General features: G+C 39.3%; 1 long non-coding RNA gene across 9 annotated transcripts; it reads right to left on the minus strand.

Moving 5' to 3' along the window:
• Positions 1-5311: 5311 nt before the first annotated feature.
• Positions 5312-89416, minus strand: LOC109026818 (uncharacterized). Of its 9 annotated transcripts, none has more exons than XR_010133975.1 (7): positions 89331-89416; positions 72851-72951; positions 60786-60928; positions 49049-49319; positions 42290-42387; positions 21088-21291; positions 5312-5719 (listed from the first exon to the last, which is right to left on the minus strand). It is a non-coding gene; the product is annotated as an uncharacterized lncRNA (long non-coding RNA). The 9 variants fall into 9 exon arrangements; XR_010133973.1 differs by having other exon boundaries at positions 5312-5722; XR_008679929.2 differs by lacking the exons at positions 5312-5719; positions 21088-21291; positions 42290-42387 and adding an exon at positions 75759-75854 and having other exon boundaries at positions 48041-49319.
• Positions 89417-144179: the final 54763 nt, after the last annotated feature.

The raw sequence follows: 144179 nt of genomic DNA on the forward strand, positions 1-144179 counted from the left end.
GCCAGGGTGGTGAGCGACTCCAAGCAAGACTTCAGGCTCCAAAGATAGCTATTGTTTCTCCCTCTTCTGCTCTCTCCTTCACAATTTCCTGGCACTGTGTAACAAATATATTTACCGAGTGAAGGCAGCTGTTAAGACAGTGCCCAGCAGTGTTTAAAATACCTCTCTCTCTCAGTTCATACATGGAGTCACTCTTTTTTTTTTTTTTTTTTCACCCTCTGAGGCAGAGGAGGCTATAGGGGAAGACATCATTGGCTGGAGAATTTTCTGGAGCTCTCAGAAAGTACCTGGCACTGGGCAGGAGGATTTTCAGGTCAGGGCTGACCTTTGAGGAACCAGCTCCCTCCCAACATGCCGGTGGCCAGCCAGTGCTGATCAATAGTAACGAGATGACAGGTTGATATTAGTGAATAAAGCACTAAGCCATTTCCCCTGTAGAAGTTACACAAATGCCTTGTCCTAACAGCATGAAACTATTGGAATTTTTCTAGGAAATGCCCGTGGGCTCTTGCAGTAAATCTCTTTTGAGTATGGATAATTCATTCTTCTTTCTTTTAAAGCACAATGAACGTGCTCCTTAGGTCTGTGGTTCTCATTAGCCCTACTCATAGGTGGTTGAACTCTGCCTAGTCAGCATGATTCAGAAAGACACAGCTATCCGTGGTGTGCAAAGTACTTTCATATCCTTCAGTGGGTATTTGGCATTGGGGGACTGCTCAGCACCCGCATAACCCTTCAACCTGGGGGATGGAGGAAGGCAGTACTTGCCTCCCACTTTGGAAACTGACAGTGTCTCGATTTCCCTCTCCCCAACCCCTGGCAGCTGGAGAGTGGACTCATGATCTAGGCTCAGACAACTGGATGTTCCTCTCTGGGCCTTTGGGTTGTGAGCCAGGATGTAAATTTGGAGGGAATCAATTATTCATGGTGGTGGCTGCAACTTTCTGTGGTGAGGGCCTTGGTATCTAGCAGTGACTACGTTCTCTGCAGGTGTTCCTTTTGCAAGTAGCTGTGGGGCCCTTGGATACTGTGTGTTTTCCAGCCTTTGGGTTGGTAGTTTGAGTAACCTGATAAACTTCTAAAAATACCTTCCTGCTTAAGTTATCCAGAGTTGGATTCTGACCACTAGAAATGCTTTATCTTATTGAAGTCCCATTCAGCACAGAGGGCGTAGGAGGCCAGATATCCCTTTCTAAAGGACAAAGCCGAGGCTCAGCAAGCCCAGTGACTGGCTCACATTTTTGCCAGGCAGAGACAGAATTGAGATTTGAAGTGAGTCTGTGGGATCCGTGGGGGTGGGCCCATGTCTTTTTTAATGTAATATGTCCAGGACCTGGCAAAAGATCTTGCAGGAAACAGACTCGTGAGAATAACTCGACTCCATATTCAGCCTGCAGGGTATATTATTATCTCTATTTGGTGGGTGAGAGACTATGTTCTACAGTATATCAGGGAATTTCTGATATGAAAATGATAGCTCCAGGCTGGACCCCAATTGTAATTGGGCCTATTTTTCTCTCCAAATCGATCCCATCATTCAGCATTCTTGAAGGAGAGCATAGCATGGAAGAGCATGGTAGGGAAATGAAATCTAAAAAGGAGGGACAGGGGAATGACTACTTATTTAGTTAATTTATTTAGTTTTCAGCTAACATGCATAGAATGGTTACTCCATGCTAGTAATAAGCTAGGCACCTGACATCTATTTTATTTCATCTTAACAATGGTTAATGATACGACACAGGTGCTATTATTGCCCTGAATTTACAGATGAGGAACCTGAGACTTAGGAAGGCTAAGTTCCTTGCCCCAAATCCACAGCCAATAAGCCACAGCACCTAGTATACCTGACGTCATGGCCCAAGCCCCTGCCAATATATTATGCCAATGGGGCTTGTTGACATTTGAGTCTGGGGTTTGTTGATGACGGTTGACTGCTTTTGAGCACGTTTCACTACAAAAAAGGGTATAGAATTGCTTATGTAATTCCAAGATCATGGTCTTAAAAGAGATATACCTTCCTCCAATATTTTTATTTTTTTGTGCAGAAAAGTTGAAATTTGGAAGACTTGGCAAAGAGAGTGTTAATGTGCTAACATCAAATGAATTCCATGGATTTTCTATTCATTAAGGCCCATTTCCCTGCACATAACTCACCTCAGCTTGGTTATACTACTCCAGGGTATGCTAGTAAAAGGAGGAAAAACAGGGAAGCCAGCCAGAAAGAGGTGTTTTTGGCTGCAAAAATCAACTTACACCTACCAACAAAGTAAAACAGAAAGACTTTGCCAAACAGTAAATATCAAGTTCATTGCCTAAGCCCCAGAAGAACACATATGAAGCAATTTATGATACCTTTTGGAGTCTGTGGTCACCTGATAGTGCTTGGCTGTGAATTTGGGGAATTACAATTCAGCAACTGGAAAGTGAATCAAAGTAGAAATTCTGGTCATTTTATAGCTTGGCTAAACCATCAGGGGATGGCAAGATATGAGTCTCCTTTGCCCTAGATAACAAAATGTGCATTTATTTATTCATGCTCTGATTAATTTACTAAGCACCTACTATGTGCCAGGCAATCTTAGCACTACAGATAAATCAATCACCTATATTTGAAATATCCCTCTCTTGCAGAACTTACATTCTAGCCAGGAAAAATGGATAGAAATAAGAAAATGAATAAATGAATGATCTCAGAGAAGGGTAAGTGACTTAAAGAAAATAAATCAGGTGCTGTGATGGATGGAGGGTGACAGGTGAGGAGGGAGTAATTGAGGTTGGATGGTCTGGTAGGTCTTCCTCTGGCTCAATGTTAAGAAAAATCCAGACATTCAGAGGTCTGGAGCGGAACATTCTGGACAGGAGGGTCACCAAGTGCAAAGGACCCCAGGGAAAGGGAACCTGCTGTGTTGGAGAACCAGAAAGAACTGTGGGTCAGAACACAAGGAGAAGAGGGAGCGAGAGGGGTTGAGGTCAGAGGTTGGCACAACCAAATCCTGCAGGGCCTCAAGTCATGATCTGTTCCTCATCCTAAGAACACTGTGAGGCACTTGAAGCTATTCAAGTGGAGCATTGATGTATCTGATTTAGAATCACTGAAGGCTTCCTGGGAAGTCTAAGCAGAGGATGGTTTGGAGATGCCTAGGAATAAGAGCAGGGAGAAGGGATAGAACATAGTAGCCAGACCACAGTGGGGTCAGTGTTGCTGGACAGCAGCGTGCAACCAAAAGGTTATATCCAGAATGTTTTTTTTAACTCTGCCTGCACATTTGAATCACTTTAGAAACTTTTTAGAAATATAGCTGTCTGAGGTTTACCCTTGGATATTTTGACTCAGTAGGTCTGGGAAAGTTATCTGTCTTTTAGGAAACAAAACAACAAGAGATTCTGAAGCACAGCCAGTATTGAGAACCACTGATTTAAAGTGTTTTCACATTCACAATTTCTTTTGATTGTCCTGTAATCTGTGAAGTAACTGTTGTTGTCATGCCCATTTTATTGATGAGGACACTGAGGCTCAGAGAGAGTAAGTGACTTATTTAGGGTCACATAATTAGTGAGCAGAAGCCAGAATTCATTTTCTATGTGCAAACCTGATGCTCTTTCTCTGACCCTACCACATATCCCTGAATGTAGCCAGCGATCAGGTTACTGTCAATGTCTTTAAAAAAATTCAAAATACAGATGGGTGTTTACCATCAGGAAGCAGAAAGCAAAATAGAAATTTGGAAACAAAGTGGGAGCCCTTGGCTGAAGGGTGGAATGTGGAGGCACCCCTGCATGTTATCATTTACAAAGATGGATCCGATGGCAGGGAATCTGGAAGAGTGGCGAAAACTGTCATGTCTGAGGGGATGTGTTGGGAACAGTTGGGAGAGGTTGTGGTGGAGATGATTAGGTGTGAGGAGAGGAAGATGCTTCCATGAATGAATATTCTAGTGGACACCTGTTGGGTTTTAGTTGCTTAGCAACCATTCCAAAACAAATGGGCAGGGAAGAACAGGAGCAGACGGGTGGAGATTTCTTCTTCACTGGCTCCTCTACCAATGATTTGGAGTTGCTTGGACTCTGTTCATTTTAAGCCTGGTTTTGCAGCCTTCCCTTTGATCCTAGGATGCCTCCACATCTTCAAACAAATTCCCTTTTTGCTGTAGGTGTCCAGAATGAGTTTCCTTTGCTTTTAAAAAAAAAATTACTCCTGTTGCTATTCAATATGGTGACCATTTAAAGAAGAAAGACTGGCTGTGCAATTCTCTAAGTTGGCAAGCAGGCAAAATTTACCTCCCGTCTGGCCTTCTCCCACCACCCAACCTCTCTGCACCTCTCTCTGTGAAGACGATCACTGACTTCTTCCCCTGGATGCATGTCCTCCCTTTATTTACCATGATTGTCAACAAAGAGAGACGCTGGATATTTGAGAAAGGACATTCTTCCAATCGATTCTTTATTTAGCAGCCAGAGAGATCTTTCTAAAATGAAATCTAATCATGGCGTTTCCCTGCTTAAAGCCCCCCAATTCCTTCTTATTATTTCTAGGATAATGATGACCCATTAAAGTGGTCTGCAAGGCCCTAGGAGATGTGACACTTAACAGGACTCAACCTCATCTTGCCCTACCTTTGATATCTATGCTCCAGCCACACACATAGTATTGCAGTTTATAAAAAACTATGCTCCAGCTGTTTCAGGACCTTTGCACATTCTTTTTCCTTCACTCAAAAAGCTTTCCTTTCCCATTTAGCCTAGTTAACCCTTTAGATTTCAGAACTGCATCCTTTTCTCAGGTCAGCCTTGTCTGACCATCCTGATGAGATTAAGTCCCAGCTCTTCCCCACTAGTCAATGCACATTATGAAAGTAAGCCCCTGTCTGTTTTGTTCATCATTGTATTCCGAATCCACTGCATAATGTTGGGTACATAATGATAAAAATATGACAACAGTAGCAATCATTATACCATATACTAAGTCCCTTCCATAATTTAACTCCTCTAGTCTTCCCAACAATGTTATGAGGTAGTTTCCACCATTATTTCCATTTAAATATGGGGAAGCTGATACAGAGAAGTTATGTGACTCGATAAAGCTTACACAGGTAATAAGCATTGGAGCTAGGATGAAAACCTAGGCAATTTGTTTCCAAAATTAGCACTTTAAACTCTAATGCTTTCCTTCTCTGTACATAGTAGGCGCTCAATAAGAATTTGTTGAATGAAGAAATGAGTGAGGATAAGAATGAATAAACACATGGCTTCAGAAATCTGGAATGGAATTTCCGGAGGCCAAAATTCAGGTCCCTACTCTGTGACTGACACCTCCATGTAATTTCATATCTGAAGACCTTTACTCCCCCTGTGTGAAGGAGGGGAACTGAGACAGCCAAGCATTAGGCACCAACAGTCTGTGACTCGAAGCTGGCTTGGCTTAAAAGGCCACATCTGGATTCAGCTCTTGGGTTTTGAAACCTTAAAACAAAAAAATGGCTGGATGGAGAGCTTATTCTTTAGATCACAAGAGAATTCAGGGCCCCTGGGAGATGAAACAATAAAAGGAAAGACCATATGAATGGAACTTACATTGTGCTTACAGACCAAGCAAAGAGGAAGTCATCTGCCCCTCTCTGCCTATGATTTTTGGTATTGCATGAGGTGGGATTTAGGGCATAATTATCGACAATCACTTCTTTCTTGAGATGTATTCATGATTAGCAGTTGTGAATGCCTGCTGGAGAAACCAGAGTTAATTTTTTTCCTTTTTCTAATGTAGTTATACAAAAGTCTCATTGCATTAATACTTTTGAAATTGTGCTGTAACTGAAGCCACAGAAAACTGCTCACCAGGGATCCTGAGCCTTGCAAACAAGTCTCTCTAAGCCTGCATGAAAAATGCAGACATGCCCCTCTGTTGCTAGTTAAGCTTGCTGGGACTTTAATGCATGCCTCCTACAGCATTTTAGACCCAGGCCCCAGGCCCAGGCTCCCACCCCTACCTCCAAGGCTGCCACCAGGGTCCTATGTGCCTCCTAAACACTTGGCTGCTGCACTTGGGACATTTTATTGAGGCAGCTTTACTGGAAGGATCCAATTACAGGGTATGGCAAGTTAGATTCAGTGCCCCTCTTAACAATGCTACAGAGAACACTGAGGTTCCTTTAGCCCTTCCTGGTCCGAAAGAAATGAATAGAGGTAATGACAAACAGTCCCTGAGATGGCTGCTGCTCCTGGACACAAACACTCCATTGGGTTTTAAAAAATCTTTATGTGTGGATTCATGTATAAAAAGCAATACATCATAGTTGCAAAGAAAAAAAGTCAAACAATAGGAAGTAGAGTAAAAAGCAGGGCTCTCCCCTCCTACCCTTATAACTTCCCCCGAGGTAGGCACTGTTTTCAGTTTGTTATATATCCTTCAAGATCTTTATTACATTTACAAGCAAAATCATATTATAGTTAAAAAGTTTTCTGTCCATGTTTTTCTGCAACTTAATTTTTTTTCTTTACAATAAATCATGGATGTTTTCAACAACTCATACAAAGTTACTTTATTCTTTTTAACTGATGCATCACGGTGCCTAGTGTGTCTATAGCACTATTCTCTTAACCACTTCTACTGTTGATACATATTAAGATGTTTCCAAAATTTTGTCTATTACAAATAATGCTGCAGTGAATATCTTTGTAGTTTCTTTGAACACACTGTGCACACATGAAAGAATTTCTATAGGGTAAATTCTGGAGAGTTATTCAGTGTTAAATAAAAATATTAGTTCTAGAACATTCAAGTGCAGCTTTCCCCAGAGCTCAGACAAACCTTCTGAGGGGCTTGTTTTTTAAAATAATATAATTTAGAAAATAAATAATGCTACAATCACATGACGTAGATTCACATATTCTCTCTTTCATAACTCTCCCTCCTCCAGTCAGTTCAACAGTCAGCCCCACAGGTAACCACTGTTATTAGTTCCATAGGTTTTCTTCCAATGCTTTTTACGGATAAACAAGCGAATATGAATGTACATTTATTTTCCCCATGCTTATGTAAAAAGCAACACATTTTTACACTGTTCTACCCTTGCTGTTTTCTCTTATCCGTGTATCAGATAGATCTTTCCATATAAATATATAGATTTCTCATTATTTAAAAAAAATTAATAGACAGTTTTTAGGGAAGTTTTTTGGTTTATGGAAAAATTGAGTATAAATATGTATTGCAATTGACAAATCAGTATTGATACATTATCAGTAGTAAAAGTCATAATTTACATTAGGGATCACTGGTGTGCTGTACACTTTTATGAGTTTAGACAAATGGATAATGTCATGTATCCATTCTTGTGCAGTACCAAACAGAATAGTTTCATTACCCTAAGAATCTCCTGTGTGTTCCACCTATTCGTCCCTTCCTCCCTCACTCCAAATCTCTGACAACTACTGATCTTTTTACTGTCTCTTTGGTTTTGTCTTTTCCAAAATATCATCTAGTTGGAATCATACAATAGATAGCCTTTTCACACTGGCATCTTTCAATTAATAACATGCATATAAAGCTGCTTCATGACTTTTTGTGGCTTAGTATTTTTTTTTTTTGGTATTACTGAGTAATATTACATTGTATGGATATACCAATTTCTATTTACCTATTGAAGGATATCTTAGTTGCTTCTAAGTTTTGGCAATTATGAATAAAGCTACTATAAACATCCATTTGCAGGTTTTTATGTGGACATATGCTTTTCACTCATTTCCATAAATACTAACTAGTGTAATTGTTAGATCATATATATAAGACTAAGTTTTGCTTTGGAAGAAATTGCCAAATTGTCTTCCAAAATGACTGTACCAATTTTCATTCCCGCCAGCGATGACTGTGAGTTCCTGTTGTTCCACATCTTTGTCAGCATTTTGTGTGGTCTGTCTTTGGGAGGTTAGCCATTCTAATAGGTGTGTAGTGGTATCTCATTGTTGTAATTTGCAGTTCCCTGATGACATATGATGTGGAGTATGTTTTCGCATACTTATTTGCCTCTCTATAGATCCTTTGGTGAGACATTTATTCAGATCTTTGGCTCACTAAATTTGTTTGTTTGTTATTTTATATTGTTGAGTTTTAAGTGCAGTGGTGCGATCTCGGCTCGCTGCAACCTCCGCCTCCCAGGTTCAAGCGATTCCCCTGCCTTGGCCTTCTGAGTAGCTGGGATTACAGGCGCCTGCCATCATGCCTGGCTAATTTTTGTATTTTTAGTAGAGATGGGATTTCACCATGTTGGCCAGGCTGGTCTTGAACTCCTGACCTCAGGTGATCCTCCTGCCTCGGCCTCCCAAAGTGCTGGGATTACAGCCATGAGCCACTGTGCCTGGCAAGAGTTCTTTGTATATTTTGGATATAATTCCTTTATCAGATATGTTTTGCAAATATTTTCTCTCAGTGTATGACTTACCTTTTCCTTTTTAAGTGTCTTTTGAAGAAGTTTTAAATTTTAATAAAATCCAACATCCTTTTTTTTTTCTTTCATGGATTTTGCTTTTGTGTTCTATCTGAAAACTCAAGGCCAAACCTAAGGTCACTTAGATTTTCTCCTATGTTATCTTCTAGGAGTTTTATAGTTTTTAATTTTACATTTAGGTCTATGATCCATTTGGAGTTAATTTTATAAAGTGTAAGGTCTGTGTGTAGATTTATTTATTTTTGTATGTACATGCCCAGTTGTTTTCACCATTTGTTGAAAAGAATATATATATATATTTTTTGGTCATTTAATTTCCTTGGCTCCTTCTTCAAAGATCAGTTGGCTATATTTGTGTGGTTCTGTTTCTGGGCTCTCTGTTGATCTATAGGTCTATTCTTTCATCAATACCACATTATTTTGATTATTGTCATTTTATAGTATATCTTAAATTTGTGAAGTGTCAGCCCTCCCAAACTTCTTCTTCTTCAGTGTTATGTTGGCTATTCTGAGTCTTTTGTATTTCCTGTATAAACTTTAGAATCACTTCCTTGGCATCTACAAGATAACTTGCTAGGATTCTATTGAGATTGTGTTGAATCTCTAGATCAACTTGAGAAGAACTGACAATTTAAAAATACTGGGTCTTCCTACACACAAATATAGACTATCTCTCCATTTATTTAGACTTTCTTTGATTTTTTTCATCAGAGTTTTAAAGTTTTCTTCATATAGACCTTGCACATATTTTTGTTATATTTATATGTAACTTTTACTTTTGGGGAAGTGTTAATGTAAATAGTGTTGTGTATTTTATTTTAAATCCCAATTATTCATTGCTGCTATATAGAAAAGTGATTAACTTTGAGTATTAACCTTGCATCCTGCAACCTTTCTATGATCATTTATTAGTTCCAGGATGTTTTCTGCTGATTTCTTCTTAAATTTTCTACATAAACAATCATGTCATGTGTGAAAACAAGACAGTTGTATTTCTTCCTTCCTAATCTGTATATCTGTTACTTTTCTTGTCTTATTGCATTAGCTAAGACTTCTAGTAGGATATTGAATAGAAGTGGTGTTATGGTCTGAATGTGTATGTCTCTCAAAAACTCATGTGTTGAAACTGAGTTCCCAGAGCAATAGTATTAAGAGATGGGGCCTTTGGGAGGTAATGCGGTCATGAGGGCTCTGCTCTCATAATTGGGATTAGTGCCTTTAAAAAAGAGGTACAAGGAAGCTTGCTTCCCCTTCTACCAGGTAAGGACCCAGTGTTTACCCCTTGAGCAATGAAATTTCTGTAGTTTGTAATTTATCCAGTCTAAGGTTAATTGTTAGAGCAGCCCTGATGGACTAGGACAAATGATGAGAGGGGATAGCCTTGCTTTGTTCCCATTCTTAGGGAGAAAGTATCTAGAAAGTTATAATATGTATGATAACAGCTATAGAGTTTTTACAGATACTCTTTATTTAGTTGGAGGAGTTTGCCTCTTTTCTTAGCTTGCTGAGAGTTTTTATTATGAATGTGTGCTGGGTTTTGACAAATGCTTTTTCAAAATTCATTTATAAAGTCATATGACTTCTTTACTCTATTGAGTAAAGGGTATGGATTAAACTAATTTCTTTCTAATGCCAAGCCAGCTATGCATACCTAGAAGAATTCCCTTTTGTTCATAGTGAATAATTATTTCATACATTATTGGATTCAATTTGCTAATATTTTGTTGAGAATTTTTGTATCTATATTCATAACATCAGTTTGTAATCTCCATTCTTGTAATGTCTTTATTTTGGTATTAGCCTAGTTCTGGCTTCATAAAACAAGTTAGGAAGTGTTACATCTGCTTCTACTTTCTGAAGGAGATTGTAAATAATTGGTATCACTTCTGTCATAAATATTTGGTGGAATTCACCAGGAAAACATCTGGGCTTTGTGTTCTGTTTTGGAAGGTTATTAATTATTGATTCAATTTCTCATAGATAAGTCTGTTCACATTGTCTATTTCTTTTGGGGTGTGTTGGAAGTTTAATAGATGGTGTCTTTCTAGAAATTGGTCCATCTCATCTAAGTTATTTAAGGCATATAGTTATTAATAATATTCCTTTATTATCCTTTTAATGTCCATGGAAACAATACCAATGGTCTTTCTTTCATTTCTGATATTAGTAATTTGTGTTTTCTCTCTTGTTTTCTTGGTTTGCCAGACCAGAGGTTTATAACTCTCATTGACCTTTTCAAAGAACCAGGTTTTGATTTTTTTTTTAGATTTTGTAGTTCTTCTGTTTGCAGTTTCATTGATTTATGCTCTAACTAGTATTTTTTTCTTCTGCTTACTCTATATTTCATTTGATCTTTTTTTCTAGTGTCTAAGGTAGAAATTTAGATTATTGATTTTAGATCTCTCTTCTTTTCTAATATATGGAATTGCTGTAATTTGCCTCTAGGCATTGCTTTCATTGCATCCCACATTTTTTTCCTTCCAACTTTTATTTAAGGTTAAGGGGATGCATGTGCATGTTTGCAACATAGGTAAATTGTGTGTTACGGGGGTTGGTGTACAAATTATTTTGTCACTCAGGTAGTGAGCATAAATGCAGTTTTTCAATTCTCACCCTCCTCCCATACTCCCCCTTCAAGTAGGCTCTGGTGTCTATCCTTCTTTGTGTCCATGTATACTCAGCGTTTAGTTGCCACTTATAAGGGAGAACATGCAGTATTTGGTTTTCTGTTCCTGCATTAATTTCTTAGGATAATGGCCTCCAGCTGCATCCATATTGCTGCAAAGGACATAATTTCATTCTTTTTTATGACTGCATAGTATTCCATGATGTATATGTATCATGTTTTCTTTATCCAGTCCACCATTGATGGGCATCTAGGTTGAGTACATGTCTTTGCTGTTGTGAATAGTACTACAGTAAACATAAGTGTACATTGCTGGGTTGAATGGTACTGCAATAAACATAAGTGTACATTGCTGGGTTGAATGGTAGTCCTGTTTTAAGTTCTTTGAGAAATCTCTAACCTGCTTTCCACAGTGGCTGAAGTAATTTACATTCCCACTAACAGTGTGTAAGCTTTCTCTTTCCTCTGCAACCTCACCATGTTAGTTTTTGACTTTTTAATAATAGCCATTCTGACTGGTGTGAGATGGTATCTCATCGTGGTTTAGATTTGGATTTCTCTAATGATTGGTGATGTTGAACATTTTTTCATATACTTGTTGGTCACATGTATGTCTTCTTTTCAGAAGTGTCTGTTCATGTCCTTTGCCTACTTTTTAGTAGGGTTGTTTTCCACTTGTTGACTTGTGTAAGTTCCACATAGATTTTGGATATTAGATCTTTGTTGGATACATGCTTTGCGAATATTTTCTCTCATTGTGTAGATTGTCTGTTTACTCTGCTGATAGTTTCTTTTGCTGTGCAAAACGTCTTTAATTAGGTCCCACTTGTCAATTTTTGTTTTTGTTGCGATTGCTTTTTAGAGTCTTCATCATGAAATCTATGTCTAGGATGGTATTTCTTAGGTTTTCTTCTAGGTTTCTTATAGTTTTAGGTTTTACACTTAAGTCTTTAATCTATCTTGAGTTGATTTTTGTATATGGTGAAAGAAGAGGGTCTAGTTTCAATCTTCTGCATATGGCTAGCCACTTGTCCCAGCACCCTTTATTGAATAGGAAATCCTTTCCCTATTGCTTATTATGGTTGACTTTGTCAAAGGTCAGATTGTTATAGGTGTTCGTTTTTATTTCTGGGTTCTCTAACCTGTTCCATTGGTCTATGTGTCTGTTTTTGTCCTAGTGCTGTACTGTTTTGGTTACTGTAGTCTTGTAGTATAGTTTGAAGTCAGGGAATGTGACTCTGGCTTTGTTCTTTTTTGCTTAGAATTGCTTTGGCTATTCAGGCTCTTTTTTGGTTCCATATAAATTTTAGAATAGTTTTTTCTAATTCTTTGGAAAATGTTGTTTGTAGTTTGACAGGAATCCACTGAATCTGTAAATTGCTTTGGGTAGTATGTTCATTTTAACAATATGATTCTATCTATGAGCATGAAATGTTTTTTCATGTGTGTTGTCTCTGATTTCTTACAGCAGTGTTTTATAATTCTCATTGAAGAGAACTTTCACTTCCCTGGTTAGCTGTATTACTAAGTATTTTGGTTTTTTGTGTGGCTATGGTGAATGGAATTGCATTCTTGATTTGGTTCTCAGTCTGGATGTTATTGTTATATAGAAATGCCACTAATTTTTGTTCATTAATTTTGTATTCTGAAACTTTGCTGAAGTTGTTTATCAGATTTAGGAACCTTTGGGCAGACTATGGGGTTTTCTAGATATAGAATCATATCATCTACAAAGAGAGACAGTTAAACATCCTCTTTCCCTATTTGGATGCCTTTTATTTCTTTCTCTTGCCCGATTACTCTGGCTAGGGATTTCAGGACTATATTGAATAGGAGTGGTTTGAGTGGGCATCATTTTCTTGTCCTGGTTCTCAAGAAGAACGTGTCCAGCTTTTGCTCATTCAGTATGATGTTGGCTGTTGGTTTGTCACAGATGGCTCTTATTATTTTGAGGTATGTTTCTTTGATTGGCTTAACTTATTGAGTTTTTATTATGAAGGGATGTTGAATTTTATTAAAAGCTTTTTGTGCATCTATTGAGATGATCATGTGTTTTTTGATTTTAGTGTTTATGTGTTTACATGATAAATCACATTGATTTGCATATGTTGTTTATGTTGCATACATTGAATCAACCTTGCATTCCAGGAATAAATCCTACCTGATCATGGTGTATAAGTTTTTTGATGTGTAGCTGGATTCAGTTTGCTAGCATTTTGTTGAGGATTTTTGCATCTATGTTCATCATGGATATTGGTGTGAAGTTTTTTCTTTTTGTTGTGTTTCTGTCAGGTTTCGGTATTAGAATGACGCTGGCCTTATCATAGAATGAGGTAGGGAGGAGGTACTCCTTTTTAATTGTTTGGAATAGTTTCAGTAGAAATGATACCAATTCTTTATACATTTGATAGAATTCAGCTGTGAATCTGTCTGGTCTAGGGCTTTTTCTGGTTGGTAAGTTTTTTATTACTATTTTGGAACCTGTTATTGGTCTGTTTAGGGTTTCAATTTCTTCCTGGTTCAATCTTGAAAGGTTGTATATTTCCAGAAATTAACTTATCCATTTTTTTCTAGGTTTTCAAGTTTGTGTGGGTAGTACACATAATAGTCTCTGAGGGTTTTTGTTTGTTTGTTTGTTTGTTTGTTTGTTTTTGCATTTCTGTGGGATTGGTCATAATTTCACCTTTGTCATTTTCGATTGTGTTTACTTGAATCTTCTTTCTTTTTTTTTCTTTGTTAGTCTAGCCAGCAGTCTATCAATCTTATTTATTCTTTCAAAGAACCACATTTTTATTTTATTAATCTTTTGTATGGTTTTTTATACTCCACTTTGTTCAGTTCATCTCTGATTTTGGTTATTTCTTTTCTTCTGCTAGCTTTGGGGTTGGTTTGCTCTTGGTCTTCTGGTTCCTGTAGGTGTGATGTTAGGGTGTTAATTCGAAACCTTTCTAACTTTTTGACGTCGGTGTTCAGTGGTATAAAGTTTCCTCTTATCACTGCTTTATCTGTGTCCCACAGATTCTGGAAGTTCTATCTTTGTTTTCATTAATTTCAAAGAATTTTTTTATTTCTGGCTTAATTTCATCATTTGCTCAAAAGTCATTCAGGAGTCAGTTATTTAATTTCCACGTAACTGTATGGTTGTGAGAAATTTTCTTGGTATTGATTTCTGTTTTTATTGTGTTGTGATCCAAGAGTGTGGTTGGTATGATTTAAGTTTTCTTGAATTTGTTGAGAATTGTTTATGGCAAGTATGTGGCTGATTTTAGAGTGTGTGCCATGGGGAGATAAGAATGTATATTCTGTTGTTGGGTGGAGTGTTCTATAGATGTCTGTTAGGTCTATTTGGTCAAGTGTTGAGTTTAGGTCCCAAATTCTAGTTTTCTGTCTTGATGATCTGTCTAATAGTATCAGTGAAGTGTTGAAACCTCCCACTATTATTGCGTGGTTATTTAAGTCTCTTCTTAGTTCTCTAAGAACCTGTTTTATGAATCTGGGTGTCCAGTACTGAGTGCATATATATTTAGGATAGTTAAGTCTTCTTGTTGAATTGAACTTTTTATCATGTAATTCCCTTCTTTGTTCTTTTTGATAGTTGTTGGCTTAAAGTCTGTTTTGTTTTTTTTTTCCTGAAATAAGAGTAGCAACCCCTGCTCTTCTTTGTTTTCCATTTATTTGATAGATCTTTCTTCATCCCTTTACTTTGAGCTCATGGGTATCATTGCATGTGAGATGGGCCTCTTGACGACAGCATACAATTGGGTCTTGCTTCTTTATCCGACTTACCTTTTAAGTGGGGTGATTAGCCCAAGTATGTTCAAGGTTAATATTGATATGTGCAGATTTGATTTTGCCATTGTATTATTAGCTGGTTGTTATGTAGACCTGATTGTGTAGTTGCTTTATAGTGTCCATGGTCTTTGTACTTAAGTTTGTTTTTGTGGTGGCCAGTAACAGTCTTTCATTTCCATGCTGAGCACTCCCTTAAGGACCTCTTGTAAGGCAGGTTTCATGGTAATTAATTCCATTTAGCAATTGCGTGTCTGAAAATGATTTTATTTCCCCTTCGCTTATGAAGCTTAGTGTGGCTGGATATAAAATTCTTCGTTGGAATTTCTTTTCTTTAAGGGATGCTGAATATAGGCCCCCAATATCTTCTGACTTTTAGGTTTCTACTGAAAGGTCCACTGTTAGCCTGATGGGGTTCTCTTCATGGGTATTTTTTCTTTCATGTTGACTTTGGAGAATCTGATGACTATGTGTCTGGGGGATGGTTGTCTTGTGTAGTATCTTGCAGGGGTTCTCTGAATTTCCTGAATTTGAATGTTGACCTCTCTTAGTGAGGTTTGGGAAATTTTTGTGGACAATATTCTCAAATTTGCTTGCCCCCCTCTCTCTTTTAGGGACACCAATGAATCATAGATTTGCTCTCTTTACATAATTCCGTACTTCTTGGAGGTTTTGTTCATTTTTTAAAATTCTTTTTTTCTTTATTTTTGTCTGAATGAATTGATTTGAAGGACCTATCTCAGAGTCTTTGAGTTCTGAAATTCTTTCCTCAGCTTGGTCTAGTCTGCTGTTAATACTTCTGATTGTATTATGAAATTCTTGCAGTTCATTTTTCAGCTCTATCATATCCCTTTGGTCCTTTTCTTAAGATGAATATTTCATCTTTCAGCTCTTGAATTATTTTACTGGATTTCTTATATTCTTTCAATTGGGTTTCAACATTATCCTGGATCTCAGTGATCTTTATTGACATCCAGATTCTGAATTCTATTTCTGTCATTTCACAGTCTGATTAAAAACTATTACTTGGGAGCTGGTGTAATCATTTGGAGGTAAGAAGACACTCTGACTTTTAGAGTTGCCAAAGTTCCTGCACTGGTTCTTTCTCATCTGTGTGGGCTGATGTTCCTTTAGTCTTTGAAATTGCTATTCTTTGGGTAGTGCTTTTTGCCTTTATACTTTTTGATGTTCTGGAGGATTTGTCTGTAGTATAAGTTGGGTTTAGATGACTGGCTTTGTTTCTGCATGGTTTTAGAGGGCCAAATCTCAGCTCAGTACTCCTGAGCTGTGTGTTGTAACCCTAAAGGGCTTGGACCATGCCCATGGGTTTGTTTGGCTGCTCGAGATTAAGTACCTGCTGCACTGAAGGGGCCAAGGTGTTCCCAGTCTGGTGGCAACAGCACTTCAATGTGGGGGGCTGGGGCTGGGGGTCTTGTGCTGCCAGGGAAAGCACTTCATTAGGATGATGGCAGCAGGGTCCATGCTTGTGTGTGTGCACGTGTGGTGTTGGTGTGGTAGGATCTGTGTGCATATGCACTAGTGGAGGTGAGGTGATGACAATGAGGTCTTCAAACATGCACATGCTGGCAAAAGCAATGTGGAGAGACTACACACGAATGCGCATTGTGGGGGACCCGTCTGCAAAAACTCTCTGATGGTTAAGTGGAATATGCCAGTGAAGGAGCTATGGTGGTTGCCACTAGGAAGTGCCCTGGTTGGGCATCTGAGGCTGCAAGTGGGTGCAGCCAGGCAGGAACCCTGGGTGGTGGTGGGGGTGGTTTGCTCAGATCATACTGGTCCCATCCCATGGCAAGATATCCCTGTCCTGTCCACTTCTGACAGTCAACAAAGGCCAAAGCCACCTACAGGAGTGTGGCAAGCCTTTGGGGATGAGCATTTCTTGCTGGGTACCACTCGGCCATTCCCATGTCATACCCTCTGGGCTCCTTCAAGGTTGGAGTCCTGCTCCTGCCAACTCTCTAAGCAGCACTTCCTGCCAGCTCAGATGTCCATGGGGATCATGAGGTCTCCTGCAGTTAGGATTCTGGAGGTTTGTGGTGAAAGTGGGCCACTCATGCCTGTTTAACTCGTCCTTTCCCCAGGAGCTGCACAGGGCCAGGAATGAGTCCTGGTGCTTGGCAATCTTATGCAGGGTTCCCAGCTTCCTCCTCCTTCAGCCCAGAGTATTTGTCCTCCTTTTGTCCATTCTCAATGCCTTCCTTCTGAAGATCTGCTCAGAGTGTGCCATTCTTCTTGATGGTGTGGTCTTTCAGTGGGAGAAGCTCTTTCTGGCTGCACCTAGTCAGCCATCTTGGGTCCTCTCTTCATCCCAAAAGTTTTGTTAAGTTGTATTTTCATTTAATTTTGAATATTTAAAAATTTCTCTTGATATTTTGACTCATGGGTTGTTTCGAAGAGTGTTTAATATCTAAATATTTTGGGATTTTCCAACTATCTTTCTGTTATTAATTTCTAGTTTAATTCCACTGTGGTCTGAGAACATATTTTGCATGATTTCTATTCTTTTAAATGTGTTGATATGTATTTTATGGCCCATAATGTAGCCTATTTTGGTGAATGTTCCATGTGAGCTTGAGAAGAATGTGTATTTTGCTGTTCTTGGATGAAGTATTCTATAAATGTCAATTAGGTCCAGTTGATTGATAGTGCTGTTCAGTTTGACTGTACCCTTACAGATTTTCTCCCTGCTGGATCTGTCAATTACTGAGAGGAGTTTTGAAGTTTCCAACTACAATAGTGGACTCATCTGTTTTTCCTTGCAGTTCTATTACTTTTTGCTGCACATTTTTTTTGATGTTTTGTTGTTAGGCACATACATGTTAAGAAATTACTGTTTCTTTTTAGAGAATTGACCCTTTTACCATTATGTAATGTCCCTCTTTATCTCTGATAATTTCCTTTTCTCTGAAGTCTGTTTTATCTGAAATTAATATAGAAACTCCTGCTTTATTTTGATCAGTGTTTGCACGGTATGTCTTTCTCCATTCCTTTACTTTTCATCTTTCTATGTCTTTATGTTTAAAGTAAGTTTCTTGTAGACAACATATAATTGAGTCTTGTTTTTTTTAAAATCCATTTTGGCAGTCTCTGTCTTTTAATTGGTATATTTAGACCATTAACATTAAAAATACTTACTGATATAGTTGTATTGATATTGGTCCCATTTATAACTATTTTGTAGTCATTACCCTTGGTATTTATTTCTTTTTGGTCTTCCACTTTTTCTTCTGTCTTCACTGGCTTTAATTGAACATTTTAAATTTCATTTTCTCTACTATCTTAGTATATCCTTTATACTTGTTTTAAAAATTCTTTCATTGTTTTCCCCAGAGTTTGCAATATACATAGATCATTAATTTAATTTCACTTTTATATGGACACTAAACCATAGGCACATATTCTGTGTGTGTGTGTGTGTGTGTGTGTGTGTGTGTGTGTGTGTGTGTGTATGTATCCTTCAAGATTTTCTCTTTATGTTGACTTTCTACAATTTGAGTATAATATCTTTATGACGTGTGTCATTATTTTTGGGAAATTCTCCTCCATTATTACTTCACTATTACTTATTATTGCTTTTTTATTACCTATTATTTCTTCTGATCTTTTCTTGTTATTTTCCTTCTGGTATTCTCATTGCAGATATGTAATCTTTTGTAACTGTTATACAGCTCTTGGATATTCTGCTTCTTTTTAAATTTTTTTCTCTTAGTTTTTCAGTTTGAGAAGTTTCTATTGGCGTATCTTCAAGTTTACTGATTGTTTCCTCAACTATATCTAGTCTACACATAAGCCCATCAAAGGCATTATTCATTTCTGTTACAGTGGTTTCAATTATTGTCTTAAAAAAATTCCCTCTTAAAGTTTCCATCTTTTTTTTTTTGAGATGAAATCTCACTCTCCCAGGCTGGAGAGCAGTGGTGCAATCTCAGCTCACTGCAACCTCCATCTCCCGGGTTCAAGTGGTTCTCATGCCTCAGCCTCCGAGCAGCTGGGATTACAGGTGTGGGCCACCATGCCCAGCTAATTTTTGTATTTTTAGTAGAGGTAGGGTTTCACCATGTTGGCCAGGCTGGTCTCAAACTCCTGACCTCAAGTGATCCACCCATCTCAGCCTCCCAAGGTGCTGGGATTACAAGCATGAGCCACTGCACCTGGCTAAGTTTCCATCTTTTTGCTTTCATTACCCATCTCTTCTTGCATGTCATCTACTTTTTCTGTGAGAGTCCTTAGCTTACCAATCAGTTATTGTAAGTTCCCAGTCTGATATTTCCCAAGTCTCTGCTGTATCTGAGTCTGGTTCTGATACTGGGTTTGTTTCTTCAAGCTGTATTTTTTGCATTTTAGCATGCCTTTTAAATTTTTTTTGAAAATTAGACATAGTATATTAGGTAAAAGGAACTAAGATAAACAACACTTTAGTGTGAGATTTTATGTTGATCTGGCTAAAAGTTAGGCTGGGTTTACTGCTTGCAATGGCTAAAATTTCCTGTAGTGTCCTTGTTTTTGTCTCCCTGCATATCTGTGAGTTTGCTGAGATACTCCTTCTGAAACAGAGTCTGAGCTTTGCAGTTCTTTCAGCTATACTCCCTCATTATTATACATGAGCCCTGCTGATGTGATGATAAGGTTTGGGATGTGGGGAAGCATTCTATATACCTATGATTAGGTTTTAGTCTTTTAGTGGACCTATGCCCTTCTTCTGTAACATTCAAAAATGCATCTTGGGTTTTTTTTTCTGGTTAGGTGAGTCAGGAAGGCTAGCAGAGGCTACAAGGTGTTTCTCACCTCTGAAGTTAGTTGGGCTTCTGTAAAACAGTTTCCATTGAGGATAGATCTTCACTACTCAGAATACAATGCTCTGGGTGTATTTTGAAACAGTTACTTTTCCCCTCCCTAAACTGACAGATCAAGGGTATATCCCCTACCCCATCTTCACCCTGGTAACCTGTTGGGGCTTTTGGAGGTAAAACTCATGAAAGTGTGGGGTCCCCCTAAGGCTGAGCACCACAGATTTTTAATATCTCAAGCTAGTCCAAGCTCAGGCTCCAGCAATTAGTCAATTACCTTTTGAATGTTCCTACCGGGTTCCAGCTATAGCTGCTATCCTAAGTCTGATTCTCTGTATTCTCTTATCTCTCCTGTTTTGGGTGACAGTTTGACAATTTTCCCTGTGACCTCAGATCTCTGATGTATCTCAGAAAAGTTGTTTATTTGCAGTTTGTTCAGCTTTTTTCCTGTTCTGGAGACCAGATGTCTCCTCCTTGTTTATTTATTTATTTAATCTTATTTTTTTATAGCTGAATAGTGTTCTATTATATGAGTGTACCATAATCTATTTAATCAGTCTCTTATTATACACAATTAGAATGATTCCATTTTTTGCTATAATAATCCCCAGTACATTCCACTTTTTGCTATTATAAGTAATCCCCAAATGTAGGGCTGTATTTGTGAGCCAGTGTACTGGTAGGATAAATTCCAAGAACTGCAATCACTTGGACAAAAAGTAGTTATAATTTTTTTTTTTTTTTTTTTTTTTTGAGATGGAGTCTGGCTCTGTCGCCCAGGCTGGAGTGCAGTGGCGCAATCTCAGCTCACTGTAAGCTCCGCCTCCCGGGTTCACGCCATTCTCCTGCCTCAGCCTCCCGAGTAGCTGGGACTACAGGCGCCCGCCACCACACCCGGCTAATTTTTTGTATTTTTAGTAGAGACGGGGTTTCACCATGTTAGCCAGGATGGTCTCGATCTCCTGACCTCGTGATCCGCCCGCCTTGGCCTCCCAAAGTGCTGGGATTACAGGCGTGAGCCACCGCGCCCGGCCCTAGTTATAATTTTTATGGACTTTGCAAAACTACCCTTCACATGGAATTGTACTAGTTGGCCCTCTTACTAACAATATATGAAAGGGTATGTTTTCTCAAAGGCTCAGCAAAAGTGTATATTAACAAACGTTTGGATTTTTGTGATTGTGTTATGGTAATGGATACTATCTCATTTTACTTTTAATTTGTAGTTATCTCATGATGTTAGGCTTGTATTCCATTTTATGTTGCTGCATCAAAATTACCACAAACTTAGAGATTTAAAACAACAGACACTTATTATCTCTCAGTTTCTGTGGCTCCAGATTCCAGGCATAGCTTAACTGGGTTCTCTGTAAGGCTTCAATCAATGTGTCAGTGAGGACTGAATTGTTATCTAGAGACTCACCTGGAGAAGAGTCCATTTCCAACGTCACTCAGGTTGTTGGCAGAAATATATTTTTTGCAGTTGTAGGACTGAGGCTCTGGCTTCCTTTTGGCTCTTTGCTATCAGCTGGTGGCCACTTTTGAGGCTACCCTCAGTTCCATACTATATGGGTGCTCCAACAGGCTGTCTTATTTATTCTGCAATGTAAAAAGTATCTGCAGAAACCTACATAATGAGAGAAAATATTTGGAAACTACACATCTGACAGAGGTCTAATATCCAGAATCTATAGGAAACTTAAATCAAGCAAAAAACAAACAACTCCATTAAAAAGTGGGCAAAGGACATGATCAGACACCTTTCAAAAGAAGACATACATGCAGCCAACAAACATATTTTAAAAATGCTCAACATCACTAATCATTAGAGAAATGCAAACCAAAACTACAGTGAGACACCATCTCACACTAGTGCTATTATTAAAATATCAAAAAGATAACAGATGCTGGTGCTGTTGTGGAGAAAAGGGAATGCTTATACACTGCTGGTGGGAATGTAAATTAGTTCAGCCCCTGTGGAAAGCAGTTTGACAATTTCTCAAAGAATTCAGAGCAGAATTACCATTCAAAGCAGCAATCCCTTTATTGGGTATATACCCAAAAGAATCTAAAGTGTTTTATCACAAAGACACAGGTATTCTCATGTTCATTGCAGCACTATTCACAATACCAAAGACATGGAATCAACCTAAATGCTCATCAGTGGTAGACTGAACAAAGAAAATGTGGCACATACACACCATGGAATACTACACAGCCATTAAAAAAACAAGATCATGTCCTTTGTAGCAATATGGATGCAGCTGGAGGCCATTATCTTAAGTGAACTAACACAGGAATTATCTTAAGTGAACTAACACAGGAATAGAAAGCCAAATACCACATGTTCTCACTTGTGAGAGCCTAAACATTAAGTACATGTGGACACAAAGAAGGGAATAGAGGACACTGGGGCCTACTTGAGGATGGAGGGGTGAGGCCTACTTGAGGATGGAGGTTGAGGGTCCTATACTTATTACTTGGGTGGCAAAATAATGTGTACATCAAACTCCTGTGACATGCAATTTACTAAATAACAAACCTGCACATGTACCCCAGAACCTAAAATAAGATTTTAAAAAAAAAGAGAGAGAGAAAGTGTCTGCAGAGTCTACAAATAAGATGGAGTCTCATGTAATGTAATGGTGGATGGAAGTGACATGCCATCATCTGTGCCATATTCTGTTAGTTAAAGCAAGTCACAGGTTCCATCCACACTCAAGGGGTGGGAACTTCACAGGAGTATAAACATCAGGAGGGGATCTGCCATTGTCTGTTGGCTGCAGGTTGAACATCTTTTTTGAAAAATCTTTTTATGTTCTTGAGAGCCATGTTTATTTCCTTTTATGTAAACTCTGTTCATATCACTTTTCCATTTCTATATTGAGCTATCAGCCTTTATCATATCCATTTCTGGGAGCTCTTTATATATTAAGGCAATAAGCCTATGACTGTGGTTTGAATTTCAATATTTATTCCCAATTTGATATTTGTAAAAGTTTGGTTTTTTCCCCACACAGAAGGAATTTTTTAAAAGTGTATCTAGCAAATTTTACGTTTATGACTTCTGGATTTGAGTAGTAGTTAGAAAGCCCTTCTTTCATCTAGGTTTATAAATGAATTTTCCATGTTTTTTCTAGTACTTAAATGAATTACTGTTTTTTTTTAAATTAATTTTAAGTCCATTTGGAACTTCCCTTGCTGTATGGTGTAAACTTTGGTTCCAGCTTTATTTTTTTCAAGATTTTATGCTCAGAGTTATTTAAACTCCATTTATAGAATAATCTAGCTTTTCTCCAACTTATTTGAATTTCTTTCTTTATTATGCACTAATTCTCATATGTATTTGGGCACCCTCTATGGAGTTTTTATACTAATTTATTAGTCTTTCTGTTTATTCTAGTGGCTGTACTATTCTTTTTTAAAATATAAAGTGTTTATATTTTAATGTAATAAGGGTACACTGCTCTCATTTTTCTTTAAAGAGATCCTCCCACCTACACAAAGTTCTCCTAGCTATTATTTCTCTTTATTTTTTTTCATAGGATGATTAGAGTGAGAATATCTGTTTGTAACTATCCCCACAAAAAAACTTGTATTTTTATTGGGATCATATTACATTTATAAATGAATTTAAGAAGAATAGTAATCTTTATGTTGTTGAGTATTTCTACTCACTAATATTATAAATACAGTTTTAATTTATTCTAGCATTATTTTGTACCATTCAGTTCTGTTTTAAAGTTTTCTTGTTTGGTGTCCAATATTTGTAATTAATTTAATCCGAGTATTTTATCTGTGTTGTGCTTATGTGAATAAATTCTTTTTTTCCATCATGTCTTTTAATTGGTCATTGTATTTGTTCATATGTTTATACATATAGGCTATTGCTTTCTGTTACTGAGTCCTGTTACTTTACTCAACTATTTTATTTTTATTTTTTTGTAGCCATTTTTGTTAATTCTCTTAGGTTTTCCAGGTACGTAAATGTAATCTGCAAAAAGTGATAGGTTTACCTTAGTTCAAATTTTCATACATTTATTTTCTTTCTGTTTTCTAATTATGTTGCCCAGCATTTCTAATAATATGTTAAAGATAGTGTGATGATAGTGCATGTTTGTCTTGATTTTTACTTTAAATCCATGGTGTTGGGGGGCATTTGGGAATGCATGAGGTATATTTTGTTTCCATAATAATTGGGGAAATTTCCTCCTGGAATTTAGTGGATGAGTGACCCATGAATCTAATGCCAATAGAACACTTGTTGAGCAAAATGAGTCTAGTATTTTTCCAATGACCATTGGCTCAAGATAAAATATAGTTTATTCCTATTTTATTAAATGTTTTTGTGAAGAATGATTGAATTCTGTCAAATGCCTTTTTAGCACTTATGGGGATAATTATAATATTTTAATGCTTATATCTCTATTAGTGTGACAGGTCATATTACGATATGATTAAAAGATACCATGATATTGAAAATCTCTTGTATTCTTAGAATAAACCCCACTTGGTCAACTGCATTTTTTAAGATATGATGTTAGCTTATGTATGTTAATGTTTATTTAAAATGCTGACATCAATACTCATGAGTGAGACTGGCCTATCATTTTCTTGTTTGTGTGGGCGTATGTGCTTGTGTGTCTGTGTCTGTAGGTGCACATGCTCAATTTTTATTAGGCTTTAGTTTCATTTTAGGTAGAATTGAAATTATTTGCTTTTTAAGATTTGAAAGAATTCCCCCATGAAATCATCTGGACATGTGGTTTGGGAAATCATCTGGACATGTGGTTTGGGGTGGGATGGAGGTAGTGGTTATAGCCAAACAACTTCCTCTATGTCTTATTTGGAAATCATACTGCTTACATTTTTCTATACTTTCCGAGGTCTGTTTTGATAAAATATGTTGTTAAGGAATATTATCCACTTCATCAGTGCTTTCAAATTTATTGACATTGATTTATGCAAAATTATTTCTTACTTTGAAGTTATTTCCCTTTTATAATTTTTATTTTTAATATTTGTGTCCTCTTTTTCTTCATTAGGTTAGGGAGTTTATCTTTTATTTTATTTTTAAAATAATGATCTTTTCAAAGGTCAAAAGAATATTTATACTCTTCAAGGAAGAAAGAAATATTAAAAATATACATGTATCTGTTCATTTGGGCAAAATAAATACAGAAAGTATAAACCAGAAACCAATTAGACTGCTTACCAACGTGGATGGATGGTAACAAGGTGAAAAGAATGAGAGCATGAAAATGGGGCATAAGGATAAGTGGGGAGCAATACTTCTTCAAGTATACATTTTTATATAGCTTTAACTCTTAGAACCATGATAATTTTTCACATATTAAAAAAATAGTTAAAATCCATCAGGATGGAGGTGGGATCCAAACTAGAATATAAAAATACAAATGAACTCTAACTGTATTACAAATGGATAGCTTAATCACACTAAAAGGGATTGAGAAAAAAATTAACTTTGGAAATAGCTTGAATTTCATATGAAAATTCATAATATTCATAACTTTTGATTGCATACTAGAAGGCTAAAGACATAACTAATTTTACACAAATTTTGTACTCTAGCTTCTAAATTTGGTTCTTGTGGGGATATGGCAAGCAATTCTGAATCTACTTTGTGTATATACTAGAATTGGACTAATAAATATAGATAATGAAAGCACATTTTTCACTTTCAGGGAACAAGTTATAATAAAGAAAGAAAGAAGGAAAAGGGAAAGGGAAAAAGCCTTGTGTTTGTTAGATTAGAATTAGAAATATCAAAATGAACTTATAGTTGTTAATATACACAGACAGATACAGAAGTAAATATAGGTGTGTGTATGCATAAGTTAGCATGCATACATATCTTTTCTGGCTATGTCCAATGAGAGGGGCTAGATACTCCAGTAGCACTGAGCACATCTGGCACTCAGCTTACGGCTTCTATATATCATCCTCCAGCAGCAGGAACCAGAGCTCCTTTAAGAAATACGATAGTGGATTCTAGGGATGTGACAGGAAAAATATAAGATGAGCCTGGAAGATATTGTGGTTTCAAAAGTAGGGAAGTATTTAAGAAAGGATGAGGACATGTTTGAAAGGACATTGGAAATACCTTGAAGATCCTTCCAATATCCAATGCTGAAACAATTTGAACAAAAAACTTAGTAATGACAGGTTGCATTACAACCTGTAGAATAAAATAAATTATTTGTGAGTCCATACTTCCATAAATATATGATTGAATAAATAAAAAAATGGAATAAATAAGTAAATGAGGAAAAGAGACAGATCTTTCTTATGATGGCAGTCTATTGATAAATGTAGAAGAAATGATAGAAATAGAAAGCACCACTAACCAGAGACTACATGTTTTCTAACTGTATTTTTCAGTATGTGTTCTGAATCATTGTTTTATTTTCTTTTCCATGGACTCCAATTATGCAATTGCTATATCTTATCTTTTCTTCTATACCTATCCTTAATTATCAACCTTTTTAAAACTCATTTTCCTTTTTGTTTGTCTTTCTTACTGCTACCTACTATTTCTCTTAACTGAAAGACTTACAGTGTCCTTTCTCCCATTTGCTCATTCAATATTGAATGGTTTTAATTTTTCTTATTTACTTTATATTTCTTACTGAGCTCTGCCAGTTCACTTTTAATTTCCAATCTCACCATTCAATTCCTGAGACTCTGCATCTCTGCTTTCAAGTATTCCTTCAGAGGCATAATTATATTCCTCATGGTTTAAAATTCATAATATGATGTCTGGTCATATTTTCTATCTACTCCATGGTAACACTTTCCTAGTGAGTGTTTTTTATCTACTGGTGAGTTTTGTTGCTCTTCTCCATATTCCTTCCCATAGTATTTTTGCTTTTTTAAAAAAATTACTCATCATTACATTATTTGGATTTTCTTTGGACAGATATTTGCAGAAGGCACACTGTTGGGGTGTGGCAGATGATCAGTGTAGCCTTCTTCTGCCATAAAGACAGGCTGTTTCCTGCAGAGATGGCCTATTTCTATGACTATCTGCCCAGCTCTTTCTTCTCCCAAACTGATCCAGCTCTGCTCGCCTAAATTCTCACATGCACTGTTGCAAACACCTTTGTTTGCTCTTTGAGTGAGACCCTTACAATCGGATACCATATTTTTGTTGGCACTTTCTTCGAATTTCCACTGATGGGCCTTGTCAACATTCCCCACGTGTTGCCTCTTCACTTCCTTCCATGGGGTTTCTGATCTCAACTATTTTTTTGCAGCTACTTTTTAGTGTCTGTAGATATAGCTTCCTTTTAGTTTCATTAAAAATAGAGTTTGTGGTGAGTTTTTCAATTTCCTTGTTGCTTTATTTTTTTTTAAAAATGATTTTTTAGGAGAAAAACAAAAACAATGGCTTACTTTGTTTTGTTTACATTAGAATCATTTTTTTGTATCGTAGAACTGTTTCTTAAAGTTAACACAGAGATTTTTAAATAAGTTATTAGCTGTACATTACCTTGGGCAAATGGCTAAACCCTTGTGAGCTTCAGTTTCTTCATCTTTAAAATGGGGATAATATTAGTGGTGGTGAGGACTGAATGAGATAACATACGTGAAGTGTTTAACAGGATGTTTGACAAATAATAAGTAATCAATAATTATAGTTTATGAGGCAAACTGACCAAAAATACATTTCTATCTGGGATTTGGCATTACTATTTGAGAAGTCTGGGTCTTGGTAGGTTTGACTTAATTTCTCAAGATTTATAGTGTTGAATCCTTAACATTTATTTATGCCTATAATAAAAGAAAAAAAACCAACAAATCATGTATTTGCACATTTTCTGAGTGTGGTAGACTTGTCAAATGTAAGATAGCTGATAATAGACAGCCTGGATGTGGCCGGTCATGGTGGCTCATGCCTGTAATCCCAGCACTTTGAGAGGCTGAGAGGCCGAGGCAGGTGGATCACTTGAGCTCAGGAGTTCTAGAGCAGCCTGGGCAACATGGCAAAACCCCGTCTCTACCAAAAATACAAAAAATTAGCCAGGCGTGGTGGTGCATACCCATGGTCCGAGCTACTCGGCAGGCTGAGGTGGGAGCATCGGTTGAGTTCAGGAGGTAGAGGTTCCAGTGAGCTGAGATCGCGCCACTACACTCCAGCCAGGGTGACAGAATGAGATCCCATCAAGAAGAGAGAGCCTGGATATGAAGAAAAGCTTTGTTTGGTGGAGCAGACACCCTAATTTCAGGCAGTGGTGTTTAACCAAGGAGGGACTCTCCCAAAGAGCTTTTTACAAAAGACACATGCCCTTGCTACGCTCACGATCTACAGAGTTAGAATCAGTGGGTGATGCGGGCATGTGCAGGCTGCAGAAGCTCCCCTGGTGACTCAGATGTGCATCAAAGGTTTATGGCCTCATCAGCTTCTACTGGAGTAACTGCAACAATGTCTTGACTGCATTTGACTGGCGTAGCTTCCTCTCCAGTTTATTCCATACCCAGTTATTCAATAAGCTTACTCAGATTCTATTTTCTTAATCAAATGGCATATACTATCTTGTACTGCACCTTGGGTTAAAGCATAGAAAGAAGGCCTTTAACAATAACTTTTTGCATACTTGACATTGAACATATAACTTAAACTTGAAGCCTTGGTTTTCTTATGGTTTTGTGCATCTGTCCTTTTTCATTAGTGAGACTATACAGTAATAGGACTATTTCTTATACTTCTCTGAATCCCTTAGGATCCTCAATCAGGATCAAACCCTAAAATGGTAGTGTTAAAGATGATCAGGCATAAAGGAAAAGAAGAGAAAGACAGGCTTCCACTGAACATATTCACATATAGTTTTGATAGTTTGCTTCTTTTGCTGTTGATAACAAATATATCTCCAGTTAGGGTAGGAAGAAGGGGAAAGTTTTATTACTTTAATTTGTTTGCAATAATTCTGTGCACATCTAACACTGTCAGTTGTTCCTACTAGGTGCTCAGTAATTGCTTGCAGAATTGAAATCTTCAGTATAAATGGATCATAACAGGGGAAATGGAAAACAAAGCAAAACCAAATCTCTTTCTTTTAACCATGAGTTTTTTCTTATCACTATGTGAGTGGGGAGCTTTTCCACATTAAGATCCCATGCCTGCCAGTTTGTATAAGACAAAGATCCTGTCCTCCAGCTAGTTATAAAGAACATGAAATAAAACTGGATCCTTTGTGAGCATCAGACCTTAGGTTTATTTTTGTTCTAGATTTTAGATTCACTTTTATGACCCAGAATATGCTTATTAGAATGGGCAAAGGGCTTACTTTCAGTTCCATAAACTCTTATTGCCATTTATTATACATTTTATTATTAATTACATATTTATGCTAAAAGACCTATTCTGTAAACAAATTCGGCTTTTGATTTTAAAAATTCAATTGAGGTGAGTAAATTCACAGGAAACTTTCTGCTCTGTCCCTCACTCAATTATTAATAACCAGTGTAATCATTGTGATGTGTTTCAATGTCTGGTTTGGGCTCTTACTACATGAATCTTTCAATTCAAAACTAGATTCTTATTTTTACTTTCTCTTCTTTAAAATGAAGAAGCCATATCTTTGCAATACATTTTTATTTCCTTTATTCAGGGATAGAGAACACCAGCTGTGTTTAGCTTTCCCAATGTTCAAAATCTTACCTGGGGTGTAAAGAAATAGAGCAGTATCTTGGTCTCCAGATGAGATGATTACTGAAGCTATCACATGCTGGCACTGTAAGCATCCCCAGCTACACCATTTATTGATGCAAAGAATAAAAAGCAATACTGGGAAAAACTAGGGTGATCAAAAATCTCTTTGGTTCATGGATTAGGTAGTGTCAGACATCTCATTTTGAAAAGAACTGCTGTCTGGATTGAGAGAGTGTGCCGTTTTATTCATATGATGGATTTGGGGTTCTGGGATGTGTGTGTATTTAATTTTACAAGAAGTGGTCTGATCAGAAAAGGGCTTCTCATTATGTTAAAGGCAACACATGTTTTGTGAGAGCAGGGAAGGAAGGTACAGATGGATCACATGGTTAATTCAGCTAAGTGGCCGAATCAGTGCTCAGTGGCATCTTTTGAAGGCAACCAGTTTGAAAGTAGAAAGTGACTTGTCCATTTAAAAAGCAGGGACGGGCAGTGAGAAAGTTCTTTGGAAATGAAATCTGTTTAATATGGCGTAAAAGCATTAAAGATAATAAAATAACAATGCTGTTTCCACAGACCGACTCTTTTGCTAAGCAAACACCAAAACATCATTCAATTTCCCAGATGCAAGGACTAGTTTTCAAAAGATGGATTCATGTTACCCTGGAAAGCTCCCAAGCAAATAATGTCTCTTTATTGGAAGCAAATGAAGAAAAAAAGAGGATCTGTGGGGGAGTGGAAGCTACGTAATTGTATTAAAACATAAACTCAGCAGTTCAGATAGGGATTCGGGGGAGGGATAGTTGCCCTGGCTTTGGGAGGAGAGAAGCAAGCTGTGATTAGAACAACTTGATAGGGGAACCTTATTCGTGAATGAGAAGATTCTGGGGAAAGACACAGACCCTCAAGTCGAGAATTCATCCAGGATTGTATTTAAACTAGTTTTTCTGCACTCTGGGGACCCAAAAGACTTTGGTGTTGGCTATCTGGCAGGGGAAGAAGAAGAGCACAATTTTTAACAATTCAGACACTAGGCCCTGGAAGCCTTGGATTTAAATTACGACTCTACTCTCTGATAGTTGGGTGACGTTGGACAATTCACTCAACCTCTCTGGTTTTGTTTTCTTGTTTTTAAATGAGGATAGAAACCAGTATATATTTCATAGAGTTTGAGGAAAGATGGAAAACACAAATATGTACAAAGCATTTAGCAAATTGCTTAGCATATAGTTAGAATAGATAAATCTGAGTTCTATGATATACTGCTATTATAAAATAGTGGTTATAATAACAACATTGAAGTGAAGATTTAAGCTTCAGAGTCTTCCTTGATTAAAATGACTAACTCCACTAAACAGTTTTCTCTTGTATATTCACTAAATGTTTCTATACTTGAGTTCCCCAAGAAGGACTTATATCAGGCTGGGCGCGGTGGCTCACACCTGTAATCCCAGCACTTTGGGAGCCCGAGGCGGGTGGATCACGAGGTCAAGAGTTCGAGACCTTCCTGGCCAACATAATGAAACCCCATCTCTACTTAAAAAATACAGAAATTAGCTGGGTGTGGTGGCGTGCACCTGTAGTCCCAGCCACTCAGGAGGCTGAGGCTGAAGAATCACTTGAAGCCAGGAAGTGGAGGTTGCAGTGAGCCGGGATTGCACCACTGCACTCCAGCTTGGTGACAGAGCAAGCCTCCATCTCACAGAAAAAAAAAAAAAGACCTATATCAAGGAACTTATATTGAAAGCATGCATTTATTCATTTGTCAGTTATTCATTCAATAAGCATTTATTTTATTTTTTTAAATTTAATTTTTGTTTTTAATTTGTGTGAGTACATAGTAGGTATAAACAAGCATTTATTGAGTATTAGACTCTGTTAGCAGCCAGAGATATCTGTGAGGGTGAAAAGGCAGATTCTTCTATTTGAGTAATTTATAATTGGCAGGGGATATATGTAGTTAAACGACCAATTAAACTTAGTTCTAGGTATTTGAGAGAAGTGAGGCTCAGGAAAGGCTTTGTAGAAGAAGCATCATCAAAGTTGAGACCAGGAGGATAAGTAGGAATCACTCAGCTGAAGGGGAGTCCAGCCTGGATGAGAGCAGGGAGCACAGCTCCAGGAACGCAGAGAGTATTTACAAAGGCAATGAAGTGGGAAAGTGCTTGGGGGACCATCCAGTGTGGCTGATAAGGGATGAAGAGAAGAGTGACCAGGATGAGAGGCTGGTTGGGCTTTGTTGACCACTTTCAAAGAGTATTCATTTTATCCTGAGGGCAATGAAGAGAAAGGGCAAGAGAAAATCCTGATGTTTCAATGGAAACCCTGGTCTACATTTTTTCATGCCATTTTACTTTTAGTTATTCCATTTTACCCTCACAACATGTCTAAGACATAGAAATGGACAGGTGTCTCTCCCCTTCGGTAGCCAAGGAAACAGCCTCAGAGAGAGCCTCCTCCCTGGTCACATGCCAAGTTTCATTTTACCAGCCAGCCTGGCGATAAAAAGCATCTCTTCCTTTCTCCTCCCAACACAACCTCTTTCCTCAAGTTTAATTGATGGGATGTTGACTCGGATATTGTTCAAGGAGAACAATTTATAGTATAGCGCAAGTCCTTTAGGAAGAAAGGTGATAGGATATGGACCCCTACAGCTTCCAAATTGCCTGATTCCATGAAGCTCAACATGCCTTGACCTGCCTTCTCCAATCGGAAGCTGGAGTTGGGGCTGTTCTCCTTGAAACCCATTGAGGAAGCCATGAGAGGTTATCTCGACGATTCCCTCAAATCTTCCTCTGTGCCACAAGGAAACTGTTACAAACAGAATTTGAAAAAGGTCCAAGTGTAGCAGTACATTGAACACAGATATCAAAAAGTCCCAAAATGCCTTTTTGAGGAAATAGTATTTAATTGGAGAACAATTCATAGGTCTCAATAGGCCCAGATAGCCATAAGAATATACATACATACATATGTATCCACACACATATGCAAATGAGGAATGACAAACAAAAATAGGACCATGCGCAGCTTGAGATTTTTCCAGCCAGCAGAATACTCTGCATTTTCTTTACCATTTGAATGATTTCTCTCTCTCTCTCTCTTTTTTTTTTAATGCAGGGTGTTACTCTGTCACCCAGGCTGGAGTGCAGTGGTGTGATCTAAGCTCACTGCAACTTCCGCCTCCGGGGCTCAAGCCATCCTCCCACCTCAGCCTCATGAGTAGCTGTGACTCCTGGTGCGCACGACCATGCCCGGCTAATTTTTGCATTTTTTGTAGAAACGGGGTTTTGCCATGTTGCTCAGGCTAGTCTCCTGGGCTCAAGCGATCCACCCACTTTGGCCTCACAAAGTGCTGGGATTATAGGTGTGAGCCACCGTGCCCCATCTCTCTTGTTTTTTTATCCTTAGGAAAGGCCAATGGATTCATGAACAAAGGTAAAATCCTGAGAACCAGTGAGGGCAAATAAGCAGAAAATAATTGGTTAAAGAGTCATTTTTTAAAATGACAACCTTCTGGTTTAGGAGGATGTTACATTAGTTACAGGGAATAAGGATGTTCTTTCCAGATATAACTGCTAACTAGGGTGACTATATAAGTCATTGTTAACTTTTGAAAAACTAATTTATGTTTTGAAATAATTTTAGAGTTAGAGAAGAGTTACCAAAATAGTAAATATAGCCTTCATGTAGTATATACTTATGCTGACAGCTTATTTTTCGTTCAATACTGTTAACCTAAGTATATAGAACGTATCTGGATTTTACTAATTTTTCCAATAATGTTCTTTTTCTGTTCCAGGATCCCATGTTACCTTTAGTTTTACGTTTCCTTATTCACTTCCATTCTGTGACAGCTCCTTCATCTTTCCTTGTCTGTCATGACCTTAACACTTTTGAAAAGCACTTGTTGGTTATTCTGTAGAATGCTCTGCAATTTGGGTTTGTCTGAGGTTTTTCCCTTGATTATATAGAGGTTATGCATTGTTGAGAAGGCTACAACAGAGAAGAGGTGCCCTAGGGGACATGCAACATCAATATATGTTACTAGCAATATTAGCCCTGATCACTTAGCTAACATTGATCACCTGGCTGTCTGCCTGGACTCTCTACTGTAAATTTACTATTTATTCCCTCTAAAATTACTAAATATTTTTGGGAATATACTCTGAGTTCATGCAGATATTTTATTTCTGTGTAAACTTTCACTCACCAGCTTAATTATCCATTGGTGGGTCTTGCCTGCAACAATTATTATGGTGAAGTTCTAACGGTGATCTTCTATTTCTCTCATTCTTTTTACATTATTAATTAGAATTCTGTAAGAAAACGTAGTCATTTCTCACTTATTTATTTATTCAGTTATTTATTCAGTATTAGCTCCTGTTTTGTTTTTGTTCTTTGGATTATAATCCACTATTATAATTATCTATTTTGTTGCTGGATTGTTCCAGTTTTAGCCATTGGTAGTGTTTTCAGGTTGCCTCCTGTGTCCTTTCAATATGCCTCCATTAAAAGAAAAATTTTTAAGAACTTCCTTACTTTCTTGCACCACAAGATACTTCAGGCTTAATGTATACGTATTTTCCCCTACCGCAACCCAGAAAGTATTGCAGTTCTTCAAGGAGCCTGGTTCCTTTTACTAGAGAATTTAAAAAGCCAAGGTCTGGGTACAAGGTATAATTATGGCTACTGAACTGTCACTGTTTCTAGGTTCCCTCAGTGGATATTGTTAGGAAATATATATATTAGTATGTGTACAAACTCATGCATACATACATACATATCTATATTTATTTCCCTAGCCTTTACCTGTATCTATCTATTCATTCCATAGAATTTCTAACCCATAACCTTGTGTTAAAGAAATTTACCAGCCAGAGTACAATATTTGTTTAGGTTTTTCTGACTTTAGCTTAACAGTATCCACTCAAAGCATTCTGCCTAAAGAATATCTTTTAACATTTGTAGTAAACAGATATGCTCCAATAAAGTTCAGTTTTTGTTTGCTCAGAAAGTCTTTATTTCTCCTTCATTGTTAAAAGGTATTTTCTGTAGATATAGAATTCTGGGATGACAGTTGTTTTTCTATCAGTGCTGTACTGTGTCTTAAAAATATCACTCCATTGTCTTCTGGCTAGCATGATATAACGTGAGATGTATGCTGTAATTCTTACCTTTGTTCCTCTGTATGTAATGTCTTATTTTCTCTAGTTATCTTTAACATTTTCTCTTTTTTTGTTTACAGCAATTTAAATATTAAGTTCCTAGATAAGTGAGATTTAAAAAAAATAATTTTCAGTCATTATTTCTTCAAATATTTCTTCTCTTCCATTGTCTTTTTCTTCCCCTTCCTGGGATTCCAATTATGTGTATTTTAGAGTGATTTGTATTGTCTCACAGATCTTGAATGTTTGGTTCTGTTTTTTTTTTTTTTTTTTTTTTTTTTACAATCAATAAATAGACTTCTTTTCTGGATGTTTTCACTGTGTGTGTGTGTTTTTTTCCTCATTCATTTTTCTCTTTTTGTTTCAATTTGGGTAATCCTATTGACCTGTCTTCCAGTTCACCAATTCTCTCAGCAGCTGTGTTGTCTGCTTTTGAATCTGCTGAAGGCATTCTTAGCTGCTTCTGCTGTGTTTTCCATTTATACTATTTTTACTTGATTCTTTCATGTAGTTTCATTTCTCTACTGAAGTTACTCATCTCATTTTGCATGCTGTCCACCTTTTACTTTAGAGCTTTTAGCATATTAATCACTGTTCTTTTTAATTCTCTGTCAGCTATTGCCAACACCTGTGTCATTCCTGAGTCTGGTTTTGATGATTGCTCTTTTACTTCTGAATGTGGTTTTCTTGCCTTCTTGCATGCTTTGTGTTTTGGTTTTTTGTTGTCATTTGAAAACTGGACATCTTGTGTAGTACAGTAGAGACTGAAATAAGTAGATTTTTAAACTTACACTGGGCATGTCTTTTCCTCTGCCAGGCTTTAAGTATGGGAGTTTGAGTTATATTAGGGATTTGGCTGCATTTAGATTTTTTTGTTGTTGTTGTTACTGTGGTTACCCTCAGAGTGTCATGGGCTTTAAATTATTGTAGATATACCTGTGGTGGTGGTACAAAAACAGAGAAATTTGTGTTCGATTCTGAATTTTAGATCTTCCCTTTGTGCCTCATAAAGCATTTTTTTCACATGCTTATTTCTCCCCTGTTCTTTTCAAAACAGCAGTATCCTTCTCTTATACGTTATCTGAAGCATACCAGCTTAGTGACGATTGAATGTGGGGATGTGATCTCAATTGTTCTCTTTAATACTCAGTCATAAACATAAACCCTATTCCAGGATCTTATGTGTGTGGATGGATGGTTCTCTTCCCTGTGTAAGCATGTGCTCACATCTCTCCTCTCACTGTCTCTCTAGATTTTGGGCAAGACTTTGCCACTTTAGCTCTCCAGTGGATTTTTTAAACTTCATGAATTTGAAGTTAGTCTGGCTCTTTTATTTTAATTTTTGTAACTGTGAGCAGCACTCCTAGCTCTCTACATCCTGGGATAGAAGCTGGAAATTCATTCAACCACTTTTGAGGATGAAAGAGAGTCTTTTAAGTAAGTATGCTAGGTCCACATATGTGAAGTAGGATTGCCCCAGGCAAGCTGGAATGTATGGTCACTGCATAGGTAACTCTCATGAGGCAAAGGTGGCCTTCACTAGGTCTAGACAGCACAGCTTTTTGAGGAACTGAGTAAGCAAGGAGATTTATATGTTAATTCTAGTTAAATCCAGAGGCTGGAACATACTTTGTGCTCAGTATGTATTTGCTGAATGAAAGAAAATTAATATGAAAATAATCTAAGTCACATAAAACTCCACAAAGAGCAAAGACCAACATTTTCTTCAAAATGCTTGATTTTTAAACTAGATTTTCCCCTCTTTCCTCACACACACACAAATATATACACACATACACACTCACACACACTTCATGCTGTCTAAGATAATTTCCTCAGATCAATCCTTATTTCATGCACTTTTGTGGGTGAGTAAATCCTTCTATCAGTGCTAGGGTAAAGATCTTTCTCTTTCTCTTCCTTCTCTTTCTCTCCCTGGATTTCACTGCTTGAGTCTCACACAGATAGCCTGGTTTCTTCTAGAAACAAAGTAACTCCATTATTTTATCCCTTGCAACTCTCTCAGAGGGAACCCAAAGGCCTGGCCTGTCCTTCTAGTGCCATAAATTGCAGAGACTTAGCCTTAGCAACATGGCCGGTTAATTGTGCTCGCACAAAACCCAGTATGGATCTGAGGCCGGAACAGTTCTGCTCTGTGTTGTTGTTCCCCCACCCTGCAGAACCACAGAATCACAGCATCTGAGGCTTGGAAGAAATCTTAAAAACCAAACATACAATGATCCTCAGTTTTCACTCTGTCACAACACACAGGAGGGATAATGTAGACCATGATAAGAACCTCCCATGGATGTAGGTCAGGCAAGTTTACTAACTATAAAAATAATATGGTTTCTGGGTATATGCGATTTTAAAATTTTAATTATCTGAGCTATTCCATACCCATCCAATAGTTTCTATTGCTTGTAATCAAGGAACAAATACAGATCCACTTTAATTTATATGATTTTAAAATTAATCAAAAAATGTTCTCTATTAGTAGTAATAAATTACCTGTGATAGCCCATATGAGTGATTATGGACCTAGCAATGTATCAAGAAGCAAAGTTGAAAACTTCTTAACTAATCTAACTCTTCACCTGAGATTTGAGACTTCTTTATATTTCTGCCAAGTAGTTATTCATTCTCCACTTGCGTCACTCCAGTAACAGAGGATCTCACTTTTTCCTGAGAAAACTCTAATTTTTTTTTATTTTTTATTTTTGAGATGGAGTCTCTCCCCTGTTGCCCAGGCTGGAGTGCAGTGGCGCGATCTTGGCTCACTGCAAGCTCTGCCTCCCGGGTTCAAGCAATTCTCCTGCCTCAGCCTCCAGAGTAGCTGGGACTACAGTTGCCCACCACCACACCCGGCTAATTTTTTTTTTTTGATTTTTAGTAGAGATGGGGTTTCACCATGTTAGCCAGGATGGTCTTGATCTCCTAACCTCGTGATCTGCCTGCCTTGGCCTCCCAAAGTGCTGGGATTCAGGTGTGAGCCACTGCACCTGGCCGAAAACTCTAATTATTAATAAGCTCATTCAAGTGGAGTTGAAATTTATTTCTCCATGATTGCTTTTATTGTGTATCCTTAGGTCCTATAGCAAGTATCTGTGAAGAAGTCTTTGCATATGGCAGACATTAGCGCTTTCCCTGTGGTCTTAGCCAAACCTCTGATGATACCACGGGACTTGGTCTATTACTAATTTTTAAAGCGGATTTTGCTTAGTGATTTGGGTTGATTAGCTCTCTAGAAGCAGAAGCAAAAAAGAACATTTTGGATCGTGTCCAACCAAGAGAAGTGTCTGGAGCTAGTCCATTGGGAGAACTTAGAAGTAAGGAGAGCACAGAGAAGGTGCCCTTTGCCCTCTCTAAATATCACCAAATTCCAGTCTCACTCAAAGGGGCGGTAGATTCTGAGAAAGGAAAGTTATCTCTATGAAAATTTATGCTGATCCTCAGTATGAGGGAAAACAAAATTATTTTCTGGGCACAGCAAGAGTTTATAGGTAGAATAGTAGAGTACTTAAGAAACTGGATTTCAAAAAGAGACTACCTGGGATCAAATCACAGCTCTGCCACTTACTAGTCATGTGATTTGCGGCAAATTCTTTAATCTCTGTAAACATTAGCTTTTTCATCTGTAAATTGGGAATAATTAATAATAGTACCTACATCATAGGGTTATTTTAATAATTAAATGTGATAAGGCATGCACATGATTATTAACAAGTATTATTTACATTTAAACCTTTACATTCAAATTTAAGAAGGTAGTATTGGTTGATTTTATAGATAAGATAACCCATATTTTTCAAAAATTAAAAATGTATCCAAATTAAGAATAACACTTATTTAAATGGTTTCCTCCTTCTCTTTTTTTCCCTGGTTGACTGACGTTTGGCAGCAAATGATAGTTTTGCCAATTTCATCTGGGCAGCTCTTTTTAAAAAACTGTTGATAACTTTGGGAATACAGCATTTACACCTAAGGGCTTCTTAATGTTAATGAGCCCTTAGGCGTAAACTGTGATTCAGACGCATGGGACTTTTTTTCTCTGATGCTGCATAGAGAACCTCCAAAATATTTTGAGTCACCTCTTTGGATTCGAAATTCTGTGCAGACATAGCCAACATTGTTGCTGGAGGGAAAATATGAAAAGGCCAAAGTGAGAAAAATCACAGCCTGGGGATAAAAGAATAATAAAAAGGAAAAACAATATATATCTTTATGAAGAGCATTGAAACCAACATTTGAGCTACCTGCAATGTTTATTATAAACTAGGGGACAATGAAATACATATTCCCTGACAATGTCTTTCAAACTTTAACTGGTGGTGTCTCATTGCTTGATTTAAATGAGGTTAACATTTTGCCATACATTTTACAAGGCAAAGTATTTTATCGTAAATTGTTTTCATGTCTTCTTCCTATTTTCTCTTGGGTTGTATGTTAGTCTAATTTATATTAGGTTGTTTTATTGCTATTCTTGTTGTGCTGTTTATTAACCTTATTCTTATTAGTTTGTAAAAACTCTTGACATGTCAAGGAAATTACTCCTTTTAGATTAATACATTTTCATATTTTATGTAGTTAAAATAATGCCATGACAGTGTCTAAAACAAGACTCAGAGCAATATCAGTATGTCTTTAAGGCCTGGAAAATGATTGTGTATGTGTTTATTTTAGATACTTTATTTGTCATATCAGCATACAGTATCCCCAAATTAGTGCTTACAATAATTAAAGTAAAAACAAAAGTTAAGCTTTTATTACTACTGCTGCTTTTTTAAAAAGTACATCTTTCTTATGCAGTTCTATTAACATAAGTGCTTGATGCATGCATATCACTTTTATTCTGAAGCTTTCTAAAAATTGTATTTGTACATTTTAAACACATGTCAAAATTGAGGAAGAATTTAGTTAAGAATCCCATGTTTTCATTTCCTCTGTTTTTCATTCTAGGTATATAGTATTGAGCAATGACAGTATTTTGCTTAAGGAAACTGACTGCATACAGTTGTTCCCAAGGTACGGTCTTATGCCCTAATACTGTTTGGATATAGCTGACTATAATTTCTTGTTTCTCTTATTTTTATCGGTAATGTCTAACACTATTTTGAACTTTGAGTGTTCAATAATGCTCCAATAAACTAATGATTAAATTAACTAATTAATGATTATTATTACCATTATTATTTGAGGTGGAGTCTTGCTCTGTCATGCAAGCTGGAGTGCAATGGCACCATCTCAGCTCACTGCAACCTCTGCCTCCTGGGTTCAAGGGATTCTCCTGCCTCAGCCTCCCGAGTCGCTGGGATTACAGGCACGTGCCACCATGCCCAGCTAATTTTTGTATTTTTAGTAGAGACAGGGTTTCACTATGTTGGCCAGGGTGGTCTCGAACTCCTGACCTCAGGTGATCTACCCGCCTTGGCCTCCGAAAGTGCTGGGATTACAGGCATGAGCCACTGCGTCCGGTCATGATTGATTATTAATTAATAATTCAATTATTCATGTTTAACTGCATTGTTAATATTAATCATAGTAGCAATAGTCACAGAAGTAGTAGTTAGAATTGTTATTTTTAACATTTTTTCTGTATAATATTTTTTAAAAAGAAGATGTAATCAGTTTCCTAATCTGTAAAATAGGAACACTAATGTGAGTGATAAAATAGAAACACTAATATGACTAATAAAGACACACTAATGTCTATTTATGGGATTTTTAAAATCATCCCCAGACTTCCCACTTTAAATGCTCCATCCTTTGCAATTAAATGCAATTCTTGAGCTTCCTTTAGAAACAACAGTAGTGGTTCTCTATGGAATGTAAAAAGAATCCTCCAGCATCCCTTAGCTAATGACCAACACAATTCATATATAAGGGAAGGAACAAAACTAGAGAAATCCAATTTATCGGAACACATCTTAGGAAACAAGAAGAAGATAAACCTCTCCCTGGGAACTCACATGCTCTGTACAGGGCCTAGTGTGGGTTCATAGGGAGTTTTTGTTTTATGGGCAGATTTCTGGGGAACAAGGTTTTGTTGGAATGGGGAGCCCTACTCTGAAACTGTAGCCACATAGAGCCATGGGCCTGTTGCAGTAATATTTTGGGGTCCTGTCTATTTAACTGCCAGTAAAACACTTCCAAAGGTAGGAAATGCTAAAAATAATATAAGCAAATATAACCAACTTCACTGGGTTGGGTGGAAGCTTTGAAAGTACTAATGTGATGTGGAATTGAGCCCTTAGATGGAGAAAAGAAATTAATTTTCTCTATGAAGCCTGGTTTACTACATCCACCTCTTGGTTTCTGACACTGGCTGTGCACAAAGGGAAGAGCACTTGGTCAGTAGCATAACCATCCTCTGGCCTCAGTGGCCTTCATCTGTTCCATGAAACCACAGCCTTGAGGGTCCTCTTACCATGGCCCATAGTCTGTAATTATTCTACCCTGCAAGTGCAGGGGCCAAGATTTTAGGGTTAAAAGTAAACAGATCCTTTATAAACAAGTTAGGCTGTTATGATGGATACATTTTTGTGTGGAGTCCTGGATTTTCTACCACAAAATCGTTAACCGTCTCACTCTTCCAGTTGCCTCCACCTCCTACCACATACCCATTTCTCACGCATTTTTAGGTTGCTTTAAAATGGAGACAAACCAGTGTGGAAGTATAAAATACAGATTGCTAGATTAAATCTTGCCTCTTAGGATTTTAGAGTTGGTTAGGTCCTCAGGGATTTGCTAGTCCAATTTCCTCCTCCCCTCCGTTCCTCTCCCCTCCTTTCTCCTTCCTTCCCCTCCCCTCAGAACCTTGGAAGCCCCCTGTGTCCACACATATGGCAGGCCAGAAATGCCTGGGGAATTACGTCCTTATCCTCCAGCAGCTCTTAGCCAATGATCAACGTAATTCATATGTAAGTACCCTGGTTTCCTCACCATCAGCCCCCACAATTGCTTGTTTAATAATTTGGAGGCATATGTTCCACACTGGCTCCCAGAATTCCTAACAGATGAAGTGCCCTTGCACCTTGCACATACTTCCACTGCTTTTTCCAGCACAGGGGTTCCTAAAGATTTGTTAGCTGTGTCCTCTACCAGGTGTTAGGTTTGTCAAGATCATTGTCAATGGCTTTGCAACTTTGCCTTCTCAGACCTTAGCACAATCTTAACACATAGTAAGAGGCAGTATGTGTTTGTGGCAATGAATTAAATGGACTTTGCAAGGTTTCCTAGCTGGCTGTTGTCTTTGTAGAATAGCTTCATCCACTCTTTCTGTGGTGGGAGTCTGCTGCTTATGCCCACACAGAACGCATTCTACCTTTTCCAGTCTCAGCCCCTGTGGGGAGGGTAGGCTAACCATTGACTTACCTTCGAATGAATGCATTTCTTATCTCGGACTATAGTCATTTGTTCAAGGATCCAAACTGGGCTATTGAGATGATTGATATGAGGACCTTTGATGAAAATACTGGAAAAAAGACTTATTCTTTCCCTCTCCTTCTTACTTTCTTTTTTCCTCCCTCCCTTCTTTCCTTCCTTCCACTATCATTGGAGTTATTGAATTTGTAGGAATATAAGCGTAGAGCTTCTTGATGAACATCTGACTACTCAAAGAAGAAAGCCTGCTTAAAGTAAAATCATCAGAGAGAAAGGAAGAGTGAATATTCGGAGAGATACAGAGACAGAGAAGCTAAAGACACTGCCTTTGTCTGTTTTTGCTTTTATAACAAAATACCTGAGCCTGGCTAATTTCTAAACAATAGGAATTTATTTCTTACAGTTCCAAAGTCCAGGATGTCCAAGACCAAGGTGCCAGAAGATTTGGTGTTTGGTGAGGGTCTGCTGTCCATCCATGGTGTCTCCTCATGGTGGCATCCTCACATGGCAAAAGGGCAAAAAGGAGACAAAATCTATGTACCTTCATGGCCAAAGAACAGAAGAGTAAAAAAGGCCTAAGCTAGTTGCCTCTGGCCCTTTGATAAGGCACTAATCCATTCATGAGAGCGGGGCCATCATGATGCCCTACCTCTTAATACCACAATGCAGATTACATTTCAATACATGGATTTTGGGGGACACATTCAGATCATAGCAGACACTATTTTAGTTTTTGCATACAGCTATGCCTGAAGAACTTGAACTTTCCAACTATGTGAGCCAATATGTTACTAATTTTTCTTATGTCATTTGAGTTTCTAAGATCCATAGTATAAACTGTTTAATTACCCACCGTGGACCAGACACTGGCCAGGTATGGAGGATTCAGGGATACATGGCATACTGTCACCCTCCATGGAGAATCTGCTTATTAATGGGTGATCTGAGAAGCAAGCCTACAGCACTGTGCTCCTAATACTCCCAGCTTCCTGCTCTGGAGCCACCATGCTTCTTGTTTTCTAGGCTTTCAGAAGACACAAAGAAGCTGGGTTATTTTCTTTTCAATTTCCTCAGTCATACACAACTCCTTTCTAGTCCTTTTTTAGGAGGCCAGCATATCCTGGTTGTTTGTTCCATATGACGAATGTCCCCATTGCTTATTAACCTCCAAAATAGGCAGCCCCCACCATTAGGGCTTATGGTCTGTATGAGACAACATAAAAACAAGACACATTCTCCCCCATGCACATTTCAAATGAAATGTAACAGAAGAGAAATAAATAAAACTGGAAAAAAAATGCCTTAAATGGTTTGTGTTGGAAAATGTTATATGGGCAGTAATGGTGCTTATATGGGCTTTGGGCAGAGACTTTGATAATGAAGGTTAAATGAGGGAATGTTACAAAAAATGTTCACTGTTCATAAAAATAAATCTCTGGTATGAACCAGAATGAAATAAACAGAGTTGCAGGCGCCAGGAGCAGCTGGGGTGACCTCAGCCTCAGGTTGGTAATAGCCAGCCTCGCTGGAACCACACACTCTCACCTCAGCAGGATCCACTTAACTCTCCATCACAGGGACATTGAGTTCCACGGCCCTGGCCCTCGTGCGGCTCTTCTGCTTTCTTACTGGAAAACAAAGCCTTGTTGTTTCCAGGCATTTTCTGTCCCTGGGTCCTGGCTGAGTTTCCAGGGACCCTGCTTTTCTAGGTTAAAGATCAGACTAGGGGTTTCAAATGCAAATGTCGATGGGGGCAGACAGGTTGTGAATGGGTGAAGTGGACACAGAGGGATGGTGGATAATTGGAGAAGATGTGCCCCATCTGAAAGGGTCACCACTACTCAACTGTAGCTGGCTGTGGGAATACTAGCCCGGCGGGGCCAAATCTTTCTATTTGTCAAGGTTAAGCTAGAAATCTTATTTTATTGAAATTTTATGAAATTTAAGTGTTGGCAAAAAATCAATTTCTGTTAAAAATATATGTTATACATATATTATATGTCATATACATATATATAGCGTGGGGAGGGTGCAAAAGAACACGTTTATGAGACAGAATTGGCTTAGTAGCAGCCAGTTTGCCATCTCGTTAGGCGAATGCTGAGATTGTAATTACTATTGTTCACTTTCATTGATTTTTGCTATAAGCTCTCAGATAAAGTCCTCCAGGATGCACAGTTCTTAGAATATTAGAAATTGCCATTTATTAACATGTGCTATGTGCTATGCATTTTATTAGGCTTTACATGAATTATTTCATTACCTCCTCCCTTCATCTCTAAAAGGGAAGCACTAATGTTTTACCCTTTTACAGATGGAGAAACTGAGGTTTTGAGACATGAAGTAATTCAACCAAGGTCATTGTATAGGACATCTTTTGCACAGCACCTCACATCTTCTTGGTCTTGCCACTTTCTCTGGCTTCCTTTGGTTGCAGGAGGATATTGATATACCCTGGGGCTGTGGGCAGGAGCTGGTAAAGGCCATTGTTGCTGGCCGATGAATCCAACACACATTCCAGAAGGCTCCTCGGAAGCTCCTGTATGAGGTAACCAATTGCCTGCAGCAGTTCAGGCTTCCTTGCATTGCTTTTTCCTCCTTCCCTCTTCACTTTCCCACCTCTTATTCCAGGGATCACATTCCTTAATAAGCCTCCACACACATCTTTATCTCAGGCCCTGGTCTTGGGAAACCCAGGTTAAGACAATGAGTGGCAAAGTTGGAATTTAAATCTAAGTTTGGCTGGTCTCTAAGTGAATACTTTATCAAACCAGTCACTAAAGTATCTATGTGATCCCATTATTAGGCTCTTTCCAGTCTGATTGGTCCTGAAATAAAGCTGTATAGACCGCAAAAAAGGCTCTAAAAGGATTCTTAAATCAGCAAGAAAGGAGGATGGTACCATGGGGTAGGTGGTGCCCAGAAATCTGTTCAAATGAAGAGGGGAAAAGGGTGCAATGTAATTTTAGTTCATTATGCATTTTATTTTTTGGCACATCTCCTATATGCCTGGCAATGGGCCAAGTACTAAGGAAGCCACCTGGAACTATGGGAATGAAAACAGAGCCTAAAGACCAATTTCCAGACATCGTCAGTAACTTTAGACCAGGGTGTCAATCTCAAATGCCCACAGGGACCAGGTGAGAACCTTACTTTAAACCTAACACAAATGCATAGTCTTTATTCCCACACAGAAGTAGGCTTATGGTTTCCTCTCCTTTTTCTTTAAATACATGCCTATCCTAATCTGCCATTCACTTTCCCACATTAGATAGAGATGTTGATATAAAAAAATACCTTGCTCTCCTTTTAACTCTAAGGAAAACAGCCACATAAGGGTAGTGACAAATGCCAATGGATCCTGTGTTTCTGTTTGGGGAAACACCGTGGAGGCTGGGAACTGGGAATCCCAGTTCTTTTCCCAGCTACAACTTGGCTCCAGGTGACTGTGGCTGTACAGAAATTAGGCTCTGTGATGTCAGTCAGCTCTCTTCATCTTTCAAGAGAACTCAGAAACCTAGAAAAGTTTGTGAAAGCTCTACATTTTAAAATGTTAACAATGAATTGAAATTTCTTAAAAACTGTAGGCAAACCCAGGCATAATGGCTCACGCCTGTAATCCCAGTACTTTGGGAGGCCGAGACGGGTGGATTACCTGAGGTCAGGAGTTTGAGACCAGTCTGGCCAACATGGAGAAACCCTGTCTCTACTAAAAATACAAAAAATTAGCCAGGCGTAGGGGCGGGCATCTGTAATCCCCGCTACTTGGAAGGCTGAGGCAGGAGAATCACTGGAACCTGGGAGGCAGAGGTTGCAGTGAGCCAAGATTGTGCCATTGCACTCCAGCCTGGGCAACAAGAGTCAAACCGTGTCTCAAATAAAACAACAACAACAACAACAAAATCAGTAGGCAAATCAAAGCTGGCAGAGCAAACAGAATCCATCCACAGGGTGCATTGACACCCAGGCCACCGATTTGCTCTCCGGATTGTAGGATCAGCCTTTTTCTCCTCCAAAGTCCTTGAATCACACCAGGTTGTCCTGCGTCAGGGGCAAGACTTGGGGAAACAGCACTTGGGGTATCACTGAATTTGTACCTGAGGATTCTCTCTTTCCTCCAGTTTGTTTCTAGGGGAAGTAGGTTAAGGCATGTGTGTGTGTTTGAGTGTGAGTATGTGCATGTTTACTAAGAGCTCAAAGACAGAACCTAATCTAACAGAAACAAGCAAATTATACATTGACTTTCTTCAGAAGCCGTGAAGGGGCCAAGGAAAACAAATGAATTACTCAAACAGCTGACTTTTCCTAATGGCTGGCAGTATTTGAACATGGTAGGTAGAGTTTTTTTTTTTTTTTAATCTTAAACCAGCAAGAAGAGGGTATATGGCTTTCATTTTTTTTCTTTCTGTGAAACTATTGTGCCCTCGACCAGATTTCTATTGGCCTTGCTGATTAATTGGCTATTTGAGTAGTTCATTGTCTCAGCCTTTAGTACGAGCCCCTCCTAAATGGGACTCACTATGTCATAACTGTATAAAATATTCATTAAGATGGTGCTTTTAATGGATTTGTTTGGAATGAACTCAAGCAGAAGGAGCCACGTGCTGATCCATAGAGCCTTCAGGATGTTTCAGGACTGTGTCTGCTCCAAACCTCTCTACTTGCTTTCTTTCCCTGTAGGCTCTCATCTGAGACGTGGGATTGAAAATGTACTGATTGGGGAAAATAGGAGGTTGTTTAGGGCCAGAAATTGTTCTCTTTTTTGCAAGCGTATGCTCCCATTTGATGTTTTTCACCTAGTGTTCAATGGAGGCGAGTGATGACTTTTTCTGAATTACACTGGAGTGCTTTTGCCATGTGGAATGGCCCAGAGTGTGAGTGCTCAAGCTCCAGAATTAGACAAATTTTGTTTTCAATCTCAGCTCAGCCACCTACTTGTTGTGCAACTCTCAGGGAAGTATCTTGACATCTCTGAGCCTCAGTTTCCTCATCTTGCAACCTAGAGCAATGCTAGTACTTACTTCACAGGATATTTGTGAAGATTGAATGGACTAGTTTGCCAAATATCTAGCCTAGTGCCTGGGACATATTAAAAGCTCATTAGCCCTAGCCATTATTCTCTAAGTGGTAGATAACCAACTTCCACCCCATGTATAGGTCTTTTTAAATGAATGGAGTTTTCTGCTCAACAAATGCCATTTGGTTCTTATCCCATCTCAACCCCAATAACAGAGCAGGTTTAACCAAGTATCCTCAAACAAATGGGAGATTGTGGATCACAGAGATTAAGCGAGGTGATCAAGATTGTTCTGCAAGTTAGTGATGGGGCCTGGGAATAGAATGAAATATTTTGACTCCTTTCTCAGCATTAGGTCCAATCCTTTGTGTCAGATTGGCTTTTCTTTTCTCTTCATTATTTTTTTTATAACCAGAGGATATCTGAATCCAAAATCATTACATCCTAACCACTACCATTTAATTTCTATCTGTGTAGCTCCAACTTTTTAGTCTAGACCAGTCACCTTCTTTCCAACCTTTTGAAACATGGTGACAGAAATAAATCATAATAAAGAGTCCTCCCTATCTTAACTCCATCAGCCTCTGCACCTGGAGCCTCCAGGCCCAGCTGGAGCATGCAGTAAGCATGTTCTTGTTTCAGCCCACCCTCTTCCGTTGCTCCCTTGTTCTGAACACTCAGTATCTGTTAGGGACCTGTAACCCATATGGAGAGTGACTTTGGGCAAACTGCTTCACTTTTTGGGTCTTTGTCTCTCCATCCTTAAAGTGAAAAAGATCATTAAATTATTAATAAGGGAATAATACTTCCCTATAAAGGTATGGAAGAAATGTAACAATGATCAACTTTGCCTATTGTCCTCTGAGGCTGGGTGGGGCTAGGGTTTTATTTTTATAATCTCTAAATTGAAGTCACAAACAATTATCATAAAATTTCTGGAATAGGGGTTGGGGTTTTATTTTTATAATCTCTAAATTGAAGTCACAAACAATTATCATAAAATTTCTGGAATAATGAAACAACTGCTTCCAGGGGCAGAGCTTATGAAGGGGCAGGGATGGAGCCACCATGTGGGAACGGGCCGGAGACGGCCTCAAATAGATTCTTCCTTGGTGCCTTCATCCTGGGAGGGAAAATATGCTCATCAAGATGCTAATTTACCAGGGATTACCAACAGCACTCTTTGTAACCAGGCAAACAAGGCCAGTTTTTTTTTTTCTTTTCACTCTTAAAACAAAAATCTATCAAGATTTAATCACATTGCTTTATCTCCATGACCTAACCCTTCATGTGTGCATGAGAACATTTCACTTTGTCTCCAGGCCCTAAAGCATGTGCCTGATGGGAGCTGTGGTCTCTTTAGGGTTTTTTCTTGAGTGGAAGAAGCAAAGATTGCTTTTTGTTCCCCTTTGACTCTCTTCTGAATTAACATGAAATTGGAGATGACTGTAGCTCCGAAAAAAAGAAAGAGAGAAAGAAAGAACAATGGGAGGGGAGCCAGTTTGAAGAATATGTCTTAGAACCCGAGGGAAGCTTTGTTTTCATCAAGCTGATAGTTCCCTTCCAGGCCATCAGCAAAATGAAAATGCCTCACCCAACCAAATTTAAATCCTTTCATCTAGGTCTCTTAAACCCTTCTCTGGGGAGTGGGCTTTGGAGTGTGAATTCTTCCAAGCTGATTATCTCTGCATAGGAACAGATGCCACCCCCTACCCCTCCCTCCCCTTGGTCCTCTTTCCATTTTAACAGCCCTTACTGGGCTTCACGACCAAATTGATGCCAGCATAAGCGTAGCTGCCTCTGAATGTGTAATTGAGAAGCAGTGTGGACACTGATGTCTCAGTATTAATTAATGGAATTTGATGTTTATTGCTGTCATGTCAACCAATCATTTTTTGCAGAAAATTAATTAAACCTTGAGTAGGCATTTGGAAGCTCCCTACACAAGGCCTAGGGCTGACTGGGAGCCTTTGGGACTAGAGAAGGGAACTGCATCTACAGTTTAAGCCGTCCCTGAGCCTTGTCTAAAACTTCAGACTTAGATTCCAATACTGAGAGAGTGGAGAGGAATATGCAGAAGGGGAAGTTGGTACCTTTCACTCTTCATCACCCCTCACTTTTGCTATTGGATTATCCTTCTCACCTCTTTCCACAGACTGTCCCCTGCTACGTGCCAAGTAAATCCATCCATTCTCCTGCAAAGATGAAGTGTGAAATACACAGTGGCAAAATAACTCCATGAAAATAATCTTGGTAGGGCTCTTTTGAATGCAGTCACCAGATGGGTTATATCAGACAGGAAGGCTGAAATGCAACGTTCTGCTCTTCTAAAATGTCCCACATTTGCATCTTTGGATCCTTCTTTTCCTCTTCCTTCCTCCATCACTTTTTCTTACTCTTCTCTATTTTCCCTCCTGGAGAAACACAAATCATATTTCAAATTTTTTGAATAACATTGTTTTCTGATTATGAACGGAAATGTTATGCATTGATTGTAAGAAAATCAATTAAAAAACAGAAATATATGGTGAGAGCGCCAATTTGGGAATAATAGCTCATGTTTGAGTGTTTACCCTGTGACAAGCTCTGTGCTAAGTGCTCACCTTTTTCCACTGACTATTCCTGCTACGTACAGGGTAAATCCACCCATTTTCTCACATGATCTTACTTAATCCTTTTAACAGCCATGTGAGGTAGGTACTCTTAGTAACTGTGTTTCATAGGTGAGAAAGTTGAAGCTAAGAGAGATTAAGTAGCTTGCCCAATGTTGCACACCTTGGTAAGCAGTAGCACAGACTTTGAGCCCAGGAGCTCTGATTCCAGAGTTTATATTCTTATCCAGAATGCTCTACTGACCTGCGCTGGGCTATGCCAACCACAGTCTAGGAACACACATCAGGAAAGAAGGTACCAACTGGAGAGGTCTCTGATCATTGGGAGCTGTTCTCTGGGGACATCTACTATGGGGAACATACCACTTTCCACACTCCAGCTCAGCTCTCTTCCCCATAAGCTCAGAAGCCTGGTTTTTACAGGGATAGGTTAACATTAACAGGGTCCACAGAAACTGCTGTGGTACCAAGAATGTTAAGCTTGTTAATTTACCAAGAACAAGGCCACAGTCTGGAAGGACTTGCACTGGCCTGTCAGTGCATCATCACCCTGCAGCAAAGCTACATGGGAGCTAACTAACAACTGCTTTCCAGAACTTGGTGCCTGGACTCAGTGCATGGGGAGTCATTCAGCTAACTCTCAGCTATCTTTTTAGCATCCCTCTTCCTCTCCACCACTGCCCTCATTCCAGGAGTAATGGAAACCCTAATATCCCCACATAAACCAAGGCCATTTCTCCCCTTTATCTACAGTCCCAAGAGTGACCACCCGCCTGCCCCCATTCCAATGGCACACTATTTGTATAGATTTCTTACTACATTTAGTCTGACTATAGTCAAGTCTTGTTGGTCTGGGAGCCATTCTGCCTTCTGAAGATGGCTTTGTATATCTCGGCCCAGGTCTGCTAACTTGAATTAAGGTTTACTTCTGTAAGGGCAATTTTTAAAAACATCATTGAAGTATACTTTATATATAAAATTAACTCATTTGAAATGTGCAATTAAGTGATTTCTAAGACTTTTAGTGGGTTGTGCAATCATGGTCATAATACTTGCAGTGCTCCAGTGAGATCCATCATGCCCATTCACACTCTGTTCCCAACCCCGTTTCATATAAATAAAATCCTACAATATATCTGGCTTCTTTCACTTAGATAATGTTTTGGAAATTTATCCATGTTGTAGCATGTATCATTATGCATTACTTTTTATTGCTGAATAGTATTCCATTGTATGGGTATGTCATATTTCATTTATCTATTCATCTGTTGATGGACATTCAAATCGTTTCTGTTTTTGGCTGTTATGAATAATGCTGCTGTGAACATTCACGTGAAGGCCTTGTGTCATCATAGGTTTCCATTTCTCTTGGGCAGATACCTAGAAGTGGAATTGCTGGATCATGTGGTGTATTTCTGTTTCATTCTTTAAGAACTGTCCAAAATGTTTTTCAGTGTGGATACAAGTCCCTTAACAAATGTATGATTTGCAAAATTTTCTCACTTTCTGTGGGTTATCTTTTCCTTTCCTTGGGAGTATACTTTGAAGCATAAAATCTTATAATGTTGATGAAGTCCTTCTCATCTAATGTTTTTCTCGTTTTGCTTGTGTTTTTAGTGCGATATCTAAGGAAATATTGCCGAACTCAAGGTCATGGAGATTTATACCTGTGTTTTCTTCTAAGAGTTTTATAGTTTCATATTCAGGCCTTATAGTTCATTTTGAATTAATTTTTATATGTTGTTTGCAGCAGAAGTCCAACTCAATTTTTTTGCATGTTTTATTTGTTCAGATTCTTTGTGGCCTCTTTGTGTAACTTTCCTTCCCTCTGGGTAGAGAGTAGGACACCTGCTCTAGAAAGGTCTTATCAGCTACTTTCAGGGGTGACCCAGACAGTAATCTTTGTAGGTTTTATCACTTGATTTGGGGGAGAAAGAGGAATGGGAGGCAGGAAAGTGGAAGAAGGTGAGGTCTTCTTGCTTTTGAGGCTCTCCTATCTCCTTCAGTTAAAAAGTACTCAGCATGCCAAGGCACCATACTTGGGGGTATTGCATTCTGAGCCCTAACAAATCTGCAGATCAATTTTGGAAATACTGCCATTTTAACAATATCAAACCTTCCAAGCCATAAACATGGATATCTTTCCATTTAGTTAGTTCTTAAATTTATTTCAATAATAGTTTATAGTTCACAGTGTACAAATCTTGCACTTCTTTGGTTCAATTTATCTATAAGCATTTTATTCTTTTTGATACTATGTAAGAAGAGTTATTTTATTAATTTTATTTTTGGATTGCTCATTGCTAGTGTATGGAAATTTAACTGATTTTTGTGTATTGATCTTGTGTCATGCAACCTTACTGAACTCATTTATTAACTCTAATAGCTTTTTAGTCAACTTTTTAGGATTTTTCTATGCTCAAGACCATGTCACATGCAAATAGAGGTAGTTTTACATCTTTCTTTCCATTATGCATGACTTTTATTTCTTTTTTTTTGTCTAATTTCTACGGTTCACACCCCCAGTGTAATGGTGAATAAAAACTGTAAGAGCAGACATTCTTGTCTTGCTTCCAATTTTAAGAGAGAAGCAATCAGTTTACACCACTAAGTATAATTTTAGCTGTAGGTCCTTCACCTTTTCTTAGGTTGTATCTTTACCTGAAATATTTTTTCTACCTTTATATTTCTGTTTTTCAAAATAGTACCCATCAATCAAGGCCAAATACTCAACTAGATATCATCCCTCCCACCCTGGAATCTCTCTTAACAATTTGCTTATATAATCGCACAGAGCACTAAGTATATTCTGCCTTTTGCTATAGTCATGTGTGGTTATTCTGGTAAGCCATCTCCTATGTATCCAGCAAAGTCTCTTTGAAAGTGGACTGTGTTTGCTTATTTTTACATTCATAGTACCAAGACAAAGAGTTACAAATAGGAGCTTATGTCTTTTGAGTGAATGGATAAAACTAATTTATAATGAGATGTTGGTGATTCACAGAAGCCTAATATGTTGTTTTTCTGGGATATTTAAATTTGAAAGGAAGATCAACTTAAAATGAATTGGTCTTTAAATTATAAAAGTATCATTAGAAAACACAACCCAATTTTTAAAATAAGCAAAAGATTTGAAAGACACTTCACCAGAAAAGATATATGAATGGAAAATAAACACATAAAAAGATACTCAATGTTAGTCATTTAGGGAATTGCATTAAAATTATGATGGGATTCACACCTATTAGGATAGCTAAACAAAACAAAAACAAAAAAGAAACCTGCCAATATCAAGTGCTGACAAGTATGTAAAACAACTGGAACTCTCATTTATTGCTACTGAAAATGCAAAATGTTACAGTCACTTTGGAAAGTAGATTGGCAGTGTCTCAAAAAATTAAACACAAATTTACCATATGATCCAGAAATCCTATTCCCAGGTATTTACATAAATAAAATAAAAACTTATATACAAAAACCCTGTGCAAAAAGGTTTATAGCAGCTTTAATCGTCATCATCAAAAACTGGAAACAACTCAAATGTCCCTCAATGGTACATAAATTAACAATCGTTGAAACATCCATACAGTGGAATATTACTCATCGGTAAAAAGGAGTAGACTACTGATACACACAAAAATACGGACAAATTTCAAATGCAATCTCAAATAGCAGGCAGCAAGCTTATAATTAGCTTAAACTAATGGAATATGTTCTCCAAGAATTCTATGCTAGACTGTTTGAACCAACACGAAAGTTTCCTTAATGGCTCTTCTGCTCTCAACTCCTTCAACACATATCATTTGAGCTGTACAATTCAGCATACTCAAATGCATATGCTGAGTGAAAGAAGCTATACCCAATGCATGATTACATTTTACATGGCATTATGGAAAAGAGTACATTTATAGGGAACACAGAAGTACCCGTGGCTGCAGGAGTTAGGAGGTGGAGGCTGGTGACGTCAAAGGGATAAAATTAGGAACTAGTTTGGGGAGGAAGGAAGTATTCTGTATCTTGATTGTGGTAGTTTTCTTGCCAAATTCTTACACAATGGCATGCATTTGTTAAAATTCATAGAACTATATGCCACAGAGTGAATTTTACTGTATGCAAACTAAAAAAAATTATTAAAACAATAATATAACTAAATGCTTTTTTGTACAGAAGTAGATGTAGAGACTAAATTTCAGCTTCATAGATTACAGGACAGGTGACCTGAGGTACATGTGGCTCTCTGACCTCTTGCCAAGGAGTTGCAGTGAATGGTGTGCTGTCAGCAGCGAGTGCTAGTGAGTAGTGACTTAACTTTTTAGGACATCAAGGAGAGCTTAGAAGTGCCAGGAAGAAAAGTGGCCAATAAAACAAAAAAACCTTTCAAACTAGAAGTGAGGTCATGGGGTAGCTACTTCAATTGTGTGTTGTTTGAGGAGAAGGTGGCCAACAATAGCTTGCTTCTTGTGAAGAATATGTGGAAGGAAAAAAAATTACATAAAGGATAGGATCAAAAGGTCCCTTCCTGAATGATTATCGTCAGCAGCATTATAGATTCCAAAGAGAAGACACCCAGTGGTCCTCATTGAGCATCCAGTGCAAACCTCTTTGTAGAATGCTTGCTCTACAAAAGAAGCTTTCCAGTGATTTAGATGAGGGTGTAAGGGAGGCAGAAAGACATAGATGAATCCCAGCTCTGTCATTTACAAACTCAGAGCCCTTGCAGAAATCACTGTGCCTTTCTGATCTTCAGTTTCTACATCTATAAAGCAGGGTTAACAAGCATCTATCTTTCAGTGTTGAGAGAATTAAATGAGATACTGCACACATAGCACTAGGCGCAATACCTGGAAGATAGAAAACCCTTATTAACTTGTAGTGAACATTACATTGCTGCCAGTTTTCACGAGCATGCATATGTTTATTTTTCTCAAGTTCATTCTTGAATTTAATTTTTTTTTCTTGTCAGTACCTCGTCAGTAGGAGACCATCATGTCTAAGAAGCATCATCTTGCTGCCTAGAGTATATAGAGTGAAACTGAAGAGAAATTTCTTATTCTCAGAAACACAGAATCTTTTATACTCAATACAAAGAACCTTCAAAAGCAAGAGCTGTGACTTCCTCACTCCAGAACTGGTTAACCTGTTGGGATATTTGGTAGATGAATTCTGCACCACGCGCTCTTCTTTACTATGCACTAGACCAGGAGACAGCAGCTGCTCTCCATGCTCTCCTTCCAACACAGAAAACCAATCTCCCAGCACCAGGGGAGACCATAAAAAAGGAAAAAAAAATGCAAATGCCCAACATTGATTACTTTTGACAGCTGCTCTTCCTCCAGAAGCAACGGACCGGCTACTTTAGCTGTAAAGTCTGTTGGACAGACTCAGGATTTTTTTTTAAAAAAAATGGTATTAAAAAACAAATAATGCTTTCCAGTCCAAACATCAAAAAAGTTGACAAGTGGAGGGAGTATTTAATAAAGAAAGAAGGAAAATAACATGCAGCTTTTGGACTGTTTGACTTTGGGGAAGGTCTGTTTCTTTTAAATATGCAGTTGGAAACTCAAATGCACTCAGAGGCCAGACTAGTCCTGTAAATGAGAGAAGCATCATCTGAGTATAAGGCAATAGGGAGTGGTGGTGAGTGTGGACCTAGTTTTCTTCCTCCCACTATTTCGAGTTTATTTGAATACAAAAAATATTTCACTTTTTTTCTAGACTCTGCTGTGGAGGAGAAAATATAGAATGTGTTATGAAAACTGATAACTGTTACAACTTCAAAGACATGGAGCAACCTTGGTCGCCATTTTGGTTGTGTGGTGGACTCAGGAAGCCCATTCACATCTGAGTTGAGCAGCTCTTATGCACCTCCAGCAACTACTATTGTGCAAGAATGTGAGCCCACACTCACCACTACTCCCCATTGTCTTATCCTCAAATACTTCCTCTCTCATTATTTACATGACTAGTCTGACCTCTAAACGCTAAGTATTTAGTTATTCAAGAGACACCCTACATCTTGATTTTGATGTGATTTCTAAACTACATGAACACATGGATGATTTTAATGCTGATGATTCATTCCACTTTGAAAAACAATGGTGTGGGCCAAATACAACATGTTTATATGTTAGTTTCTGCCAGTGACTATCAGTGTGGACCTCTTCTTTGTACCTCAGTTTGATAATTGTTGTATAGTAATGCTTTTTGACAGATGGCAATTCATGATAGAAACAACATAAATTTTGTTAGAAATAATTTCTTATTAATTTCTAAAAGGATTATGAATTAACACTGTGTTGTGAAGTATGGAGTCATTTATTAAAGAATTATTCTAAAAGCAAAGGATAGGAAATAGACCAAATGGCCTTTAATAGCAGATGGTTACATAAATTATATTACCTCTGATCAATATTATGTAACTATTAAAATATTAAGCAAAAATATGAGGCAGTTGTACAGTGCTAACATGAAACCATGCTATGATATATATGTGTGTGTGTATGTGTGTGTGTTTTATATATACATATTTTTCCATACTGTGAAAAAATCAAAGTGCAGAAAATTGTGCATAGCATGCTACTATTGCATTATATATGTTTGTGTGTATATATATATATACACACACACACACAAACACACACACATATATATGTAATTTAACAACAAGTAATATTACAAAAATTGCACTAATTCACAGAACACAAACAGCCTCTTTCATAAAGGTTGTAGCATAGTGGGAATGGGTTGTCATAACAATAGAGATGATGGACATTTTTTCAGGGAATCTCGTGGCTAGAACATGCTTCATCCTCTTTCCATCACCTGCTTCTAAGAGACAATGACATTGGTTTTAATGGGTGGTCACAGACTCCAGTATGAAATGTAAAGTGGTCACAGAAAGTATTAATTTTAACAAACATAACAGGATCCTAATCACAAAGGCACAAGTGAATACTGTGGTAGTTCACATACATAGGATTTACTAGCAGTGGCTTTCCTACCAGACTCTCCATCCCTTTTTATCTATGCCCTCTTCTTTAAAATGTGCTCATCTCCCCAGAGGTGTTTCTGGCCTACCTGTTGTTTAGCCACTTCCCCATTTTGGTCCTGAGTTTGGCTCATTTTTGAGCATGATTTGTGTAAGCTCTTGACTAAGCTGACTGATTTAGTGTTTTCTAACAGATGCTTGAATTTGCCAGAGGTTGTCTGGGCCCTGCTGGGAATATGCACCTCTTGCGAGGAAGAGAATGAGATAATGAATGACCTCTCTTCATTTTCTTTCCCTCAACCTTAATTTATAGCTAGATATGTATGTAGATATAAATATGACTAAAGACTATATATTATATCTATATGAATGTGACAGAAACTGATAACAATGATGGTCTCTGGGAATATATGTTCTTTTTATGCCCAATAAGCTGAATATGAGATTGACAAACTGCATTTCTGGTACCACAGATGTGTACATGAAATGAGAGAAGAAGGAGAAATTACCTAGTTTGTGACATTTAAGTCTCTGTCTTAAACAGAAGTAAAATTTCTAATCAGTATGGGAAAGTTAGATAATCTAATAAGTGATACTGAGACATCTGGCTAACCATCTAAAAATTTATATCCCTACCTTACTCCTTCTACCAAAATAAATTTGTGAGTGACAGTCTATAAAACAGTCCCTATAAGTGACAGTCTATAAAGCAGTCTCTGTGATTCCCACCTCCTGGTATTCATACCTTTGTGTAATCCTTTTGAGTGTGGGCAGGACCAGATACTTATTTCTAACCACTAGAATGTGGCAAAGATTATGGGTTGTAAGTGATCACATGTATGTGATTACATAAAAGTGTAATGCCTATTTTTCTAGAGTCTCACCTTTCTCTCTCTTTTTTCCTTCCTCCTTTCTTCCTTCTCTCCTTTATTGGTTTTGATGAGGCAAGATGCCATAAATCTTACAGCATCAGAAAATGAATTCAGGCAACAAAGTGAGGGAGCTTGGAAGTGGATCCTTCCCCAGTTGAGCCTCTGATGAGAACACAGTTCTGGCCATCACCTTGGTCACGGCCTATGAAACCCTAAGAAGAGGCCCTAGTTAAGCTATGGCCAGAGTCTTGATCAACAGAAACTGTGAGATAATATATGTATGTCAGTTTAAGCTGCTAAGTTTTTGATAACTTGTTATGCAGTAATAGAAAAGTAATGCAAAGCTCCACATGGATTAATGAATTAAATGTAAAAAAAATTAGCAGAAACCATACAAATCACTAAAAGGAAAAGTGATGAAATGCTTTTGTGATCTTGACATACAAAAGAGCTTTCTAAAGAAGAAACAAAACCCAAATGCCATAAAAAAGACTGACAGATTTGACTATCTAAAATTTTTGAAGTTCTGCATGGAAAAAAATACTGTAACTAATCAATACTAAATTAGAAAAACATTCGTACCAGATATGGCAGATAAAGGACTAATTGTCTTAATTTTTCAGAGTGCTGGCAAATCAGAAAACAAAATTAGCAACCCAAAAGAAAAATGAGCCAATAATATGAACTAGTCCAAATAAAAGAAGTATTAACAGTATTAACATACAAAAGGATGCTCAGCTTTCCTCACAAAAAAGGTAGAAATTCTCAAAAATGAGATTTTGTTTTTCACTTAGCAGATTTGCAAAGTTATAAAAAACTTGATAATACTGGAAAGACAGCCACTGATATACTATTGTTTGGAATTTAAATTGGTGCATTTTTTTTGGCAATAGAAACCCAAATTTCCAGCATATCTACAATTGCCAGTCTTCTTGTGTGAATCCATCCTACAGTTATGCCCATCTATGTATACAGTGAATTTTGAATAGCAAAAACTAAGAAATAATCAAAATGCTAATTGGTAGAAAATTTGTTTAGTAAACTCAGGGATGGCTTACCATGAAAGATATGCAACTGTGAAAAAGAATGCCTTCTGCCCATTTGACTTCTGCCCAAGTCACAAAAAGGAATGATTTACCAGCTCTATTACATCTTAAAAAAATCAACATTCACATAGCATATACAGCTTTGCTTTAATTTTTTCAAAAGGATATATTGGCATAAGAAAAGTGTGTGTGTGTGTGTGTGTGTGTGTGTATAACATTGGAAGAGAGAAGTGTGTCTGATTTTGACCTCAGCCTAGGACCATGTCAGTATGGAGAGAGAGAGAGACACGCATATCCTTATAAGCACATGTTCTAAGAAGTAGTGACTGAGATGAAGGATTCAGTAGCTTTTGTGGTCAGGAGCAGAGAGGTCTGGGAACAGGAGATCAGGGAGTTGGGGAGGATTAATCGGATCCTGGAGATGGGGCAGTCAGAGAATCAGCGTGTCCTGCTGGGTCTTGGCTCTAACAAAGCCAAAAATTCCCGAGTGCTCCTGATTCTGGAGCAGAAGCTCTTTGTTTTCTGTGAAATAAACAGTAAACACTGTGCTAGGCACTGGGGTACGGAAATGAAGAAGCATAAAAAGAGTAAGAATTAGTCTTTATAGTCTAGTGGAAAAAAACATTAAATTCAAATAAATATTAAATATCAGAATATAGTATAATAATATTTATGTATCCATCAAATTAAAATATCCTATGATGATCTCCTGGAGTCTAAATCTGTCATCAGGCCTGTGGAGTAAATCTCACTGATATTCTTTCATTGGCTCCTCATAGCTACCTTTTAAGGAAGTCTCATTACTCCTGTTTTACAGATGGGATTCAGAGAGGTGAAATACTATTTTTTAAAGACCTTAGAAAGTGGTCTCAGGATCTGGGTTTGTGTGAGGGAGAGGCGTGGGTGCAGAAGAGTAGAGAAAAATTTGAATTTAGCTATGGAGCCTGGATCTTAGATACCACAACCATTCCAAAAGGGGATTCATCATCTTACCTTAAACACGCTCATTTCCTCATTTCCTGTATGCTCCACCTCAACAAACTTTTTTTTTTTTTTTTTTTTTTTGGTACCTTCTATGAGCTGAGACCATGGTTCTAAAGGATGAGGATGCGGCGGTGAACGAGATAGACATATTTGTCTTCGCTCATGGAACATTTTCGAAGGGAAGACAGAGAATAAGAGAGTAACAAATACACAAGCAATGCAATTTAAGGTTGGATAAGTGTTTTTTTGTTAGTTTGTTTTTTGTTTTTTGAGATGGAGTCTCACTCTGTCACCCAGGCTGGAGTGCAGTGTCGCAATCTCGGCTTACTGCAACTTCCGCCTCCTGGGTTTAAGCGATTCTCCTGCCTCAGCCTCCTGAGTAGCTTGGATTCAGGCGCCCGCCACCACGTCGGCTAATTTTTGCATTTTTGGTAGAGAGGGGGTTTCACCATGTTGGCCAGGCTGGTCTTGAACTTCTGACCTCAAGTTATCCACTCACCTCAGCCTCCCAAAGTAAAGCAGAATAAGAGACAGAAATGGATGGTGGAGCTTGGGATAGTGGTTGGGTATTTTAGTGAGCCTGGACAAAGCCACTCTGAAAGGGAGACGTTTGAACACAGATCTGAATAAACTGAGAGTGAATCATGGGATGATGTGCGATAGAGGAGTACTAAACAGAGGATGATCAGGGCAAAGGCAGTGAGATGTGAGTTGGGCCTGAGTGCCCGTTATTGAAGGAGCGGCAGGGGCTTCCACATGGCCAGGGCGGGGTGGGTGAGCCCGGGTTCAGGGAATGGAGGCCAAAGGGGTGGGCAGAGGCCTGATTACATAAGGCACTGTGGAGCACAAGGAGATAGATGCTGAGATTTTAGCCCTCAGGAAGCTGTTGGGAAGTTTTCAGCAGAAAAGAGATGCTTTCTGATTTATGTTTAGAAAAGAAGACTTTGTCTGCAGGGGAGAACAGGGATACGCCAGGGTGGCAGTAGGGAGCTCTTAGGAGATGGCTTTGGGAGGTATGGGGGCAGTGAGGTGAAGACCAGTGGCTGTGTACTAGCGGAAGAATGTATAGGATTTTCTAATGGATTGGCTATGCAGAGAAAGGAGAGAGGTGGATAAGTATGAGGTTGACTCAGGTTTTTGGCACAAGCAGGTGGGTGGTGCCAGTCGTAGAGGTGGAGAAAACTAAACCATAATACCTCTCTGCTTAAGCCCTTGCTGGTCTCACACCACCTGCAGACTCCTCTAATTGGCTTACAAGCTCCCGCCTGTCCACCGTGACTGAGTTCTGCCTACCTTTCAGACTCTTCTCCAGCCCCTCGGTTCTCTTCCCTGTGTCTCCAGCTACACCCGTTTCCCCACACACCATGCTGCTTCTTACCTCTGTGCCTGTGCATGCTTCTCAGCCCCCTCATCCTGCATGCCTCAGCTCAGATGCTACTTCCTCCAGGAAACGGTTTCTGATTTTCCAAGTTCAGATAAGCCTTCTCCTCCAATTATGCTTCTCTGGTGGGCTGGGTTCTCCTTGAGGGCAGGTACCACATGTCACTCAATTTTGCATCCCCTGGGCCTAGCACAGTGCCTGGCACATAATAGGCAGTGCAAATAGTGTTTGATAAGTGAATGAACAAATGCACACTGGTATGTGCACAGTGCTGGGTAGTTTCTGGGGTTAAATATTAAATCTGAGTATGTTTTTCAAAAGTATTTAGATGTGCAAAAGGTGAAAGGAAGAGTTAACTAGACACTATAAGGTGTGCATGTGGTGCTTCTGAATCCTGATCTTTTGCATGCTGAGACCACATCTGGAACCACCAGGGACACTAAATTGCCTCTGTAAAGGCTTTGCTGGAACTAGTGTGAGGGATGCAGGGACGAGGATCTTAGGTATAAAAATGAGAGGAGTAAGTGCAGGCAAGGGGTGGATCTGCCCTCCTTTTTGTGTTTCCTTGATAATGTTCAGCCCCAAGGGTCATTCCTCAGTCATCTCCTGGTCTCCCTGTCCCTTTAATTCTGCTTATAGTCCAGACCATGCTCCAAGGTATGTGATTAATGCCCCTTCCACCAACCCCTCTCTGTCGCCTTTAAATGCGGCCACACTACCACTCACCTAACCCTGACAGACAAAAAATACAGTCCTGTCACAGTCTTGTGGCAAGCTAGATCTTCCAGCATTAAATCACCATTAAGGGCCTCTGTGAGTTTGATGGCAGCTTTAGCTGTTGGTTGTTTTTTTTCTCTCCCTTTTTATCCCATTTCAAACTCAGCTAAAGCTTTTCTGCTATCAGCAGTGGGACTCCATCCACAACCTCTCCTCCACAGGCACACCCACACTCCATAATTAATCTGAGTGGAGAAGTGTGGAGGACTTCCAGGCAAAGCCTTTTCCAGGCAGAGATGCCCTGGGTAGTTGAGTATTGGCAGGGGTAGAGAGGGTGATGTGCCTGATCATCAACCCAGTCAGCATCTGCATAGCCATTTGTGAAATGCTTTCACATCAGGTAACTCATTGGATGCTAACAGGAATCTTGTTAAAATAAATATTTATTATGCCCATTTTAAAGATAAAGAAACCAAGGTCCAGAGGCCTGGACTACTTAAGAGAGACCCCAGGTTGGAACACAGGGCCTCTGACTAGGAGACTGGAGATCCTGAGGAACTTTTCATATTGAGAGGGGTTTTTTCTTTCTCGAGTCTTCTGCACACGTGGCAGGTTCTGAAGTTAGACACACTTGGTTCAAACCTTAGCTCTGCCGTTTACTAGGTAGGTGACCCTGAGGAATTTACTTATTTATCCCTTTACCAGTTTTCTAGTGCCACAATAATATTGCTTAACAAACAACTTCAGCACCTCAGTGGCATACAGCAATAAACATTTATTTTTGCTCAAGAGTCTAGGGGTTGGCTGGGTGGTTCTGCTGAACCTGGCTGGGCTCCCTTATACTTCTGTGGTCAGCTGGTGAGTCAGCTGGGGGCTGGCTGGTTGAAGATGATCCCAGCTAGTACGACTCATCTCTGCTCCACGAGCCTCCACAATATAGCAGGCTTGCCCAGGCTTTTTACATACAGTAGCAAAGTTTTAAGAGAGGCAAGAGAAGCATGCAAGCCCTCTCAAGATATAGACTCAGAACTAGCACTGTTCTCAGAGCTCAGAACTGTTGCTTCTATGAAACTGTTTTGTCCAAAGCAATTATGAAACCAGCCTTGATCCAAGAAATTGGAAAATAGGCTCAATCCCTTGATAAGAGGAGCCACAAAGTCACCAAAGAATGTGCCTATGGGGCTTTTAAATGGGACCATTACTATAACTGATCTCCTAAAAGCCCTGAGCTCTTTTGTTAGCTTGATTTTTAGAAATAGGAGTTAAAATACTACCAGTCATATGGGGACATTGTAGGAATAAAATGAGCAATATATATAAAGTGCTTAGCTTAGTGTCTGGTGCATAGCACGTATAACAAGTACTCAGGGTGGTAGCTCTTCGATTTGTTATTTTGGACTGCCGTTCTAGAATAAGGATCCTCTTTCCTGCCCCAATTATGTGGGACTTTTTTCAGTCTCCTCTTACTTATTTGAAACACTTTTGCCTAGAGGGTAATGCCAGTACATCAAGTTCTTCCCACAATACTCTGCTGTAGATTGAAATTTTCTATGAAATTTACTTGGATGCAATTTCAGGGACTTTAGTTACTAAATACTATCATGCACTTTATTCTAGAAAGGTGTCACATGCAAGGTGGCCAGGAGGCATGGGCAGTGTGGAGGGAAGCTCTGGCATCTTCTGGATGACATTCCTGTGCTAGTCTTCATGACAGTCAGCTTCCAGAACAATCTGTCCATATGTCTCTTAAGTTCAAACATATCTAGATTTGACCTGTCCATGTTTCCATGGAAGTCACACTGTTGCCCCTCTTAAATGTCTGTGAAGCTGGTTTACTGTCTGAACTCTGACCAGGATAGGGACGTGGTGCTTTGCACTTAGGCACTTCCTTAATATACTTACTCTGGAGAAAGTATTAGCTAATTCTGCTTCCAATTTGGGATTTTAAAATAAAAATAAATAGCAGTTGAGAAATAGCCTTTTGTCCTTCCTCCTTCCAGTATAGAACATCTACCATACATGAAATGAATCTTAGAAGACTGAAGGAAATAAGAGCTGAGCCCTGACCTCAGGGGATCTATTGTAGGGTAGGTATGAAACTATGACATGACGGCAAATGTGATCAGAAAATGAAGGGTGAGGCATATGAGATTTAGGGAGAACTTAGAGGGGAAAGACTGGGCTTCTATGGGGGTGATTAAGAGAGACTTTGAGCTGTCCTGATGAATAAATAAGAAGGTCCCAATAACTTTTTTTCTTATATGAAATTATAAAAGTTTTTATTTAAGAAATTAAGAAAATATAAATAAAGGAAGAAAGTGAGGGTCATATTTTACGGCAGATGGTGTTGGTTGATTATCTAATATCTTTTTTCTCCTTCTTAGAAACTCAGCCTTAATTACATTCAGTGCAACAATGTGCTGCTAAAAGACTACATTACCCCGAACCCTTTGCAGCCGGTTATCAATACATTGGCTGTGTAACTAAATTCTGAGCAATGTAAGTTAAAACGTTGTGTGGGACTTCCAGGAAGACTCCATAAGGGAGATAGCTTCACTAGGAAGTTTGGCCCTTTTGCCCTTCTCTAGTTTTCCTTCTTGATGGAACATGAAGGTGATGGCTAAATCTCTAGCAGCCATAGTGGATCAGGAATTGATTTTGATGATGCCTATATGTATTTAGTCAGAATGGACCAGGTTATGCTATAATAACAAACAGTCCCCTAACCTCAATGATATTCTATTTCTACCTCACCTAAATATCCAATAGACTTCAACAAAGAACCTGTGCTAACTGGAGTCACTCCATCACCCAGGCTGATGGCAGCTTTCTCTCAACATGTGCTTTCAAAATCACAATAGTAGGTGGAAGGATGTATAATGGATTCTGCATTGACTCTTAAAGCTTCTGCTTAGAAGCGATTCATGTTACTTCCCTTTATAGTTCATTTTTCAAAGCAAGTCACATGACGCACCAACATTCAAAGGGGAAGGAAGTGAAGTCCTATCATGTTCCCAAAACGAGAGAAGAAAAAGAGTATTAGTGAACATAAATAATGACTTCTATACTATGTGCTATGATGAAGAGCAGGAAGTTAGAATGCACTTGAATTTCTAATGACTTTGTGAGTTGCCATCCCAGACTTCTTCTACTTGAGAGAATAAACCCTCCTGTGTTGAAACCATTGTAATTTGGGGTTTTCCGTCTCACGGAGCCAAATCCAACTGTAATGAATTTATTTTTCCCCCATCCTTCAGTCATAACCACAAATATTATTTTGATGAATGTACTGGAAAAGAATGTGTATGAGTCTTGGAGTGCCTGCCCTGCTTTCAGCCCCATTTCAGAGAAGCAGCCTCAGCACTTCCTGACCTCTACAATTCCATGTTCTGTCATGCAATCATGCCACCCTGCACACAACTGATTGGATCAAGGCCCAAAGCACCAGTGTATGGGCTGAGTAGCCCACTGGCCATGAAGTAGCCTGGCCTGAGAGGTTTGTCCAGTGCAGGGTCTCTGTATGAGGTGATGACTAAGTGAGTGAATCAGACCCTCTTACTCATATGTGGAATTTGAGACACATACTGGGAAAAAAAAAAAAGCTGAGAGGAAAGCAGAAGCTGAGAGAAGTTGCATTATGTGACTGTAACAATATTGCAGTTTTGAATAGTGTATAGGATGTGGAGATCTGTGAGATCTCCATGTTGGTTCCAAGAACTTCCCTGTTTTTCCTCTCTTCTGCGTGGCCTTATAATAAACTCCTTATATATTAGTCTGTTCTCACGCGGCTATAAAGAACTGCCTGAGACTGGGTAATTTATAAAGGAAAGTGATTTAATTGACTCACAGTTACCCATGGCTGGGGAAGCCTCAGGAAACTTACAATCATGGGAGAAGGGGAAGCAAACATGTCCTTCTTCACATGGCAGCAGGAGAGAGAAGTGCAGAGTGAAGTGAGGGAAGTCCCTTATAAAACTATCAGATCTTGTGATAACTCACTTACTATCATGTGAACAGCATAGGGGAAACTGCCCCTGTGATTCAGTTATCTCTACCTGGTCCTGTCCCTGACAACGTTGGGATTACTACAATTCAAGGTGAGATTTGGGTGGGGACACAGAACCAAACCATATCACCCTATGACATGATAAAAAATTAGATCCTAACCAACAGTGTGTATCCTTCTCTCATCTGTTTTTATTCATGTTTTATCGATAGATGATTTTTTATAATGGTACTTACTTTTCTCTTTTACTTAGTAGTATATCATGACAATCATTCCATGCCTTTAAACATTCTTTAAAACAACACAAGAACTGGCATGTAGTGTTCTATTGTACAACTGCACCTATGTAATCAATCCCCTAATGTTGGACATTTATGTCATGTCCCATTTTTGTTTGCATATTTGCTTTTGCTTTTATATACAGCAGCAAAGTCAACATTCTTGAAGCTAAATATTTGCATGTATCCATGATTGTTTTTTTCTTAAAGAGAGAAGTTCTTTTTATGTTCTTTGGGCAGGACTCGAACTTATGGCCTCCAGTGATCCTCCTGCCTCAGCCTCTTGAATAGTTGAAATATTTTTATAGGTAGGAATCTGTTAGGCAGATATTGGTGATAAAGGGGACATTTCAGAGCAAGGATATGGCACAAAAAAGCACAAAGTTGTGAAGTTAGGAGAATATAAAGTTTGTCATCAAATAATCAAATTTTGCTAGTGTTGGGTAGGTATAAGAAGACAGTGGCCAAATTATTGATAGACTTGAAAGCCAAGTTAAGGTATAGCCATTAATAAGGGCTGTTTCTGAATATTTGGAAAGAAAACCTGGAGTATTACAAAGTGAGTCTCTTGTCCTCTCCAAGGCTGGTGGTAGTGTTAAACAGAGGATCAGTAGAGGTTAACGTGGCCCATTTCACACTATGTGAGCTATAGAAAACAAACACAAAATCCCTTTGTACTTGGTATTGTGCTTTGTAAAAAAAAACAAAAACAAAAACATGCACCCTAGGACTTAAAGTATAATAAAAAAGAAGAAGAAGAAGAGAAAAAAATGGAATACAATGAAAAGTTCTGATACTTAGCAGGTAGAGTGACTGGAAAAATTAATGTATGAAAGCTATGAGAACAACATAATTCCATATGAACCTGTGTATCGCTAACACATACCCCCAAATCTGTAAAAAATACATTGTATTTAACAGAATCTAAGATGCCATCAATTGTAAGATGCACCATTATTTTGTGTGGCAATAAGGAAGAAATATTGTTGCCTATTGTAATTGAAAGATGCCAGAAACAGTAAAATGCACCTTGATTTCAGTGTTGCTAAAAAAAAAAATACTATGCTTTTAAGGAGACTTTATCAGTGTGGGAAGTCTTATGACAAATAATACTCTAAGTCAGGGGTGTTCAATCTTTTGGCTTCCCTGGGCCACACATAAAATACACTAACATTAACAATAGCTGATAAGGTAAAAAAGGAAAATAGCAAAAAAAAAAAAAAATCTCATAATGTTTTAAGAAAGTTTATGAATTTCATTGGGCCGCATTCAAAGCCCCCATCCTGGGCCACATGAAGTCCCTGTGGCATTGGTTTGACAAGCTTGCTCTAAGTAGAGATAACTATCATAAATTAATACTACTTCTCCATATTGTGTCCACCTTTAAAAATATTTTTTAAATGTATGTACATTGTTTTATTGAATCCCCCAAAAAGCATAGCTAAAACAGAACATAAGCTTCCCATTTTTCAGATGAAGAAACTGATGTTAGGTGATTTAAAGAAATAGACTGTCAGAGCTACCACACCTTTCAAGGTCACCTGAGCCCAGCTCTGCATTTTCTGGTGGTGAGGGTGAGACTTAGCTTAGCTATTAACTGTCATTACACAGCTCTTCTGTGAAAGGTAGGCCTGTGCCTGCTTCTGATTTCACATCCCATTTCCTTTCCCCTTCACTACGAGGTCATCCAGCCAGTTAACAGCAGAGTCCGTATGAAGGATCAAGTGGGCTGACTCCAAATTCAGTGTTTTTTCCAATACCCAAGTGGAAAAACTTTCCTTCTTCAAGGACATCTTAGACTTTAATGTGCACAAGAATCACCTCAGGGCTTGTTAAATGTGGAGTTTTCCCATGCCCTACCCCCAGACACTCTAATTCAACTGGCCTGGGGTTAGACCCAGATACATATTTTTAAAATAAACTCCAGGTGATTATGATAAAGACGGCATATAGAGCACGCTTTAAGAAACACTGTCCAATTTCAATCTTGAAATCGGCTTTGTCCCCTTTTCAAGAGGGCCTGCTCTTTGAAAAGCAGCTTCAGCCCCGCCTTGTTGTAATCCCTTATCAGTTCTATGTGTTTTGCAAATTGCATTTGCTCTTCATTTATGGACAAACCAGGTCAGCACTGCCAGGCCAATAAGAGCTGGATTTTCCCTAGCCTCATGCATCAGTGACATATTTGCCAATCTTGGCCCAGTTCCGACATCCCTGCAATCGGCAATGGTTGATGAGGATGCAGGATACACATGACTCGATTTGCAGAGAGCCGGCTAAGCTTTCAGGGAAGTCAATAAGAAAAATCTCATTTTGATCTGCAGATTGGACTCATTTGATTTGGAAGTCACTGGTGGCAAAAGAAATATGGGTCCAAGGATGTCTCTTCAAGTCCCTCTGTGGCTGTAATCACTCCTAAGAAGCAGTTTTCTCCACCTATCTCCTCCTCCCCTCCTCTCTTCACAAATTCAATGTGTCAGATGATGGGAAGAGGAGAAGAAAAGTGATAATCACTCTCAGGCTCTCTGATGATTCCTCTATCTCACTCTCCACAGACTATAAAGGGTCAAAACAGCACCACAAACCATTCACCAAAATTATTTGCTACATGGCTCCTAGGAAACCAATCTTGCCTCTGTGACTTCTCACCCAGGCCTGTGACTTTCAGCTTGAAGAGGTCAAAGGGGAAAAAATAAATACATCATTATGCCTTGTGAAGTAACTCTTGGGTCTGAGTGCTTCATGGGCTCATGTGCATGTCAAGATGTTTAAATCTCTTCCGAAATATCTCTTGACTCCATCGAGATCTATTTATTCTCCCTGCCATTAACCAAATGTTTTCTATAGAATTATTCAGTATCCTCCTTCCCAGTTTCCCTGCTTCTCACATTTTCCCTTCAGATCCATTATCTTCATAGCAGCCTGGTGATCATTGCATCTCATCCCTTGTTATCACCCATTGGTGGCTTTGCGTCATCCTAAGAATAAAGTCTAAACCTATTTGGTCCAATGCAATAGCCACATGTGAGGCTGCCAAGCACTCAAGATGTGATGATTCGGAACATAGATAAGCTTAAATGTAAACATCAGATTTCAAAGATTTAGTTAAAAAAAAGTTGTAAAATATCTTATTGATAATTTTGAATTGATTACATATTAAAATAATATTTTAGATAATTGGGTTAACTGGAATATATTATTAATATTAGCTTCAGTTGTTTCGTTGTACTTTTAAAATATGGCTACTAGAAGATTTAAAATGACACACATGGCTCACATTGTATATCTATTGGACAGCACCCATCTAAACTTTGACATGGCTTGCCTTCATCCCACTCCACGCCCTCTTGCAGCCTCTATTTTGACCATATGAATTTCTTTTAACCTGTTGAACTAATCAGTTACCCTCCTGTTTCTGGGCCTTTGGTAGGCAATTGTTTCCTCCCATCACCCTCATTCACTAACTCTTACTCATATTTCAGTATGTCTTCTCGAGGTCACTTTTCAGATGTTGTATTAGTCAGGGTTCTCTAGAGGGACAGAACTAATAGGATAGATGTATATATAAAGGGGAATTTATTAAGGAGCACTGACTCACACAATCACAAGGTGAGGTCCCACAATAGGCCATCTGCAAGCTGAGGAGCAAGGAAGCCAGTCTGAGTCCCCAAACCTCAAAAGTAGGGAGGCCGATAGTGCAGCCTTCAGTCTGCGGTCAAAGGTCCAAGAGTCCCAAAGCTGAAGAACTTGGAGTTCGATGTTTGAGGGCATAAAGCATCCATCATGAGAGGAATGATGTAGGCCAGGAGACTAACCCTGTCTAGTTTTTTCACCTTCGTCTGCCTGCTTTTATCCTGGCTGTGCTGGCAGCTGATTAGATTATGCCTAGCCAGATTGATGGTGGATCTACCTTTCACAGTCCACTGACTCAAACGTTAATCTCCTTTGGCAACACCCTCACAGACACACCCAGGAACAACAATTTGCATCCCTCAATCCAATGAAGTTGATGCTCAGTATTAACCATCACAGATATTATTGGTGCCAAGATGTTCCTTGACCCCCTGAGTCTGGCCTAGCTGCCCCTCCTTTGGTTTCAGTGGAATCTCTATAATTTCTCCTCTGTGGAATACTTCCACACTACTTTAGATTTGCTTTTTAAAATGTTATCTGTCTATTCCACTAAATTGTAAGCTCCCTTATGGCAAGGGGTACGTCTGTCTTGTGCACCTTTGTGCCCCAGAGTAGAAACTCAATAAACATTTGAAAGTGAATCGAGGCATCTCATTAAATAGGCAAGGAAACTGAGGTCTAGAACAGGGGGACTTTTTAACTAAGGTCACATAGTGAGTTCATAGCAAACCACCTCAGGCCAGTGCCATCCAGCAGGGTCACAAATTTCTTTCTTTGAATAATGTTTGACATTGGGAGAATCTTTAAAGATGCAGTGGACAGAGATTTGTGCTGGCCGGTTTAGTTTTACCGAACCAGGTGAAGATAGGGCTAGCTATTTGATGCAGAAGCAACTGGGATACCATGCCTGGCCTACACTGGGTCATTCTCCAGCTTGAGTCTGACTCAAATACTTTACTTCTTGCACTGTCATGTTGGGGTGAAATGTGGACAGAGGAAGGAAGTGACAAGTCTGTGGAGACCTAAGCTATATATAGGGGGAGCAGATCTATAGGACAAGCTGACTCAGAGCTCTGATGTGCTACAGGGAAATTGTCCATGTGGATTACAAACCAGAGGTCATTTCCTGAGATACTAGCCCAGTCATTCCTCACATTGACGTGTTTCTGAACAGAACCAAACACAAAGAGCAATTTTTAGCATGAAACCTCTAGGGCTCTGGTATCATCCTTGGCCATACTTGCACCTGGAAGAAAATCCTTTCTGGTCCTAGCAGTATGTAACCTAGTACATCTGCAAAATATTCCATGTCATAGGTCCTTTTGGAAAAAGTGATATAAGAAGAAATCTGTTTTTGTAAGATTTTCTACTGTAATTGTGTCTAACTTTTTTTCTAATTAAATGACATCAGCTCAATGCAGGATAACTGGCAAACAGAAAAGCACAATTAAGGAATATTTTCCCCATAATTCCACCACCCAGAATAATCTCACTATTTATACTGCCTGTGTCTTTTTAATATTCTTCATGTTTATTCACTTGTATAGTTGTATAAAAGTAGAATACTAATACCGTTTAATAGTACTTTCCCTTACATATGTTATAACTATTATAAACAACTTCCTATGTCAATGAGTACTCTATAGTCCTATGATTTTTATTGCCTACTTAATATTCCAATATATTTAAGCCCTCTCAACAATCATTCGTTATTGAACGTTTAAATTGTTTCTAATTTTTTAGTATTATAAATCACTCTACAGGGAATCCCCTTATACATATATCTCTGGTTATTTCCAGAGGATAATTTGTAAAAGTGAAATTGCTGACTGAAGATAATGCAAGATAAGGCACAATTTTAAGGATTTTGGTATCTATGTCTAATTAGTCTCCTAAAAGTTTTAACACAGACTGATTTTCAAAGTTCCCAAGTGTTCTCTGTGCACAAATCCTCTCATGTTTGGAAGCTGTACCATCTGCTGCCATGAAACTCACTTCTCATTAGATTGATGATACAAACAAAAGAAAAGGAATTCCAAAAAAAAAGTCAAAATAAAATAAATTCTAGACCCCAAGTCATATTGATGCCTATCTATGTCCATTTTTCTCTAGATCCTTAAAAGAGGCCTTTCCCAAAATGCCCCATGAGAAAAGAGTTCTATAGTCAGAAAGATCTGGGCAAAATTGCAACCTGTATCTCTATGCTGATCCTGGAAAGTCCTGCAGTTAATTTGAGCAGATTCGACTCTGTTTAAATCAGTGTTTCTTTCATGAGGTTATTTGGCTACTGAACTCTTAAAAAAAAATGAACCTACAAATATTCCATGGCATATACTGAGAGAAACACTGGCCTAGAGTGAGCTGAAGGTGGTACATTTTGGGGGCTGTACATGGTTTTCTTTATAGCCTACATACTTGCCCACTGGTGGTAGAACCAGATTAGTTTGAGTTCTTTTGTTCATGATCACATGACAAAGCATACGGCTTTAAGGTCTGATTTCACACCTTAAGGAATTTTCCAGTTAGTCAAGACCATTTTCTGGTGAGCAAAGACTAGAATTAAGGCTTTACTTCAAAAATTCTTTTCTTGTTTCTTCTCCCCCACCACAACAGATTTGCTTATGTCTGTGTTACTACAAATGAGTTGTTCATCTATGTCTCTTCTTCATGTGTAGGAGTGGGAAACCATTAATGCTACTTGATTAATTTCTGCCCAAACTATTTTAGACTTAGAAATAAGTTAAAAAGACACTTTTTAAAAACCTCTCAGGCCAATTTTCTTGGAACCAAAGAGGTCAATTCACTATAAAAATCAAACAAATTAAATTGTTTGTTGCCCAATGTGTCTGTGTTTCTCAAATATTAGAGTTTTACATTTTACTGTGACCTTTTTTTAGTATTATTTATGTAGTATTCTTCCTTAAACTGACTCAGAGTTCTCCTTATTTATCTTATTTAACTTGTCCTCACAACGATAACAAAAATCTACAAAACAAAACTGCATATTGGCAGTTTTATCTTTTTCTAATACACATTAAAATGAACACTTAACAATTCAAATAAAATAATGTTTGCCTAAAATTATCTCAGATCTTGTGTTGACAAACTTTTTCAGGAAAGGGTCAGATAGTAAATATTTTAGGGTTTGTGGGTCATGCCATCTCTGTCACCACAACAGTGTGAAAGCAGCCATGGGGGGCATGCATACAAATGGGCATGGCTCTGTTCCAATAAAATGTTTATTTATGAAGATAGGTGGAGGGCTGGATTCAGCTTACGGGTTATAGTTAGCCAACTCCTGCTCTAGATGAAACAACGAGCTTATTGATATTTTCACTTTCTAGGTGACTATATTGGTTCATTTTAGGTACAGTCTAAATGCAGTAACCTGGACAATAATTGAATAGCAAAACTTCTTATTTACAATTTACCTGTATTTTCTGAGATAGCCCCAATTTCAAGACATGTGTCTCAGATTTTAGGATCAGGTTCATCATCCTGAGCTCATAAAATAAAAATCAGGAACCAGCCTCTGCAACAAAAGAAATGGCTATGTTAAGATAATCTACTAACCTCCTCTCACCTTCCTAATAAACTTGCAGAAATACTCTGCTCAGTGATTTTGCCCTTGCAATATTATTCTTCATAGGAGGGGGGAAAAAACCAAACCACAAGCTAAGCAAACTAGGCTCCTAAATTATTGACACATTAAAATTTAAAATGTTAATTAACAGAGGCTCTTATCTGAGAGAAGCAAGTTTCCCATTAATTCCCAACCCACTGAATCTAGACTCCTGTACATCTATTGGTTGACTGAGTTGTTCCAAGGTTTACCCTAGTGGCCTCAAGATTTACAAGAGTTCCTAAACTCAAACTTCCTAAGCATTACTGAGAGCAAAGCTCACCTTTGCCAGGCTCATGCTTGGGCCATGTCATTGACCTTTGTAGACAGGAAGAATCTATGTGCTTGTGTAAATATGATAAGCCCATTTCCACTTACTATTCACTGTTTTCCATGCTAGACATTCACAAGTAATAGTAAATCTAAATAGCATTTTTCACGTTTATAATGCTTTTCCAAGTATATGGTCCCATTAGAGCCTCTCAGTAATTCCAGAAGCTGGGAATTATTTATTCTCACTTTGTAGATGAGGAACTTGAGGCTGAACTGCCAGCCATACTTTAGGGAGAGCCCTGGAGCCGTGTTAGACAATTCTCACCTGTTAGACTAGGCTTGCTAAATGCTCCATAAGGTGCCTCTTTTTTCCCACTGTGCCCTGCCACATTCTACTCATCGTCCTAGGTCACACCCTTGGTTCAGCCCTTCATCTACCATGGAGGTAGATGCCACTTTCTCTCAAATAATTTACAGTCTAATTGGGATGGACTCATTCAAGGGAGCCTGGCTGAATCAAGGTCAACCCATCCCTAGAACTGAAACACACTCCAAACTAACTTAACAACTGATAATGTCAACTCCCATCTCCTGATTGAACTCACATCTTCTCATTCTATGTCTACTGTTTTTTCATACTTTGTAGCTGCTTCTGATTTATAGAGAAACCCAATTAAACTAGTATTGGCAGAATTGCTAAGTCAGCTTTCAGTTACAAAGGGTAATTAGAAAATTAGACTGGGAAATTGTGAAACAGCATACAGTGATGAATCCATTTTTTAAAAAATATGCAAAATACCTGAATACATTTACCCATAATCCAAGAATCTTATAACTTAAAGGCGCCTTAAATATTACCTTGTTCATCTCTCATATTCAATGTAGAAAACATGGGGAAAATTTTATCAAGATAATGATTAACAATGATAAATAGTGAGAATAGTTATCATCTCTTTAACACTTAACCATGTGCCAGGTACTGTAGTGAATGTAATAAATATATACGACAGATGTATTTGTTACTCCAGCTTGCCAATAAAGCAAGTGAGACTTGGAGAGAACAATGGACTTGCCTGACATTACACATGAGTAGGTAGTGGAGACAGCGTGTGGGATCAGGCCATCTGACTCTAGGCCTACCATTACAGCATAGTTCTCTCAAAAGTAAAGCCCAAAGATCTGAAAGGAATGGCACCATCCTGTGATGAGAAAGGTACCTCACCTCTGCCATCTTTCTCTCCCAACCCATCCATGACCCCATGAAGGAAAATGTCAGACAAACCCAAATTGAAGGATGTTCTACAAAGAACTTGTCTAGCTTTTCCCAAAACTGTCAGGGTCATCAAATACAAGAATCTGGTTGTCGGAAAAACTATCACAGACCAGAGGAGGCTAAGAAGTCATGATAACTAAGTGTAACATAAAGTCTTAGATAAGATCCTGGCACAGAAAAATGTCATTAGAGGAAAACTAGTGAAATCTGAATGAAGTATGGAGTTTAGTTAATAGTAATGTATCAGTGTTGATTCCTTATTTTGATAAGTGTACCATAGTAATGTAAGATGTTAACCACAGGGAAGTCTGGGAAAGGAGTATCCAGGAACTCTTTGTAATCTCTTTGTGACATTTCTGGAAATTTAAAACTATCCTAAAATGTAAAAGTTTATTTTATTTTATTTTTTTAAAGCAAACCTGGACTAGGCTTCAGGTGTTTGATCTCTGTAGGGATCATTGGCATGCATTCATATAATGGAAACTGGTGTTAAGGATACAGTCTGTAAGAAACTAAGTCAAGTTCAGCAAGACGCTGTGGGAAAGTGGCTTTGCGAAGAGTATTTGCATCTCCGCATAGTGTGTAGGGAATAGGAGCCTCACCTTGGCTGGGCCAATGGTTGCAGAAGCTTCTACATATGTTGCAAAGAGTAAATTACAGATTCATTTCCATTAATAGGCATTTAATGAATATCTACTCAGTGCCAGACCCTATACCAGATATTGCCTGAAGAATGCAGAGATAAGCGAGATGCCATCTTCTCTCAAAAAAATATACAGCCTGGTTGGGATGGAGAGAAGGGGAGTGGAGAAAACAAAGCTACCATGGTGAGATCTTAATACACATTGCTGCTTGATTCTCCTTTGTTTTCAAAATTAGAATGGGTATTGCTTTCCGCTTTTTGGAAAATCAGATTAACTCCTGATTAAGTGTAAGGTTTTTTTGTTTTTTTGTTTTTTAATAACATATCTTACTTTGAAAAAGCATGACAGTGAGACCTCAAGACAAACTTTTACTCAAACATTTCTTCTTCAGAATTACCCTGGCCCAGAGCTCTGACCCCCTAAAATGGTAGATCTGAACATGTTACACATTAGAGTAACCTGCGGACCTCAGGACCCGCCTCCATGAACACAATTTTAACTAGTATTAGTGAGGCCGAGGTACTTACATTTTTTAAAGCTTACTAGGTGATTCAAATGTGCAGTCAGGATTAAAATACCACCGAGCAGGCACTTTGTCCACAAAGAGAGGGTTACTGAGTGCACTAGGAGGGAAAAGGAGCTGTGAGATTGGGGCTGGATGAAGGGTTGCATCTGGAAGAGGGGTTTTTGCTGCCCCAGGTGGGCAGATTCCTCTCATCCATGAAAGAATTAGTAAAGAAGACACAGGGGGCTGGAGTGGAAATGCTTGAAGGCTGCCAATCTCACCTTTTCTAATCATCAGGCTTTTCAGAACAACATTTAGGAACCACTTTGGCTGTAACTATCAGCACATCCATTGCTCAGCAAATTCCTGGTTTCCCCTGCATTTTCTCCTTGGAACATTTCAGGGGATTGTTTAGAATCAGCCCCACACCCAAGTGGACACTTGTCAGTTATACACCCGAAAGGTGTGTGAACAACCAGCCTCGTCAGCTAAAAAGGAGGCTGACTTCTTGTATTTAAAATAAGTATCGACTGGAAAAGAAGGTGGTAGGGGGAGAAAAAAAAAAGGCTGACTCAGGCCAACCACAATGCCTATGGTGTAAAATAACATCATTAAGAGAGTTTTGCCACGGTTGGAATTATGCAAGAGCCCCTTTCAGCAAAACCTAAGATGCTTGGAAAAATTGTTCTAGAAACTTCTGCGTTATAAGATTAAGAAGTATTGGAAGGTCACTTGAGGAGCTACACATACTTTAGAGTACTTAAAATAGAGAGTGTCAGTACTACAAATAAATTAATGTTACATTTTTAAAGACTTTAGTGATCTGATAACCCCCAGTCTTTTGAGCATGGCAGATGTGAGTTCATACCCCAGCCCTTCCTTAATTTTTTTGAGCTTCAGTTTATTTCACCTGCAAAATGGGATTAATTATGCCTCCTGCAGTGGTTAAGAGGATTTAACGAGATAATTTGGTGCACAGAGATCAGTGACTTGGTCCAAAATAATGTAAATTGAAAGTGACTAGGATGTGTTTGAAACTGGCCCCTAGCCCTGTACCTTTCTGTTTTACTTCTAACCCTCTTCTTGACAGGGATGTGAAGGGATGAAGAACTCAGTTATCATTATTTGTGTTGTGCTTGTGGCTTAGGAAACTGCATGGATGTATGATTTTAGAAAGGACATTGGAAGGTGTCCCTGCTGCCACCCTGTTCCATGAGGGAGATTTTCTGGGGGAATCTGAATATTCTTTAGGGACAGAAAAGCATGGTGAACCCCTATTCTTACACAACTTGAGCATGAGTGAAAAGAGAAATCTTACATCTGATTGGCACTCGCTAATTATCAACATGCTTTCCTCCACATTGTCTCCTGATGGAAACTTGGCAATCATGCCTCACCTTCATCTCCCTGAATCCAACCAGTCCAAAGTCCGTTCAGTTCAGCCTTAGCGACCTTCCTTTCCCCTGAATCCAACCAGTCCATAGTCCGTTCAGTTCAGCCTTAGTGACCTTCCTTTCCAAATCCGTCTTCCTGAAGCAAATCTCTGACTGTGTGACTTACTCTGATTGCAGGGCTTCTAAAGGCCATCTCTCCCTATGGGGACTTCAGCTTATGTTCTCATCCTTACCTCCTACTCCTGCCGTTCTCTCATGCATTCCTGCAGCCAAACATAAGTACCCAGTTGTCCTTGAACACTGTTGCAGCCCTCTTTTGCGTGTGTATAAACTCTTCCTACTGGTTCCATTGTCACCCCCTTTCCAACTAGCTGGAAGCAGTACATCCCCAGTGGTTAGGAACACAAGCTCTGGATTGAAATCTAGGCACAACCTTACAAGATGCGTGTTCTTCAGCAAGTTATTGAACCTCTCTCTGCCTTGTAAATAAAATATGCTAATGATACCTAAGTCATGGGGCTGTGGGAAGGGTTGAGTGACATTGTACAAGTCACCTGCTCAGCATAGGGTCTGGCTTGCAGGAGACATTCTAAAAGTGTTGGCTGCCATTGCTATTGCTATTGCTGATTTCTTCTTATTTTTACTGCTGCCTGTTGAATCAAACTCTTCATTAAATATCACCTTCTTCAAGGAGGCCTCCTGATAACCCTCTTCCCCGGAGAAGTAATCTCTCCTTCTTTAATGCCCCCATGGCCCTTCGTAGATGTCTCATGAACTCACTGCTCAATGTACTTATTTGTGTCTTTGTCTTCTTCTTCCATTTAGAATATAAATTAATTGATCATGGGATCTTATTTTGATACTCTTTGTACCCTCAAGAGCACTTATCACAGAGAAAGTAATAACCCATTTCACATTTGATAGTTGAAGCACAAAGAAAGGGAAGTAATTTGCCCAAGGTCATGTAGCTAGTGCAGGGCAAAACCAGGCTAAAGACCCCCTCTAGATCTTACCATATTCAAAGATCTTGATCTTCAGCAATGAATGGGGACCATTAGATTTTATGCCCAAGTAGCAGATGGCAAAACTGACAAGCTGAATGTTGATACTGGGTTGACTGGCTCTGTGGGTTATTCATAGAAAGGGGAGGTCTATAGATGAAAGCAATTTTAAACCTCAACTTGTGTCAAACTCAAGTAAAAATCAGTTAGATTTCAACAAAACACTGATCAAAGTGCCAAAAATGGTTTAATTTTTTAAAAGCACATGCAACTTCTTTTAATTTGCTTGACTGGTCAAGCCAGTAAAAACAGCAAAAGCAGTTTATTCAATGAAAAACACCCACACCCTTACTGTGGTTTGTTGAGCCAAGTTGGCCAGCCACACAGACGGTTAAAATTGTCAGCCAGGTGTGGATAGCGTCTCAGAAGGAAATGCTAAAAGAAGCCACTAGCAAAATGCTTTAATGTTTAAGAATATTTAGAGTGTACAGTGAGGTATCTGACCAGAAAAACGATTGCTAAGCAAGCCCAATGGAGGAGGAAGAACATTTGCCTTGGAGCCTGAAGACCTTCTAAGAGAGTCATGATAGAGCCCCTCCTTTTCTCTATAATTCTAGGCTGTCTCCATCTAGTAAAGTGGCCAGGGTGCCTTTTACTGACTCATTGGTGAAGGGAGGTTTCAAGGCTCCTAAAATGAATGACTGAGGGTTATTTATATAATTTGGAAAGACACAGATCTAGGACTTCAACCCTCCATTAAAATGGTAAAGGGAATGGTTTTTCTGGGCCCAGGGAACAGAAGAACCCGGAACATGCAAAGATTCAGATCTTCTAGGTGCAACACTGAACCTTGGGAAGCAACTTTTTCAGTGAATTAAAACACACACACCCCAACTATAATTTGGGCATTCAGGGCACTTTTGCCATGAAACAAATTGAATGTAGCTATTGAAGAAAGACCTGTTGAATCTTCAATAGGAACTTGCATTGGCAAGGAATGCAGCACCCAGAGCCCAGTGGGATGTAGTTCATTCTGGGGCAATGAACTTTTTATAGTAGTAGGGCGTTTTCTAGCCTCGGGAAGGCACATCAAACTTTTGGATCCACTAGGTAAAAAAGACCAAGGATGACTTGATCTTAGAAGCCCAGATCAGGGGAAAATGATGGTCAGGAAATAAAGAGGCTGGGTTCCTCCTAGTCCAGCCATGTAGTTCCATGCATATTGAACTAAGGCAAGGGGGAAATCTTACTAGGGGGAATGTTATTCATACCTAAGTTTATAAAGCTAGACATCCAGTTACTGGCGACTTTTCAAAATCTCAATTAAATCCAAAAATACAGATGATAGATAGATGGCTAGATGGTAGCTAGATAGGTAGGTAGGTAGGTAGGTAGGTAGGCAGATAGATAGATAGATAGATAGATAGATAGATAGATAGATAGATAGATGATGTAAGCTAAGGGTAGACTACAGACCTGTTTCGAAATGAGGACAAGCCTGAAAGAAGAAAGCCATTAGAAAAGCTACATAATTGATGTCACTTCTAAGCCTGTCTTTAATGAAAGAAATGAAGAAAATGAATTTAGTCAATTAGGAAGTAATGAAGACCTTGCAAAAATAACTATTGACAAAAGGCTGGTAAGGGAATTCTTCAGTAATTTGAACATAACACATACTATATGAATCAGCAGGTCAGGACAATATGCCTCCTAGGAGATTAAAGGTGTTGATACATGCCTATGTGATTTTGGGTAGTTACTTCTTCATTTAGCAAGCAAAATTGTGATCTAAGATGAACCCAGAAGCCAAACGAATGGAATTCTATACTGCAAAACTAGGGAGAAGTCATATAATGGTGATTATTCAGTCCAGGCATGGCTGGTTCCTATCAAGGGGACTGGGCATGAAGGAGGGATGTCCTAAACCAAAAATACACAAAGAAGATTGCAAAGGGCAGGCCACAGTCTATTAAGGTAAGTTTGTGGTATATTCACCTGTTTTTATAATCAGAATATTAGAAAATAGCATAAATCATTCCAGATAAATAGTTCCTTCTTTAGATTATCAGAGGGGAAGGCAGTATGCCACCTTCTTATCAGAGTGAAGGACAAGGACACCATTTCTTTTTTCTTGCGTATCCAGCAGGAAAAAAGATACAGAGCTGAACTTCTGTGGGACTGGATTTCATAAATGCTCACTTTCAAAGCTAAGTGTGTGTGCATGCATGTGTGTGCATGAACACACATGTACATTTGGTATGGACTTCGAAAGAGCCTGGATGGTCACCTCCTGACAGATGCAGAATATGGGTAATGAATGCAGGCTTGGCGAGATATTACAGGTGTTGGTCCAGGACTTCGTTTGATTTTGAGCCTATGAGAACTCAGAAAAGATATTAACCAGACCATTAAGAAATGATACTGTGGAATGTTAGAACTGAAGAAGTCTTAGGAATCACCCAGTTCTGTCTTCCTAACCGCTTGCTAGGCCCAGAGACGTTAAATCCTTCTTTAAAGCCAAATAGTGTGTCAGTATCACAACCTGAACTAAAACTCTACTGGGATACAGGGTGGGGCGTGGTGGCTAATGCCTGTAATCCCAGCACTTTGGGAGGCCGAGGTGGGTGGATCACTTGAGGCCAGGAATTTGAGACCAGCCTGGCCAACACGATGAAACCCCATCTCTTAAAAAAAAAAAAAATTAGCCAGGCTTGATGGTGTGCACCTATAATCCCAGCTACTCAGGAGGCTGAGTCAGGAGAATTGCTTGTGCCTAGGAGGTAGAGGTTACACTGAGCTGAGATTGCACTACTGCACTCCAGCCTGGATGACAGACCAAGACCCTGCCTCAAAACAAAAAACCAAAAACCTCTATTGGGGTAGGATAGTCTTCCTGTTATACCATTCCACTCCTTGATGATGCCAGTCCACAGCACCTGGTGCTAACTACCGGACTAAATAAATAACTCCGGAGTTAAAAATAATAATAAGAGATTCCATAGGAGGATAAAAAGTGAAAAATTAGCTATCTATAGAAAAATAAATCAAATTGGATAGTCTTTATGATGAACAAATGCCCCTACAAATAAGCATGTGGGATGAATCTAGAGATAGTTTCATTCTTTTTTGAATCATTTGACAAAGAGAAAGGAGTCACTGGAACTGGGTGTAAAGGGTATCACTAAAGAGGAAGAGCAGGTTTGTCAGACCATATTGGTATCCCACACTTATATTTTGGAAACATTCTGGGTTAAGGAAAAAAAATCCTAGACATTGGAGTAATTCCAGAGAAAACTGGCACATAATTAAGGGAATGGAGTAGAAAAACTGATTTATAGAGGGAATTAAAGCAATACATTTTTTATGGCTTTGTCACAAATAAGGGTATGTCTTTGACATATATCAAGGACTTTAATTGGAATAATGAGTTAATCCAGGGAGACATGATTTAGGCATGATACCAGAGGACAGAGTAACACAATGAGATTGGGGAATTACCTGAGGAAATGATGAAATTGTCATCTTCCCCATGAAAGTGAGACAAAAACAGAACAATTAGGAAGATAGTGCTTAACAGTAATTTTATATAAAAAGATTTAATTTCTCACTTTTGACAAAACCGTGAGCCAGTGGAATTATGCTTTCCATGTTTCCTTAATTTTTAGAGAAACTTTAACTTAAGGTGCATCATCAATTTAATAGCAGCTATTATGTGGAGGGGGAAAACACTGTGTTAAATGTACAGGTTGATTGCAGTCTTATGTCTCACTTTGAAAAATGTTAAAATGTGAAAAATATATTCATTTTAGAATTGAAGAACTATAGTAATTATTTAAGTAATATATGTATTCAACCCTGGGATAGGATATATTTTCTGCAAGTTCAATTTCTGATAATTTTAGGGCTGTTCATAGAGCCTGACATGATTGTGGATATTCCAGTCAATTTGCTTGCCATGTCCTCATCCCTTTCTCAGAGAATCTGTTTTCATCCTGATCCCTGGTGATTGGGAAGTTGACCAATTCTTCTGGCCATTACTGATTAGGCCAGGAATAAATCCTTGATCCAAACCAGGACAACTTGTTCCAAAAAACAAACAAACAAAAACCAAAGGGGAAAGGCAAAGTCAATTAGATGGGAGGTAAAGTTGTAAAGTTGGGGCCAGTGTTGGGCCATGACAAACCAATGCTACAAATAACCTAAATTAGAAAGGAGCAGCAAAGCCATCAGTCGATCAGAAAGAACTGGCATGGATTAAAAAACCATATGTCCAGTGAGCCTAGAAAAATAGATGACTAATAGAAATGTACTCTATTCACATATAGCCCGTTCTTCTAAAAGGCCTACATGTGACTCTGTGTGAAGCAGAAAAGGAGGGGAGACTCCCTGCCCCATCTTCCAATAGAGTTTTCTAAGTGGCCTAACTGAACTTGGTCTCCAGTTGACATGGTTTGGCTGTGTCCCCACCCAAATCTCACTTGAATTGTAGCTCTCATAATCCCCATGTGTCATGGGAGGGACCTGGTGGTAGGTAACTGAATCATGTGGTGGGGGGTTTCCCATGCTGTTCTCATGATAGTGAATAAGTCTCATGAGATCTGATGGTTTTGGAAAGGGCAGTTCCCCTGCACATGCTCTCCTGCCTGCTACCATGTAAGACGTGCCTTTCCTCCTCCTTCGCCTTCTACCATGATTATAAGGCCTCCCCAGTCATGTGGAACTATGAATCCATTAAACCTCTTTTTCTTTATAAATTATCCAGTCTCAAGTATTTCTTCATAGCAGTATGAAGATAGACTAACACAGTAAATTGGTACCTGTAGAGTGGGGTACTACTATTAAGATACCTGAAAATGTGGAAGCAACTTTAGAACTGGGTAACAGGCAGAGGTTGGAACAATTTGCAGTGCCCAGAAGAAGATAGAAAAATGTGGGAAAGTTTGGAACTTACTAGAGACTTGTTGAATGGCTTTGACAAAAATGCTAATAGTGATATGGACAATAAAGTCCAGGCTGAGGTGGTCTCAGATGGAGAGGAGGAACTTACTGGGAACTGGAGCAAAGGTAGTTCTTGCTATGCTTTAGCAAGAAGACTGGCAGCATTTTCCCCCTGCCCTAGAGATCTGTGGAACTTTGAACTTGAGAGAGATGATTTAGGGTATCTGGCAGAAGAAATTTCTAAGCAGCAAAGTGTTCCAGATGTAACTTGGGTGCTCTTGAAAGCATTCAGTTTTATTCATTAACAAATATATGGTTTGGAATTGGAACTTATGTTTAAAACGGAAGAATGTAAAAGTTTGGAAAATTTGCAGCCTGACAGTGTGATAGAAAAAAAAACCCACAACATTTTCCAAGTAGAAATTCAAGCCAGCTGAGGAAATTCACATAAGTTACAAGGAACTAAATGTTAATTGCCAAGACAATGACAATGGGGAAAATGTCTCCAGGGCATGTTAGAGGTCTTCATGGCGCCCCTCCCATTACAGGCCCAGAGGACTAGGGGGAGAAAATGGTTTTGTGAACCTAGCCCTGGGCTCCGTTCCTCTTTGTAGCCTCAGGATATGGTAACCTGTGTCCCAGCTGCTTCAGCTCCAGCCATGGCTAAAAGGGGGAAATGTGAAACTCAGGCCATTGCTTCAGAGAGTGCAAGCCCCAAGCCTTGGCAGCTTACATGTAGTGTTGGGCCTGTGGGTGCACAGAAGTCAATAATTGAGGTTTGGGAACCTCTGCCTAGATTTCAGAGGATGTATGGAAATGCTTAGGTGTCCAGAGAGAGGTGTGAGGCAGGGGCAGAACTCTCATGGAAAACCTCTACTAGAGCAGTATGAAGGGAAATGTGAGGTTGGAGCTCCCACAAAGGGTCCCCACTGGGGCACTGCCTAGTGGAGCTGTGAGAAGAGGGCCACCATCCTACAGACCTCAGAATGGTAGATCCGCCAACAGCTTGCACCTGGAAAAGCCAAAGAGACTCAATGCCAACCCATGAAAGAAGCCAGGAGGAAGGCCATACGCTGCAAACCCACAGGGCCAGAGATGCCCTAGACCATGGGAACTCACTTCTTGCATCAGAGTGACCTGGATGTGAGACATGGAGTCAAAGGAGATCATTTCAGAGCTTTAAGATTTGACTGCTCTGCTGGATTTTGGAATTGCATGGGGCCTATAGCACCTTTGTTTTGACCAGTCTCTCTCATTTGGAATGGATGTATTTACCCAATGCCTGTATCCTCGTTGTATCTAGGAAATAACTTGCTTTTGATTTTACAGGCTCATAGGCACAAGGGACTTGCCTTGTCTCAGAGAAGACTTTGGACTCTGGACTTTTGAGTTAATGCTGAAATGAGTTAAGACTTTACAGGATTGTTAGGAAGATGTGATTGGTTTTAACATATGAGGACATGAAATTTGGGAGGGGCCAAGGGTGGAATGATATGGTTTGGCTGTGTCCCCACTCAAATCTCATCTTGAATTGTAGCTCCCATTATCCCCACATGTTGTGGGAGGGACCTGGTGGGAGGTAATTGAATCATGGGGGTGGGTTTCCCCATGCTGTTCTTGTGACAGTGAATAAGTCTCATGAGATCTGATTGTTTTATAAAGGGCAGTTCCCTTGCACATGCTTTCTTGCCTGCTGCCATGTAAGACATGCCTTTGTTCCTCCTTTGCTTTCCACCATGATTGTGAGGCACCCCCAGCCGTGTGGAACTGTGATTCCATTAAACCTCTTTTTCTTTATAAATTACCCAGTCTCAAGTATTTCTTCATAGCAGTATGAAGAGGGACTAATACACCAGTCTTGGACTGTCTTAGACTTTCCTTTCAGTAAAGATATGCTTCTACCTGAGCCAGTTTGAATTAACATCTTCCTAGCAATGGAAAGAATGCTGATTGACACATGTGCCACCTGGTCCCTTTCTCTCTACTTCTGCCCATTTCATTAATGTCTCATGGTTATAGCATATTAAACGAAAGCTTTTCAGAGCAGATATGCACTGCTGACATAGACTGAATTGTGACATGAATTTGGTGATCCTCCAGAATGAATAGACTGATACCTAAATAACTGGCTGTAAAGCCATTGTTTCTGCTATTGGTGTGAAGGTGGTGCATCTTGACCCTTGTCCAGAAGACAGGTCCTAACTCAGCATGTGTTTTTCTGGATCTTCTTGCCATTCACAGATCCCATGGCAGCCCATCCTTTGAATTGTTCAATCATGAGGCTCCTTTAGACCACAGCCACCCTCCAAGCATGTTTTTTATTACAGGATGCCAGGACCAACATTTATGTTCTTGGAATTTATAAGTCTTTTCTACCCAACAGCCCACGTGGTAGTCATTTGGATAACAGGGCATTCTGATTTCAACAAAACCTCATTTTCTGTTCTGAATTGCAGTGCCTTCTTCAGCAGTAGTTCCCTAAGCAAACGTATGGGCTGTTTGCTTTGCTTTCAACTCTCATGCATTTTTAATGATTTACAAGGTAAAGATTTTTTTCTCTCCTTCTTTTTTTTTATAATAAATTTAATGACTTAATACACATCAAGTGGAATCATTGGTTTGTGGTGACGGTTTTATAATTCCAAGTTCAACGGTTTTTTTCTATTTAATTATGCACAATAACTTTCATGGAATATAATGCAATAACAAAACATGCACCAATGTTGGCATAAGAGCCTGTTGTTTATTAGTATTGGTTCTGTGCTTTATGTTTGAAATAAAATATTTGGAACTAATGTTGGCCATGTTTCCTCCAAACTAGATAAAAAGAAGAAAAAAAACTTTATCCCTGAAAATACCATGCTCCAATCTATGGCGATAAAAGCCAGCAGCTCTTGAGATAGCAAATTAAATTTTATTTGTAGAAAGCACTGTGCTGTGTTTTGTTGCTTGCTCAGAGTTATTTTTTAATACTAATAATTTAATAAAGTGGAAGAGCGATACATTGACCTGTGTTCTCTAAGGCACCAGAGTATTTCCCAGGGTTAAAAGGCATAGCTTGCTGAAAGGTTGTTTGTTTTACATTCTAACCTATTACTTATTTCTTTTGCTTTCTTGCCAGATCTAGCCTTAGCCTTTAGAAATTTTGAATTTTGGAAAACACAAAGTAGTTGAATTATCAGAATCTGCAAGTCAGACTTTGAAAACTCTGATTAATAAGGACTGGTTTTCCTAAGATCCAACACGTTCAAGTTTTGTCTTAGTGAGTAGTACAGTACATAGGCATAAAACCAAAGACAAAAGATAGTACATAGGCATAAAACCAAAGACAAAAGCCAAGCAGTGACTCTAAATGAAGCATTGGTCTAAAGGAGCTAGGTAGGAAGCTTAGAACCAGGTACAAGGGGGTAAGATAGAATCTGGAAGCCCCAGAAGGCAGCATGATTGGAGACAGAGAGGATACATGGTGAGATTGTCTGAGATCTTGCAGAGACTCAGGAGACCCCTTTAGAGAGTGCCTGTGTCCCCTCTAGAAAAGAAGTACAATGTGGTGCTTAAAGGCACCAACTCTGGAGTAATAAAACATGCAGTCAAGTTCTAACTCTACTGCTCAACAATAATATCACCCTGGTCAAGTCATTTTACTCTCTAGTATTCAGTTGTTTCATGTGTGAAATGGAGTAAGTAAAACAAACCACTACATAAAGAGTGTTGTGAAATGTAAGCGAGAAAATGCTATTGTTGGTTACGATTAGTGCTGAGTCAGACAGGAACAGCTACTGAGTCAGATTCTTTTAATGTAAAAATGCTGCTCTTAATTCTACACATATGCATAGTATCAACAGAAACATAGAGATTTTTTGGCTTTTTTGTGCATAAGTGGCAAGTATCATAGATCTCTATCTTTTTACTTTTAAAATATTTTATTTCTAAACTTTTTCCTTTTATATAAACAATTTTGTTGAGTTATAATAATCATACAGTGAGATGAACTGTAGCGAAGTAACCATGCCCTTATAGAGCTAAAGAACACTTCCATCATCCCAGAAAGCAGCCTTGTGCTTCATCCCTGCCATCAACCTACCACTCCAGAAGTACATACTCTTCTGAGTTATCATTGTAGATTAGCTTTGCTTGTCCCAGGACTTCATAATTATGGTTTAAAAGTTTAAATTAAAAGTAATTGCAAAAACCACATTTTTTTTGGTATCTGAATTCTTTTGCTAAAAAAAAAAATAGCTTGGAGAGTCATTCACATTGCTATGCGTAACAGTGATTCATTCCTTTGAATTGCTGAGTAGTACTCCATTTTATAATTATATCATATTTTTTTCCATTCTCCTGTCTGGAAATTTGGGTTGTCTCAAGTCGGGGCTATTTTGAGCAAAGCTGCTATAAACATTCTTATCCACATCTTTTAAAAGCATATGTTTTCATTTCTCTTGGCTCTATACATATGAATAAATTGCTGGGTCATAAGTAGATGTAAATTTAACTATGAAAAACTAGTAGACTGATTTCTAAACTGGCTATACCATTTTACACTCCTATTGGCAATGTATGAGAATACTAGTTGTTTTACATTCTTAAAAGTATTTGATGCTGTCAGTCTTTTAAATTTTAACCATTCCAGTGGGAACACATGGTTTTGCGTTGTGGTTATAACGTTATCTTAACAAGTTAACCTTATCATTATGAAATATCCTTTTTTTTCCCCTCTGGCAATGCTCTTTGTTCTGAAGTCTACTTTATCTGATGTGAATATACTCACTCCAGTTTCTTATATAATAGTATTTTTATAGTATACTTTTTCATCCTTTTACTTGTAACCTATGTCATTATATTTAAAATGTTTTTTTCTTGTAGACACCATATGTATGAATTTTGCTACTTTTAATTAGTCTAGCAATCTCTGCCTTTTTTTTTTTTTTTTTTTGAGACTGAGTCTTGCTGTATCGCCCAGGCTGGAGTGCAGTGGCACGATCTCGGCTCACTGCAAACTCCGCCTCCCAGGTTCACGCCATTCTCCTGCCTCAGTCTCCTGAGTAGCTGGGACTACAGGCGCCCGCCACCGCACCCGGCTAATTTTTTGTATTTTTAGTGGATACGGGGTTTCACCATGTTAGCTAGGATGGTCTCGATCTCCTGACCTCGTGATCTGCCTGCCTTGGCCTCCCAAAGTGCTGGTATTACAGGTGTGAGCCACCATGCCCGACTGTCTCTGCCTTTTAATTGGAGTACTTAGCAGTTCATATTTAATACAATTATTAATATGCTTGGGTTTTAAATATGTCCTATATTTTATTTAAGAAAGTCCTATATCTTCTTTTGCCTTTTTCTCTTTTTTCCCACTTTATTTTGTAGTAAACCAGTTTTTTGGGTTTTTTTTTGTTTTTAGACATTCTATTTAATCTTCTCTATTCACTTTTTAGCTATATACTTCTACCTCTTTTTTTAACTTTAATTAGCTTTTAATTTATTTCTCAGTCCTTATTTGCACAAGCAATAGCTTTTGACGTGGTTGATAAATTTCTCTTCCTTGAGACAATTTCTTCTCTTGAATAACAGGGCATCATATGTGCCAGGTTTTCTTTTTCTCTTTCAGACCACTCCTTCTCAATCTCTTTTGCAGAGTCTTTCTGATTCTCTGACTTCTAAATTTTGGGGCCACTCTTAGTTCAGTCCTTTTTTTCTTTATATACACCTTTTTTTTTCTTTATATACACTCCCTAGGTTGTATAAAGGTTTTAAATACACCCAAATTTGTATCCCCAATTTGATACCTCTCCCTGGAACTCAAGACCTGTTTATTCAATTACATACTTAACATTTCCACTTGGAAGTCTAACAGGCATGTCAAACTCAATGTGCCAAAACTGAGCTCCTGACATTCACCACCCCTCCCTTCATCTCTACCTCCATGCAGTCCAGATCCTCATTCAGTCTTCCTTATTTTAACTACCAATTTTCCCAATTGCTCAGGCAGAAACCTTGGTATTTTCCTTGACTCCTCTCTTCCTCTCACACCTCACTTCTAACCAATAAGCAATTTCTGTTAATTCTATCCTCAAAATATTCATTCAGCCACCTCTCGTCACTTCCACTGCCAGCCCAGGCAAAGCCATCATCAGCTCTCACCTGGATATTGCAGGAACCTTCTAACTCACCTCCTGCTTCAGCTTCTGTCCCTTGCAGTCTGCTTTTAGCACAGAAGTCACAGTGATCCTATTAAAACACACTTTAGGCCATGCCAGTCCTTACCTTTAACCCCCAAATTCTCTTCCATCTTACTGAAAATAACAGAATGAAGAGCCCTTTCTGTTATCTTCAGGGTCCTGCATGATCTGGACATGTGACTACCTCCCACACACATTTTCACATGGCCTAATATCACATATCACCTTTTCAGAGGGGACTTTCCTGACCACACTCTATGTAAATATCACACTTCTCTCATAATTCATTTTTATCCTACTTTATTTTTTCTCTATAGAACTTTCTATTACCTGAAATTATATATTTACTTGTTTATTATTTGTCTATCTCCCTAAAATAAAAGCTCTCTATTGGCACTAGAACATGCCTAGTAAACAAATACTTTGAAAATATTTGCTCAATGCATATCTTTTGTCATCTTTGGTATTTTTTTTCCAACCTGGTAATTCGTTTTTTTATGTATGTCTGTGTGGGGTTTTTTTGCTAAATTCTGTTAAATTTTTTTAAAATTTTAATTGTTATGAATACATAATAGTTGTACATATTTATGGGGTGCATGTGATATTTCGATACAAGTATACAATGTATAATGATCAAATCAGGGTGATTGGGGTATCCATCACCTCAAACATTTATCATATTTTTGTGACAGGAACATTTCAATTCCACTCTTCCAGTTATTTTGAAATATAGCATAAATGTTGTTAAAAACATTCCGATTCCACTCTTCTAGTTATTTTAAAATGTACCATAAATTATTAACTATAGTTGCCGTTTTGTGCCACTGAACACTAGATCTTATTCTTTCTCCCTGACTATACTTTTATACCCATTAACTGGGTCTTTACTCCTCCTCAATCCCTGCCACACCCACTGCTCTTCCCAGTCTCTGGTAACCATCATTTTACTCTCCAACTCCATGAAATCAATTTTTTCAGCTCTCACATATGAGTGAGAACACGCAATATTTATTTTTACATATGTATGTATGTGTGTGTGTATTTCAATGAAAATTCTCTTCATCTATAGGTTTTTGGAAGACAGTGACCTGACTTAAACATCTTTATTTTCAACATATAGTGTAGACTTCCCCCAAAGGATAGCTTCTCAGGCAGTATTTCCTGATCCATTGATTAATGATAGATAAAAGGGGCATATATTTTTCCAACTTGTTTATTTGTTTGTTTTTATACATATATATGTATGTGTACATATGTTTGCACTTAAACTAGCAAATATTACCTTCTTATCTGTAGGCTTTTGGAAGACAACAACCTCACTTAAGTATCCTTTGTTTTCAACACATAGCACAGACTTCCTGGAGACTGTTTTTGTATACGTAATTAAAAAACCAAAACCAAAAAAAAAACCCAGAAGACTAACAGTCTAATTTTGAAAAAAAAATCCACAGTCATGTGAATGACAGATGATTTTGGGTATGACTAGGGACTGGAATGGACACAGAGCTCTTTCAATTCTGTCTAACAAAGCCACAGACTAATGTTAAGGAATGTTTGTGTGATCTCTCCAGTGTGGAATCAGTTACCCAAACACAGGAGTCTTTACAAAGATCCAAAATAATCATAAAACCATTATAACCACAAGCCCTCTTCAGAGTTATCCCCTCAATAGTGAATGCTGCCTTTTCAAGCCAACTCTTATATTGAGAGAAGGGTTGTAATATCTCCAGCCTGGAAGAAATCCCTATTCCTGTGGCTCATTTACTTCATCTCTGTGGTTCTTGGAAGGAAGGATGGAGTGAAAGCCACCCCAGGCAGTTGACTGTGAATTCTAGTCTTAAGCAATGTATGGAGCACTTCAATAAACTTTGGCTATTTAGCCAGCCTTCGTTCCCTAGAGAAATACTGCCCAGCTATCCCCAAGCTCTGGTAGATTGTTTGCCATGGACAACTTATTGATTTATGGTCCTGGGCATTCTTAGAACTCTGCTAAGAGAAGGAAAAGGCATGATCACCTTGTAGGAGCTATGAAGGTAAAGCCTGCCTTCGAATCCTCAGGTAGCATAAGCAAGAGTACCAGGGGGCATAGTGTGCATTTCCTATTCTTACAGGGTGCCGGGCACATAGGGGTCACTCCATCAATAAGGGAGGAGAAAGAATGAAATGAACTGGGAGGATAAAAAGCAAGAGGCTCGTTGCTCACTGGATGTCGACTGTCTAATGGGGAGGGAGGGACACAAACTCAGCTGGCTTTAAGTTATAAAGCAGGGTGAGAACTTTCACGTCACTGTGAATTCACACAGTTGTAATTTTTTACTTAACATTCACATGCTCTATATTCTTTCCATAAAGGTACAAACTGTATTTCTCTTAAAATGTCAATACTGCCACATTGAACTGCATAAAGAGCCTGACCTTGGAAGCCCTCCTGAGCAAGAAACTAACTAGGACCCTACCCTAAGCTGGTCTAAGGATATTTCATGTTTGTATTCCCCACAGGGTCTCGATTGAGGTTTGGCACATGTGAATGCTTAGTATTTCCTGCATAAACACCTGACTGAAAAAAAATATGAAAGAGCTTGATACCAATGGCATCTTTGTTATGTCCTTAGAATTCATTAGAAAAACAACTTTGCTGAATATGAAACGGAAACTCCAAGTCTTTGCCCGTATTGGTTAGCTTTCTCTCACCAATATGGTGCATGGTGCCAGTATAAAGTGCATCAGACGTGATAGTGGGCTTTCAACATGCCACACAGCAAGGTGAATTTTTCAGAACTCCCAAACCTCCCTTAAAAACACTTCTTCGCAGGTCACATCATGATATATTTGCCTTTTGTAAAGTGAAACACCATCATGAAAGAGAATATTTAATGCCATAAAGAAAAACCCTACCTTTCCCAGCTTATAAATGTCAGATCACCAATTCCAACTGCATAGGGAAAGAATCATAAGGTAAGATCATAGTCTCCTGCGATTTTTGAATCAAAATGGAAATTAAGAAATGAAGGTTTAATAATCCTTAACGTTTGCTCTTTGGGAAGGCTGCTGTTTGTTGAGAGTGGGGCTGGCCTACATTAGGGGTGGACAGTTGAGAGGAGCTTCCTTTTCATCATCCTGTCCTCACAGTGTGCACTTTTGCAAACTTTGTGGCTCCGGGATTGTACAAATACAATGTTTCCCTGATGGCCTCACAGCATGAGACAAGGCAAAGCGTTCGGGGATGGTTCCTATGGTCCTGAGCCCAGTTTTAAGATGTAAGCAAGAATATCAAGGATAAATAAGGGCTTTGGATTGCCCAATTACTTCTACTTTCTCTGGCCTTGTGGCTTTTGATAGTCACGTAGAATTCACTACAAATGGATAGAAATGCCTCTTCTTCAAATGTTCCAGAGGAAAAAAATTCAAAGTTCCTTTAGCTGTATATACCAGGGCATTGGCAGCACTCAGGCATTTTGGAAAGCATGTTGGTGGTAACTACAGGGCGGCCACCCTGTCTGAAAGCATTTTGGTACATTTCATACAATGAATAAATGTTGGACTTCTATTATGTATATTAATTCATACCAAATAGTTAATTCATATGATGATATTATTTATGATGAAATTATTTGTTTCCGGGCCTTCTGCCACATGTTTTATAATCTTAATGTGCTTACTCCATAAGCTACATCTCCACTTCTCAATTTTTAGTTGCATTCTTGCTCAAGAGGCACAAATAAGGATGTTCATTTCAGAAATGATTGGACTGGAAAAAAAAGTTAGTCAGATTCTAAATGGTCAGTAATAGAGATCTGGTTAAATAAATGTTACGCATAATGTAATACGAAGGACACTCTCACACATAACAACTATAAACTGTAGACAAAATACAAAAACTACCCAAGGGCTCTAGAGCACGAACAGTAGTTAGCAAATTTGGGGAAGAAGCCAAAACTTAAAGAAAGAGACCAACATGTGTAAGTTTCTGATTTTTGTGCCTCTGCCACCTGGTGAGCAGCAGTCAGGGACCAGAGACAGAGCCTGTAGTTTAAACACTGGTGTTTACCTGTTTACCTGGATGGCCATTTTTAACAGCAGGTCGTAGATTTCTGCCATGCTTTAATAATTTGTGCAAAGGTGCAAATTATTGATGACTGATTTTAATCTTTGAAAACTTAATGAACTTAAATTTCCCTTGGGGGGAACAAAAACAGCATAGTAGAAGCACACAAAAATCTTCAGTAGTTTCATGTCCTCTTAGAAGCCATTCATAATCTACAGGTTAAAAAAAAATCTCTGCTATAGGCTAGATTCCCTTCATGTTAGAGACCAACATAGGATTGTTAGAGCAAGTAATATTATGAATTTTTAAAATTCAGGATAAGAAATATCTTTAAGGATGGGGATCCTCTGAAAACTTAACCTGAAATAAATGTAAAATTTTGTAGTTAAGTCTAAATAATTAATTGCAAGTATACAGAATGACAAAGATATGATACAGTAGCCTCATAAACAGAAAAAAGATATGAAAGCTTATTGATAATAGGCTTCATTATATGCCATAAATATTACGTGCTTCCCAGAGAAACGAATGTGATCTTCTGTTACTTTAATGGAGTATCGGTTTCTAGAACTGCACTGCACAATATGGCAGCCCCTAGCCATACGTGGCTATTTAAATTAAATTTACTTTTTAAAACAGCTCAAAAATCAAGTGCTTCGGTTGCATTAGCCACATGTCAGGTACTCAATAGTCAGTCACACGTAGTTAGGTAGCTGTTGCACTGGACAGCATAGATAGAGAACATTTCTGTGATTGCAAAAAGTTCCGTTGGACAGCATTGTTGGGAACAAGGGAGGTTAAGAGTCATGCTGTGCTCTGCATTGGACAGAACACACCTGGCATCGTAGACACATGCTGTTTGCTGCCCAGAATCGATTGCTCTCTTTTCTTGGTAAGAGAATGCTGAGTTTCCTATGGGAGAACATGCTGTTCCCATTCTCAGTCACCTGATTTGGGAGGGATTGGTGCCTCCCAATCAAGGAGGGGACCCTCATGACTCCCTCTGGGCAGTGTGGTGTAAAGAGGGAAAATACAGAACTATAGCAGATCTTTTGGTCCCATAAGGGGAGAGTGTGGACCTGCTGGGCAGCCACTTTAGGATGAAGACATCACTATAGGATATCCAACAGAGGGAAAGTGCATACTATGGGAATATTTAACCTCTGGATCTCACTTCATCTGAAGCCTACCCTTCTTCCTCCTGATTACATGAATTCATAACCTCCCTTCAGTGTTCACGTTACTGAAGTTGGGTTTCCTATCCCTAGATGATACCTAAATGAGCTCCCTGATAAATTGAGTTCAGCTGCTTGTGTTTCTGTTTGGACAATGATACAGCACAATGGAATGTTTTCATAGGAGAAAGACCAGGAGGGCGAAAGAAGTTCAAGGAAATATCCCTCTTCTATTCCCATGGCCAAATTAAGTCTTTATTCCCAGGCCAGCCCCAAGTGGCTGATGTGACCATTTTGACATTTCGTAAATTCCCTTGGGAAGAAGGATTCTAAAAGCTTCCAGTCTTAATTTAAAGTAGTATGGTAGAGGTAATAAGACCATCTGATGAAGTCACTGAATCCACAAATCTCTCTGTATTGCTAGGACAAAAGATAAGAGAGCAAATCATGTAAAATTACTTTCCTTTTAAATATAAGTGACATTCATACCGGCACAGGGCTGCATTTTAATAACTGTACTACTCCAAAATGTGTCACTTTAGTTGCATGATATTATAAAAGAAAACCAGTGGATATTATTTTTGTGTCATTTTCTAATCCAGTGCATTTTTATAAAATTCTACAGATTGAGTTAAAATTTTAAAGCAGTATATATAATGAAATTTGAAATATTCTTTGAGGGTAGTTCTTCTGAAAGATTGATGGAAGCATCCAATAAAGGACTGCAGAGAATTGTTTTCAGAGGCTTGAGGAAGATGGCAGAAAGACATTCTGTGTATTCTCAAAACTGTTTTTAAACTCCTATTTTATGGCTGAATTAACTAAGATGTTCATTTGTTCCCTGCCACACATGCATGGAAACGAGAAAGTGTAGATTCTTCAGAGTTTACAAGTTCTAATACAGAAGTCCACAGCCTTGTCTGCACAATAGAATCACCTGGGGAGGGGGGGCTTTAAAAATATGAATGTTATTGAACATAATTACAACATGATCCAGCAATTCCATTGCTAAGTATACACCCCAAAGAATTGAAAGCAGGGACTCTAATACAATCATGTTCGTCTATGTTTATAGCAGTACTATTTACAACAGCCAAAAAGAATAAATAACTCAAATGTCCATGGAAGGATGAATGGATAAACAAAATGTAGTATATACCTACAAAGGAATATTATTCATTAAAGAGGAAGAAAATACCGACACATGCTATACCATGGATAAACATTAAAAATATTATGCTAAGTGAAATAAACTAGACAACAAGAAGACAAATATTGTGTGATTCCACTTATGTGAGCTACCTAGAATGGACAAATGTATGGACAGAAAATAGAACAGTGGTTACCAGAGGCTGGGGTAGGGAAGAATGGGGAGCTATTGTTTAATGGGTGCAGAGTTTATATTCGGAATCATGAAAAAAACTTCTGAAGATGCATGGTGGTGATGGTTGCACAATATGAATGTATTTAATTTACAGAATTATATATTCAAAATGGTTAAAATGCCGAATTTTATGTCGTATGTATTTTACCATATTAAGAAAAATGTGGATGCCAGAGTTCCACCCCTAGGATCCTTATACGGTTGTTTTGGGGTACAGTCTAAATATTGGAACTGTAAAGGCCACCTGGGTGTTTTTAATGTGCAGCCTTATGCCTCAGGTCCGAAAGGTGACATAAAAAAGTGAAAACAGCTCAGGTGAGGTCTGTGAAGACATGCGAAGAACATGAACTGTCTAAAGGGGGCAGCTGCCACCACTTGTCCCTGGCTGATGACTGCCCTGAGGGAATACAGGTCTCAGAGTGGGTACATCTTCTGAATTGTTTAAAGAGGCATGTATCTGGAGGTAAGGAAACCGAATTCTCAAATGATCGTAACTTACTGAAACTTAAAAATAACACCCAATGACAAAATAAAATATGTCTGAGAGCTGCGTGTTCTCTAGGCCATAGGATACCAACCATCTCAGTTTGCCTGGGATTGTTCCCAGGCAACTAAAAAGTTGCCAAAGCACTGGTAAATCATTTGGGAAATCACTCTGTCCCAGGGAAACCACTATGGTTGGCCACCCTAGTGGGCTACCTTTTTTCTTTCTCTTTTTTTTTTTTTTTTTTTTTGGTCTGAAGAGGCAGAACAACACACGTTTCTTTGATTCCCTTCCATGGTCCCAGACTGGTGACAGTGCAAGGTGGGGGCTTGAAAGTGTTTTACCTCCTATAACATTGGTCAGCAGTCCCCTCACCATAAGCCATTCCAAATAAACATTCTTTCTAAGTAAAAACAGCAATCTTGCTAAGCAAACCCAGCCTTAAGACAAATCTCATTCCATTCCTCTTGGTTAGGTTTGTGCTTTTAGACCCTGCCTGTAGAAAACTTGGAGCCACTATGGCATAGACAGCTATGTAAGGAGCAATTCTGGGAAGGGAAGAAAACCTCACAGTCATGGCTGTGGCTTCTCATTCTTCTTTCTTATAAATGATGTCCTAGAAATGTGAAGCAAATAAGTGGTACTTATTCTAGAACAGTCCCTGGATGTTGTTTAAGGCCTCTCATTGGTCAGGTTTCTGTCAATCTTTGCAGCTCTGACATTTTTTTTACACTTGTGGTCAATTGTTCTGGTTGGACATCTTGGTGGGTAATTATTAACATAAGTGGCAGTCTTTAGGGTTATACACAAGTATTCTGGTTGCAGTCTCTCTTTCTGGTGACATGAAGAGATACTTTCTTACTCCCTTGACGGTGGCTGTGTGATTTGCTTTGGCCAACAAAATGTGAATGGAAGTGATGTGTGTCACTTCCGTCTGAGGCATTTAGCTGCTGGTGCTCAGCACCAACCTTCTTCTTTTATCTGTCTTGGCAATTAAGGAAATGCTTGTCAAGATGATGTCTTCACTAGCCTGGGTCCCTGAGTGACCACCCATGTTGGAAATGTAGTAAGCACAAGAAATAATTCTTTGTTGTATTAAACCATGGAGATAAGGGACTATTTGTTACTGCAGCATAATCTAATCACCTTAACTGACAAGGTAGAGAAATCACATATGTGAATCATGTGATTTTGTTCACATCCAGAGCAATAGTCAATGCATAGCATACTATATGAAAATACTTTCCTAAAATTTAAAATTTATGTTGACTTTTTCTACCAAATGTCTAGATAAGGAATAAACCTCAACTCTAACTACTTCTTGTTCCTGTTCCTCTCTAGTCTACTGTTGTCCGATAGAACATCCTGTGATGGTAGAAATATTCTATATTGGTGCTGTCCAATACAGTGGCCATTAGCCACATGTGGCTAATCTATGTAAGTTTGAAATATGGCTAGTGCAACTGAGAAGATGAATTTTAAATTTTATTTAATTTTGGTTGATTTAAATTTAAATCACTTTGTGGGCCTATTAGCTGTTATATTGGGCAGCATAGCTCCAGACAATCTAGTTCTTGCCATGTCAGAAAGCCCCTCGCTCCTAGAACTTTTTCCCTCCGTGACTCTGTGCCTGTTGCTTCCTAAGCTGAAACACTTTTCTTCATTGAATCTGTCTTTATCTTAGGGTCATGTCAATTGTAATTTTTGGCCTGGAACAGAATGATCCTCCCCTGCAGTTCCATGCAATGCTTTATTTGTGTGTCTGGTGTGGTAATGACTTCCCTCTGTCTTTTGAGTTAGGTGGGAATACCTATCTTTTCCACCCCTACCTTTGTATATATCCTATGGGCAATAGCCTTGTTATTTATTTGTGTATATCTCATAGGCCTTGTTCCTGGTAGGTGCTCAATCAAGAATCAGGAAACCTCATATTCATTTAAAAATGGGTCTTCAGACAACCCCATAAGTGAGCCTTAAGTTTAGCACCAAGTTCCAAGGACTGTTTCAAGTGGAAATGCATTTATGAGATAATGCCTGGGAAATGTTTGCTGGCCCAAGACTCTTGTTTGTCCTGGGTTGCAAAAAATGAAAAATCAACCTTTATGAGTAGTAACTTTATCACATGGAAGGGAAAACACAGGTGTCCCTTTTGTACACTCAGTGGCGTCACTAAAATTTGGGTGGTAAGCTTTAAAACTGAGTCATCACATTTCCCCAGTCCCTTAGTAGCATGGGAAAGGCTAGTGAGGCCTAGCAATAATAGGTCAGCTGTGGGGACAGTGAGAACACCACCCCATGCTTTGGGGCAGGGCATCCAGGATGTGTTTCCTGGCCTTCACTGAGTAGCAGAAGGAAGAAGGTGAGATTTGGAGTGAGCTGGACTTTGGATGGACCAAGGCTGCTCATGTCATAGTCAAGGGTCTTTCATCTGAAGGAACCAGAAACCATCTCAAGCCAATGCAAAAAAAGGATTCCAGAATATCTTGTGAATACAACCACAGCTGGACTGCCTACGTTTTATTTCAAGAGTAGCACAAAACAATTGAGGGATTTTTAGGTAAAAGTCTAGCATGTAAAAGTAAGCTTGAGAGCCTTGTATTTTTTCAAGCCATTCCCCCTCTTTGACTGGCATTCAGGGCCCTGCTCAACCAGGCCTCAGACCCTAGCCTCTCTTTCTAATACAACCCATGACACAGCCTCACAGGACTCAAACACGGGACCATCCACACCTCCATGCTTTCACTTCTCTGTTCCATGCCTGGAGTATCGTTTCCTTCCTCAGGAAGTATCTTACTCTTTTTTTTTTCTTTTTGGAGCCACTATCTATTTTCAGAATTCTTTTATCATTCCAAACTCTGTACCAATCCAATAATAACTCCTATGTTCTCTTCCTACACAGCCTCTGGTAACCTTTATTATAATTTATGTGTGTATGCATTTGCCTGTTCTAGGGACCTCGTATAAATGGAATCATACAATATTTGTTTTTTGTGTCTGGCTTATTTTACTTAGCATAATGTTTTTCAAGGTTCATCCATTTCTTAGCACACATCAAAATTTCATTTCTTTTTATGGCTGAATAGCATTCCATTAATGTATATACCACATTTTGTTTGCCCATTTTTGAATTGGTTGTTCATTTTGTTGTTGAGTTATAGGAGTTTTTAAAATACTCTGAAATTCAATCTCCTATCAAATGTATGCTTTTCAAATGTTTCCTCCCATTCTATGTGTTGCCTTTTCATTGTCTTGATAGTGTACTTTCATGCACAAATGTTTTTAATTTTGATAAAGCCTAATTTATTTATTATCTTTTGTTGTCTGAGCTTTTGTTTTCGTATCCAAGAAATCCCTGTCAAATCCAATGTTATTATTTTCCTCTATGCTTTCTTCTAACTGTTTTAGAGTTTTAACTATTTTGTTTAGGTCTTTGATGCATTTTGAGTTAATTTTTGTATATGGTGTGAGGTAAGGGTTTACCTTTATTCTTTTGCATATGGATATCTAGTTTTCCCAGCACCGTTTGTTGAAAAGACTATCCTTGCTCTCATTTAATGGTCTTGGCACCTTTGTCAATTGACCATATATGTAATTAATTGGCCATATATATAAGAGTCTATTTAAAAATAACATGTTTGTTATTTTTATCTGGCACCTTAAATGCTATAATAGCCTATTAAGAGGCAAACAAAATTTACTCATAATCAACCACTCAGATTAACATTTTGGTGGTTTTTCTTTTTTTTCTTAAATACATAACAAAATGCAGATAATAATTGCATCTATTCATCAGGTAGGTATAAATAGAAGATAAAATAGAAAAAAGTGTCTGCCTTATATTTTGTTTATGGTTTGTGTAATCAAATTCAATTGTGCTATAAAATATTTAGTATATATGTATTTCACTCAGCATTACACCCTGGGCATTTTTCATGTGATTACATATTCTTGGAAACTGACACCATTGTTTAAGGCATTCATCAATATCACACTTCTGAGAAACTTTCTCAGTTCTCCCTGACCCCAGGTAGAATCTGGCTATATTCTACACTCCTAGTGCTCTTGGATACATTCTGTCCTCCCTTGTAATGGCACTGCCATATATAGAGTGCATAGCAAGTGCATAGTAAATGTTTGCTGATTTAAAGATCATGCCTCACATAGATCTTGTGTTTAGTAAATGGTTAGCTTGGACATGTGACATTCCTCCAGCCCCTTTTTCTTTTTTAATATTATATCTCTGCACAGCAGTAAGATCTTGGGATACATCTGACAAGTTCTGGCTGCCCAGCAAGCATTATGGAAACCAATGTGGTGCATGTGGCCCAGGCATGATTCCCAAAGCCCTGAGTGACCCCAGAACATGGAAGAAGCCTGCTTCAAGACACCCACTCAATTCTATTCCATTTTGCTGCCAGGAAGATCCACAGGCACACTATTCACAGCAAGGCCAAAATGCAATAGTAATTCTTTTAAACAGATGTTAGCTGACCACATTCTTGGTACCTCTTGCTTTGAGGGCACCTGCAGCCTAGGGAGTAATGCTGTCCCCATGCATTAGGGCAGCCTGATATTATGCAACCCTCCTTGGCTTCTTAGGGAGAGGAAAGAGCAAATGCATCCCTCAGGTAGCTCCAATTGTTTCCATTTCTTTTCTCTCTCTACACCTTTACACCAATCCCAAGAGGTGAGAACGGATGCAGAGCTCCTTGACTCTGGCTACACCACTTACTCACAAAGATTATGAAAAATCATAAAAATGTCAACTTCTGTATTTCAATTCTGTAAACTATACATGCAGTAGTCTCTGCACTCAGTTCCCATCATTACAGCTTGAGCGAGAAGGCTTCAGCTTCATGCTTGAATAACAAATAGAATGGTACCCGCCCCTTTGACAGGTGGTCTGTGAAGCGCGAATGTTTCTCCAGCCTGCTTACCAGAAACAAGTCCCAGGCTGTGTCTGAAAAATATTTTGGCACTGTCATTGCCTTACACATTGGCATGGACAAGGTCCTTTGAGGAAAGTTATCTGGTCAAACTGAGAAATATCAGTGGCAGAATGACAGAAGGCCTAGAAAATATGTGATTTGGTTGTATTTCTACAAGTAAGTAATGCTAAAGGAAAATGATGGCAGCTAACACATACTGAGCTTCAACTCTGTGTCAGGCACTTAGCTGAATGTTCTTTGCACTTTACAGTATTTCATCTTCATGACACTGTGATCATTTTACAATTGAAGAAATAGAGGATCAAGTGTTTGTTGAAGGCTGCAGAGCTAGTGAATAGTGATTTGAAAATTGGCAATCTATCACCAGAACCTATGCTCTTTTTCTCATACCATCTTTCCTCTTGCTAATCTCTTTTTAAGCTCCTGAATTTATAGATAATATATTATATATGAATATATGTAATTTATAATATACATATTTTATATATATATCACTTCAAAGTTAGAGATACAAGCTGCTTTAATAGTTAGAACTATCTTTGGATGGGCATTGCTGCAAGAATTTTTTTTGTAACCTAAGAAAGAAATGTTAATAATACTGAGACCTCATAGTTCATAGTTCGTAGAGACCCTTGGTTCACATGATAAATCACCTCTGAAATGGCTTTGGGGATGAAACTCATGAAGCCTGTCTACTACTTTGCAGGGAAAAACTCAGGGTCACTTTTTGAGCAAACTCTTTCACTGGGCATACTCAACCAGGAGAAACATTACCCCAGAGAGACAAATAATCATCCCATTCTTGAGGAAGTCTGGACTGTTTTTCTAGCACACATGGGCAACTCATAATTATTCTTAAGTAACCCTGAGAATTTTAACATGAATTGAGTTGTGTGTTTCTTGTTAAATGGATCATAAGGTGTAAACTCTCCATCCTCATGAGGGGGAATCAAGCAGGGCTGAAGGATTATCAATTATTAGTCAAGTATGTGGCAGAACTTATCCCTACCATGAATGGGTGGTTGGGATAAATGAACCTAAAGTGCTATTTTGTTTCTAGGATCATAGACATTAGGATTTTACAGGTTTCCTTTTCAATTTCTGCCCAGTTTGCTTTCTCAGGGATGTTCCTTCCCACCATCCAGGAAGGAATGGAGACAAGCTCCCAGAACTCATGCTGGTCCAGCTTGACTCTATCCTTAGCCACAGATGACTATACCAGAAGAGGTTACAGATCTACAGTGAGTCAATCAACCTCCCTTCCTTGGGAATTTGGAATCGCAACGAAGAAAAGCAAATCTGGGCTGACCTTTGAAACAGAAAATTTAAACAAGAGAATACTGTGTTCCCCATGTAGAACTGGGTTAAGAAGCTAGTGCATGAATTGAGAGAAGCAAAGATGAAGAGTGGTGAGAAAACACTGCCTGTGTACTGATGACCTCTGATTTCCAGTTCTCATTCTTTCTGTGGACTTTGGGTTCTATGACACACTCCTGTATCTTTGCAATGAATACCCCTAACTAATGGGTGTGTGTTACCTATAACCAACAAGAAGAGGCTCAGCTAAGAAAGAGATGAATAGGGATCGGCCCTTTTTTTTTTTTTTCAATATTGGTGGAACAAGAAGCATTTCCTGACTTGCTAGGCCACAGCGGAGCTTCAACTCGCAGGCTGGAGTGGGTCCAACCCCACTTCTCCATGTATTTCATCTTTGCTGCTTGTGAGTCCGTGAACGCTCAGGGGATTCCATTTCTGTGTTAGAGAAGTGGTATGAGTGCAAGGGAGATTTACGGGGCTTCATCTGATTTAGCTGTAGCTTAGAGGGTTTAGTAAAAAAGAAGGGTACAAGTGAAGGAAAGGCTAGCCAAGAAAGTAAGCTCAGAAAACTATGATTTAGATGAAATCCAACCATTACATCGCAGAATTCAGCCCAAGTCTCATTCTCTTTAGGTGTGTGAGACGTTATGTTGTCATTTCCATAGAAGTTCATAGAGACCCTTGGTTCACATGATAAATCACCTCTGAAAATGGCTTTGGGAGTGAAACTCATGAAGCCTGTCTACTACTTCGCAGGGAAAAACTTGGGGTCACTTTTTGAGCAAACTCTTTCACTGGGCATACTTAACCAGGAGAAACATTACCCCAGAGAGACAAATAATCTTCCCATTCTTGAGGAAGTCTGGACTGTTTTTCTAGCACACATGGACAACTCATAATTATTCTTAAGTAACCCTGAGAATTTTAACATGAATTGAGTTATGTGTTTCTTGTTAAATGGATCAAATTTCAACAAAGCCCGGGAAACATCTTGAAAATCACATGAATGCAATTTCCAAAGAAAACAATCCAAGAATTACTGCCAAAAAGTTTTATTTCCACTAGGAAGGAAAAGAAGAGTTTCATTTTGCCCCCCACACAGACTGTATGTTCAATTTGTGGTCTGCAGTGGAAAATTCTGCTGATTTTGCTCAACTCAGGGGAGGAGAGAAATGAAGGAGACTATTGTTATTTGAGTGATAAAACTGTCTTTCTTTCTCTAGTATTAATATGTTATTAGCATTTTCAATTTGATTCTACAAATATTGAGTTTTACTGGTGTGTGTGGTACAATGGGAAGCAGGACAAAAAGCTTAACACGCGATGACTGTCTCATGGGCTTTACAAATTAGACCTACAAGTAGGGCACTGCCAGCCCACACAGAGTCCTTGTGTAAATTAGAAAAAGATGACCCTTCCAGGCAGATGTAGCCTTGTGGGTAACCAGTGAGCAACCAAGGGACATTTGTGCAAATTAGAAAAAGCACCTTCTTCCTCTGGTGGGCATAATCTTGCACCAGAGTGAACATCTTGATTTTATCCTCCCTCTCTGTTGACAAGGTGCTTTTATGCAGGATACAACTTGCCCATGTGACTGCAACAGGACATATAAAGGGATCATCTGAGAATTACTCGTGGTCAAAATGGAAACAATGCAACCACCATTCTCAAACTTCAGTGAGTAGAAGAATCATGGCAGCTTGCTAAAATGCCTGAGTCTCATCTCAGATATTCTGATTCAGGATGACTGAGGTAAGGTCCAGAGATATGCATTTGTAATGTGTTCACCTAGGTGTTTTTGATGCAGGTAATCCAAAAACAACACTTGGAGAAGTCAAGGTATGAGAAGCAAAGGCTGTGAGTCATTTGGAAAATGACATCAAGGCTGGCTGAACTTATTGGAGGAGGCCTACAGAAGATGGGGAATTTTAGTTAAATAATAAATGAATAGTAATTTCTACAACTTTTGCCTTAGTCAAAAAATGTTTTTGTTCTCCAAAATGGATGAGAAGAGCTCAGACAGGCTTATTTGCAATTGTCTAGAAAAAAAAATATGACAACTGAAAGAAAATTTTTCTAAGATGAATCCCTAAAATGAGTGTTGTGTGGAGGACTGAAGCCTTTATAGAATTACTGCTAACTTCTGCTTTTGGATAAAAAAAAAAATAAAGAATCCCTATGTTAGCTGGGACAATGCAAACACTGGCAATGGCACCAAGACACCCCAGAGATATACCTCTGTAACTATCTTCCTGTCTGCTTCCCAGAATGTTCTTTCAGCAGCACCCCTGACTCTCCAAGGTGCTTCTGATAATCCCAGTGCGTGTTTAATAGCAGAAAACAACCCTGGCTTCTGGCATGACAAGGTTTTTTTCTGGAAACGGGACTGTGGTACACATGGAATGGGGGTTTCCATTACAAATGTTCATAGTGTGTTTGAGGCCTTCAGCCTAGAGCTTTCTACTTTTCTAAAAAAAAATAATATTCCACAATAATAAGTAAACTATAATCCAAAGCCATCTCTGGCACTGAAAACTTTGTTTCATTCTTCCCATAGAAATAGCTACCTTTTGGTTGCTTATATGATTTGGGAAGTGGAGTCTTCTTAAATGCAAAGATAAAATGTTAATCCAGTAGTGCCTCTCCATTACTATTGCATCTCATCTTTGCATTTTGTCTGTAGAGGCAATAGTTTTATCTATAAAAAACACATTTGAGGCCAGGTGCGGTGGCTCATATTTATAATTCCAACACTTTGGGAGGCTGAGGCAGGTGGATCACCTGAGGTCAGGACTTCAAGACCAACCTGGCCAACATGGTGAAACCCTGTCTCTACTAAGGATACTAAATTAGCCGTGGTGGCAGGCACCTATAATCCCAGCTACTTGGGAGGCTGAGGCAGGAGAATTGCTTGATCCCAGAAGGTGGAGGTTGCAGTGGGCCGGGATCGTGCCATTGGACTATAGCCTGGGCGACAAGAGTGAAACTGCATCTCAAAAAATACGTAAATGAAAATAAAAACCACATTTGAGAAAGCCCAGAATGAGAAAAGTGGGAAGGGAGAGGTGCAGTAGCAAGCCATGGTATAGCAATCCACATGACCTAGCCATCCTGAGGCTGGGGAATAACCGCTGAAAAGCATTGCATCTGTTCATCAGTCATTGTAAGCAAGTGAGGTCCTTCACCTGTGTAAAGCCTTGAGCCGCAGAACATTTTTTGTTGGTTTGAGTCACCCTAGCACAAAAGGTAACACAAAAGTAGTAAGTTACCCCATTTGAAGTGATGGTGGACTTTTCTACTCTCTTTTTCATAAATCAAGGATATCATCCTATTAACAATCGTTCTGTTTTTCTTTCTTTTGGTCGACTTCATTGATTTGTCAATGCTTCCTATTGGAGACCAAAACTGAGCAGATAGTTTATATGAAAAAGGCCAATGAGACTCTTCCTTCATATTGGAAAGAACTGCTTCCCTCTTCTTGCCAATTTTCCCCAGGCCGTTTATGTGAATTCAATTAGCAAGGTATTCCCTGGTAGGCAAATGATTTATTAAGGTAAACAAATATTTTAAAGTAGTAATTCTGATTCCATTTCAATTCGACATCCAGTATTGAGTCATTTTATGAACCTAGAACTGTTTAAAGGGATGGAGAAACAGTGTAGGATGTGCAGTGGTTAAGAGCACAGGGTCAGACAGGCAGATCTGGGTTTGATTTCCAGGTTGGGAAATTATTGCTTGTGTATCCTCAATAAAATTGTTTTGCCTCATTGGTTTCTGTAGAACCAAGAGAAGAAGATCTAACCCCATAGAGTTGTTTAGGACTTAAAATGTTAAGTGCAGTAGCACAATGATTAATATCTAACGAGCATCCAATATACAGTAAAGAATATATACAAAGATGAAAATCATATAGTTCTGCCTTCATTCACAGACTAATAGTAGGGATCCACAAGCTTTTTCTATGAAGAGTTAGGTAGTAAATATTTTAGTCTTTGCAGGCCATTCAGTCTCTTTCCTAACTACTCAATTCAGCTGTTGTAGGATGGAAATAGCCATAAACATACATAAATGAATGGGCATGGTTATGTTCTAATAAAATTGTATTTACAAAGACAGGCCATAGGCCAGATTTTGTGACCCCTTGTCTAATAGAACAGCTCATTGCATTAAATTCATTGAAAGTTAGAGCTGGTGCTTGTGCTGCCCTCTCTTTCCTGAAAGAAATGTTTCATAGCCCACTGTTTTCTCAACCTAATTAGAGTTCTCCCTGAATACCTCTTTTACTTTACAAAGGAAATACGTTATGTGTAATGACGCCAGCTTTGATGTTAAATTTTGCTGCTTTAGTGAATGGTGAATTTCTGTTCATATAAGACAATAACTTCATATAAATGTGGGTGACTTGATATCAGTGTCATGTGGAATATGACTCCAGGAAGGAAGCGTAGCTCATGCCAGCAATCAGTTATATCTGCTGAGTCCCCACCTAATCATGACGTTTAAGAACTTACCACTCTTTCTTATTAGACTTTTTTGAAAGCATCATCCAGCTGACCAATATATTAGATATCCAATTATGGTTGTACAAATAGTTTTTGAAGAATTCTACTTGGACCATACATTTTTGCAAGTGACTGGCATATAATCTAAGTAAACCAAGACAAGGGATCTAATCAATCACTCCCAGGATCCTGCATGTCCAGAGCCTCCAGCCCAGAATGTCTTTCTGACAGCCTGTGTAATCAGCTCAGTACACAGCTGACTCCACCAAAAACTGGAATCTCTCTGTATCATACCTCAATTAATTTTTGATTGAAATTAGCAAAATTTTAACTCAATCTAACCTAAATGATAAATGTACTTTATTGGTTCATGAACATGAAAAGTCCAGAGTAAGGACTTGCTTCAGGTGAGGACTGATCCAGCAGCTCAAATCATGCCGCCGGAGTTCCTGTTTCTCTCTGTCTTTCTGGTCTACCTTCTACTGTGACATCTTAATCCTAAAACTGGATCTTTTCATATTGAAAACATTGCTGCCAGCAGCTTCTGGTGTATCTGTTTCCTTAGTCACATGCTACAGAAATGGGAATATATTTTTGTCCCAGTGTTCTCAGAAAAATCCAGAGAATTGTTCTTAGACCAGCTCAGGTTATTTGCTTAACCTGAACTAATCATGGTGGCCAGGCAGATGGGGTGCTCAGGTAGGCTTAGTCATAATCACATCTTCTAATGCTGGAGGTCAGAATGGAGTTGATTCTTTAGGGAAATTGAAGCTGTTGGAATGGGGAGGAGAGGAAATGTTACATAAGGCGACAACCAACACAGGACCAGTGAAGGTCCTCTGCATTCGCTAGTGAGCAATTTGTGCAGGTTGTATGGCACAGCAAAATTAAGAATTCTTCCTGTACCCATACAAGTCACCTCTGTTCCCCACCTGCCACCAGAGGATGTGCTGCCTCCTTGCCTTAGAAAGCTTGCAGAGAGCTAGACCCAGCATGCCTACATCCCTTATGCTCTTGGCTACTTCCAGACATGTTAGCTCTTCTGTCATTTGTCCTTTCATGTGCTCTCGTTCCATGCTTTACACCTGGCCAAACACCTTTCTTTTCTAATCCTTCCCACTATGCCCTCCGAAACTTCCACTGGATGAGTAACATACTGCCCTCCCTCCTCAACCTCTTCACATACTCAACCCCAGCCTCCTCATGAGTCCTTCTCACACCTTTGAGCTGAAACTGGCATCTCTGAAATTCTAGATGTGTATGTCTGTATCCAAATATTTTTTCAAACTTTCCACTTGATGGTCCTAGAGACACCTACCATCCACCATCTTACAGATGAAATATTTACCTTCCTCAGACTCACTCCACTGCTGTGCTGACTTCAGTCAAAGTTCTCCACATATACACATATATATATACACATATACATGAGTGTGTGTATGTGTGTGTGTGTGTGTGTGTGTGTGTGTGTTTACGCACATCACATTTATATTCTGGACATAGATTATTTAATTGAACTCCAAGAAAAACACTAATTGGTAAGATTTTAAAACTATAATACTCTTGATATGCTTAAATTAATACTCATATTAATTACAAGAGCATTAACTTAAGACCATTAAATTCTTCTGTCACAGCCAGGCGTGGTGGCTCACACCTGTAATCCCAGCACTTTGGGAGGCTGAGGTGGGAGGATCACAAGGTCAGGAGATTGAGACCATCCTGGCTAACACGGTGAAACCCCATCTCTACTAAAAATACAAAAAATTAGCCGGGCATGGTGACAGGCACCTGTAGTCCCAGCTACTAGGGAGGCTGAGGCAGGAGAATGGCATAAACCTGGGGAACGGAGCTTGCAGTGAGCCAAGATAGCGCCACTGCACCCCAGCCTGGGTGACAGAGCGAGACTCCGTCTCAAAAAAAAAATTCTTATGTCATAAGTCAAGAGAGGATATTATCAGTATGTCTCAAGAAGTGATAGCATACATGCTCTGCAGGGTTTTAAAGATATGCTCAGAAGTGCTCCAAGCTAAAAGAGGCTGGGGACACTGGCTTAAACAACAGATTGCTCTGCTGCAGGACTTCTCCAGGCTTTAAATATGCTCATTCACACTGTGACTCTAGAAAACAGGAAAAAGTATGCAGCATTTTTAGACTTTTTTTTTTAAACAATGGAACCTTCTCTCCCACTTCATCTACCTCCTCCCCTACACACACACCCACACCCACACACACACACACACAATTAATTGTCTACAGAATAAACTTTGAGAAATACTTGCACTGGCTTGTCTGGTTCTCTTAAACAAATAGTATTCACCTTCTCCAACACGTTTCATCCCAGTGATTAATAGTTTACTTCATGTCTGAGATGAGTTTTACCATCTTAGAAAGCCACATTCCTCAGATCTTAGAGGGAAATAAAATAAGGAAATTACCATCACATGAAGCAAACAGAAAACAGTTGGAATCATTTCAGCAGACCAGAGAAGAGGGTAGCAGACACTGTTGATACCACCCACCATCCATTCCTCCTTCCTTTTTCTTAGAGGAACCCTGACTTTGTTCAGGTATCAACCTCTCCCCCATGAAGACTTGTGCCTTGAAAAACTTGACCCCATCTCCAGCCCCAGAAGTGGGCCTGATTGGGTTACTAATAATCTCATTCCCCTTGCCTGTGATTGGTTCAGCAAGGGCACATGACCTAGTCGTGGTCAACATGTAAGAAGTCTGATTACCTTGAAGCCACCATGCTGTGAGGAAGCCCAAGATACACAGAGAGGTCATGTGTAGGGTCTCTGGGCATCAGTCGTAGCTGAAGGTCAGCCTTCATGTCATGCCAGCCTAGGCCTTGACATGTGAATGAGGAAGCTTCCAGATGATTTCAGCCCTAAGTTGTTTTAGTGACCCTCAGCTGGATTATCCCAGCCTGCTGAGGTCCTGGACATTATGAAACAGAGATAAATCATCTCCACCATGTCTTGTCTGAATTCCTGACCCACAATATTTGCAAGCATAATAAAATAGTGGTTGCTTTATGCCAGTCAGTTTTGGGGTAGTTTGTTATACAGCTATAAATAACTAGAACACCTGTCATTCTTAGTTTGGTTTCATAACTTAGTGGCTCATGGTCTAGGCCTCCTTTTTAAAACAAAAACAAAATTAAATAATTTTGAGAAGAGTTTAGATATTTTGTGATTCACCCTTTCCAACTCTGATGCAATTGGATACACCCTGGTTGGAGATGGTGTTTGATATTTTTTCAGTTCAGTTTCCTCCATCTAGAATTCTGATATAGACATATAGATGCAGCTCTTGATACTCTGTATCTGAAAACTGATAGAATGTTCTGAAATTTAATTCAGATCTATTTTCTGTATATCTTTCTTGAGAGGTTTTAATTGTTAGGCAAATTTTAAACCAATTCTGTATAGAATGTATAACTAATTAAAGTCAAAGTAACTCTCGCTCTTGAGTTTTGTATTTCATTGCCTTTGCCCTCCTGCACTGTAGGAAACATTGAATAGTGCCAGGCTTTTGAGCATCTGGAAATCCTATACAATTCAGTCTGTGAATAAAAATATTCTACCATTTCCTGGCCATTTTGTTCTGTTAAATACCAAAATTGGGTTTATTCCTTTGTAAATGATGAAGAGGGGGCAGAAATGAATGTATATTTCTAAAAACATTTTTATGTTTTAGAAATGACCATACTGTTTCATAAAATAGCTCCACAAATTAAGTAATTTTGAAAATCTGTTTCTGACTAAAACCCAGTTCTAAAAATGAAAGCATTCATTGATTAATTCATGCATTCATTCAATAACTATTTATTGAGTATCCATTATGTGCTAACCATTATGTTGGGTAATGGGAATTCAGAGGTGAACAAACCCAAAGATTTCTCTTGGAGGAATTCTAAAGAGACATAGAAAATGTTTTCCTGGTGATTACCCTCCCTGAGCTTGGTTTCAGTCCCACTTCTGCAACAGCTGCAGAAGGTCTCAGAAGCACATTTGCAATATCTCCAGCTACTTTGTCACTGTTGGCAATAGGCAGGAAGAATCTTAGGTGGAGCTGTTCTTTTACTAAATTAAACAATGATCAAAACTCTGCTCATTTTTTCCATCACTAAATGTCATCTAATTTCCCCTGGCTGTTAAGACAGCATGTGTGTGTGTGTGTGTGTGTGTGACAAATGCATAAAGGATCATACACACAGAAAAAAAAAGCAAGTAAGAAAATATACTGGGTGAGGCATAATTTACCACACAGTTAAAAAACAATGTGTACTCAGCCCATAAAAGATATTTGCTACTTTAAAATGTTGCAATGGACATCTGTTGATTTGCCTGACCACCATATGTTACTTTTCCTAGTAACATCACCCTGTTTTTGTGTACAGAAACCAATTCTCACTCTGTGTTTTGAGTGTGGTGAACCCTACACCCCAGTTCTAGGAGTAGCCATGTGACATAAGCTGCCAATCACCACAGGACAATCCTCAGGCCACTATGATTGGCTTAGTGGCAACGACATGACTCAAGCTAGTCCAATGAGAGCTTACTCCAAGATCCTAAAACAGCCTGAATAGAGACACCTGGTCTTCCCAAGTTGCTCTGGGATTGTGACAGGATATGATGTATCCTTGGGGTTCCTGGCTGCCATCTTGCTATTACATGGGAAGATTTATCCAGAAAATGGAGCCAACTCAGGAGAAGGTAGATCTGAGATAAAGAAAATCACATCCCACAATATTTAAGCCATTTTGCCCAGACTGAAAATTTCTTAAAATTTCTTTTTTTGCTGTTTTTTTATTAGCAAACCTGCCAGTTTTAGTAACTTCTGTTTCTCTAGATGTTTGTAAACTAACCAGTATATATCTAGTACTTAAACATGCACTTTGCTTTAATAAGCTGCCTTTCAAGTCATTAGAGAAAGATTTAGAGGTTAAAGAATGATGTGGTAGGTAATTTATGTTTGAATCAACCTCCTCTTTTATAGAGTATGTTAAAAAGTGCCTATAAATATTTCTTCTTGGCATCTTCAGCAATCTTAATGGGTTAAGTGCCCAGCATGTTCTACATGAGGTTCAATTCACAGTGATGTACCTGAGCAGGAATGGACTTCCCTCTTATTTACCATTTCCGTTCTCTTGTTTCCATCACTACCTCAAAGTCTGTCTTCTCTGCAGTTCAGGCAGTGTATCTCTGAGAAGGTCACTAAAATATATGTTCCTGGGCCAGGCGTGGTGGCTGTATCCCAGCACTCTGGGAGGCCAAGGCTGGTGGATCACCTGAGGTCGGGAGTTCAAGACCAGCCTGACCAACATGGAGAAACCCCATCTCTACTAAAAAATACAAAAATTAGCTGGGCATGATGGTGCATGCCTGTAATCCCAGCTACTCGGGAGGCTGAGGCAGGAGAATCACTTGAACCGGGGAGGCAGAGGTTGCAGTGAGCCGAGATGGCGCCATTGCACTCCAGCCTGGGCAACAAGAGCGAAATTCCATCTCTCTCTGTGTGTGTGTGTGTGTGTGTGTGTGTGTGTGTGTGTGTGTGTCTGTTCCTGGCCTTAAGCCCTTGTTCCCACTAGGGGCTTAAAGATTCTGATTCCTGTAAACCTAGGTGGGAATCCAGGAATACCCATTTTTTCACAAGCGACCCAATAATCTCACATGAGGTAATCCTTGTTAAGTACTGGTTTAAGGAATTAGAATCCTAAGGGAGAATGGCTGGAGGGATCTTTACATATAATCTAGTATAGTCTTAACCTCCAATATTAATTTCAGAGGTTGAGACCCAGAAGTGAAAGTAAATGGTGTCAGCACTGGAATGCAAGTCTGTTAAATTTCTCCAAAACCCTTTCTACTGCACTTGTATGGTCTTCACATTCAAACCTGAAACAGAATGCAGTTGTGCTCTCCCCAATAGTCTGAACTCAATATTAAATTTTTAGAAAAAGAAAGAGGATGCAAGAATAATGTGAGACCTCTTAGCTGGTGGATAATGCTATCCTGATGTGGTCTCTGATCAGTTATTTTGCTTATAGGACAGGGAACATCTGTAATGATAACCTGGCTGCAATTTACTGAGAATATAATATGTGCTAGGCACTGTACTCATAGATGTATTCTTTCAAGTTCAATCATGCCTAGAAAAGAGGCACTAGCACTGCCTCTGAATGTGAAAAGTGAAGTGAAGTAATTTGCCCCAAATCACTCAGCCAGGATGCAACTGTGATTTCAATCCCAATAGGCACTGGTAGCATGCATTTCTCCCTCTCCTTTCTCTTTCTTCTCCTTTCTCTCCATCTCCTCCTCCTTCTCACCAAGAACTAGATCCATGACCTCAGCTGGCAAACCTACAAATATGGACGATTTGTCATAAGACAAGAGTGGCTGGCAGTGTGCACCATCCCCATCTGGTACTTTAGAATAGAGTGAAAAGCTTTGTCTTTTCCAACAGAGCACATGTTCTAAAATAAAGCCTTGGAAAGTTCAGCTGCCTGGGACATGTCAGAGATCATTGAGCTTGAATCTCTGGAAGTAAAAGGCAAAGTCTAGGATATACTTAATGATGAGGATGGTAGTGATGATGATGATGATGATGATGATGATGATGATGATGATGATAAAAAATAACACCCATTGAGAGCCAGTGATGTACTGGATATTTCTCAGGGTTCTGTATCCATGATCTCTTTCACTCTTCACAACAGTCCTAAGATGTAGGGACCATAAGTAATCCCACTGCTTTTAAAAATAAACTGACTCAGAGATAGGTTAAGGAAATGGCCACAGTTCCAAGTACGTAGTGGAGGTGGGAATCAAATTTAGGGAACTGAGCCTCCTAAACCTGTGTATAATAGGATGACAGCTACATAATAGAACTGAATTATTTGCCTAATCAGGATGAGTAAATCCCTAATTTAGAGTCTTTGGAAGTATCCAGAAGGAACACGTCTCGTGCTTCTTTTGCATTTCTCCTAGTCCTTAAGGACAATATGGATATGGAGAATAATAACAATAATATTGATTACTAACATGTTCTGAGAATGTACTCTATGTGTTGGATACCTTTAGCCCTTTGAAAGCATTATGCCATTTAACCCTACAATCATCCCATGAGTTGGTTATTGTTATTAACTCCACTTGCAGATAAAGAGGTTACATAACTTGCCTAATGTTATTGCCCAAGTTGATATCAAAGCCCTTGCTCAGACACACTTACTAAATCATTCAAGAGTGGTACTTTATCTCTTCCAGTCCAAAAGTGCTGGAAGATTCCATGAATCTTTGTAAGACACTGTAAGAGCTTGGTTATCTCCTTACAGAAATAAGCTATCTTAATATGGTCCTCAATGGCTGAGAATCCTTCTGTGATATTGTGTCTGGAGTTGTCATGAATGTTTTTCTATGACACCAGAATGCAATGACATGAACCTGAAAGTGATCCATAGATGAGAGGCTAGATAGGGTCAGGCCAGGGCTCAGCTTTGCCCGAAGAGAAGGGAACTTTGTACTGTTTGTGTGTTCCCAGAGAGTTCCTGATATTGAGTCCTTTGGACATAACCACATGACTCCCTTTCAGAGACTGGGTTATAATTCCTCAACAAAAAAATTACCAAAAAGTAAAATTTAAAGGCCATCTAGCCACATATCCTGCAAATATAATTTTAATAGATTTCTTTCCATTAAGGTTTTATTCTTTTTCTTTCTGTCTGTTCCTGACAATGCAGCTCTCTTGTCTGATTTCCTGTCTGTGGTTTTGAGTTGGGTTAGAGTGTGTGGGCTTAGCATGTAGCCCACAGCGAGCTCCCTCCCAGTGCCATCTGCACACCTTATTTGACACTGAATCATGCATTCTTCTGTCTTAATGTGTCTCTCATATTGCAGCTTGTATTGTCATTGAAACTTTTGTGCATTTAAGTCTTGTCTCCTCAATTAGCTCGTAAGTTCCTTGAGGTCAGGGACTATGGTGTATACTTCTTTGCAGCCTCCATAATGGTGTTAAGGAAATAGCCATTGATACATGTTGAAGGAAGTCTCTGGTATGCTGGCTGAGTTCTGCCCCATGCCTTTCACATTGTGGTGGCTTCAGATCTTTATAAACTTGAAGTGATCTCTTTGTTCAAAGCAAGGTGATAGGACCAAGGAAGGCACAGTAAGGAGTGATGGGTAAGGATCCAAATGCTTTGGTTTGTAGCCCAGCTTCATCACTCATTAACTGTCTAACTTCAGCAAAGTTTTAAACCTCTTCCTAGCTTAGTTTTTCTTACCTACATTCTAAAGTTGACTGAAGAATTGAGTAAATTAACACATGTAAATTGCTTAGAAGAGGCCCTGGTAAATGCTCAATAAATGATAGATATTGTTACTCTCATGACTATGATCAATGCCCTTCAGCCAAAGACCACCAGGAAAATACTGTTGTTGAACAAGTTGGGTTTATTACTAATTTCAGTGAGAGAGAATGCACACCATGAGGAGCTATAAGTCATCTCAGTAAGAGAGTGTTAGAAAGGACTTGTGGGACACGAGCTTGTATTAGGTGATTTGGGAGAGAGTTTAAGGAAGCAGTTTTCCTCTGAATTGGTGCTGTCAGGAAGTAGGAATAATTCTATGATTCAGTATCTAAAGAAATCTTATTTAGAGGGAGAGACTAGACGGAAGTTGAGTATCTAAATCAGTCTTATATAGAAGAAGGGAATGCCAGAACAGTTCTAAGGCTGTAATTGATTAAGAAGTAGCAATCATTCACATTAGCCAGGAAGGAGGGGAGATTGAGCATTTTTGCAGTTTGAACAATGCTGAAGTTTCTCTGTGTTCAGACAATATTATGGAATGGTCTTGTGTTTGTCTCGCTCCATCGTGGTCACAGAGTGACCATGTCTGAGGTTGATGCTCTTTGAAATTGCTTACATTCCAAAAGAGAACATCAAGGCCTAGCCAACAGTACTAGATCAGCTCCTGGATGTCTTGCACAGCTTTTCTGTTTCTTGGTATGACTAATGTAATAGTAATAGCCACCATATTGAATACTTTTTACTTTCCAGACATTGTGCTGAGCAGTTGACCTGCATTAGCTAATACCATTCTCACAACCACCCAGTAAAGTGAGTACCATCATTAACAATCTACAAATGAGGAGACAGGCTGATATGGTTTGGATCTGTGTCCACACTTAAATTTCATGTTGAATTGTAATCCCAGTGTTGGAGGGGGTCTGGTGGGAGGTGACTGGATCATGGGGGTGAATCTTTCATGAATGGTTTAGAACTATCCCTTTGGTGCTGTTCTCATAATAGAGTTCTCATAAGATCTGGTTGTTTAAACATGTCTAGCACCTTCCCCTTCTCTTTGTCCCCCCTGCTCTTGCCATATAAGAGGGCCTACTTCCCCTTTGCCTTCTGCCATGGTAGTAAGTCCCCTGAGACATCCTCAGAGGCTGAGGAGATGTCAGCATTATGTTTTCTGCACAGCTTGCAGAACCCATGAGAATTATACATCTTTTCTTTATAAATTACCCAGCCTCAGGTATTTCTTTATAGCAATGTGAGAATGGACCAATACATAGGCCCAGAGAAACTGAACAAATTTGGCCAAAATTATGGAGCTGGGAATAGGCGAAGTTTTATGAAAACCCAAGACTGTCCACCTCCACATAGTCTCTGATGTTCAACCTTATGAGAGCAAAAGCTGATTGAGGACCTAATTTGGGCCTGGTGCTTTGCAAGCATTATCTCATTTATTCATGATCCTTTGCTATAAAGAAACTTGTAATCCAGCATGAGATACAAAACTAATGTCAACATCTGCAATATATGGCAGCTTATCATCCAACTATGTTATAAATGTGTAGAGGAAGAAGTGATATATTCATTCATTCAAAAAATATTTGTTGAACTTCTACAATGTGAGGCATCATGTTAAATGTGAGATCTAGAGTTGTATCAGTGAGATATATTGAGTTCATGACCTCTTGAAAATTATGTTTTTTTGTGGGAAAGAGAAACATTAGACAATTAAATAAATATGTAATTATACATTCAGAAAAAGTATATAAATATAGATAACACATCTTAATAGTATACAGTAACAGTACTAGAGCAGGGCAGATGTATAGCTCTACTAGGTATCAGGGAAGGACCTCTGGAGAAGTAACATTTCAGCCGAGACCTACCAGGTGCCAAGGCGGCAGTTTCCAGAAAAGCCGAGGGAAGAGCCTTCCAAGCAGTGGAAATACAGAGTGTAAGGGATGTATGACTGGAATACTCTAGGGAAATCCTGGAAAATTAAGAAGATCCAGGGTGACTGGGGCATCATGGCTTCGGATGAGATAGGGAAGATAGCGAGGCAGATCATAAGGCAAAAGGATGCAAAATTTTCTTCTCCATTCAATGGGAAACCATTGAAGGCTTTTAAGAAGGGAGATGAATTAATTCCAAATGAGAGTCTAAAGAGGACTCAATGGCAGAGCAACACTGGAGTTGGGCTGTGGAGGAGGAATATTATCAACAAAAGTAGAGAATGATATACCAAAAAGAAGTAGACAATGTGAAAAAAGGCACAGAGTCCAGGAACCACCAAATTGGTGTCCAGATTGGTGAGTTAGTCTGTGCCCCTGAGAGAAGTGTACATGCTGACAGTGCAGGGTGGAAGTAAATTCTGAAAGTTGCCCTTGGAGTTAGACTGTTGGACATGAAGTTCAAGTTTCTATAGACAGTGGGGAGTCATAGCATTGAGGGTCATAAGACTGACAAGTGGAATAAGAGACCTAATTTATACTTCTCTTTTGTGCTTTCTTATTTTTATGGATTGGTTTGTGAGTACTCCTTGGCTCTTCTCAGACCAAACCCAGTGATAACACAGCCAGAAGGACAGGTTAGGGTTTTTTATAAAAGCAAAGCAAACAAACACAACCTTTGAAGCTTGCAATATTGAAGAGATTCATTTTCCTATGTTGCTAATGCTTTGTATTATGATTACTGTTATAAATTGAGTAGTTATTCTCAAAAAGCCTCAGACTTCTACATTTTGGCTGGCACTAGATAAGGCTGATCAATACTCTGGACAAATATGTGGCTTTTCTATTTACTCAACAAGGATTTTTGAAAAAACCCGTCTTTTCATAATATTGTCATTTTTGCCATGTTTAAAACTTCAAGTAAATATCCAAACTTACTGCGACTGAATGGGGCTTTATCCTCTGTTTGGACAAAATACCAATATGGCTGTGAGACTGGTGCCTTCTGCTCTCATGATAGGAGCATGTGAAACTGCAGAGAAGATTTCTGAAATGTTATTTTGTGACTGTGAGCCATATTATTGTAATAGTTAGAATTATTATTTATTATACTTTAAGTTCTAGGGTACATGTGCACAATGTGCAGGTTCGATACATAGGTATATGTGTGCCATGTTGGTTTGCTGCACCCATTAACTCGTCATTTACATTAGGTATTTCTTCTAATGCTATCCCTCCCCCAGCCCCCCATCCCTCAACAGGCCCTGGTGTGTGATGTTCCCTGCCCTGTGTCCAAGTGATCTTATTGTTCAGCTCCCACCTATGAGTGAGAACATGCGGTGTTTGGTTCTCTGTCCTTGTGATAGTTTGCTGAGAATGATGGTTTCCAGCTTCATCCATGTCCCTGCAAAGGACATGAACTCATCCTTTTTTATGGCTACATAGTATTCCGTGGTGTATATGTGCCACATTTTCTTAATCCAGTCTATCATTGATGGACATTTGGGTTGGTTCCAAGTCTTTGCTATTGTGAATAGTGCCGCAGTAAACATACGTGTGCATGTGTCTTTATAGTAGCATGATTTATAATCGTTTAGGTATATACCCAGTAATGAGATTGCTGGGTCAAATGGTATTTCTAGTTCTAGATCCTTGAGGAATCCCCACACTGTCTTCCATGGTGGTTGAACTAATTTACACTCCCAACAACAGTGTAAATGCATTCCTATTTCCTCACATCCTCTTCAGCATCTGTTGTTTCCTGACTTTTTAATAATCGCCATTCTAACTGGCGTGAGATGGTATCTCATTGTGGTTTTGATTTGCATTTCTCTGATGGCCAGTGATGAGCATTTTTTCATGTGTTTGTTGGCTGCATAAATGTCTTCTTTTGAGAAATTTCTGTTCATATCGTTTGCCCACTTTTTGTTGGGGTTGTTTGTTTTTTTCTTGTAAATTTGTTTGAGTTCTCTGTAGATTCTGGATATTAGCCCTTTGTCAGATGGGTAGATTGCAAAAATTTTTTCCCATTCTGTAGGTTGTCTGTTCACTCTGATGGTAGTTTCTCTTGCTGTGCAGAAGCTCTTTAGTTTAATTAGATCCCATTTGTCTATTTTGGGTTTTTTTGCCACTGCTTTTGTGTTTTAGACATGAAGTCCTTGCCCATGCCTATGTCCTGAATGGAATTGCCTAGGTTTTCTTCTAGGGTGTTTATGGTTTTAGGTTTATCATTTCAGTCTTTAATCCATCTTGAATTAATTTTTATATAAGGTGTAAGGAAGGGATCCAGTTTCAGCTTTCTACATATGGCTAGCCAGTTTTCCCAGTACCATTTATTAAATAGGAAATCCTTTCCCCATTTCTTGTTTTTGTCAGGTTTGTCAAAGATCAGATGGTTGTAGATGTGTAGTGTTATTTCTGAGGTGTCTGTTCTGTTCCATTGGTCTATATCTCTGTTTTGGTACCAGTACCATGCTGTTTTTTACTGTAGCCTTGTAGCATAGTTTGAAGTCAGGTAGCGTGATGCCTCCAGCTTTGTTCTTTTGGCTTAGGATTGTCTTGGCAATGTGGGCCCTTTTTTGGTTCCACATGAACTTTAAAGTAGTTTTTTCCAATTCTGTGAAGAAAGTCATTGGTAGCTTGATGGGGATGGCATTGGATCTATAAATTACTTTGGACAGTGTGGCCATTTTCACAATATTGATTCTTCCTGTCCATGAGCATGGAATATTCTTCCGTTTGTTTGTGTCCTCTTTTATTTCCTTGAGCAGTGGTTTTTAGTTCTCCTTGAAGAGGTCCTTCACGTCCCTTGTAAGTTGGATTCCTAGGTATTTTATTCTCTTTGAAGCAATTGTGAATGGGAGTTCCCACATGATTTGGCTCTCTGTTTGTCTGTCAATGGTGTATAAGAATGCTTGTGATTTTCGCACATTGATTTTGTATCCTGAGACTTTGCTGAAGTTGCTTATCAGCTTAAGGAGACTTTGGGCTGAGACGATGGGGTTTTCTAAATATACAATCATGTCATCTGCAAACAGGGACAATTTGACTTCCTCTTTACCTAACTGAATACACTTTATTTCTTTCTCTTGCCTGATTGCCCTGGCCAGAACTTCCAACACTATGTTGAATAGGAGTGGTGAGAGAGGGCATCCCTGTCTTGTGCCAGTTTTCGAAGGGAATGCTTCCAGTTTTTGCCCATTCAGTATGATATTGGCTGTGGGTTTGACATAAATAGCTCTTATTATTTTGAGATGTGTTCCATCCATACCTAGTTTATTGAGAGTTTTTAGCATGAAGGGCTGTTGGATTTTGTCAAAGGCCTTTTCTGCATCTATTGAGATAATCATGTGGTTTTTGTTGTTGGTTCTGTTTATGTGACGGATTATGTTTATTGATTTGTGTATGTTAAACCAGCCTTGCATCCCAGGGATGAAGCCCACTTGATCATGGTGGATAAGCTTTTTGATGTGCTGCTAGATCCAGTTTGCCAGTATTTTATTGAGGATTTTCGCATTGATGTTCATCAGGGATATTGGTCTAAAATTCTCTTTTTTTGTTGTGTCTCTGCCAGGCTTTGGTATCAGGATGATGTTGGCCTCATAAAATGAGTTAGGGAGGATTCCCTCTTTTTCTATTGATTGGAATAGTTTCAGAAGGAATGGTACAAGCTCCTCCTTGTACCTCTGGTAGAATTTGGCTGTGAATCCGTCTGGTCCTGGACTTTTTTTGGTTGGTAGGCTATTAATTATTGCCTCAATTTCAGAGCCTGTTATTGGTCTATTCAGCAATTCAGCTTCTTCCTGGTTTATTCTTGGGGCGGGGGGTGGGTGTATGTGTCCAGGAATTTATCCATTTCTTGTAGATTTTCTAGTTCATTTGAGTAGAGGTGTTTATAGTATTCTCTGATGGTAGTTTGTATTTCTATGGGATCGGTGGTTATATCCCCTTTATCATTTTTTATTGTTTCTGTTTGATTCTTCTCTCTTTTCTTCTTTATCAGTCTTGCTAGAGGTCTATCAATTTTGTTGATCTCTTCAAAAAACCAGCTTCTAGATTCATTGATTTTTTGAAGGGATTTTTGTGTCTCTATCTCCTTCAGTTCTGCTCTGATCTTAGTTATTTCTTGTCTTCTGCTAGCTTTTAAATGTGTTTGCTCTTGCCTCTCTAGTTCTTTTAATTGTGATGTTAGGGTGTCAATTTTAGATCTTTCCTGCTTTCTCTTGTGGGCATTTAGTGCTATAGATTTCCCTCTACACACTGCTTTAAATGTGTCCCAGAGATTCTGGTATGTTGTGTCTTTGTTCTCATTGGTTTCAAAGAACATCTTTATTTCTGCCTTCATTTCGTTATGTACCCAGTAGTCATTCAGGAGCAGGTTGATTCTAATGCACATCCAGGCTGAGGATCTCTGGAGCAAGGAACTGTTTAGAGAAGATGAGCTTTCCTGGTTGGTGAACCAAACTCCTCAGCAAGCCTGCATTCTCATCTCAGGGTTGGGTGGAGAAAGCACAGCTAGTGTCCAGGTGTCCTGGGATGGTATTTCATCCTCCTGTCCCAAGGTCCCTGAAAGCCTGTCTCCCTGACCTGACACTCATGCTTCACGTGTCACCTCTCTCCATGACACATGATGCTAAGTTGTCTGTATTCGCTTGTCTTTATCTTGCCCACTTAAGGAGAAGTAGGAAAAAAAGTTAGGGCTGTGATGTGTGAAAACCATTGCATTGTAGGTGGGCAGGAGTCCAGTCTCTTAACCATGAAAATATTCCAACTTCCCAGCATGGCACATGTGTCCGTTGTGTACTGATTAGCCATGGCCAGAGGGGTAGGAGTCACTTAGGGTTGCCGGCCTGGGCCCCAGCCTCACCTTGTGTATCAGAGTGAATAGTTTCTAGTGAAAGGGACCATTACAAACCCGATAAACATTCCAAAAGGTGTCAAATACAGTCATTTTTTCCAAAAAGAAATGCCATAGGCAGAGACAAAAGGGGCATTAGTAGGATCTGATCCCTTGTACTTGCCATCAGTCAAACTTAGCAGTCCTTCCAAACTCTCCCTCAACAATTTGATATTTGGTATGAAGGAAACAGTGTGTGTGGGAGAGGAGGTATATGGCAAATATGGGAAAATGCAGCGAAAGAAGTGTGTGTGAGGAGCTGAGAGGGCCTTGGGGAAGTGTTGGAACTTGCTTACAAGCAAAATGTTTGGAGTTCACATTGCCAAAAGAACAAGGAGGAAGAAACTCCATCCCTTATCCCAACCAATGCCATAAACTTTAGAGTGGGGTAGGGATCTGACTTTGTTTGAATAGCTGGAATAAGGAGTTGTCTACTTGATCTGTCTTGGTGTGCCCCTCCCAAGAGCAATTAAACTCTTAGCATCAGAGAATGACTGGCCTGTAGAGGGCCTTTGTGCTGTGTCCTCCAGTAGCTCACCTTACCAGTGGGGAAACAGAGGCCCAGGGAAGGAGAGGGACTTACTTTAAATGTCTCAGCTAGTTAGGTGTGGGACAAGGACTAGCTCCAATGTCTCCTGACTCTGTAGCCTAGCAAATTTTCTACTTATAAATAGGACTTACCAAAAAGACTTCCAGGAAATTCTTGCATCCTTACCCACTGCCAAGTGAACCCTGAGCCCCTTTTCCCAAGAAAGATGTTTCCTCCCCAGCTGCTACCCACTCCCAACAGGATCAACTCTAATTCAACTCTATCAATGAGTGTAAGATAATCATTGAATCTATGGACAGATTTCAGTTTTGAAGACAATATCACACTCAATAAAAAATGCCAAGGACTTTCCCCAGCTCTGCTATTCTGCAGTGTGGTTATTTATTATATACTCATATGTCATTGCAGTTTTTTCTTCGTATGTTTAAATTCTTTTTTTCCCCACCAGTAAGCCACATTATTTCAGACCAGTGAGACATATCCACGTGGACTAGTGAATATGACAAAAAAATTCAGTCATGTTTTCAAAGAAAAGCATTTTCATTATGTGAAAGTAACTCCATAAACCCAGTTAGGAGACTACATTTCTTATGAGAAGTCCTTAAGAGATCTACTTTAAGGACCATGCATTCAACAAATGTTTTTGAGTGCCTGCTGTACACTGCTGTGATGATTGTTGGAATAACAAAGATGAAAACAGTTACTCCCCTCCCTGAAGAAGTTTATGGTGGAGTGGGGGTATAATAATTAGCTAATCAAGATGATAGTGTTTGTCAGACACCAGAGTCTCTAAGACAATTGATAAAATGAATCTTTTTCATGCAGCTTAAATATCTTACAATCTTCTGCCTCAGAATTTTCTTTATGCTTCTAATATTCTCAGCAAACCTTTTCATGGTGGAAAGTAAAAGGGCAAGATCAGCCCAGATCCAGTTCAAGGGACTGCAAATTCTGACTCAGTAAAGCAAGACTTGATGAGGTATTCCTTGCACACAGCAACCCCCCACTGAGCACATAACCTTTCTTGTACCAAATAATGAATCCACATGTATGTGCTGGTCTGATGAAGGCAGATTATCTTATTGTCCTAACCTCCGCAAAAGACACAAGGATGTGTCTTCCATTGGCCCCATCTCTAAATCACCTCTAACCCAGAAGTCCCAGTCTGTTCCCGGGCAGAGGTCAGGGGAAAAGGGCTCCTGTTATCTGGCTTTGCTGATACGCCAAGCTAATGGCATGAAGCTCTCTTGGCCTTCCAGAATGGAAGAAACAGAACACCAATTTAAATCATGAAAAAAGTCAGTGAATCTATCATCATTAATCTTGCTGTCAGTTTTAATTTTGGGGACATTACCTCACTCAACACCAGTTGAAAAGAGCTGCCAAAGCCGATGATGTCATCATCACTAGCCGCGTCTGACCCTGCCTGCTGATTCTCAGAGCTTGGAGCAAGTTAATAAATCCCCTGGCGCTTGGACACACAGTGGAGTTTTATTACAATGAAGGTATAACCCATGATGTTGTTTCAATTAAATGGCCTGAGAAAATACTTTCTTGTGTTTAACAAAACTGTAAAACATAATTATCCTCATGCAGTTGAGTCTGTTCATTGTGCTGACACGATGATTATATATCCTCTTCTCCACCTCTCTCTCACACAAACACAGATGCACACACACACATGCACATCTCAGAGAGGAGAGGAAGGAATTTCAAACATGGATCTAAAGACAGCTGAGGATTTTGCATATGTATCTTTCCTAGGTTACCACCTCATTGGTTGCTGCATATCTGCATAACCACACTGAAGCATCCAGGCGCTTTCTGTGTGAAAGGCAGTTGAGAGAAGTTGGGGCTTGGCATCTGAGCAGAACCTTGACTCTCTTCAAAAGGGGGCTGACACACTGGAGAAACCCTGGAGCCCAACAGCTGGCTTGAACAAAACTCGGACCTCGTTGCTCTTCAAATATTTATGAATAATTTCCTTCAACGTGTTTGCTAACTGTTAAGAATATTAGTTTTTGCTAGTCTTCTTACTCATGGCCCATCTGAAGTCCCCTGGCCTGACCCTCCTGTGAAGTCATCCTGCTGAACGGGCGCCACCGGGTCGGGGCATTGCCATAGTGTCAGCCCACGGGGCCATAAACACAGGCTTTGCTGGATCCCTGCCCCTTCAACTGGGGGAGGCTGGGTGGTAAGATGAGAAGGCGCCTTCCTTCCAGCCCATTTTCTCCAAAGCAGCAAGTTTCGAGAACATCACATTTGATACATGGCGTAGAAGAGGAATGTCCTCAAACACAACTTTGGGGTGATTATCTCCTATCCTAAGTGCCATCTGTATGGTATTATGCTTATGTGACTGCATGAATGTATACATGGACACACACACACACACATACACATTTTTAAGTTTTCAAGCAAAATGAGTATTAGTAAGTATGAGAAACCTGGCTCAAGTCCCCACGAGTCTCCTCCCTCTGACTTATTCCAAGTGACTCCTGCTTAACTCTTTTCCCCCCATCCCAGTGAGCTTCCCTAAATGGCTTTCATCAGTCATGCCAAATGGTACACTTGGCTTTGCACAGAGCACAAATGAGGATGCACGAAGCCCCTAAAGCTCATTTTCCATGCCCATCTCAAACAGGAAGTGATCCTAGATCTCCAAGGGTAAGTGAGCAGTACACAAATTCACTGTCCCTTTAGCCCTCCTAGGTGGAGGCCCTTTGAGATTCTTATGATTTCTTAATGGTCTAATATAAAGTATATCCATGCACAAGATACATCGCCTGATGTAAGAATCCATAACTGCGTCCTGTTAACAGTTCCTGCTGTTTGTGGAGTATTGTCTTGACATACTTGTTAAACCTCAATAAATATGTTTTTAATAACCATATGGTATTTAACATATAATAACTGTCTTATTAGCTCTAAATTAAATCCTTGCTCATGACACTTAATTTAAAGTGTGACCAGCATTTCTCTGGCTAAGAAAGGATTTGAAACACCCACGGTGAGGACACTTCTTTTGGAGAGAAAAGAATGTATAAAAATCATGTGCTTTCAAAGAAAGGAACAATAGATACTGAGGCTTAGGAGGGTGGAGGGTTGGAGGAGGGTAAGGACAGAAAAACTACCTATTGGGTATTGTTCTTATTAGCTAGTGACAAAATAACCCGGAACCAAGCTTGTCCAACCCACAGGCTACAGGCTGCATGCGGCCCAGGACAGATTTGAATGTGGCCCAACACAAATTCATAAACTTTCTTAAAACATTGTGAGGTTTTATTGCAAGATTTTTTTTTTTTTTTTTTTTTTTTTTTGCTCATCAGTTTTTGTTAGTGTTAGTGTGGCCGAAGATAATTCTTCCTCTTCCAATGTGGCCCAGGGAAGCCAAAAGATTGGACACTTCTGCCACCAAACCCCTGTAACATGCAACTTACCTATATAACAAACCTGCACATGCACCCCTGAAACTAAAATATATATATATATATATATATATATATATATATATATATAACTCAAAATCCTGTGTTTTCATGATGTGATTAAATTGCATTGTTTCAAATTCATTATATGGGTGGTCTGAGTGAAAATAACTCACAGTGGAGTTATAGTAATGTAGGAAATTGACTAAAGGGTCGCATTCAGAGCCCAAGTATTGCAAGCATGAAGCACATGGATCTTTAAGGTATGCCAAGACAAGGATTGGGCTTATTTTATTATATTATATTTTGTTCTTCATGCCCCTTTTCACTACCCAGCATGAATGTGACAGACAGTGCTGATTCTGGATAAAATAGTAAAGAACAAAAATCAGATTGCAAAGCACTCACTTTCTTTGTAGGTAACCCCTGCCCTTTTTATTGTTGTTATTTTCACTTCACTCATTTTGCCCATTGGTTACTCAGTTTCCCACCTAGGTGCTTGAAGAAGGCTTATAGTACATGCCATTATGATTCAGTACTTTTTTTCTTAATACTTTGATAATCCCCAGTGTGTAGGGGAAATGGACTGAAAGAGGCTTGCAGAGACCTGGCTGGGAAGACAGGTGCTGCGGTTGGGTTCTGGATGATGAAAATTGCTCAGGCAGGGAAATTGCCCCAAAGAGCTTTGGAGCAGAAAGAGGTGGAGGGTGGGCTGGGCGCGGTGGCTCACTCCTGTAATCCCAGCACTTTGGGAGGCCGAGGCAGGCGGATCACGAGGTCAGGAGATCGAGACCATCCTGGCTAACACGGTGAAACTCCGTTTCTACTGAAAATACAAAAAAATTAGCCGGGCGTGGTGGCAGCGCCTGTAGTCCCAGCTACTCGGGAGGCTGAGGCAGGAGAACGGCGTGAACCTGGGAGGCGGAGCTTGCAGTGAGCCGAGATTGCGCCACTGCACTCCAGCTTGGGAGACAAAGGGAGACTCCGTCTCAAAAAAAAAAAAAAAAATAGGCGAAGGGTGGGTGTAGTCTCCGCCCGGGAAGCACTTTCTCTATGGGGCTGGATGAAGTGTGAAGAAGGGAAAGTCCAAGAGAGAGGGAGAACAAGCAAGCAAGAGAGATGGAGAGGGTGAGGCCAACTGCTGGAGGAGTTAAGGGAGGCTGAGCTGATATCAGAAAAGACTCCAAGAAGCAGGTGGCACTTGACCTGACCTCATGAGCCTTAGGATGGGTAGCATTAAGCTCTGATAAATATTAAGTAGAGCTCCGTTTATTCCAGGCAATGGCTCTGTAGTCCCCCAACGGCAGTTCTAGCCTCACTCAGGAACTTGTTAGAAAAGCAAGCTCGTGGGCCCCACTCCAGATCTATGCAACCAGAGATCCTGGGATACGATTCAACATTCTTTGTTTTAGAAGTCCTTCAGGTGGTTTAGATGCATGCCAAAATTTGAGAACCACTGCTCTAGGCAGGGTTTGTTAACCTCAGAACTATTGGTTCTGACCATTTAGGGTGGATAGTTCTCTGTGGTGGGCGGGAGTCCTCTGCACTGTAGGATGTTTGGCAGCATCTGGCTTCTACCCAGTAGACACTGGTAGCACCCCACCCCATCCCCTAGCTATGAAACCAGAATGTCTCCAGACATTGCCAAAGATCCCTAGGTAGCAAAATCACACTCCCTGGTTGACAATCACTACTTCAAGAAAAAGCACAGCATATACAGTTATGGTGGTAGGAATCTCAGGGTATGTTTGAGAAATAAAAAGTACTCCAGTATGATGAACATTCTTGGCATGAGCACAGGAGTGTTAGAAAAAGCTAGAAAGGTAGGCCACAGCCTGGGTTTGGAAACCATTGAATGGCGTGTTAATTTGTTTGGAATTAATTCAGAGGGCAATAGGGAGTCACTGAAAGTTTTAGGTAGAGGGTGACATAACTAAATCTCCACTTTAGATTGTGTTAGATCTGAGCAGTGACTTTCAAACTATTGTAACGAATATACAGTTGGGCCTTGAACAATGGGGGGGGTTAGGGGAACCAACTCCCCAGCGGTCGAAAATCCACGTATGACTTTTGACTCTCTAAAAACCTAACTGCTAATATCTTCCTGTTGACCAGAAGCCTTACCAATAGCATAAACTGTCAATTCACTCATATTTTGTTTACAATATGTATTATGTACTGTGTTCTTACAAGAAAGTAAGCTATAGAAAGGAAAATGTTATTAAGAAAATCACAAGAAAAAATATATTTATGATTCATTAAGTGCAAGTGGATCATCAGCAAGGTCTTCATCGTCATCATCTTGACATTGAGCAGGCTGAGGAGGAGGAGGAGGAAGAGAAGGGGTTGGTCTTGCTGTCTCGAGGTGGCTGAGGTGGGAAAAATCTACGTATATGTGGACCTGTGCAATTCAAACTAGTGTTGTTTAAGGGTCACTTGTATTTATGTAATGTCTCAGGACACACACATATACATTTAAGAAAACTTTTACACATATTTTTTATGTTACTTGCAATGCAGTCTGATTTTTATCTACTCTATTCCATTTTTTAAGCTGTTCATAACACATTAAATAATTTCATAACCCACTAATGGGTGTGGTCCACAATTTGAAAACACTGGACTAAAAATTAGAGGCATTGAAAAGGAGGGAGCAGAGAGATTGGGAGAGAAGTATTTCAGTGGGTCCAGGCAAAAGATAATGGAAGCCTGATAATCGGGTGCAAATAGGACAGAAGAAATAGCTGGCAGGGACATTTCAGATATAGCACCTATAAGGAAGAAGGAGAAATCAGGAAAAAACAAAAGGCATGGATTTTATCAATTTTTGTAATTTTTTTGTGCCACCAACATAAATAGATGCCTAAATAATAAATAGATTTGAAGAAGGTTGTTTTGTTTTTCTTTCTTCACTAGTTTTTGGCAGGGGGAAGATAGTGTTTCTAACTGTGGACCTGCTGAGTTTGAGCTGCTTAGCAAGGTAGAAGTGTCCAGCAAACAGCAGCAAAAGTGGGCTGTGGCATGGATGAGGGTCAGGGTTGGTGTTGTGGATTTATGAGTCATGCCCATGCAAGGCCTGGTGGATGAGGTCACCCGAGGAGGGAGAATGTGGTTTCTGAGACTAATAGCTTCCCTCTGTATATTGATATCTATCTGAGTAATAATATTCATTTCTAGTGTAATAAAGACCCACTCAGCAGATGGTATCACATCATAAATAAGTCAAAGCAAGCCCAAGACATGATCCTTGCCCTCTGAGAGGCTGTAATTCAACTAGGCCCTCCTGGTTTGATCTGAGCCACATTTTCTTATTTATTGAGCACCATCTATTAGCTATGCACTATTCTAAGTGCTGAGAATAAAGCAGTGAACAAAATAAACACCCCTGCCAGCATGGAGCTTATTCTCTAGCAGAGGGATGTGGACAATAAACAAAACAAACACAAACACAAAACAAATGAAATATTTATGATGTCAGATGGTGGTAAGTGCTATAGAAAAAAAATAAGCAGGGAAGAAAAGAGGGATGCCAGATGGGAGAATTGCAACTTTAAATCAGGGGAGTTTCTTGAGAAACTGGCAATTGAGGCCCCTGGTAATCCCTGGTTTCTTGGGATGATTGATATGACTGGGGATGAAAACATAGTGAGGCTAGTTCTGATCATCTCAAGGCAGAGCATGATGCAAGGCAGTGCAGGGTGGGGTGGGAGGGAGGGAGTGGAGGTCTTACCAGCAGCACTTGGGGAAGACCCCACTCCTCGGGGTCTTCTTTTTACCTCTGCTTTTGGAGACATTTGATCTCTGTCTTCTTCATCTTATTACAATTCCATTTGTTAAATTTCTTCTTTTCCAAAGCTCTTTCTCATCTTATTTTTCATTTGAAAGTCATAGAACTTCTGGACCTGGGGAATCTTAGGATTCAGAACAGGTGAGAGGCACTGTTTCCATCTTGTAGGTGTCTGCTCTTAACTGACTATGGGACACTGGTTCTGTGGCATGTTAGTTGTTACATGAAAATAAAATTCTGTTTTCAAATATGTTTGAGAAGTACTGAGCTAAACACATTGAATGGATTACTGACAGTAGGACTTCACAAAATCTTTAGTGTGCTACTTGGCATTGGCAAATCCCCAAAGAAGGAAACAGTATGCATGGTTTCCCAAACTTCTTTGGCCATGGATATGCTTTGTTATGGAAAATCTCTAAAGGGATTATTGTTCCTAGGTACACACTTTGGGAAACAGCCTGATGTATTATATGATGATGGGCAAATAATTTAGCCCTTCTGAATCTTTTTCTTCTCATCCATAAAATGAGAGTGTTGGCATGCTGCCCAAAGAATGTTAATACTGCCACAGGGCTCTGTCCTTGGCCTTGAACTTGCTCAGAATTTTATCAGTGACCTCGGTGAAGAGAAAAGAGGTAATCATCACATCTGGAGATGGCACAAGGTTGGCAAGGGTGGCTGATAGGTCAGATGACAGAATCAAGACTTAAACTTATCTTGACATGTTAGGATGATAGGCCAAACTATCTGCAGAAAATCTAATAAGGATGATATATGGTTCTGCTTTTAGTTTCAGAAAATTGATTTTCAAAGTATAAGATGTAGAAGAGCAGCCTTGACAGCAGTTTATGTAAAAAAATTAAAAAAGACCTGAAGATTTGATTTACCACAAGCCCAAGATGAGCCATCAGGGGATGTGGCTGCTCTAAAACTGAACCCAGTGAGGTTTTATTAGTAGAAATGATTCTATTCTGAGGGAGCTGTGGGTTTCCCAGGGGCTGGCTCTTCTGATTTCTTGCCACCTGGAGTATTAATATCCAACATTTTTGAGAGCATGTTACATGCTTATCACTGTATCCTGCATGTTATGTGTATCTTCTGATTTAGTCCCCACACTAGACATGTGAGGAATTATTATTATAATAATATATATTGTACAGATGAGGACACCGAGGCTCAGAGATTGGTGTGGAGCCTGGATTTGAAAGCTGTAGATTGTGTCTAGAGCCTGGATTATTTTGACTTCTACCAGGATGGCAAGAGATCTGGGAACCAAAAGATTTGAAAAGGGAATGGGTGATGTGCTGTTTAAAAGGAAAAAAGGGCTGAAAATGAACATTATCTTCTAACAACAAAAGTTTTTCTGTTGAAGAGGAATCGACTCTTGCCGTGCCCCTTTATAGGATGGAAGTAGAAATGGTTGTTAGAAGTCACAGGGAGACTTTTAATTTAATATAAAGAAAAACTTTCTAAAGACTAGACTGATCCAAAATGGATTGGAAAACCTCATTAAGTAGCCTTCTGTTTCTTTCTCTTTCTCTCTCTAAATATTTAGGTAGAGGTTAAACAATTATGGATGTTAGTACTTGGTAAAATGTCAAACTACATTAGTGGAGCTACTAATCAATTACTTTAGTAACTTTGTCGATCTGTTTCTCTATAATGCTCAAAAAACATTGAGATACACAAAATAATGTGACACACTCCTTGCTTTCAAACAACTTCTTATCAAGTCAGGAAGACAGATATGAAACAAATGACAAGTGATCCTGGACTTGACAATGACTTAATTTGTGAGCTCTGCCTTCATGGTTCTTTTTACCCTAAGTATCATATACCCGTCAGGGTCAACCAAAGCTTGTGTTTTGAGTGGTCCAATGGCTATGGAAGACATATCCTTTTGACAGTCAGGGATCACCTGCAATTCAACAGTGGTCAGGGATTACCTGCAATTCAGCAGACTCTGGTACAAATGGGAGAGCAAGAGAACATTGAAGATGTGGAGAAAGAGGAGGAAATGGAAGCAGAAGCATTATCCAAAGAAGTCTGAGTGTAGGGCCATGCCACCAAGAAGCTGTTTGTCCCTGACATTTTCAAAGGCATTAATGCATGCTGAAACTTAGGGAGTTTCCAAGACTGATGACCCTAGTGTGAATACCATGTCGGTTATGACAGCAAAGAACAGCACTTATACTTCCTCCAGGGAAATTCACTTGGAAAAGAAAGAAGGCAGGGCGCGGTGGCTCATGCCTGTAATCCCAGCACTTTGGGAGGCCAAGGCAGGCAAATCATGAGGTCATGAGATCGAGACCATCCTGGCTAACAGGGTGAAACCCCATCTCCACTAAAAAATACAAAAAAATTAGCTGGGCGTGGTGGCGGGCACCTGTAGTCCCAGCTACTCAGGAGGCTGAGGTGGAGCTTGCAGTGAGCCAAGATTGCACCACTGCACTCCAGGCTGGGTGACAGAGCAAGACTCCTATCCCAAAAAAAAAAAAGAAAAAAAAAATCCAACCCAAGCTCATTGGATTCTTGTTTTAAGAAGCCTCATTCAGTCTAATCCATGATGAAACAATTCCCAGAAACAACTTTTAGAGTATAGCATTTGTGTTCAGTGTTTTATGTTGTAAATACTTGCACAATTATTTTTTTTCTGGTCACTTATTTCATATTAGGTTTGGAATTTGTATAGATTGGTGGACTTACTTAGAATAGGCTTTGCTTTCTATGTCAAAGTTGGACTCAAAGGTAGAGGTCCTTATATATAATGTGACGTTTACAATTGCAATGTGTATAGGATACAATGGGTTGCACCAGCAAGGGGGAGACCTGTGGCCCTGGAGATGGACAGGAGGTCGGAAATTGTTCATGATGAGGTGATGCTTGAAATACTAGTAGGAATTATTCACACAGACAAAAGAAAAAAAGGACAACACTAGCAAAGGAAATAATGGGCTCAACACCACAAAGCCTACGGTAGTACACCTTCCACCTCTCAAATTACTCCATGACCAGATCATCCTCTACCATCATTCTAGATAGCCATTACCTATCCAGGGTGATTTTAGGTGACTGCGCAAACTTGTGGCATCAAATAAGACTGAATCTTAAAATGAAAAAGTCATTCTTTTAAAAATTCTTTTTTAATCCTTCTAATTGCAACAAAGAAAAAAGTCATAGGTTCATGCCACTATGCACATGAATAGCCTTTTTAACAAAGAGGGGGAATATCTCAAGTTTATTTTCCTGTTCCTCAGTTCTCTCATCTGCAAAATGGGGACAACAATAGAGACTAGTTGATAGACTGGTGTCAATTAAATGAAATATTATCTATAAAGCCTTCAGAACAGTATCTGGCACATATTAAAGTCTCAGTAAGTATTTCCTATTATTATTTTTGTTTTTGTTGCTATTGTCTTCCTAGGCAAGCAAATTTATCTGTTTAGAATGTAACAATATGGTTTTGTTTTGAATAAATTCATTTTTACAGTTAATAGTTGCCCTCTAAATTTTGTAACTGATACTGGTTTCTTTTAAAATTAAGAACGTGGACAAGCCAGGCAGAATGGGAATGAACACATTTTGGGAAATATAGCCCCAGATGATTTGTCAGGGTTTCTGCAGCTCTAAATGTCAAAGACTGTACTGATGGAGGAGGGAGGCCCAGAGAGGACAGCAACTTTACCCAAGGTCACGGGGCTCATTAGTGGCAGAGCTAGGAGCAGATCCAAGACCTCCAGATGCTCAGGCTCACGTTCTTCTCTCTGGAACTTGTTCATGGTCCAAAGCCCTGGGACTCTTCTCAGCTGACAGAGCCCTGTCTTGGCCTTGACCTGGCAAAAGGTACACAGCCAGGGTTGCAGCTCTACAGAAAGCTCTGTTTACTCCCTCTGACTGCACTGAACCCTGAACCATGTCCTAAAACCAACAGTTGCTTGCTGTAATATTCCTACATTCTTACTGAGCCCTAACACCACGTTCAACACTGGGAATTTGGGTGGGCCCAGAGTGCCTTTAGTATTACTGTTATAATTCAAAACATCCAAATTATTATTTTCTCCATGAGATGAAGCCAGGAGAGTGCTGTTAAGTGGAGAGAAAAGTGTTTGTTACACTAGGCATTCCAACAAAATGTCCTCCTCTGCTATTAAATCATAGCTTTTCTAAATGAAATGGTATTTTGCAAACTTTGGCAGTGACCAAAGTTTGGACATTGTGCAGGGTCCAACCTTTCTCTCTCTCTCTTTCCCATTTTGTGCTTTTTCTCCATGTGGTCCAGAGAACTACTATTTGCTGGCTTTACTTTTCTTGTATGTCTTTCCTTATGACCCAAGTTGTCTACTTTCCCCAAAGACCTCAGATAACTTGATTTTCTACCCACAACTTGTCATTTTAATAAAGAATGAAACTGATAAATAGAGGCTAGAGACTGCAACCCATTACCCAAATGGGTTGTTTCTCAGAATCCCCCTTTCTTTCGAGTTAAGTGTGAATGGCTACATGGAAAGACATGTGCTTGTTACCATGATGCCCCCAAACAGAAAATTAATGAAGGTCTATGGACATGCGAATTAAATCTGCAAAGGCTGAAGGTGATCAATAAAATCTATGAAAAAATGGCTTTAACCATATAAAACCCTCTACTGGACTCTTTTGTTCAGTCCTGTTTCCTGTGTGAACTGTACTAATGGGTACCTACCCATTTCCTAATCACCTCCACTGCCACTGAGAAGCTCTTAGTGGAATTGGCATTCTCAGGTCCCAACTTCTCTTTCATTTCTTGGTCTTCACTGACATGGCCTGAACAATTCAAGAGCGTGGCTTCCACATCCTTAGCTCCACTTTTGGAGCTCAAAGCAGGATTCAGAGCCGAGGAAACCCATTGACAGGCCTGGGGCATGCGTGAGCCTGCAGCTGGGCTGCTGTTCTTCTGCAAGACCCGGGGGACATGGAGTAATATTGAGATTGCAAATCAGAAAAACTCTCCCTGCAGCCTGGCTTACATTGAGGAAAATTCCTGCTGGTGCATCGAAAGACAGGAGTCTGCTCCCCTGTTCACTGACCACAGAGCACACCCCATGCGTCTGCTCTCAGCATCCTTGGGCAGTGTCTCTCAGTAGGCTTGCCTGTATCTCTCTTGGGCATCTTGGGCCCCCTTTCTCCCTTTCTTGCCAAATCTCCTTCCTTAAGCAGTTATCTAGGCCTGTAACATAACTTTGAAATGTTTGGACTAAGAGTTCAGGGCACAGAAATGGTAAATGAGAGCAACTCCCTGTTTCCTGAGAATGGGAGCTTCTCATTATTCGAGTATCTTGGTATTTATGCATTCATTCATTCATTCGTTGATTTAACAAATATTTATTAAGACTAGTACAAAGCACCATTCTAGGAACTAATTGTGAACAAGACAGGCAAGAATCTTGCCCTTATGGAATTTATATTCCTGGGATCAGGTCTGGCTTCATAATTTGTGAGGCCAGTGTAAATGAAAATGCAGAGCCTTCGTTAAAAAATAATTAAGATTTTTCATGACAGTAACAGCAGAGCATTAAGTGAGGCATGGGGGCCTTTTAAGTGTGGGGCTCAGTGCAACTTGTTCAGATTACGCACCCATGAAGCTGGCCCTGGTAGGGGTGACTGGAAAGTAAACATGCATGTCTCTGATGGATGAGCAGTCCAAAGGATGAGACCCAATTCATTGACTTCCTACAGGACTGACAACAGTTGGATTGTTCTTTAATGATTCAGAAATCAAGACAGAATTTTTCTGGGTCTCAGGTCATCATTAAATATAGCTTGTTGTTGCATAATTAAAGTATTGGCTTTGTGAGCTCTGAGTAACAGGATGATGGCTTATGGAGAGTCAGTGTGTTTGGAATAATAAGCCCAAGAAAATGATACTTTTGAAGATTAAAATGAGTAGTTACTTCTCATGATTGCTTTCCACAAACTCCTGAAAATCCTCTAAATACTCAAACAAATAAAACTAAGCATGCTACCTGAATACAGAAACTGTTACAGCTGCAGATATAAATTATTCTGGTAGTGCAGGATAACCTGTTTTAAGGGAACCCAGTGGACTACCAGTGCAATGAATAGGTTTAGAGGTTAATTTCTCAGACAATTCATGTAAATTCTGAATGTGATTTTGAATGCAGTGTTGGCAGGTATTTGTGAACGGCTGGCTATTCCACAGGTTCCCAAATTTCAGTCCCTAAGCTTGGCCAGTCCCTTCCTTTACCCCTGTTCAAATGTCTCTTTTCCATCCAAAAGTAATGAAAAAAGAGCCAAGGATCTGACAGTGGATTGTGTTAACTTCATTGTTGAAAAAAAAAAAAAAAACCAAGAACATGATTCTGAGTTTCAAGCCCAACTGACAAGGAGGGAAACTCTAGTGAATGTGCTGGCATACACGTACTGGACTTTTATGAAAATTAAAAACAATCCTGTGGCCTTTGGAAATGAAAGCCAATTGAGTAATAGCACTGTGTAGGAAAGATTTTGTTCTCAAGGTGAGTATTTCACAACTGGGGCTGTTCGGGGGCCCATGTGTTTCACAAGTGATGTGTGTCATCATCATTAACTAGGCTGGTGTATAGAAAGATCACTGAATGGAAACATGGGTTTTTAGTCCTATCTCTGCTGTGAAGTCAGGTTCCTAGCTCTCTCAGCTTTTCATCTGTAGAATGGGGGAGATAATAGCCCATCACTGAGAGTTATTGTGAGATTCAAATTAGCAGCATATATAAAAGTCTTTGTAAACTGCATGTTGTTTTACAAATATTGGGTTTATTATTACTGTAATTGCCATTTTATTTATTTCTGTTTTCCAAGGTGAGCTCTTTGGGTGTAAAATGCAAAGATGGGATGAAGAGACATTGCAGCCCTCTGATTACTCACTTGGGGGAAGTAGATCAAGGCTATGATGTTGCCTGACAGTGATGGTTGAAGGCAGCTGAGTCCTGTCATGGAAAATGTAAAGGCCCTCCCCTTTTTCATTTCCCTCCAGGAACTTCTGCCTGTAGTAATAAAGAATCCTGTGTTCACGCCTGTGTTGCTTCATTTTAGGAGCTTGACTTTTATATGAATCTTTGTCCACGTGCAGGGCTGCCGACTATTGTTTCTGCCTCAGCTTACCCATGAAGAAAGGAAAGTGTGTGACATTAAATGATTTGCCCAGGTCACCCAGAAAGTCAGTGATGGAGTCTACAAAAGAAAGGATAAGTTGTTTTTCTTCATTCTCTACCTCAGCCACCAGAGGAAATCACAGCAAAGTGTCCAGGATGGTTCAATAATCAGCCCTCCTTCCTTCCCATGACCAGAAGCCACAGTTATTTCCATGAGGATGCTGTTTGGCTTCCTTCCTGCCTCATTTGACTGAGTTGTCTTTGCTGTAGAGCTTGCTTTTCTGTAAGGCCAACGCTGTATCAGAACCCATGGATTACAAGCAATATTCACTGTGTGCCGGACCCTTAACACTAGGCACTGGGAGACACCATGAGGGGACCTAACCCATCTACAATATAAAAATAAGCCTATGGAACAGAATTGGGGGAACCTAGAAAGACCTGCTCTGGGGAGCCATTTATACCTGGCTTTGAATCTCAGGGCAGTCAGTTATCAGCTGTGTAGCTTTGGGGAAGTTACACAATCTCTCTGAGCCTTGCTTCCTTCACTTTCAAAATGGAACTTGTAGCATCTACCACAAGAAGAGTATTCTGAGAATTTAAGAAGCCTATTTATACATGTATATCTAAATGTGGGCATACATGGCAAACGAGACGAGAAACAGAAGGAAAGAGAGAAAGGGAGGCTAGTACATGTTTATCACAGGTTAAGAGTGCAATAAACATCATCTTAATCTTTCTTTTCTCTAATTGGCCGACCATTAATCTTGAAATCTTGACCTCAGGACACTTCTCAAGGGCTGTCATAAAACATTATTGTTTTTTCTGAATTCAGCACTAAGTCATGTTCAGAGAGAACTGTTTGTTAGTTCTTAGAGGGAAGAGTTAGTTTATGACTTCTTAAAACAGGATTAAACTAGGCCTGAGGCCTAGTTTGCTCCAGAAGCACTGTGCTCCCGTAGCACCCTGTACTCTCCCATCGTAACCCGGAAAGGGCTAGATGCTATCACTTGTTTCAATTTCTGTCTTCCCTGCCTGGCTATCAGTCCCCTGAAATCAGGGAGAGTGTCTGTCCTGTTCAATACACACACCTAGCTTATGCCTGCCCAAGCTAGCAAACCAATAAATGATTGTAGGAAAAGCTAAAAGGAGCTAAGTTCATGGGTGCTAGGTTTGAAATGGGTTATTAAGAAGCTGTATGCATTTCAGGTATATTTCCATCTTTTTGATATTGATGTGTATAGGACAACCTGGCTCTCAAGGTTCTTCCCATAGAAGGAAGAACCTTGGTCTTGCAGAACCATTTGTTCTTTCATTTACTTAACAAAATACATTTAGCATCAACTACATGCCAGGGATTTTTCTAGGTGCTGGGATATATACAGAAGTCACCTAAAGAGACCTAAGGTGACTCTAAGAGATCACATTCTAGTTGGAGAAAGCAGGCAACAAACACGTATACAATATGCCCAGATCTGTGAAGGAAGATGAAGGTGGATAACAGGGTGGGAAAATGAGAGGGGTGCTGTTTTAGATGGGATCCTCAGAGAGGCCTCAGATAAAGGGAAGTTTCAGCAAAGGCCTGCAGAAGTGAGGAACTGAGCCTGTGGGTATCAGAGGAAGTAGATTTGAAATAGCAGGATCAGCCAAAGTTGACTGTCATCATTGGCTTCCACTCTGATGGTGGTTGGAAGTCATAGGGGTGAGGGTAACTGTTGGAGCCAGAATGGTGATTGTGAAGGGAGCCTCATGCTTCTCAGTGCTCACTCAGGGCAACCCTGGCTCCTCTTTCAGGCAAATGCAGGTGGATATGCTAGTCTTTGGGCAAGAGAAACAGTTGTGGCTTTATTTTATATCTTGGCCAATATTCATACAAGGTTTTTAACGATGGAAAATGCAAACCTGCAGGAACGATTCCCACACTACCTGAAGGCCAAACACCTCTTTACATTACCCAGGTTGCTGAAGGGCCTGGCCATGACTCCTTGGCTCTGAGTGGGTACTGGCCAGGAAAACAGCTCTTGGGAGCCAGCGAAGGCAGATGCCAGTCCCTGGCACCTCTCGTCCATCACTGATGAGGAACAGAAAAGTTATGATGGGGCAGGGGAACATGACACTTGTCCACAGAGCACACACAGCAGCAGAGAGACAGTTAATCTTCCATCTAAAGGATTTTTGAGGCTGCTTAGAGAGAGGACATATTTCCAATTTCTCCTGAGAGGAGAAACTGTTGGGAAAGTTGCACCTTCAGTCAGTCCCCAGCTCACAGAGAAGAGCCTGAAAAATCACACATGAGGAGATGTGAAACAGAACAACGGAGCTGAGAGCTCCTCTGAGAAACTTGGAGGCGCAGTGGCAGCTGGAAAGCCTTGTTTTCCTCAGGTTTCCAAACTTCCCTCAACGAACTTCACTGTTGGTCTCCGTCTGGTGTGAAATGATTAATTCTTTCAAATGACACATGGAGCCGCCGAGACCAGGGACAACTTTTCTCCATTTTAGAACGAGCAAGAAATGGATTTCTGCCACTGCTTTCTGGTTGTTTTGTTTTGTTGTTGTTTTTAAATCTGACCCTCCTCCCCATCAATATTGATGCTGGAAATTGAAAATGGGCAAATGATGCTGTATTTATCTGGGGAAAGCTTGCCCTCATTTACTGTTTTTATTTTACACCCAATTGCTTTGGCCATGGGACACAGTTGTCTGCTGATTTGAAGAGCCAATAGCTGTATATTCACTTATTCCCTAGTTCCAGAGGTGGTGCAGTGCTTGGGAAAAGTCTAGGATGGAAAGAAAGCATCCTAGACTAGGGTGCTATGAGAAGGTCAACCAGGTTGAATGGCTACTCTCTTTTGGAATTCTCTCACAGAGTCTTGGGAATTGTTCATTGATCCAAAATTATTTTTACTAACTGCTGATATGTACTGGGTGTCAGGATTATATAAAAAATGTGATCCTCAAATTTATATATATATATATATATATATATATATATATATATATTTTAATAGAGATAGGTTCTTGCTATGTTGCCCAGGCTAGTCTTGAACTCCTGAGCTCAAGTGATCTGCCCGCCTTGGCCTCTCAAAGTGTTGTGACTATAGGCATGAGCCATGGCATCTGGTCAATCCTCAATCTGAAGGAGATCAGAGATTGGTAGGAGACCACAGTGAAAATAGAAAACTGAGGAAACAGTGGTGTTGGTGGTGGTTATCTGACTGCACTTTATTTTTAATTTTTTTTTATTTTGAGACAGGGTCTTGCTCTGTCCCCCAAGCTGGAGTGCAGTGGTGTGATCACAGATCACTGCAACTGCTGCCTCCTGTGTTCAAGTAATCCTCCTGCCTCAGCCTCCTGAGTAGCTGGGGCTATAGGTATAAGCCACCACGACCAACTAATTTTTGTATTTTTTGTAAAGACGGGTTTCACCATGTTGCCCAGGCTGCTCTCAAACTCCTGAGCTCAAACGATCTGCCCCCCTCAGCCTCCCAAAGTGCTGGAATTACAGGTGTGAGCCATCGCACTGGCCTGCCTGCACTTTTTTTCCTTCCTCCTTCCCTCCCTCCTTCCCTCACTTTCTTCCTCCCTCTCTCCCTCCCTCATTTCCTTCCTCCCTTCCTGCCTTACTTCCCCCTTCATCACACATTATTGAGCACTTAACCTGTGGCAATTACCAATTTACAGACACATGAGACCAAGTCATTACCCCCAATCCACCGGCTTTTTAGTATCAGTCAATATTGAGTGAGAAATGGTCAGCTTTAGAGGACCATTGGCTCTCAAATTGTTAGTCCTTCATTTTTCACTCCTTCAGCCACAGTCTCTAGAAACATCTCAGTGGACGGTGAATGCTTCCTTAGGGCAGGAACCCAGGTTTTCTGACTCATCTGTACTTCCTGTCTACCTGGCACAGCACAACAGCTCACTAAGTATTGAATGAGTGAATGAATGAATAATATATTCAAATCACCATCAAGTGGCTGGGAGATTTGACAATCCACTGGAAAATTGGATCTTCATAGGTGTCCACACCAGATAACTCTAGCCACAGTTGGAAATTTACTTTGGGGTTTGAATTATATGCCATACACATAATTCACTAAAAATATGTGGCTTTCCTGTCCAGGAGGTTCTGAGACCCATCTAGGAATGACATTTACTCAAAGTATTTTGGCAGTTGTTTTGGCAACTTCTTCCATTTCTTGAAAGCTAGGTTTCAGAAGAGAGAATATTTTACTGACTCTCACAGGGAGGGTCCTGATTAGGCCCAGAGGGAGCTCAGGGATGTCCCAGGTGGAATCTCCTATACCTACTGCCCATGTTGACCCCATGCCCTGCTGTGACGAGTCTGGACCTTTGGATTCTGGTGGCTTCTCTGTGTCATGTGACCCTGTGTGGTGAAAATGATGGAAGAAAATTGAATGTGAAGTTAGGGGCTCTTAGAGCAAATTGTGAAACCAGCTGTGTGATCACGAGCCCTGTATCGTTCCCTATTGCTGCTGTAACAAATTATGACAAACATAGTGGCTTCAAACAGCACAAACGTATTATCTTACAATTCTGGATAGAAGGCCAAGATGACTCTTAAGACGCTAAAGTGAAGACGTCAACAGGGTCAGTTCCTTATGGAAGCTCCACTAGAGAATTCATTCTTTGCCCCTTTCACTTCTAGAGGCTGCCGGCATTTCTTGGGTCCTGGCCACATCCTTCCAGTCTCTGCTTCTGTGCTCACAGCACTTTCTTCTCTATCATAAGCAAATCTTCCTCTGCCTCCATCCTATAAGGACCCTTGTCCTTATAGAAGAGGATAATCTCTCCATCACAAGATCCTTAATTCAATCACATCTGAATGTCTTTTTTTGGTATATAAAGTAACAATTGCAGGTTCCAAGAAATAGGATGTAGAAATTTTGAAGGTGGGGGTCATTATCTAGCCAATAACAAGCCTTTTAATCTTGATGAAACTGTCCTCATATCCACATAAAATGAAATAAAAATTAATAATTATTTATGCTGTGTTCTATATCACTCTTCTACTGTAAAGACTATTAAAACACACAGTTTTGGCCAGGTGCAGTGGCTCACACCTGTAACTCCAGCACTTTGAGAGGGCAAGGCGGGTGGATCACCTGAGGTCAGGAGTTCAGGACTAGCCTGGCCAACATGGTGAAATCCCGTCTCTACTAAAAATACAAAAATTAGCCAGGTGTGGTGGTGGGTGCCTGTAATCCCAGCTCCTCAGGAGGCTGAGGCATGAGAATCTCTTGAACCTGGGATATGAAGGTTGCAGTGAGCCAAGATCATACCACCACACTCCAGCCCAGATGATAATGAGACTCTGTCTCAAAAAACAAAACAAAACAAAAAACAAACAAAAAAACCCCCACAGTTTGTTATTGTCTCTACTACTACTCTACTAAAGGTAGTTGGACCCTGCTATATTTGACAGTCAAAGCAAGTTTATGGTCCTCAAACAGAACTGTCTGTTTTAGTAAATTCCCCCATCCCCATCTGGGCCTCAGTAAACTGGCCTAGCAAGATTTGTTTGATTGTTATGTTTTTTTTAAGATGCAACTGACATCCTGTAAAGTACACAAATCTTAGATGCAGCTCAGTGAATTTTTACATGTGTTTTCTCTTGAGGAACCAGATCCAGTTATAGAAAATTCCCAGCACCTTAATAAGGTTTCCTCATGTCTCTTCTGGACCAGTTCCCCCCAGGTAATCACCCTCCTGTCTGGATGCAAGTACCAGAAGTTCGTAATTTCTCCACCGCTGTGTAGTATTCATTGTGTGAATATGCTACAGTTTATTTGCCCACTCCAATGTTGATGGACATTTCTGTTGTTTACAGTTTGGGGCTATCACAAATGAAGCTGTCACGAATATTCTTGTGCATATCTTTCAGTGGATATAAGCAGTCATTTCCAACAATCAAAAAAGTCCATCATAAAGAAAGAAAATATGGAAATGCAAAGTTAATTTCACCTTTAAATATGATGTAAAAAATGATAACACATTGCATCTGTGATAGAGTTTTATAAACACAAAAACATGAGAAGATGTTCCCAAAGGTCAACCCAAATCTGGTGGAAGAATACCTGAGAAATTCACAGTGAATTTCATGGCCATGATTTTATATCTGGGGATATAGCCCTGATCAAGTGTTCTAGCTGACCCGCATCAGGTAGGACAGTGAGAACTGGCAGGAAGTGAAACAAACTCACCATGTCTCTGTCTACAAGGTGGGAGGGTAGTTGGTAGAGGGCACAATTCAAAGGCATCCAAGGAAGACCCTGGTTGAAGAGAAAGGAGGAGGAGTTACTGGCAGCCGAAGGCTATGGAAATGTTGAAACAATCCATGTCAGTTTATTTTATGATCATTCCTCAGAGTTTCCATCTCACGTTGGGTTTTTCTGGGGCAGATTAAGAAGGGGAATCAATTAATGTGAATCTCATGTTACCACAAACAGTTGGAGGTCTTAATTGGGCCAGGAGTGAGCAGGTGGTCCTTCCCCAGCCAGCTATCCTTTCACCTGTTAGTCAAATGAGGAGAGGGCCTCTATCGCTCATTAGCAACCATTTGTCACTTCGCACAGAGCTTTGAAAGGATTTCTTTGAACTTTGTTTGGGATTGATTTTCTGCATATGCTGAGCTGTTACTGACAAACTCTGGGCAACTGTTCCTCTGTAACAAATGCATTAAAAGAAAGGGTGAGTGGATTTTAATAGCCTCCAAATTGCATAGCCTAGAAGGGTGAGATTCTTTCCCCACACCCAATTCACCTCGCAAACCCTTCACTTTCTGTCACTGCATTATAATGAATAACAAGAACTTTATTTTTCTTAAGGGAACTGTCTTAAACTTTTGATTTTTTTAACTGCCTCTGGCTCCAGACTAAAATTGATTCATAATGACGTTTAACTACAAATGGACTTTGTACCTTGACCTTGTCTCTTACTTTACAAGGAACATTCAGGTCTTTGCATTTTCAAGGGCTGGACTGGAGCACTGCCCAGATGGTCCTAGAAACCTTGTAGCCT

Source organism: Gorilla gorilla, chromosome 4 (genome assembly GCF_029281585.2).
Source record: "Gorilla gorilla gorilla isolate KB3781 chromosome 4, NHGRI_mGorGor1-v2.1_pri, whole genome shotgun sequence".
Classification (NCBI taxonomy): Eukaryota; Metazoa; Chordata; class Mammalia; order Primates; family Hominidae; genus Gorilla; species Gorilla gorilla.